This window comes from Thalia democratica, chromosome 1, assembly GCF_965202585.1.
Source record: "Thalia democratica chromosome 1, ktThaDemo2.hap1.1, whole genome shotgun sequence".
Lineage (NCBI taxonomy): Eukaryota > Metazoa > Chordata > Thaliacea > Salpida > Salpidae > Thalia > Thalia democratica.
In genome coordinates, this window is record NC_139165.1 from 78,319,804 (window position 1) to 78,463,982 (window position 144,179).

Sequence of the window (144,179 nt, forward strand, 5' to 3'; positions counted from 1 at the left end):
TTAAATTTAAACAAAAATAATATTTTTCAGATTTTTTAATTAAACTAAACACAATGTACGGCGACGCGCGTCTGAAGGCTGCCTACCAGCAGAGCTTGGAAGAGACCGAAGGCAAAATAAAGCACTGGGGGGAGCAGAAGCAAAAATATATAGACCTGACGAACCGCCTCCGAACGTTGCCGGACCTTCCCTCCTACCAGGTCACCGTCCCGTTCGGCCCGTACGCTTTCAAAAGGGGCGAGATCGTTCACACGAATGAGGTAACGGTCCATCTTGGGGACAAGCATTTTGCCGATGTCACTTGCAAGCAGGCGATTAAGCTGGCCGAGCACCGGATGGACAAGATAGACGAGTTCCAGCTGAACAGGTAATTTCAGTTTTAATTTTTTTTAACAATTGAAAAAATAAACTTAGTAATGTAAAAATTGATACCAGTAGTAGAAAAAAGCATGAATTTTTTTAAAACAGTTTTAGTACGTTTGAGCTAAACTGAAAACATTTATTTAAATATTTTTTTGATTATGCATAGAGTTTAAGTTGGCAACTTTTCATTTGGACAGGCTGCGGCAGATCAGAGACAACCTGGTGAAAGCGGATGAAGTGGGTGATGAGTTGAGGAGGGAAGCGGGGGAGGGATTCACAGATTTCAACAAGGAGGAAGACGTGCAAGGAGAGGTGAGGGAGAAGGGAAAGAGGGTGGTGCGGAAGATGACCGAGGAGCAGCTGAGGAGGATCGAAGAAAACAAGAAGAAGCTGAAGGAGAGGAACAAGGCAAATGAAGGTAGAGCAAAGCAGGCTGACCAGAATAAGAAGAAAAACGAAAAAAGCTTGCAGAAGCAGGAAAGCAACAAACAAGAAAATCGACCTGAACAAAATTCCGAGCAAGCGGTAAATTTTTTTTTATAACTTAATTTACTTATGATTATCTTAATTATTTTTTTGTTACATTTAAATTTATTAAGTAATAAAAAATTATATTTTCATAAAACTGTTATATGTGTAACAATGAAAATGAAGTTACTTAATAGATTACTAAAAAACTTATAATATTTTCCTCAGTACTATCTTAAAGAGTTACATATCTTTATCAAACACATACTAAATTTATAAAGCAAATGTTCACATAATTAAAAAAAAAGTATTTTATAACATTATAAGTTTCAATTTTTTTATGAATAATAAAAAAACATTTGCTTTTACTTTTTAAAAATAAACTTACGCTCGCCAGGTCGAGGAAAACAAAAAACAAGAAAACAAACCTGAAAATAATCCTAAGCAACTCAAAGAAAATTCTAAAGTTGAAAACGATTCTGAAATCTCTGCTGAAAACGAGGAAGAGAGTCCGGATAAGTTTCTCAATGACATAAAGGACTTTTGTGTGGACAACCAAAAAAAGTACAAGGAAATTGAAGAAAAAGTCGAAGACTGTCAGTCCAAGAAAACATTTGAAAGGAACGATGACGTTCCGGTGGCCAGAAAGAAACCGGAAAAAAGCAAACTGACAGCGGAAGAAAGAGCAAAGTATTTAAAAAAATTTGAGGAGCTTTTCAACAAATGCCAGGAGGAAAGCAGTGACAGTGAGGAGGAAATTTCTGAAGAAGAACCGATGGAAACTTGTTCGAGGAAAAAACGCGAAGTTATCGTTCCCAAGAACGCGAGCTCTTTAACAAACGACTTCATGACGTCACACAAAGCACAGAAAAAGCCCCTAGTCACGTGGAAGCTACCCGTGGAAGAACCGTCGGCTATTGACAGTGACGATTCTTACGATGATGTCACTACGCAGAGTGACGTCACAACTGATTCGGATGGAGACAAAAACATCATCAGGTTCAAACATTCTGCGAACGATTCCTGTCAGGCGTCCGATGACGGGTCGATCAGAAGCCCGGCCGATGTTCCCGCCAAAACGAAAACTACCAAATCAATACTCAAGAAACCCTCACTGGTTGCGTGTGACAAGGGTGATGTTGAGAAGCCTGTCAAAATTCCACCTCAAGTTGAAAGCAGGATTGTCAAGGACATCGTCGTTGAGCGTAGATCAAATGAAAGAAACATTTCAAAAATAAACAATAAAAAGAAAAGACCTTCGAAATTTAAGCTCAGCCAGCTTAAGTGAGTTTGCTTTTGCAACTTTAGTAAATATCAACTAGGTAATATTAAGTTAAGTTTTAAAATGTTTTTTTTTTTATGAATTGTGTGATTTTCTATGTAAATAATTCATTCCACCTGTTTAAATACCAAGCAGATTATCTTGAAATTTAAATTTTGTGTTAGATATTTATAAAACACTAATTTTTTTAAAGTGTGTTTTTGTCAAAATTAGTTATAAAATTTTGTTAATTTCACCAATGTTATTTTTTGTTTAAATGCTGTTTAAGTTTAGTTGTAATTAATAATAGAAAATGTTTTTTTTTTCTAATTTTGCTTTGATTACATCTTGAACCTATAGAAATAATTATAGGTAAAACAATATTTTTTTACTTTAAATTACAGTTTATTTTAAATAATGTAATGTAAGTTTTTATTTTTAGCTTTTTTATAGTTTTAAAAACATCTTTTATAAATAAAGTAAATACATTTAAATACTAAATTCAAATTATGCTAAGATGTTATAGTAAAGAATAAACTTTAAACCATTTAAAATTTTTTAAAAATAAATACTAGACTTATTTGACTATTCGAATATCATACATAGACTTTTATGATACACATAAATATTGTTTATTTGATTTGTTTAGTAAAATGTTTTTTATCATCAATTTTTTGCATATAGTTTAAGTTATTTAATAAATAAATTTCCTAGTGTTCCATTTTTACATAAATTTCAAAGGTATATTAATAAAAGGTACTTTTTAAATGATTAACAAACAAATTGATTATATCATCACCCGAGTTAAATAAGTCGTTTCACCTTATGTACTTTCTCATTACCTAATAAAGAGTTATAAATTATGACATTTAAATTTATATTTTACAAAATTTGATTAATATTGAATAAAAAACTATTAATTGTCCAGCTTAAAATTTTTAATATGCCATTTTGCTGATAGTGCTACTCAAATTCCATCTGAGTTCAATGTATTACGCAATTAACAAACACTTAATACCAACCAATTACCTTCATTTATTTTAGTTATAAAACTTAAACTTTGTGTTAAAGTTAAGTAACAATCTCAGACGTTAATTTAGTGACGTCTACAAAGAATTAAAATATATTTTACATAATTTGTCTATGTTTTAAAAGTCTACTAAAAAACTTTATATGTACAATAAACATATTTTTATAAAACTAATTCACTCTAATTCCAGATTTTTGAAGTAATCAAGTATTATTTACATATGGAATTTTATTATTAATGTACCAATATGTATACAAGCTCTATATAATGTACATGTTTGTACGAAAAGTATTCACAATTGTTTATACATTCTGTATGTTAAACTTTAATGTCCTGTTGTTTAACATGTACAGAGAAAACATAAATTAGTAGCTAGAACTTGTGGTAAAGATCATGTAATAAATTATTACTGAATAACTAGACTAAGATACTATATACGAATAGACTGAGATACTATTTAGTAAACTTGCAATTTATCAATATAAAAATGTAACATTATAGTAGAAAACTGTAATCTGGTTTTACTCTTAGTAAAATTCTATGAAATTTTGTACAAGAAATGTTGTGAAAAAGCTATTCTTTAGAAGTTAAACAAAAACTACTTAAAAAGTGTTTATTTTTAGCACTTATTTTATAATAAAAATAATTAGTCTTAATATTAGGACAAGTGAAATTTAATTATATTGTTATAAAAAATGCTTTTTTTACAAGTTTTTCATACAATAAAATGAATTTTCAAATTTGGTATGTTACAATAATATTTGCTAATGACTGATCTAAAATTTTACCAAAATGTTAAGTCTTCTACGGGTATGTTCTAACTAATTTTAGTACAATTATTAAAATTTTCTTTAATAACTTTAAGTTGCTAACCAAAAGTTTAACTTATATCAGTTGTTAAAACTTCTGCACTCAATCGAAAGAACCCTCAAACAGAGATGTTAAAATGCTAAAAGTTACTATGGTAATTCAGCAATGAAGTGTTTTATTTTTGGTTTGTTTTAAGTTAGTAATTTCACGCTTGAGTAAACAAAGCAGAGCTTTTTAACATGTCTGCCCTCAAACATATAGTCTAGACAGTGCTATTAGCTTATCTAAGAGAAGCAACAAACTGTTTCTGATTGAATAATTATTTATTACAGTTTTTATTCATTATATTTGGAATTTTGTAGTGTGGCTTATCAAAAGTATGCAATCATAGAAGAACTAGAACTAAAAAATTATATACTAAAACAGTTTAAACGAAACTTTTGATGATTTTCGCGACTTCAAGTTTGTACTGATATTATCTAAGATTTTTTTTTATGTGATATAAAGATATTTCAGCTGAAACTATAAAAGATAACAACACAATTAGTAACTAAGATAAATTACTGTAATTAAATATAAATATTATCAATGATGGCAATCATCTCAGTTTGTTACCATTTTTCAGTAACTAAATTAGAAACTGTTGAAAACATTATGATCTGAAACACAATAAATTTAAGTGTTTTAACTAATTGAAGCCTTAGTAAGCTGTGCAGTATAAAACAGTTTTGTATTACAAATATATAAGTTGATATGGTAGCTTAAGCTTTGTAAATGTTAAAGTAAGTATCGCATATAACAAACACTTTAGTTATTTATTAACATACTAGCTATATTTTTTTAAATCTAAAGAATTCAAGTTTTTATTATTAAGAAATAGTCTTAAAAAAACTTTTTATATAACAACTTTAGATTTTAGATAAAATAAGTAACATTTGAAATGTTTCATTTTTTAATAAAAGTCTTTCTATCGATTTTAAGGAACATATAACTTAATCTAAATTTGTATTTTGATATAACTTTAATCTAATTTTAACAATTAAAAAAAAGTTAATTTAAATCAGTTAAAAAACTAATCCACCGATTTTTAACATATAGGTTTATTACATTGAACATATATTTTAGTTATTTGATTAGAATTGTTTGTGTGAAATCCAAATATTCACACCGGGTGTTTCTTCAACTTTCAAGCAGGTCTTCGTTTGCGCAAGAAATTTTGTTACTTTTTCTTATTTTCTGCATAAAGTTTTGGAAGAACCCACGAGCACCCTGTGAAGATGTTTTTTTTTTAAATATACTATAAAACACTTAATGGAACTAGTTATCAATTTGGTAGTTAATATACTTTGAAAGTTTTAGAGCTAAAATTTTTCTTCCTTTTTGGGTTGTTTGAATTAGTTGGTGTTTTAGAACTTTCTGAAGCTCTATAACATTCGCCTACATCGAGCTTGGACACTTGACAAGGCTTTTGATCGCAAAAGATCTGTGAAAATACAGTTTCTTAATGCTTTAAAAACAGTAGTATATTAAAAAAAAATTAAACTGAATTTATTTACTTTGAAACTTTTGGAGCTTAATTTTTTCTTCCTTTCAACTTTTATGATAGCTTTCGAGTTACTAGACGTTTCAGACTTTTCCGGTACTGTAGAACTTTCGTCTAGACAGATATTGGAGCTTTTAGTACGTTTTCGGAAGAATCCACTTATACCCTGTGGAGATGTAATTAGTCAAAAAGATTTAAACACTTTAAAACATTGATATGTGCAAAATTTGAATAGTTTTAGCTTACCATAAAACTCTTTGACTTTGAGGTTTTCGTCTTTTTAGCAACATATGAACTACTGAACGTTTTCGAACTTTTTTCTTGTGAATGGAGATTGGAGGTTTGACTGAACTTTTCATCGATTTTTTCCAAACACTCAGTGAACTTGCTCTCAGTTGATGCAAGATACTCTGTAACTTGGCCACTGGTAGACGCCTTGCATTCGGTGCTCTTATCTGGTGCTCTTGAAATTTCGTCTGGATGGAGCTCGGAGGGTTTAGCGTTAGAAGATCTTTTTGAACTTTCTGGTCCTCTTGAAGTTTCGTCTAGTCGGAGTTTCGATGTTTGACTAAACTTATTATCAAGTTGTACCAGACATTCAGTGTATTTATTTTCTGTAAGTATAACAGAATCTGTTGTTTCAGTTGCCGTATCAACTAGTGTCACCCTGTCTCCCAATGGAGAGCTTTGAACACCCTTGTCTTCTTTCTGAATGCGGTCACGAACTGGTTCATCTTCGAAAACTAAACCATCGCTGTAAGAGTCCCAACTCTGAACGCTGGATGGTTTCTTTTCAATAATGTCCACATAAGGTGTCGGGTGTCTGGTCAGTGGTTCCAGCGGATTGGCTTGACATTCCGAATCTTCGGGCGAGCAGAAGGCGATCGAGTCCAGGGAACTTTTGTTGGAGTCGACGGAGCCGCGGGACGACTTAGAGGAGATTGAAGAGGACTGTGGAGAAATGTCCTCTTCGAAATCATCCTCGTAAAAGTCGCCCGCTTCGACTGCTTTTGATCTGTTCTCTTTGACATGGATGACTTCAAACGTCCTATTTGGAGTTTTCTCTGTTTAAAAAAAAATTCGTAACAATTTAGTTTATTGAACAATAAAAAAACACTCAAAATATTTGTTCCTAGGACCTGGGGCACGAAGAACCTTGTGCTTATCGAGTCGCACACCGTACAAACCTTTTAATGTATTGTCAAGGACATTAAAAATGTATATTTATAAATTTATTTTTACTTTTGATTTGTTCTTTTACTAATCAAAACTATTTTTATAATTTTACTTGTTAACCAACTCAACTTACTTGTGCTCATTATTGTGACCATGCAGGTGCAAAACTGCAGATACTTCTTGAACGTGTCTTTGTTGTAGTCAGCAATAGAAGACGCTGCCTCTTCAAGAGCAGTTTTCACAAAAAATCTATAAAGTGTGTACAAGATTAGTAACAAAACAATTCGCTTACATAAAAAATGATTTTATTATAGATTTTAAATATACTTATAATAAGACTATGTAGTAACAACAATACAAACTATTTAAATTTTGCTTTAGACTGAGGAGAATATTCAATTGCTATTTATTTATAAGTTTTATAAAGCATATTAACACTTTGAATATTTTTATTTTACTATCCAAAATTACAAAATATTATAATACTTAAAAGAAACAAATTAGAACAAATTTGTTCAACAACTTAAAATTAATAATAAAATTAATAGCCAAAAATTAAGTTATGTAAATAGCTTTGTTGTTTTAGATCAATATACTTATAATAAAGCAATACTGTTACAATGATACTAAGTAGTTCTGTTTCAACTTTAAGGATTTTGCACATTAAATTGCTAGAAAAAGTATTTATATGCTTTATGTTTATATTTTATATTAACCATGCTATTTCTCTCAAAGTTTTTTACTGTACTGTTAAAATTAACAAAGTTTAAATAATCCTTAAATTAAACAAGTTAAAATTGTTTTATTCTATAATTATTAATCTATATGACCTTGTACAATTTAAAAGTATATCGACTGATTTAAACTTTTTAAAAAGCGTTTTAAAAAACTCACGAAGTGACACGATTATTGTTCTTTTCTATGATTTTATCTTGAAATTCTTCCAACGGGTCATAGAACTCTTTTTGATAAAATTCATTAATTCTTTTTATGGCTTTATCATGGCTCATTTCTATAGCCGATTTGTGGATTCTCACCATCGAACACACAGCTTGACAGTCTGTCAGTTCTCTTGGCTGTAAATTAGTTTTGTCTATCATTTATAAATAAACTACAGTTTTATATAAACCACGGTGCTTTATAAAAAATCAATATGATGTACATAACAAACTTATTTTTCTCATAACAACCTTTAAATTATTAATTTTGTCATTCAAAACTCAATTTATTACGAATAGAATTTGAAGCTTAAAATCTTGAGCTGTTTAATAATTCAAGAAAAAATAAAAATAAAATAAACTAGTTTTAAGTAACAGTCCTTTACTCTTTGAAAAAAAGTTATTAAAAAATTAACAAACACAAGTTTTTACTAAGTTCAAACTTACTTGCTCAACAAGGAAATGTTGTTTGAGACCAGATCCTCTCACGTCATTCAAGCTCAACTGAAGCACCTTAAAGTTTCAATTCAAAAATTTTAAAACAATCAACTAAAGAATATACTCTACATTTTATTTTTCCTTGTTGTACTTTATAAAGTAAGTAAATTACTTGATTTTTTTTTCGTTCTATTAATTGTTTAATTTTTTTAAGATTTAAAAAACTATTCTTATGATAGTGTGTTGTAAAAGTATGTGGTGTAACAAATAAGACTAAAATAATATACTTGCTAAGTTTCAGTTTGATTTTGTAAAAAAAATTACTCGCTCTAAACCTTTGTTAGACTTTAGTTTTTATTTTATTTGGAAACTCTATATAAACTAGATAAGTATGTCACCATTTAAACCATTTAATTTTTAATAAAAAACTTACATTGCGAAGAGTACCCTTCATATCATTCTCAAGTTGCATGTTTTTCATTTTATCATCTAACACCTTATCTTTCACACTACCTTCAAGCTGCATTGCCGTCATATAATCAATAAATTGCATTTCCATCATGATTACTCGGAACAATATTAATCAAAATATTTTTCGTACTTGACTTTTTTCAAATGTGAGAAAAAATTCAACAAAAATTTTGACTGAAGTAAAAAGTTGATAAACGTCATAATATTGCTATGACAAAAAATATTTTTTAGTTCGTTGATAAATAATTTAAAACATAAGACTTTGTATACAGTAACCTCTCGGATCTTTACGCACTCGTGACGTTACGCACTCTCGTTTAGTTAAGCATTTCAGAGTTCTAAAAATTCAAAAACAATTTTTTTTTATAATTGCACAAATTAGGTTTATAGTACATATTTAAATTAAAATGTGTTTTTAAATGCTAAAACACCTCTCTATATCTTTAGACTTTGTAAATTTATGTTCCTTGACTAATTGATAAACATTTGGTTATACCTTAGTATATCAGAAATTTTGTTAACAATAAGAGATTTAAAATTAAAATTCTGAAATAAATATGACTGTGTTTAATATTGAAAGTATAATGAAATAATGAGAGTTTAAAACACAAAGAAATAATACATCAGTCTTGCCCTATGTATTAATAAACAGCATTTTATAATTGTAAAGAAATGCTTAATTATAAGTTGAACTTGCTAAATAAAATAGAATATAAATGTCACATATAAATAAAGATAAAGATAAAATCTACTTATTATTAAAATAGTAAAATTATTTCTACTCGTATTATTATTTTATAGAAATTTAAATCCTTTTTTTGATATATGTATAGTTTTATCTGTTGTTTTTATATTTATAAATAAAGTAAAGAAATATTTAAAAAAGGAAAGTGCCCAGTCTGCTTTTAACTAGAAGCAAAACTAAATAACAGCCATTATAGCGAGTATATTTGGTACCTCTCGTTTCTTTACGATCTCTCATATCTTTACGCACTTTTTCTGTGGACACAATGTGCGTAAATAAGCGAGAGGTTACTGTAAATTATTTTTTGATAAGATTTTAACACTGTGTTTATTTATTATTTTCTGAAACTTTTATTTTTAATATAACTAACATATCGTTTGAAACAAATTAAGAAAATGTATAGTAAGATAGAGCTTTTTTTAAATAAACATTGTTTATTGAACGATAAAAAAAGCGCTCAAAAAGTTTGGTCTAAGGACCTGGTGTACAAAGAAACCTTTCGGTTATCGAGTCGTACACCATAACAAGGTAAACCTTATGCTATTTAAAGTTATATTATTTAATATTTAAGTTTTAAAAAGTAAGAATATTTGTTTTGATCAGACACATAGTTTAAAGAGAAATCAATTCACGGTTGGAAATTTAGGGTTTTAATTGAGGTTTACTAAAATAATGATAGGAATATTAAGTTTGATACTAATAGTGCAGTATAAGTTTTTTTTTTTATTACCAAAATTATTGTAGCTTATGAGTATAGATGACCTTAAGTTATCGTATTTGATTTCATGAGAAACGATTTTTTAATTCAGAATGTTTTGTAGTGTTTTATAAACATTCATAGACACTTTTGTCAGATAAATAAATGCAATAATATCTTTGTAAGCGAAAACACAATAATTAGCTTCTTAAAAACAATTCAAAAAGTTATGAAATGTAACAAAAGTATATGCTTTTCTATTTTTGATGAAATAATTGTAAATAAACTTTAAATAGTCTAATTTTACTTGTTGAATACTAAATAAATATGTCTTGTCCCATTAAAATTGTTTCTACTGTTTGAAATATGTCTCCAAAAATACTTACTTAACTTGTTTTACACTTGATCAAGTTAGTTTCGTTTGTAACCTAATTTAGCAATGCTCTGCAGTAATTCTTATACAAATTAAGTACTCATATCTTTACTTGGTTACTTACTTTCCAATACATTTGTTTATAAGTTTTTATTGGAATATAATCTTTATAGCTTATTGAAAAATTTTAAATCTATTTCTACTGTATTTTGATACTTTTTGAAATTTTTTTTTCTTTTTTACCACTTTTTTGTTTACTTCTTAATACTAGCAATTCATTACAATGAAAATAGTAATTCTACATGTAAAATATTTAAAATATTCTTGAATTATATTATGATTTCTTTGTTAAAAGTAAAAAAAAATCCTATGTATTAAGCCGCTTGTATATATAATTATACTTTTTAGCAACATTTAACTAAGAAATGTTTTTTGAAATACTGAAGCTATACATGACTAGTACAACAAAGCTATTTTATTAAAGATAAGTTTTATTACTTGTTAAAGGCTCTTGCTTGTCATAATAAAAATGATAGCTTTACGTTTCTTTTAGTTTCATTAAATGCTTAACAACTAGTAATAAAATTTAAAATCAGAACTAAAGATTAGTAAACTTTATTAAATTATTCAACTACAGTTATACTCTGAAAAAGTTAATGCTACTAAAAATTAAGTTGATTATAGCATAAGTTCAGTTTGTTTCAAGGAATATAAACGTGCAGTTAGTGATAAACAAAACTTTCAAGTAAGTTTTTCATCGTAAACATAAACAACTTAAAACCTTTTACTTCAACCAATGTTTATCACGAAAAAACTAAAGTAAACAAAATATAAAAACTTTGTTGCTTGAAGTCGTATTTGATGATAAACTTAACTGTGCAGTACAATATTTATAAAAGTTGCAAAGATCAACATCAAAAATATTCGACCAGTAAAACAAGTTAAAGAAATTATTTAACTATAACATGAAATAAAAAAACATAAAAGAAGTATTTACCAAAATAAAAAGTGGGAAAGTGTTCAAAATTCTAAATAAAAAATTAGATCAACTTTTTAAGTTTAAACAGATAAGAAGTTTTTGTTAACCGTTTAGTATTTGTCAGCTGAATGTTTTTATAGTTTTAATAGTACAAAAAACTATGCAGAAACAGTTTTCTTCAGCTTAGTCAAATGAATTATACTAAGCAGAGTTTAATCTTTAAAACTATACCTAACGAACTTAATTTTTTTAATTGATATAAAAAAAAAACATTTACAACAGTATACCAGTTTCTTTTGTGACAGATTTTAGTTTTAAAGTTTAAATACATGCGATATCAGCAAACAAAAAACGCAAATTTTTTTTTTTGTAAAATGTGTTTTATAAAAGCCATTTAAAAAAATTAAAAACTAAGCCATATTTCAAATGTATTTTTAACCCATAACATTTAATAATTTTACTAACATATTTCGTTGGTTTTAAATAGTTAGTTATTCCAAAACAAAATTTTGAATATTTTTTCATAAAACTAAAAATCATTAATGAAAACTTTTAAGTTAGATGTTTATAACTACGTTAAAACTTTTGAGGTATTACGGTATTTTTTAATGGACAAATAAAAAGTTTAGATACTTAATGTAGTTTCCTGCAAAACTGAACTAACTAAGTTGTAAAACTAAAAATTGATTAAGAAAAAAAATCAGAAGGTCGTACTTAAATTTTTGTTTACTGTAACTTGTTTAATGTATATTATTTTGTTTGAAAGTTTTGTATATTAAACTTTACAATGAACGAGATCGAAATGACTGAATTTCCGGCAGTGTTGAGTAACAACGAACTTTCTAACAGTCTACCGGCTGAAAACAAAACTTTTGTCACCAAGCAACCAACGAAGCAAACTGTAAAATTGTCACCAGTTGAACAACCAACGGAAAACGGCAAAAACTTGTCACCAGCTGAAGGTGCAAATTTGTCACTAGTCGATAAGTCCACAAAAAAAGATGTAAACTTGTCACCAGAAGAAGTTGTTAATTTGTCACCACCAGAACAAGCAAAACTGTCACCGAAAAACTCGAGGGAGCCGTGCCAATTTGAGTGCGATTTGTGCGAGGAGATGGTGCTGACGACCACCAAGCTGAAATCTGGGAAGCACCAGACCGTGACGTGTTTGATCGTGTTTCTTCTCGGCGGCGCCATCTGCTGTTTGTGTTTGTACCCGTGCTGCAGGGAGGAGTTCCATGACGTCATGCACTTCTGCCCGGGGTGCGGAAAAAAACTGGGTACCTGCAAGGCCAAGTGGTAAAAGTGATTGTTTTTGCTATATATTAACTTTTTGTGAAGTTTTAGCTGTATTTACACCCAAATTTGTTATTTTTAATAGTTTTCGTGTCTTATTCAGATCTGAATGTAAAATTGCACCAAAATCAATACAGACGGTCTCTGTCTTACTATTATTTATTAAACTCTTTTGTGTGTCTAGTTTTTTGTCAATTTAAAGCTTTCAAAGTCAAGTAAAAACATGAGTTTTGTTAAACGCTTTGACTTAGGTAAGTTTGTAAAAAATATATAAACAGGTTTTTGATTAATTTAATCAATACACTAGCTTGATCAAAATCAACTTTTTCTAAATATTTTTGTATCGCTTTTTATCAGCTGTTTGTTTGAGTTCTATTGAAATATGATTTGTTATTAATTAAAATAGAAACAGTCAGTATGTTTTAGATCATTCGTAATTTTAAAACCTAAACATTGTTATTCAAAAATACCAAGTTTGTCTTCTGCTTAAAAAAAATTATAAAGATATTTAGTGTTTAATTTTACGAAGAGAACTTGAAATGTATTCTATGTGCAGCATTTACTGCAAGTCTAGAACGGGGTCTATAAAACTCCTATTCATAATCTATTTCAAAGCCACTTTTTCTGAATAATACAAAATTATCGCCAAAAATTATTACAAATCATAAAATTTATAGTACAAGTTTTAAAATTTCCAAACCAAAAGATACCAAGTGTCCATTTAAAAGTTGCCGTAAAATGTACTTGAGATCTTTTTTTATTTTTCATTACGAACCCCAGAATATTTAGTTAAGAATGATTTTTCCCGCCTTACTTGTTGTTGCCCCTTATCTATTACAATTTTGGTACCACCTTCTTGTTAGGCAAAATATTGCCCTCCGACTGCATTTTCTAAAATAGAGGCGGTATTGGGAAACCCTGATCAAAATGCATTAACGAATATAAATTTGTTAAAATTTTAATAACGTTGGAATCATTAACGATAATTTCCTTTTTGACTAAACCTTAAAGCTAACTTTGTAAACTATAGCACACATGACAAAAAAAAAGTTTAAGGTAGTTATTCTAAAAAAAAAATCACAGCAGATCGCTAAGAAAAATTTGTACAAACTCATAATCAATATACACATTTTACTAAAGTTATCTTTTTATGGTTTTGTTGTCTGTAAATATTGATAGAAGTTACATTAAAACTCATTGAGAACAAACCAAAAAGTAAAGTTTAATCTGATACTTTAATCCATTTTTACTTAATATAAAATCATTCGTGTACAAAAAAATACCCATAAGCACTATACCTCTTAAAGCGAATTGCTTTAATTTTAAACTAAGTTTTCAAACTTAACTTGAACTTAATTCTTTATTTCGATAGAGAAATTTGTTTTAAAACAAACAAAGATTATTAAGCTATTGTGCTCATTTGGCACAGCAACAATTAGCATTTTTACAAAACTGATAATCACTACTTTGCAAAGTACAAACTCTGTGAAACACTTTTTAATTTAAAGCTTAAATTTTTTTGATTGGCTAATTTCGGTGTAAGTAGAAAATTAAAGTAAAATATTTTTTTATTAGAACCCTTAAAAATTAAACTAATAAGTTATACTATTTATAGTATGGTTTTTTTTAGTTTATATTACAGATTTAAATAAAAGATTTTAAAAAATCCAAAAAAAAGTGAAAAAAACTTGTGGTAAGTCTAAATTTTAATTAAATTTTAAAGTTTTTAATTGATCTATGAAATCAGTTATTAAAATTTAAATCACACATAAATTGCAAAAAATCGTTATTCTTTCAAGTTCTAAACTACCAAGATGAAAATTTAACTGATATAAATAGAAAGGTATTGATGTCAATAAACTTTCCTGTTTTGGTATCTAACTGTAGTTATTTAAAACAGGACAATTGTAGAAAATTGTTAAAATATCAAGATAATATTGTAGTAGTTTTTCTAATGTTTTTATCATCTGTCACATCACAAAAGAAGTTATTTCCCAGCCTTACTTAGTTAGGAAATTCAAAAAATTTTAAATAGTTAATATCATCTTGCATAAAACTTTAGTATTATCAACTAACACATTGTTATAAACAGAGAACAACAATTAAAGGTATTATCTTTTTTATAGATAATCAAAAAAGATAGACTCAATCCACGTATGACCTTATAATACTTTATAGGTTTTGATGAAACTATTTTAAAATTTTCAGTATTACATGCTTTATCAAGAATGATAACATAATACTAACTTGTAATTTTTTATTACCAGACTTGGTATAAAAATCAGCACTATAATTTACAGCAAACTTTGTTGATTTTTTTCTAAAAATGTATTGTTTTAATGCACCGTTTCATATTATAATATTAAAAGTTTTACCTGCTTAGAAAACAGCGCAACATTTAACCACTTAAAATCTGAATAGTTTGTATATAGAAGACTTAAAACTAGTCTATACTTGTTAACATTATTTTTAAATCAAACAAAGTTTTGAATATTCAAGACCAGAATTGCAAAAAAGCATATCGTTTTGAAATTTTCTACTAATTTTTTTTTTAAATAATTCTGAGTTACAAGCTTTTGATTTAAAAAAATAATAATAAAATAAAACACGCTTGAGTAAACAGCTACGATTAGTAAATTGGTGTTCTAAAAAGTAAGCCCAGGTCATTTTTGTTTGTAATAGAGATGCTAAAACTAAAAAACAAAGATTTCTAAAATATGAATAAAAGTTTGGTTGCTTAAACTTGAAATTGTAATGCTAGCTTTGTGGTGGTCACTTATTGTTAGACATCTGCCATTATGTGCTAGATGAAATTAAATTTCCCTTGTTGTAGCTCTTAAATCAAGCGTGTTTTTTGTTTGTTTATTTTTCAAAAAATATATAGCCTACTATAGTCCTTTTTTTATAACTAGTTTTCATAAATCGCTTATAGGAATTAAAATAACTTTTGCGCAGGAAATACAACGAGCAAAATCTATTTACTTTAATTAAATACAGGAAAAACATGTTTTTCTTTTTTTCTACAAACTGAACATTTGCTTAGATACTGGTTAGCCTTTAGTAGTCTAAACAAATTTATTTTTTGTGGCAGCAAATAATAATTAAAAAGTTCAACTTAAACATACTAAAAATTATAAGTTATAAATTATTCAAAAACTAGTTAGTTTATGATTTTTTTGCTTACTTCTTTAAGCAAGAACAAATTTGCTTAAAAGTAATTTTCCAGTAAAAAATAAAATAGTAATATGAAACACAATCAAAAGAAAGTAAAATAAATGTTGACTGTGTTTTTATTATTGATTAAAACCACAAATTAGAGTAGAATATTAAAAACCTTTTATTATAGTTCGCTGCTTTTATAGCTTTATCTATCAAACAAATATACTATTTAATATTTCTTCAAACTTAATCTGATAAAAACTCTTTCTTTTTAATAAAATTAAAACACGTTTTTAACGTTACTAAATCCTTAAAGTTTTATAGTCTTTTAGTTACATTTAAAAGTTAAAAAATAATAGTCAACTTATGAAAGAGCTGATGATTTTTTACTATTTTGAGTTTGTTATGAATATGGTTCTTTCCCAACTAAAAGTTTTGTTTTTTCTCATACAAAGAAGCTACCATAAAACATCAAGTCCTAAGAATGGAACTTTAAATAGCTTGATTCTATTTATTTCTGAAATAAGTTGTTTAATACTAGAACAAAAGTTCGTTTTGATGTAAATTCAATAAGTCCAACAATTAAGTTTATCAAATTTGTTATGCACTAGATAAACAAGCTAGACTATCTAGAAATATTGAATTTGTCTTTTAATATTATAAAGAATAGTATTTTCAACTATAGTTAATGAAAAAGTAAATGCAAAATAATTTTAGTCATCAATATTTACTAAACTTAATTATATTTACCCACCTTTAAATATGAACTAAAAATATAATTTATGAGATCAATAAACTTGTAGAGCTGTAAGGTGCATACATTTTAATAGTTAGAATGAAAATATTAGCAGTATAAAAATATCAAAAAAATTTAGATGTTGAAAACATGTTTTGGTATGAATTAGGAGTCTTTATGTATAAATTCAAGAAAAAGTATGTTGCCTGTTAATTTCTTTTTTTTTTTTAAGGTAGAAAAACATCAGAATTAACTCACTCTCCCCTCTACAACGATAAACGTTTTCTGAAGGTCATGCAAGTGAGTTTGAGCTCATCACGTGTTATTCCACCTGCCCTACCTTAAATTTACTAAGAAAAAATTTAACCATTTAATTATAAATAAAACTAAATCTATAAACAAAAAAAGTAGAACTTTTAACTAACCAAAATAAAAATTAAAAAAAAAAAAAAACTAATCCTAACCCTTTATTGAAAAAAACCCTGGTGACACGTCATTTGGCAAACACTCACAAGGTTAAAATCTCAACACTAAAAACCACAAATTGTGGGAAAATCCTGAAGATCAAATCCCCAAGCAAGTGCTGCCGACGTTCTGAATAAAACAACAATAGCAACAATCCAATTATGATATCACTGCCACCAAGTGATCCCACAATTAGCTGTTGAAAATTTAAGCAGTGTAAAATAAAAACAATAGCTACAAAACAACAAACTCTAAAAGAAAATCTTATGTAATTTATTGCTAGCATTAAGTTAACACAAACAGGGTTCGTGCGCGTCAGGCTAAGTCAGGCTAAATCAGTTTTTTTGAAAAAAGTTGAAAAACGTCAGGCTAAATCAGTTTTTATGTTTAAAAGTTTGAGAATCTCAGTTTTTGTCAGTTCAAATGCATGAAATTTTTTTAATTAAGATCAAATTGAGATGTGAATTTATTTCTAAATAAAGATTTAGTTACTAAAGACAAAATCAGTCAGTATTTGTAAAAATAAGTGCTTAAAACCTTTTGTTGAATCTCTAAAATAATTTTAAGAATGTTCATTATTTTGTTTTTAGTAGATTATATACGTCATAATTATAAAAATTCATAAAAAAGTACAGTTTAAACATTACAGTTTAGTTCAACAACTTAGCTGTTTGTCTGAATTTGTTTACATGAGCTTTGTTTTTCAGAGCTTAGTTGGTTAAACTGTTTTAATTTCTAATTTAAAAGTTTTTTACCAAATACTTTTTAGATTAATACTCTTAGCAGTTTGTTAAGTTGCATTTCTGTTTTAATAAAAGCTTCTGATCCAGTCATGTAACTTATAATTGACAAATTCAAGTACTAATTGACACAAACCCTGTATATGGGTGATAAGTGGTGGATGTAACTAAGCCCCAAAATTTAATAAAGGTATGAATTCATTGAACAGAAATTATAATGACCAGTTAAAAATATTCAAGTTGCTGGGTAAGCGATTGATAGATGTTGAAAAATAATTCATTTAATCTTTTATTTTCTTTAAAAGTAGTTTTGTGAATACTTTTATTGCGCTAATTTGCCAATTAAGACCCCCGATACCCAAAATGCCTTCTGAAGGTGATTTTTTCTACTTTGAAAAAATGTCAGGCTAAATAGATCTCTGTCAGGCTAAATGAAAAGGAATTTCGCGCACAAACCCTGCACAAATCTTGATCAATATTTAAAAACTTGACAAATAATTTCTCTCTTAACAAACTTGTATTAGAAAAGTAAAAAATCTCAACAGAAATGTTCCTTTATATATTAAAAATAAGTTATATAACATAAAATATTTAACTTAAATTTATACAGAAATCAACGAGGAAAACAAAATATATAATTAATCTAGTTTATACACAAATGCACAAAAGAAAAATAAGACAATAAAACAATATACTCAGGCATGTGATTAAAGCACTTAAGTTTCACTTCTTGTAGCAAGTTAATAGAAAATTTTTATAACCGCATTTAAACTTATCTTTTTTTAATTTTTTTAAATTTTCTGGGACACTAGACCTAAACCTTGGACCCAAATACCTTATGGAGTTTAGGCCAAGTCTTGTTCTAGGTCTTTCAGTTATGAAATTTAATTTTTTTGAAAATCTTGTATTATGTGAGTGAAGAGAACTAGCAAGAGTAAAACTTTTATGCTCAACATCAAATCCAGTCATACTATTCTGCATCAATTTACAAACTTGCAATTTAAACACATCATTCAATTTCAGCAGACCAGTTTTCACAAACAGTGGGTTTGTTGGAGTCAAAGCAGGCACACGGCAAATATACCTCACTATCCTTTTTTGCATAGTAACAATTTGTTTCAAATAACATTCAGCAGCACCACCCCAAGCAGATATACAATATTGAATATGCGGATAAAACAAACTATAATACACCATTTTAAGTGTACTCACATCCAAATAGTACCTCAATTCTGACAACACAAAACAACTTTTAGACAGCTTTGATTTGAGAGATCTTAAGTGAGCCCTCCAATTCAGTTTTTCATCCAAAACTACACCTAAATATTTTATACTTTCAGTCTGTTCAAGAGCAAAACCATTTATATTTACTTTAAAATCACATTTTTTAGAAGTATTGTTAAAAAGCAAGAAGTTAGTTTTCGAATAGTTAATAAAATGTTTATTATTACGCAACCATACATCAACTTTTCTTAGTTCTTCATTAATAACACTGTTCACACAAGCAGGATCACTATGTTGGTAGCTTAAGCAGGCATCATCAGCAAACAATCTCCTATTAATCTCAGTAGAAGAAAAAATATCATTTATATACACAAGAAACAACAAAGGACCCAAACAAGAACCTTGAGGTATACCAACATTCACAATTTCACGCTCAGACACAACATTATTGATAACAGTCGATTGGCTTCTATTACATAAGTAGCTTTGTAGTAAATTTAACATAGATCCTTTAACTTTATAACCTTTTAATTTTGACAAGAGTATTTCATGATTTACCGTATTATGCCTTTGCTAAATCTAAAAAAACAGAACAATTAACTAACTTTTTCTCACCAGCCTCAATCAACTCATCCACAATCTGATTCACAGCAAGCTCAGTTGTACTATTTTTCCTAAAACCATACTGCATTTTTATGCAAAACATCATTAGACAAAAAAAAATTATTCAACCTCTCACACACTAAGGACTCAAAAGTTTTTGAAAAAGGAGACAAAAGAGAAATAGGTCTATAGTTATTAACATCACTTTTTTTACCAGACTTGTAAATTGGTACCACTTCAGCATATTTAAGTGACTCAGGAAACACACCATACTCTACACATTTGTTAAACAGTTTACATAAATAAGGAGCAATAACTTTTGCACTTAGTTTTACAAATCGTATACTTGGCACATTGGATCGCACGCTTTTAATTGGTCTCATATTCCTAATATACATCTCAATTTCACCATTAGTAAATTCTTTGAATACAAAATCATTACATACTGAACTAATACAAAACTCAAGATTACTATGAAAATCATTCTTTCTCTCATTTAACAACTTGTCAGCTATATTAACAAAACTTTTATTCATTAAATCAGTTACTCTTTTCAGGTCACTCACAATCTTACCACTCTTGTCAAGTACACCATTTATTTTACAGCTTGAAGTAGATTTAGTGGAGACAATATTATTTACAATTTTCCATGACTTTTTACTGTTACCTTTATTATACTTAACTATTTGTTTAAAGTAAAGTCTTTTGGCTAATTCTATAACTCTATTAAGTAAATTTCTATATTTTTTAAATGAAACAGAACATTTTTTTTGTTTGTCTTTTATTGCAAATTTAAACATTAAGTTCTTATTATTAATTGAATTAATTATACCCTTTGTTAACCACGGTTTGGCTTTTAATTTTTGTTCTTTTTTATTTAATACTTTAATTGGAGCATGATGATAAACTGTTCCACTAAAAATAGCTTCAAACTCATCCCAGCATTTATTCACACCTTCACAATATTCTGCATACAACCTCATATTTTGCAATTTCATTCTAAGGCTATTTAAAAACACCCCAACATCAAATGAACTAAAATCTTGAACATATTTCTGGTTAAAAGTTACAGTTTTAGGATTCTCACAAACAATTTCACACACAACTGGCATATGATCGGAGACATTATAGTTCACCACACTAACATTCAGAATTTTGCAATCAAAGTTAGAGTACACATGGTCAATTAATGAATTAGAAGAAAAATCAGCAGAATACCTTGTTGGAGAGTTAACAAATTGTTTTACACCTACACTAGAAATACAGTTTAAATAGTTAACAGTACGCCGGTCACATTTTAGCAAATTAATATTCACATCACCACCAATAACATAATTCTTTTTTCTCTCACACAAATAATCTAGAGCAAAAAGAAATTTTTTTTCAAAAAGAGCAAATACAGAACTTGGATGTCTATACAAATTACCTACTATAACACATTTACTGTTTCCAAGTTTAACATTAATCCACACATCATCCACATCATCCACATCACATTGGTTTAAAGACATATATTCAACAACCTCGTAGTCAAGACAATTTTTCACAAAGAAAGCAACACCACCAGATTGATTACTGTTAGAAGTTCTGTTCACAAACTCATAACCATCCAATTTACCAATAAAAGGTCTCATACTAGTCAGCCAAGTTTCACATACACAAATTACATCAGGCAAAACCTCAACTGAATTCAAAAATTCTTCAATTTTATACAAATTTGCATTCAAACTTCTTATATTCATGTATACAATACTAATGCTATTTTTATTACCAAATTTAACATCATTTAAATCCAAGTAACACTCATCTTTTCTTTTAGAAGAAGCAGATTTTTTAAGTTTAGAAAAACAATCAAAATCTAAATTATTCACACTCTGAAAAGGAAAGACAGAATTTTCACAGTCATAACAATAAAATTTACAAATACCTTTTTTATATTCACAAAGTTTTATATTTTTTTCAGTAGCACACTCAACATGGCATCTTTTAGAACATAAAAAGCAAGTTAAGTGATTTTTTATATTTTTACAATGCAATTTACATTTATAACATACATTTTATTTTATTTCACAATTTTTACAAAAAAAGGTAAACCGTTTTCACTCATTTTAACTAAACTCTTGTTACATGCAGTGGAACATTTATGATGCATCCACATAAAGCAGCCATCACAATACAAGCACTCATCTGAAAGAGAAAATTTTTTATAACATATTTTACAATATTCATCATTTCCCACGTTAACTAATTCATACTCACTCACACAGTCTTTACAATAAAAATGATCTTTATTAGATCTATAAAAATTATACTCATAGCTATTTAAATCAGAACATTGGACATGTAACCATCTCCCACAATTGTCACAACAGATAGAATTTAAATTTGGAGGTTCAAAGTCATTTTGACACACCCTGCAAACACACTCTAAATTAACTAAACTATCTAATTTAAGGTTTAAAGAAGTCATTTAAACATATAATTTTTTTTAATATAATTAAAAGATAAACAAATAACTAATTTTTGGTTCTGCAGTTTTTCAATACCTTCAACTGAGTTAATAACAATTACTTTAGACTTCTCATCTTTTCTCAACAAAATTGTGCCACTTGAGGACCATGCATATTTCCAACCTTTTTCTTTTTGAAACCTTCTAGCAAGATAAAGAAGGTTTCTGCTAGTTCTTGACAAATTTTCATTAAGATAAACCCTTTCTGCCTTTATGTCATTCAAATCAGCATTAAATAACTTCTTTTTTTTCTTTCATAACTTTAACTTTTTGGTCTCGAGATTTGAATGTAACTAAAATAGGATTAAACATTCTCTTTCCTTCCTTCTTCTCTAGGTTGGTTCCAGCATCTGTGGTCCTCAAGCGCCTAATTTTTCCTAACTGATGTCTCTCTATTCTTGGATCTACTTTCTTCAAAACCTTCATTGCAACAATCTCGACATTTTCATTTTCACAAGCTGGTACACCCTGTATTTCAACATTGTTGCCTTTCATCCAGTTTTCAATTTGATTCAGCTTAATGTTTGCTAGCTTGTCATTTTCCTCTATATCAAAAATCTTTTTAGTCAACCTCTCATTTTCCAATTTCACTGTTTTTACATCCTCCTTGATTTTTACATTCTCTTTCCTCATATTATCAAATTTAGAATACAAAAAGTCAAGTGAATGCTACAAAGAGTCAATCACTTTTTTTTGATCAGCTAATTTATCATTAACTTCCTTCATTTGATTACTAAGCTTATCAGTTGACTCTCTATGCACTAAAGTCAAATTATCAATCAATCTTTTTAACACAGTACTAGTAACTCTCTCACCCATATTCATTTAATAATTCTATTTTACTTATATATAACACCTTATTCAAATACAATGAAAATAGAATTGAATAGAATTAAAATAGAATTATTTCAATCCTTACTTTACAAGTATAAACAAAATTCACAACCATTTAACAAGGTTTTCAGAGACAAATTACTTTTTTCATAGAGTAAATAGTCTTTATATTTCTAAGTCCTTATCATATCTTGGATGTAAGGTATGAGAGGAAATTCCAAAAAGCTTAAAAGAACAAAACTATCTTATAACATTTCAATCTGGACTAAAAAGTGTATTACTTAAATATCAATCAGAAAAAAGTCAATCTTAATTTTATGTTTTAAATAGTATCACAAAAAATGATTTCTTAATTATTAGGTTTTACTCTTTTAAGCAATGGCAGCTGTGTTGGCTGGGTGTGAGCAGAGTTGATTTGGTCTTAGATATAGTTTTTGAGCAAGCAGTTTTTATTTACTAACTTACTTTTTTTTCATGTGAGTTTGTAATTAAGTATGATAACTGTATTTTATTTATTTATTAATTTTAAAAAAAATTAATAATTATTGAGTTTGTTTTAGAGTGAAGGGTTTTTGAACAGGTATAGTTCAAACTTACTTTGTTTATTTTTATTTCTAAGTGAGATTTATTAATTACTTTTTTATTTACTTATGTAGTTGTTAAGTCTTTTTTCTTATTTTTTGTTTTCTTTTTTAAACACAATTGATTAAAAAAAAAGGAATTTTCACAACTTCTTCCTTTTGTTCTATTATTGACCTTTTTATTGCATTTTTCAGGGTTGCTCTTGTAGAGAGGGCAACAAGAAAAATGTGAACGTACATGATCATAAAAATTGAAATCTTTGGGAGGAGATGGTGTGGTGCCCATGGTAGACTATGATACTCATAGCTAATATTGGCAGTAATGGGTTTAAAAAAAAGTGCATACCATTTTTATTTTCTTTAAGAATTAATTTCTCTAATTTGTTTAATTAAAAAAAAAATCATACATTTAACTTAAAATTAAATTTTATCAAAGTTTTAAATAAAACTTATCAAAGTTATTTATACATATATGGTGTGAGGCTCGATGACCAAAAGGTCTTTCTCTGCAGCAATCCATTGACCATAGTTGTGAGCGTTCACTTTTTTCTTTTTTTCTTTGTTTCTTTCTTTCTAAGAAAGCTAGTTTTTTTTTCTTCAGCTACTTAGGGTGCCAGTTAACCTAGGAAAACTTGGAGTAATATGAAGCTTAAAAATTAAAGCAAAATAAAAACCTGAAATTTAGAATACAAATTATAAAAAGAACCTGAAATTTTAACATATTTTAGTTGTAAAACAATGAAGTTTAGCTTAAATGAGGAATAACTATTAATTGAAATAAATAAGCTATTTATTGTTATATATTTTACTTAAATGTACAACATGCATTAAAGTATATTTTTAGTAGCTAAACAAAATAAATTATATTTTAGTTTCAAATTTAATTTTTATTTTAAACGAACAGAAAATTTTGTACTTTAAAAACCTGGAAGAAAATATGAAAAACTGAAAGAAATGTCTCAAAAAATTGGTGGCCATCCTGTTTTAACTAGGACTCCTGGAAAACCTTAAGTCATTTCATTTAAAAACTGATTGAGAAAAACAGGTAAAAATTTAAAGTTTCATACATTTTGAAAAAATTCTGAATAACCTAGGTTTTTATGGTAAGTCCAGGCTTTTTTAGGGTTAAAAAAAGTGTGAAATTTTAGGGTTTATAGGCTTTTATTTAAATTTTGAACAACAGTCATAAAAAGAAAACCTTGACGCTAGTAATAATTTTCAAAAAAAAATCATAAAAATAAGTTTTAATCTTGTAAAAAATTGACTTAGTTTTAGATAAACAACAATTAATTTTGTATGAAAGGGGTTAATCATTAGTGTGGATGTTTGTTAATTTTTTCAAAATTACCATGGAATTTGTATTAAATTTTTTTTCTCAATATGTTTGTAACAGAAACTTTACTATATTGATTACATCTAAAAAATTGACCAAATTTTTATATTCAGTAAAAATGTTTTGTAGTATGCACATTGAGATTTTTAATAAGGGCCAATGTTAATTTTCAAAGAAAAGTAGAACCCCTTACAACCTTTAGAATTATCTAAGCATGTTTAATCTTAAAAATAAGGTGACAAAATAGTTTTAAGAACAAAATATGCTCTACAAACATTTTTGCTATTCAAGTATTAAATTAATTGATTAAAGTATGCACATTGGGATGCGTCTTTTAACAGTTAATTAGGGGAACTGGTCAATTGAACAAAAACAAAATTGCACAAGTGGACTAAATTGTACCAGGGGACACAACTGCACAAATATAGTTTTGCACTAGAGTAAAAAATAAAGAAAAAAAGATATATAAAAAGCAAAAAGATAAATTAATAAAAAAACAAATAAACAAAAGTTACTGACTGAGGGTATGGGTTAGGGGTAACAGTGATAATTAAAAAATAAAATAATAACTAATATAAATTATTATTAAAAAACAAGAAAAATTAATAAATATAACCAACTAAAAAAAAAAAACTACCGACCAAGGGTAAGGATTAGGCATAACAATGATAGTAAAAATAAAAAATAAAATAAAAAGCTAAAAAGTTACTGGCGACTGAGAGTAAGGGTTAGGGGTAACAGTGATAGTAAAATAAAATAAATTAAAAAATAAAAATAAAATAAATAAAAAATTCAATCCTTGCAAAAATGTCTGCTTGTGCAAAAACTTCCCTTTGCCCAAAAGTGTCTTTGTGCAATTTAGTCCCTCTAGCATTTTTGTCCGCTTGCGCAAATTTGAAACCTACCCATTATTTATAGTTTTGTCTCTTAAAAAATACATAAGTCACAAATACATGTTGATATGTTTATTAAAAACAAAAGAAAAACATGTTTCATGCTAGTTTTTTGAGGTTGGCAAGGTTGCCACACACTTAGGATACTCATTATACTCAGAACAACTCAGAAAAATTTGAAATTTTCAAATACCTCAGGATTATTTAAGATAGTTCAGTATTGTATGATATATTATACTAAAACTTAGGATGATTCAGACCAATTTGGTTTTTTTGATAAATACTATTCAAGATAGTTAAATATTATTGAAAATTGCAGTTAATTTTTTTATAGATTTAATTGAGTTAAAGTTTTTATTTTACATTTTCAATATTTTGATCTTTTATTACCTTTTTTGTTAAAAAACAGCATTTTGTTGATTTTGAATGTTTTTTTAATATTAAAACATATATATAACACAAAGAAAAATGAATGATGACTCAGGGCAGTTTAAGGTCACTCAGAATAGTTTTTTTGACTCAAATGACTAAATTAAAAAAAAAAACCCAACCCTGGCATTAGTTTTTTTACTTTACTATTTTTCCCTAAATGATGTAAGACTTCTAATTTGTTGTTAACTTTTATCAATACATTACATTAATAAAAATTTCTTTAGCTAATATTCATTAACAATAATTTATCAAAAAATATTTTTATAGTTTTCTTAAGTCATAAAAGATTCATAAATTGTTATTAGAAATTGTTTTTAGTTTTATAGGTTAATCTTAAGTATTAACATTCTTATTTAAATCGTTCTGACATTTATTTGAAAGTACTTGAAATTCTAATATTTTATTTTTTAAATTGTAGACATTTAAAATTACATATTTAATGTCAAATGAAAAAAGATATCAAGATTTAAATTATCAATCTATAAACTAAAACCACCTAAAGTTGATAAGACTTTCATCAAACTCAATAAACGAAATTGCCACCTTTACAAGTTGTACAAACAGAAGAAACTCACCAGAATTGTCTAAGCATCAAGTTGGTTTAATAAAGGTTGGGAGATTTTATAAGCATTATAATATATTTTAAACTTTTTGTGTATTTTATATATAAGGCATAGGGGGGGGGGAATAAATCACCTTTTTACAATTTAGTCTAATCTCAATGAGTTATAACTAAGCTTCAAGTTGATTTTTACAGATTTTTAAAACTCAAAATATTTATTGAGATATAGCCGGTTGAAGTCCTAGACTACAATAGATTCCTTATGGGAGGCTCAAACTAAAATGCAAAATAACTAAAAATCACTAAAAATCTATCTTCTCCTACGTTTTTTGAGATAACTACTTCAAACTTTTAGAAAATGTTCCTTGCAAATTTTAGAAAATTCTGTTACAACAAAGTTAAAAAAAAAAAATGTTTTTTTTGTTTCATTTTTTATGAAGTTTTTAATATAATGTTTTCTTTAAATTTTTTGCAGCATAATTTTATAAATATTGCAAGGAACATTTCCTGAAAGTTTGAGGTATTTATTTAAAAAAAGGTAGGAGAAGATAGATTTTTATTGAAATAGTTTTTTTTTTAAGGTTTTAGTTTGTGCATTTAATAAGAAACCTGTTGTTGGCTTTGAGTTTGACCAGCTGTATCCTCAAATTTATTTTTGAATTTTGGAAAATCTGTAAAAAGCATCTTGCTAAGCTACATGTTGTAGCTTGGCTGAAACTCATTAAAATAAGATAAAATTGTGAAAAAAGTGATCCCCTCTCCCCTATGCCCTTGCAAGTTTTTTAAGTAATATAAATGAGGTATAAATCAGTTTTATAAGATATCTATTTTATTAAATTTACTTGTATTCAAAAATAATATGCCTTAAGAAGCTAAAACTTACAATTTGTTTTCAATAATTTAAATTTGTTTTTTTATTTAAAGTAGTATTTATTTCATTTTTTAGGAAGATAAACTAATATAATGTTATAGTTTTAATTATATTAGTTTTAAAGTTGTAGTTTTTCAAGTTTTTACTTATGACATAAAAACTGTTTTTGTTTGTTTTGTAAAAAAATTGAAAGATAAATCTACAAACAGTTTAATTATAAACATACTATATTTAATTAACTTTAATTACTTGTGTAGGTTTTTTTATGTTTTTACTAAGTTTTGTACTGAATGTATTAAGAGTTTTGTATTTGAAACTCTAGGTAACCTAAAAATCTTTACCAATATTTACCAAGGAAGTTAAAAAAAGGATATTATCCATTTCTGATTAACTATATATTTTAATCCTAAAACAATAATCAATGCACTTTCTGACATATTTTAAGCTTACTGTTTTTGGAAAAAATAATTTATATATATGCTTATACTGAGTTTTCATTTTAAGTATTAAAATTAAATCTGGTTTGTTTATAAAATCCTTAAAACCCTCAAGTTCTTTGATGTTATTATTTGAAAAATGTTTTAAAACAATTTATATTAACCATCTTCAAATTGTTTGCAGTCAAAACACTTGTTTAAAATACAATTGATGTATTTTTTTATAATTTTTAAATTTTTTGTAAGCATTTTGAGCCTTTTGATAATTTTAATTTTTGTTAAAAAATTAAGTGAGTATAACAATTGTTTATAGTTTACTGATCTTACAATTTTAAATGAGTAAAATCTTTACGTTCAGTAAACAAGTTGGCTTAAAAATAACTTGAAAATCATACAGCAGAAAATTTTTTAACCTGGAATTTTGAACATTTTTCTTCAAAATTGTTTAAATTATTGTAAGATTCTACCTATTATTGACCAAAAATTATTATTTATTTGTTTATATCTGTGGATTATAAAATTAAGTAGTTCAATAAACTAATGAACAGTCAAAAATCTGTAAATAGAAACCAACACATTTTTTATTTGATATTTCTAAAGTTTTCGAAATGATTTATTATTTAATTATAAGTCTTTTCAAAACCTACTTATAACTTTCCTAAACTTGATATAACTATTAACCAGTAAATCATCTTGTAAAGTACAGGAGGATTGCATGTTAAGAAAACGTTATTAATATTATATAGAGGTGGCTTTCAGATGTGAAGAGAAATTATTTTACTGTGTACAAAAAATTTTGCATGGGGAGAATATTTTATAAATGTAGTTTATTTTGTTTTTCTTATTTGTAAAAGCTAATTATAACTTAAATTAACAGTTAACAATGCATTATTTATACATTAATATTTTTAAGTGAGATTTATTAACTATTTTTTATTTACTTAAGTAATTGTTAAGTTTTTTTTTTCTTATTTTTATTTTATTTTTTACAAACATTTAGTTGTACATTTATAGGTGTAATTTATTTATTTTTATTTCCTTATGTATCTAGTACTTATTAGCGTGAGGAATAGTTATTGTATCTATTTTATTTAAATTTACAGATCTATGTGCTAATTAAAAAAATCAAAATCATTCAGTATTTTCTTATACTTTTTTAATATTAAAAAAGTGTAAGAAAATACTGAATGTTTTTGATTTTTTTAATTGCACATAGATCTGTAAATTTAAATACAATAGATTGTGCTCTACAGTTAATGCTTATACTCATGTTTTTTTTTTTACATATAAAAAAGGAAAATATGTTAGTTATAGCAATTTCACCACTTCTCCCTTTTTGTTTTATTATTGACCTTTTTATTGCATTAAGGGTTGCTCTTGTAGAGAGGGCAACAAGAAAAATGTGAACGTACATGATCATAAAAATCAAAATCTAAGGAGGAGACGGTGTGGTGCCCATGGTAGACTATGATATTCATAGTTAAGGGCATATGGGGTGAACACCTTTTTTTGGTTTTTGATCTTATTTTATGCAGTTTTTACTAATCTACAAGATGTTATTTACAGATTTTAGAAATTCAAAATAATTTTTGAGAATTAGCCGGTCAAAGTCGGAGGCAACAATAGGATCCTTATGGGAGGCGCAAACTAAAACAGCAAATAACTAGAAATCACTAAAAATCTATCTTCTACATTTTCTGAGATAACTACCTCAAATTTTCAGGAAATGTTCCTTTTAATATTTAGAAAGTTCTGTCGGAACAGAATTTTCTAAATATTAAAAGGAACATTTCCTGAAAATTTGAGGTAGTTATCTCAAAAAATGTAGAAGAAGATATAGTTTTAGTGAAATAGTCTATTTTTCTTGTTTTAGTTTGCGCCTCCCATAAGGAACCTATAGTTGCCTCCAACTTTGACCGGCTGTATCTCAAAATTATTTAGAATATTTTAAATCTGTAAAAAGCATTATGTAGCTTAGTAAAAACTATATAAAATAAGATCAAAAACCAAAAAAGAGTGTTTACCCCCCTCCTATGCCCTTAATATTGGCAGTAATGGGTTTAAAAAAGAGTGCATACCTTTTTTTTTCTTTAAGAATAAATTTCTTTAACTAGCTTAAGTAAAAAATGTATGTTCAATTATAATTAACTTAAAGTTAAATTTTATCAAAGTTTTAAGTAAAACTTATCAAAGTTATTTATACGTATATGGTGTTAGGCTCAATGATCAAAAGGTCTTTTTCCATACCAATCTATTGACCATAGTTGTGAGCGTTCACATTTTTCTTTCTTTTAAAAAGGAAGTTACAAACATTAAAAATGCTGTTTAGGAAACAATTTATATTTTTAAAGTCTTATGTTAGAAGAATTTTTTTCTGTAATTTACTCTGCTTTTGAAAAGGTTAATAATTACTGTTATATTGTAACAGAAATTAATCATCAAACAAAATTAAATATAACTAACATTTTAAGCTGCTAATACTTTCAAAAGTTTTATTAAGTTATGATAGATTAAAATTTTAATTTTGAATAAGTTGGTGATTTGTGTGGAGGTATTAAACAAAATATTTTATGTTTTTAAGCTAAATATATTATAATGAAATTTAAATTAAATTATAGATAATTAGTACATAAAAATACTATTTATGTTCTTCTAGTTGTATAAACTAGTAAAGTGTTTTAAGTATGTTTGGAAAACTGTCAAAATTATCCTTTTTACTTTTAGGGTTTATTTCTTGTTTTACCTGTTTTTTTTTTATTTACATTATACTTTTAGAAATGTTAAAATATTGTTTTTATTTATACAAATAGTTAGAGAAAAACTTATAAAAAAAAACTAAAAAAAAGCATCTAGTAAGCTTATATTTAAAAAACAGCAGAATTAAAAACAACTTTAAACTTAGTTATGAGTCAAGAAATGTATGTTTTATCAATAATAAGGTTTTAATAGAATCTTTTGACAAGTACGGTTAAGAAAAAATTTAATTAATAACCTAGGTTATCAAGTAGGTTGCAATGGAATTCATCATTAACACTAACTTAAGGATTTTTTTTACTTAAGATATTTGTAATGACTAATTGCCGTAATTTAAATTGTACCAAAAAAGAATAAAAAACTTATACTTTAAAAATTCTGTAATAAAGTCAGAAATCATGGAAGGAACTCATAAAACAAGAAAAATTTCTAAAAAACTGCTTGCCACCGTGAATAAATAAGTTTAATTTACACAAACTTAGGATAATTTTAAGGAACTCCAATACAAATAAGCTACAGTAAATGATACGTTTTCTATAATAATTTTTGGAAGTAACATTAAGATAAATAAATATTAAAAATGTCTTATCTAACTTATATAGTTTAATTTTTACAGTTTGTTATGAAGTTAGTTTGTTAGTCCCTTCTGTATATGTATATATATATATATACAATTAAAAAAATATATATTATAAAATTTCATAAGCATTATGTTGTGTTTTTTAAGGTTCGAAAAAAATTAAGACATGAATGTATTACAAAACTAATATTAAAGCAACGTACCCACTAAAGAAAGTAATTAATTATTCATAAGATATAAATCTTTTATAGTTTTCTTAAAATTTTTAAGTTCATTAATTTAGAGTTGATTATGATAATGCTTGCTGCTCTTTTAAATGAAATATTTTGTAGTTTTTACATACATGTAGTTTAAGTTGTAAGAACTGCCATTTCCAACTGCAACTGTTTTATACTGATTACAAAATCTAAAGTAATAGCAATGTTAAATTACACAGTAACATTATTTAAAAAGGGAATGTATAAAACTTCTAACTTTTTATGTGTTTACTTTAACTTAAATTGTGAACATCACTTATAAAGACGATGTCATTCTATAAGATGTTTTTATAAATTTTAGATTTATAAAAGGAGAATGCTCACTATTGTATCAGTTATCCCAAATTATGTTTTTTTCCTTGTTTTCCTTTTGTTTTCAAGAGTTTTTGTATTACGATATTTTATTTAACTTACCACATTTGTCATATAACAGTAGATAATTATTGTATAATTTTTGTTTATACTCTTTCTTTGGTTGCTGATATTTTTGAAATGTTTTCAACCAAATGAATTTTTTGGCAAAGGTCCGTTTTGAATGAATTGCTTTAAGGCGGAACAAACTACAAATATTTTTTTGTTATTAGTTTTGTGTGTTTGATTTCATAGTAATACCCACTCTTTTTGACTGCATCATTGTTTATTTTACCTCTTTTTTTGTTTTTGGTACAGTACTGTTGTATGGTTTCATGTGAAGATTTAAGAAATTTCTTACATAGGCTAAACTTTTGGTTTTGAATTTTTTTTTAATCATTTGAATCGAGCTTTGAATCAAGCATATGTTATTCTCTTATTTTCTGTGCTGCTTGTTTTATTTTTCAATGGCAGTTATCCATTATCTCCATATACTTTGATTTTTTGTTTAATTTGACTCATTATCTATGTATAGGCTGGCAATTTCGTACATCTATGCTCTATGTTTTGTATGCATCATTATGTCATGTAAATATTGGTGTTATTGTTTTAAATTGATTTAATCCTTACTTGATTTTGAACAAACAAAATCGCTTTTCATGCATTTATTATTTTTTAAATATCTTCATCAGGTATTGCTGTATATTTTCTAGCATTTTTTTACTTGTGAAAACTATTTCTCGTTTATTGACGGATCAAATGTTATGCAGCAAACTTGATCAGTTTGTATTTGTTTGTTTATAATTGTTTAAACCGTTTTGTAACTTTTTCTGTGCAATTTAGTTGTTTTATGTTCATTATTTTTAACTATTTTATTTACTTTGTTGAGTTTTATCCTGCTTAGTTTGCAGAATTCAGAGCTTGTCGGCTTAATGAACGTTGCTTTTTTCTAAGTATTAAAATAGTTTTTTTTTTGATCATTCAGAGTTATGAAGCATTGTTTTATTGGTAATTGGTTTTTATGTTTTTTTTTTAATTTTAAGCTTCTAGCTATTGTTTGACCTCTTTTTTTTATTGATTTATGAATTTTCTTTTGCTTTTTATAGCTTATTCTAATGTTTAATGTACTCACTTCCTGTTACTTTGTAACAGTTTGTTGTTATATTTGCTTTTGCAATATTTTTTTTCGGTTTTTTTTTACTTTTTGTTTAAATTGTTATTTAAGTTCATTAGTTATTTTTCTAAATTTGCAAGCCAAACATAGACTGGACTTAAACCAACAAGTTTCTTTAATAACTTTCACATTTACTTCATCTGTTATGTCTTGAAGTAGATTTTGAGCCTTACTCTTCTACAAAATTTTCTAAATTTATCTATTAGTTTTAGATTGTATTATTGAATTATTTTTAATGCATACAAGTAATGTTTATGTTGGAATGTTTAAGGATAACTTTTTTTTCAAACAACAGTAATACCAAAAATTTAGCCGAACTTAGATATAGCAGCCGTTTCATTAATTTCCTAGTAGTAAGTTAGACACTTTACTCAGTTTAATTGTAATTTAAAGAGCTTAAACAGAGTTAAGTATATTTAAACTTAACATAAAACTATTAAAATAAATAGCAACTTGAAATTAAAGTTTAAAAATAAAAAAATATCAAGAAACAACATAGGAAATTTAACTTAAAACCAACAACAAGCTAACATTTAAGAATCCTTAACAAGTAATTTTCAGTTAAGACTAATTTTATTTATAAAAAACATGAATGAAGCAAATTCTTAGGAATAAAGTAGCAATAATTTTAACTTTATATTTCACTGACTTAACTTACACTTAACTCTTTGGAGATTTAACCAGATTGTTTTAGTAGTTTGTAATGGTTATAAAACTTGGTAAAACAAAAAAGTATTGGCAAGTGTTTTAAGAAGTATTTTTGTAGAAGATTTAGCTATATTTTTTCTTGTTTTAAATATGTATAAAAATTTAATTGCTTACAGGTGTTATCAGTTCTGCTAATACCATAAAACTTAAGTTATTAAAAGGCATAGGATAAATTTAATTAGGATTGCTACAGTGTTATACAAAAATTAATTGTTGGGTTTAAATAAATTTAGTTAAATTATTACAAAATTATATGTTTATTAATTAAAAAAAAATTCAAAAAGCATCATTTAAACTTGAACATTTTTTTTCACCTTTAGCTATAATTAATAAAATTAGCCACGAAAAAGTACGAAACTTTACATAAATGTAATAAATCAAATGCGCATTCCAGATTGATAACACCTAAATGTAAAATGGACAAGAAGAGCAGGAAGCTGAACGTGACGTCCACCTCCATGGACTTCTACAAGCTCCTCCACCAGAAGCTCTGCATCACCAACGTCAACTTCCAGGAGAAGTCAATGAACGGCACCACCACTCTGAAACTTCTCCTGCTGAAGGAGGACCTGAAGAAGGTGAGGAAACTTAAACAAGTTAAACAAAAACATTTTTCCGTTCATAAAATAAAAAAATTCCGTTCATAAATACCTTGTAAAACAGTTGAACATTGACAACAAGTAAATAAATAAAATTAATAAACATAAATAATTATAACTAAAATTGATAAACATAAATAAATATCTAATGTTTATGAATAGTTAGAATTTTTTAAAACAAATAAGTATGTACTTTTTTAATTCTAATCAAATTTAAAAAAAAATAATCGGACTACTAACTGATAAAAAATATCAGTTTATGATTTATTTAATAGTTTATTTACTCTGGAAATTTTCTTGCTAAAAGAGGACTTGCAGAAGGTGAGACTGACCTAAGTTTGTTTAAGTTTTTTTTTTCCTACATGCTGTTTTTACAGCAAATCATTTTGAAATGACTATTTGCTTTTAGTATTTAAGATACAAGTTTATGTTGTGTGAAAATATGAATTCTATGGTTTTCAGCCTAACCGTAATATATTACACACTTTTTATAATTAAGGTGAGGCTGAACTGCCAGCAGTTGAGGATCTGCCAGCTGGAGGTGAACGGGGTTGGGGTGCACTTTCAGTACCTGGACCCCAGCCTCGATCTCACCCAGAAGTGCCAGCAGCTGTCGTTGGAGAGCCTGGCGCTCAGCCACATGGGGGCGGTGGAGAGCGTGGACCCGCAGGTGGGTAGATTTGTTTGTGTATTTTAGTCTTGTTTGTCTGCTGTTTTTTCATTAATATTATGGAAGCTGTTTGCTTTGAGTTTGATAAAAGACAGTACTTTTAATTCAACCATTTTAAATTACACAACTTTTGTCCTCTTATTTTCCATAATAAAATATAAAATTTGAGAATTATTTTAATCAAAAAAGTGAAGTAAAATAGAATTTTCGTTTTAGCTGCATTAGATTTTAAATGAATTCCGTTCATAAATACCAAAACTCGTCTCATAAAGAGTATCTCTCTGAATTTTAGGTTGGTTTTGTTCTAATTTGAATATAAGCTTTAAAAAGCTAAACTGGTCTAAATAACTTTTAAATTTATAAAGTTTTCTCTTAACTTTTTCACTATTATCAGGTGGGCAAGGGCGAGATCACGATCGACATGAACCAGGAAGTGATGAAGACGGTGGAGAAGGACCAGGAGAAGTTGTTGAAAATATTCATCAGCTTCAGCATCGAGAACCCTCAGGGAGGCCTCCACTTCAACGTGGGCTCAACTGACGAACAGTCGGATTTCGACCACGTTTACACGTTGAGCCACGAGAATAGTTCGAGGCTGTGGTTTCCCTGCCTGGACACCTACACGCAGCCGTGCACGTGGGACATGGAGTTCACAGTTTGTAACGGGATGACCGCTGTCAGTTGCGGGGAACTGATGGAGTCGGTGTTCACGCCGGACGGCAAGAAAACCGTGTTTTATTACAGGTAAAATAGCATGTTTGACAATAAACTGGTTGTAAAACAACCCAAAATTTGGTTAAAAAAGTTATTTTATTTTATCTCATCAGTTGATTACATAGTAATAGAACATCAGGTTTTAGAAAAAAAACTTATGTAGCCATAAATTAACCAACGCATATTACTTAAAGACAAAAGTAAATATCATTTAAATAAAAAAAAAGTAGTTTACTTACAATCAATTAAATTAAATTTAAACTAATTTGCATTTTATGACCAAAACCAGTTACGAAAATAAACAAACATTGTTATAGAAATATTTTTGTTAGACTTTCTTGATTAAAAAAAAATCAGAGTCAACGTGCCCACCTCAGCGCCCAACATGTGCCTGGCGGTGGGAAAGTTCGAGGCTCACGTGGACGCGGACCGCCACGAGGTGGTGCACTTCTGCCTGCCACAGCTGCACGGGTTGCTGAAACACACGGTGAGCAGCGTGCACGGGGTGTTCGAGTTCTTGGAGGAACTGCTAGGTTTCAGCTTCCCCTACAACTCCTACAAGCAGGTGTTCGTGCAGGTGGGAAAAATTTATTTGTCTAAGTTTTTTTTAAATATTAAAAAAAAAGGGGAACAGAAATGTTGGTTATCTCCAACTCTCAAAAAATGTTTAAATGCTAAAATTTAGTATGTGCCAACCAGGTTTTGTTTCAATTTTTTATCAAAGGTTTAGCTGTTTTGTTTAGTGTTTTAAACTATAGTTAAAGTTAAATCGCGTAGTAATGTAATTATTTGTTGAGCCTCATGAAATATTTAAATTAGGATTGCTTAAAATTAATGTACAATGACCTAACCGTGTTACGTTAAAGTTTTTTGTGCAGGTATAACATTCACTTTTTTCTTTTATGTTTTTAACATTAACTCGCCTATACACATAATTTTTTATTGCAGGAAGCTTACCAGGACGCGACGGCGTGCAGCTCCGTCGGAATCTTCGACTCGAAGCTCCTCCACCACGAGGCCGTCATCGACCAGCAGCCGGAGACGCAGAGGAAGATGGCGAAGGTGCTGACCGACCAGCTGTTCGGCTGCTTCATCGCCAGGCAGTCGTGGAACGACTTCTGGCTGGTCAGCGGCATCTCGGGCTGGCTGTACGGCCTGTGGCTGAAGCACACCTTCGGCAAGAACGAGTACCTGCACTGGGTACAGACCGAGATGGAGATGGTGACGAACTACGAGCTGGAGAGCGGCCCGCTGCTGCTGCAGTTCTTCAGCAAGGACTCGAACAGGTAAGTTAAAGTTAAAAAAATTTAAGTTAAAAGATTAAAAGTGACAATATTAAATAGTTGTATTGTTTAAGTTCATCAAAAAGGCTGAGAGTGTTCAGGGCAATTTTCAAACGTAAATTTTTATCAGTTACTTTAATATTTATATATACTTTACTGTAAAAACTTCGTATTCTTATTGTTACATTCGAACAGGTACTTCAAGCAGCACAGTCCCCACACCGTGCCCAAGAGCCACTACGAGATGGTCAAGCGCAAATCCCATTTGGTACTCAGGAGAATAGAGGCTCAGATCGGCACCCAGATACTGCTCCAGTCGCTCAACAAGCTGCTGACGCTGGCCAAGAACGCCTGCCAGCAGCGCAAGAGCTACGCCGCCATGATACTGTCGACCTCGGACTTCATGAAGTCGATATTCTACGCCAGCGGCAAGAAGTTGGACACTTACCTGACAAAGTGGCTCAACTCGAGCGGCGTGGTCTGCTTCAAGAGCGAGTTCGTCTTCAACAGGAAAAGGAACGCCGTGGAGGTGGAAATAAAGCAAGATTTGAAGAAGGGCTCTGAACTTTACGTTGGTCCTTTGACCGTCAGGCTGCAGGAGCTGGACGGCACCTTCAACCACACGATACAGATCGAGGAGAACGTGTCGAAGCACGACCTGCCGTGCCACTCCAAAAGCAGGAGGAACAAGAAGAAGAAAATTCCGCTGCTGAACGGCGACGAAGCGGACATCGACCTGTCCATGATGGACGCCGACTCCCCGGTGCTGTGGATGCGCGTCGACCCCGAATTGACTCTGATGCGCAAGATAAAGCACCACCAGCCCGACTACATGTGGCAGTACCAGGCCAAGTTCGAGAGGCACGTAGTGGGGCAGCTGGAAGCAATAAAGGAGCTGGAGAGCTACAACAACCACCAGACGACGACAGTTCTGACGGAGATTATTGAAAACGACGATTACTACTACAAGGTGAGTTGGAACAATAATAATAAATAGTAGACTTTTTTTCAGTCTACAGGCTACGTGTATTGAGCTTATTAATTGAAAATGATTTTAAACTAAGTAATAAAACAATTGCAAACACAGGTGAGGATGGCGGCGTGCGACTGCCTGCAAAAGTTGTTCAATTGTTCGACGAGCGACTGGGCCGGACCGCAGAAGATGGTCGACCTGTTCACGCACTTTTTCTGCTGCGACACCGACCCGCCCATAATCCGCTTGAACAACTTTTCCAACCTGCAGCACTACTTCCTGCAGAAACACTTATTGACCGCCATTTCCCGCTTGAGGGAGAACAGCAACACTTCCACGCCGGAGAACGTAGTGAACTTCATACTGGACGCGGTGATGCACAACGACAACTCGAAGAACAAGTGGTCGGACAACTACTACCGCGCGAAACTGGTCGACTGCATGAGCAACATGATGACCATACCGGAAGTGTTAGCGTCGAATTCCTACTACTCGTTCGAGAACGTTTCTCCGCACGTCAAGCAGGTGTTTGGCAACGTCACCAGGTTTTTAAACTTTGAGAAGCCCCTTCCTTCCTATCACATGGCTGTCACTGTGTCATGTCTGCACGCCATCAGGAACCTGCAGAAACTGGGCCACCTGAAGCCCGACGAGAGGTTCTTCAGCGCCTACGCCAAGGAGGGGCTCTTCCACGAGGTGCGCATCGCCGCCATCAAGTGTCTGGTGGATCTTCTCAAAACCCCGGGAAACGACCACATCATGGAAGACCTGATACTGTTGGTCAAAACGGACAGCGTGCCCAGGGTCAGGTTCGCCGTCATAAACGCCCTCGTCGAAAATCCCCCCTTCGCCAGGGAATGTGATTCCCCTCTCAACACGCCGCAGATGGTGGACGCGCTGTGGAACCTGACCAGCAAGACCATCTGCCACGACAGCCAGCTGAGGTGCGAGTGCCTGAGGCTGTTCCACAAGCTGTTCGGCAGGAAGCGGCCCCACTGCATGCCCGTCGCCGACTCCTCGTTCAGCTTTTCGAAGAGCGGCAAGGAGAAGAAGGAGAGGAAGAGGAAGCGGGAGTGCGACGACTACCCGGACATCAAGATCAAGGTGCGGAAGCGGAGCACGGACCGGGAGGAGGCGGCGCAGTCGTACGGCGGGTACGGCCAGGAGTACCAGGTGGAGAAGCAGCACAAGGAGAAGAAGAAGAAGAAAAAGTCGAAGCACAAGAAGCAGAAGAAGCACCACAAGCACGTGAACGAGTGCAGCGATTTCAGCTCCACGTCCATAAACTCGCCCTACTTTCACACCACCCCCTCGCCTTGAGTTTGTTTAACAAACTGCTTTTGTGTGGATCAGGACGCTGCGTGTCCATCAGTTAGCTGTTTGGAGCTGTTTAGTTTCGTGAGCAGGCTTGGAAAAGAATGACTTTTGAGACGTTTTTTAAGTTTTATTAATAAAAAACTTGTTGAAAGAAATTTAGTATTGAGTATAAAGTGTTGACTGTTGTGTAATAAAACGTGCAGAAAATTTTATTCTGAATAGTTTTGTGTTGTTCAGCACTTAAAAATGTTTGTAACGATTTTTAGTAAAATGTTGTGTGCAGTCTTTAACAATACTGTTATTTTGATAGATTTTTTAGCGTTTTCAAAACTTTATTTCAAGTACTTAAAAGTATATACTAAAATTAAGATTTATTTGATTACAAAAAGTAGTTTTCAAATTTACTGTTTAGAAATAATTGCTTAGAGTTTATATAGGATATTTTTTATTTTTTACACAAAATTTACGCATAAATAAAAAAATAGAAAAACTGATTGTAATAATTTTGCATTTCTAGCTTTAATTTTTTATTGTTTTTTGTAAATTTTAGTTTCTTTTTTATTTTAATTAAAGTTTTAAATTTTAATAGTTTTTGACTTTAAGAATTATATATTTTTCTTCTATCAATTAGTTTGTATATCTTTTATAGTTATTTTAAGCAAAAAATTCTTGAAAATGGAAGAAGTTGATCAAATTATTTTGAACTCATTTGACAACATTGGATGGTAAGTATTTTTTTCTTAACAAGTACTATAATTTCTTATTTGTTTGTAATTTACTTAAAACTTGAGCATTTTTCACACTTGAAAATTTTTTGAAGGCTTTTTTACTTTGAGTTACAACAAAAGTTATCAAAATAAGTTTACAGTTTAACGTATGCTGTAAACATGCCATTATCGTTTTATAGCCTGTTGGTGTTACAAATTACAAAAAAAATTTTTAGTATACATTTACTGCGACAACCTGTAATTAACCACATCGGTAGGTTTTGTGCAAAAGATGCACACCTACTAGAGAAGTTGCCAACCCCTAATCTAACCTTACCTTTTATAAACTAGTTACAACTTTTAGAAAAAACATTAAAAATAACTTTTTTGTAAACAACTAGGATCAGTCACCAAACTTTTTCTACTTAAATTAAAGCTTAAAATGCCTACTAACTCTTGCAAGTATGTTTGAAGAAATCTACCTAGGCGTAGAATTGTACTGATAGGGAATTAGTATGAATTTTACTTTCAAATTTCAAAAACTTTTTTACAAAACAAAACTTTTTTACAGTGAATTTGCGAAGAAACATGAGGAGTTGTCAGAACTGACGACGGAGGAAATTGTTGAAGCCACTGTCAACTGCCTCAAAATAATCGACCCCGACTTCAAAATGTCTTCAAAGTTTCCACCCGGTTAGTAATGCTGATGAAATTGATTTATTAAGCTGTTTTATTACTGTTATTGTTTGGTGTTTATCATTGGGTTCGTTTTAAGTTCATCTTGTCTTCATTTGAGTTATATTTATTAAAATATTTACAATTTTATTTAAGATGTCTTTGTTAAAGTTTGCCATATATAGTTAAAAGCTAAATTGTTTAGTCCAAAAATTCTGTGATTGAGATCTGTATAATTTTTTTAACGTGACTAGATTTTTCTGAAATTTTTGATGTGCTAAATACAAATTAAAACTTTTAAACTTTCATTTCGTTAAAATCAACATTAGTTTTTGAAATTTTCTTGCATCTTATTATAGAGTTCTATTTCAAATGGTGATACAAAGCCAATAACTGTAATTGAACTGTTTGAATATACTTTTCAAACTCCAAGACAAATTTTTGACATAATTTCATCAGTTAATTAAGGTCAAACAATTATAAAACAAATGTAAATTAAGTTAATTAAGATTAAGCGCATGAACAAAGCTCATGCAGAACTAATCAAATTACAAGTATATTTGTATTACTTTGTGATGCAAATAATAACCTCAATACTGTGGTTTATTGAACAAAATAAAAAATGCTCAAACTTTTTTGGTTCAAGGACCTGGATACACAAAAAGACCTCTCGGTCATCAAGTTGCATACCCAGCTTAATCAAAGTTATAATGACCTTAAAATGAAAAAGAAAAAAAAAACTTTACAGTCAAAATTTAAACTCTAAAACGAAAAACTCTATTAAAAATAATATTAAACATTACAACATTAGATATTTTTCCAAAAAAAAGTATCCAAAAAAAGATTGGTTTTTATATAATAGTCATTAAAATTAGTAGTTATTTAAGTTCAAAAAATTATAATTGAAAATCTGAATCAGGAATGTCCGCGAGGTTTCGGGTGGGCACGACGATCGCTCAGGCGTGCCAGAAGGTCGGGTACAAGGGCGAGATCGGGTACCAGACATTTTTGTACCACAGCCAATCAGAGATCAGGAAGGTGTTCATGTTCCTCGTGGAAAAGCTGCCCAAGGGAAACGATCAGGAAGATGACAGCGCAGGTTGGTTTTTTTTTAACTAAAAGTAGTTATTTCAAAACAATATTATATTTTCATTTGTTTTTTGTTGTTAAAAATGATTATAGGTTATTGACATAACTTTATGATTAAAGTTTATATCTTTATCTTTAACTTTTTTTAGAATTTTCATTTATACGTTTTTGAACTAAAAAGTATGAATATGTGTTTTCTTATTTATATTTACGTGATAAGCTAAAAAAAATTTTTTTTTGATTTATATTTATTAAACTTGACTAGTTTGTTACTATAAATTAAAAAAAATTGTTTTCAAAACTTTAGAATCCTCTTCACTTTTGCAAAAGAGAATAGCGCAAGTACTGAAGAAACAATCTAATTTGTTCTGGCTGCCTCCCTACTGTATGAAGCAGAACAAATGTTACCAATACAGAACGACGCATGATGCTGTAAACAAGTGTTTTGAAGCTGACAAGATTACATGTTGGTTGTTTATTACACTTATAATATTTTTCAAATTTATATTAGAGTAGGCTTATAAAAATGTAAAGCCGATTTCAGTAAAATTAACTTTGATTTCAGTGTTTGTTTTTTTTTTTACAATCAAAACACAAATAAATGTAAACAAGTCTTAATAAAACGTACAATAAACTTATTTTATATGTTAAAAAAAAAAAAAAGAAGTTTTATGACTGTAAGATTTCAAAAATGTAAATTTACGTGGAATTAAGAAATTATTTTCAAAATTTTCACTCGTGCAAAGTTTACGACTCCTGCAAAAGTGTCTTAGTGCAAAACTGACCCGTCTCGTTTTTAAGCATTTTATTTTTAGTCCAGTATATGTTTAATGATGTTTAAAAAAAAGAATAGTATCTTTTTTTAGTAGTATATATAAATAACTAGTTTTAATACCTAAAAGTTACAACACTGTTGTAGCTTATGTTTCTATTTAGTTTAATATCGCCAATAAAAGATATTATGATTATATATCTTGGAAAATAGATTTAAGAGTATATAGTGCAAGCAAGGTTACTATTGTTTTAACAAACAATTTTTGTTGTTTTGAAATTTAGATGGCTTTCATAGTTAAGAAAAATAAACATGTTACATGTCATAAGTTTTTAAAATAGTTTTATTTATTCCAAACTTGGCTTTTTCGCACAGCAGGCTTTAATTTTGTGTAATTAATTTACTGTTGTAGTTAGTATCTAATCTTGTAACCAACTACTTGATATAATGATGCTAAATTTAGGAATGTATTTTAAAAATAAAAAAACTAAGTATGTTATTAGTTTAAGTTTGGTTTAATTATTTTATTACAGTTCATAATTTTACGTTACTTATAAAGTATTTCTTCAAGTACAGTTTCAAAAAACCAATAAATCACCAAAAATTTGTTTAAATATTAAAATAACAAAATATAATTTAAAACCAGCCAGTTACCAACAAAAAGTTTACAAACCCTGCTGTACAGTGTACATTGACCACAAAAAAAAATTTATGAAAAGCTACAATTAAATTCTTAAAAATGTACCAAATTTGTAAATGATCGTCAGCACCTGTTGCGCTCATTCCTTAACAGCATAACTTATTTGATTGTGTAGTTGTTCTAGGTATAACTATTTTAGAGTCTTCAAACTAGATAAATACCTATTGTAAATAATTCAGGCATGCAAGAGAAAGTAGCCACAAAGTTGATGTTGGTTCCATCGTTGTTTGAAGACAACGTGGTTGGCCTGTGCAGTGATAAGTGTTCTGATGAAAATCAGGTTATTGTATAACTATATTAAATTTAACTGTTCAAAAATATAGGTTAAATCGTTTGCTAACAAAAGATCCTAGTGAACTAACTTCACTGAAATATAAATAAAAACAAATTGTACAGTAATCTTCCTTTATTGTACCAACATATGTTTCTGTGTGTTAATGAATCAACACACTTCAACTGGGTTCTGTAAAAAAATAATTACTGTAATGAAACAATAGAAGCATAGAATAAAGTAGGTGCATACATTTTTTCATTAAAATAAAATATTTTTTACAGATAATAGTTAATAGTAGGTAAAATATAAACCTACTAAACATAAAAAGTAAATTAACAAACTTTGCAATACAAATTAAATAGTTGAAATAACCTCATTTATATTGTGACGTAATTATTAGATGTAATGAATGTATTTTGTTCATTCGTTAACAACAGTAAAATTTGGATCAGTTATTCTTTCCATTAACCTGAGTTGTTTATATTATGATTTGTTGTTTTGTTGTGTATTTTAGTTTACTTTACTTGTTTTAGACTTAATAATCACAAATATTATATAATTTTATAACAGTTGAATTTAATATTAAGTATTTTACCTGTTATTAACTATTATCTGTAGAAAATATTTTATTTAATGAAAACATGTATACACATACTTTATTCTATGTTTCTATTGTTTCATTACAGTAATTATTTTTTTACAGAACCCAGTTGAAGTGTGTTGATTCGTTAACACACAGAAACATATGTTGGTACAATAAAGGAAGATTACTGTACAATTTGTTTTTATTTTATATTATATTTATTCATATTACAAATGATGTAAGTGAGTTTTTACAAAGTCTCTTTTGTGTATTGTGTAGTTTTGACTAGTTTTTAAAGTTGTTATTGGTTGTAATGTTTATATATGATGTCTATCATTTTACCCTGCCTTTATTTAAGCGTGTAAGGGGTCATAAAGTATACTAATTATTTTATTTACAAACATTAAACCTACCTTCAATTAAAGTGTAAACATTAAAAGAAGTTAAAATTAACATTTTTAGATATATGAATTCAAAGCTTTAAAGTTTTTACTTTTCTCTATTAGTATATCAAAATTTTACTTTGTGAGTTTCACTGAAAATAAACTTTATCCAAGAGTTTTTATTTGAAACAATTTTTTTTGTTTTATTAAACAAAAGAAGAATTATTATAATTAAATATTAGTTAATGAAGACAAGACTTTATATCCTAAACACCCAAGCAAGCAAGGTCTGTCGTAAAACATTGTTTTCATTATTTAAGATTTTATTGTGCCTTTTTGTATGTATAATTATGTTTGTAAAGTTCCATTTAACTGTTTTTATTTTGTTTGATTGAGAACCTCTTACGTAAAGTAAAAATTTACATATTTATTACTTGCTATCTGATAGCTCAGATAAAACTCAATAAAATAGGATTAACTTATAAAAATCAAAGTGGACCTCCCTATGCCCTTAAATGAGTTTGTTTTTACTTGTAGTTCTAAATCAAACAATATAAAGGTCCTAACAATAAAAAGATTTCACAAACAGTTCCATTGAATTATTATAGAATATTATAACTATTAAAAAACTTTAAAAAAGTTCATCGAAGCCTTTTTTTGATAAAAAATTTATACTTAGCAGAATTCTGATGAAACTAAAGATTCTAAATTGAAACGAAAAGAAGACTATCAGTGGAAGGACGTGTCTTTCACTACTGGTAGTTTTAATAACTAATGTTTTTTCGCAAAGATTACTTTTTTCAGAGTTTAAAGAACAAAGTTTGAAACAAAAATTAAACTAAATGATATAGCAGTAGTAATTCATTAACATGTTTTTTTTTTTACTTTTTAAAGGTTAACTATATGCAAAAGGTTCGTAAACTATTTCAATTGAATGAATGTTTAATAAAGTTTCATTACTTCAGTTTAGCTTTTTTTATTACTTTACCAATAGAATCGTTTATGTTTGCTAATTTTTACTTAGTAACAACCTAATCAGGTGAAAACATCGATTTGGAGACGTCGTATGATGACGTAATAAAGAGCATTTGCAATGACGTGGTTGCGGTCAATCAAGCGAAAGGTTCTCGGTTCACCAACACAAGAGACCTTCAATTCACCGTTGAAGAGGTATTTTGCTTACAAGTTGTACATAGTATTAACTGGTTTTTGTTTTATAATGCCATATGAGAACCATATGTTTTTTTTCATATAAATCGGATTTTTTTGATGATCAGGAAGAAACAGACAAAGAAAAGCCTCCAGTTCCGAAGAAGAGAACTTCAGTGAAACAGGATACTAACGAAGAACATGAAAATAAAGAAAACGAACAAGTAGAGCAAGAGGTTATTTATAACTTGCTTGAAGTAATTTCTTTTTCTTAATCAAAGACTGTTATTAAAAGACTCAAAGACTCTTAAGTTTTTTTATTCAAAGACTTATGGTAACTTAAAGAATTTCGCTCTTAATTTATACAGCACTTAAAATAAAATTTTATTTATTTTATACCTAATTTTTGAGATATTAGTTTTAAAACTTAAGGCAGTATTAAAATAAATTAAATTTTTCTTTGCCTCTTACAAATTAATGCAGTCATTGATGTTTGGTTTTAGTCACGCATATTAGTTTTGTTTTTATATTGTGTTTAATGTTTTATATTTGTTGCAGAACGCAGAAGATTCCGAAGAACCTGAAGCTGAGACGGAAGAAGTTTTGAAGGAACAAGTGGAAAATTTGAACGTGGAAATTAAAAGTTTGAACAACGACAAAACTCAAGCTGAAGATAAAATAAAAGAAACTGAAATGCTTGTTGAACAGGTTTTTTAGTGTTTTGTTATTTATTTTTACATGGTAAAAAAATTAGTAAAGATCACATACAAAAAATCTCATGTACAGATTTAAACTAGTTTGGTTTATCAACAATCACATCTACTACTAAAGATGGTTTTTCTAAACACTACATATATTCAATTGCAAATATTTAAAAAAAAATGCAAACCTCTTTTTAGTGATAAACAGTTAAATATTTTTTGTTACAGTTGACAGAAGAACTGGAAAAGCTGACTGTGGTTGTGAAGGAAGAAAAAGACAAGCTGAAAACAAAAACAAGAGTTGTTAAGCTGATAGCGAATTCAAAAGAAAACATTGGAAAACTGAAGGTAGTGTAATTCAGTGGTTTTCAATATTTTAAAAGCTTTGCACTGCACATTTAATTACTTAAGACTTCTTTACATTTTAGACTTTTAAAAGTGTAAACTAGTAAAAAAACACTATTTTTTATTTCTTGATTGTTTCAGTACACATAGGTTGTGTAATACTTTATGTAAGTTCTCAAAACATTTTTTTAATTTAAGTTTACTTTTAAATTTTTTTAATTGTGTCAACAAAAAATATTTATGAGAAATTATTTTGTGTAAGCATATAAAGCATAGAAATTTAGACATTTTAGTACATACCGGTTTAAAACTATTTTAGATACGTAAAGCTATAAAAAAATTGTTGGCTTTTTTGTAAAGGTTTTTACGAATTAAGTTATTATTTTTAAATATTAAATTCAATCAAAAATCACTAACAAAATATTTTTTATAAAATTTTTTCACCACTCAACATCACTTTTAACTAGTAGACAAATATTTTTGAAGGACCTGATAGAGACAAATGAGAAGAGAAAAGAAGAACTCGATAAAATGTGGGAAGACAGAAGGGTTCCGTTGCAAGATGAAATTGATAAATTGGAAGAAGAACTTGGAAAGAACAAGGTTTATTTTATGCTTTCTTTCTTGAAGTTGCAGTTAGATAGGAAAAAACCAAAAAAAAATTAGTTTAAAAGACTTTTTTACCTTAAAATTTGTTTATGTAGTAAGTAAATTGACTAGTTGTTAAGTGTTTTTAACAATGTATGAGTGGCAATTAGAAAGATATGTTTCTTTACAACCTATTAAACTTATTTTTTGATTCACAAACTAGCCAATAACAGTATTCGTTCAATACACTTACTCAAATATTATTGTAGGTTGACACAGAAGCAATGCTGAAGGAAATTCAAGAAATTCGCAGAAAAATGCGAGGAGTCATGGTTGACACGAAAAACAAAGACGAAGTCGTTCAACAACTTGTAAGTTTTCATGATATATGCCTTTCTGTTTTGCCTTTATTGTGTATGTTGACATTAGTCTATTTTTATTGAAACAAAACGTCTATAATTGAAAAAATATATTCACACTAAAATTTAAAAAAATCACCTGAAAAGACGTAATTTATAATCAAACTATCAAGAACTAACAAATTAACAGTATTAGACACTTTTACAAACAGTATTTGACCTATATTGTAAAGGTTTACAAGCGTTTATAAATCTTTTAGCGTTGATATTGAATTTAAAAAATTGTTTATAAAAATCTCAAGAAAAATATTTAACTCGCACTTATTGGCATAGTTTTTCTTTAATTAGATCAGTAAAAGCAAAATGATTGAATCATACTTATTTTCATCTCTTATTTTAATAACTTATTTTCACAAATACTTTTTTGTAATGATTTAAGCTTTTTTTTCATTCCACAATCAATTAAATTTAGTTTACTCTACTTCTAAGTATTCCTTTACACACGATATGTTTTAAAACAAAGTTGGCTTAGTTGAAAATCAATCTCGAAAGCTTAAGTCAAATAGCTCAACAATAGAATTCCCCCAAACAGAAACAGGAGCTGGAATCGATGGACAAGCAGCGCAGGAGGACTTCTTACACGCGGAGGATCATGGAGATTGTGGCGAGCATCCACAAGCAGAAGCAGGGGATCGCCAAGATCCTGGGAGACAACCAGGAGACGCAGAAGGTCATCAACCAGATCAGCGGGAGGATCGACCGGACATTCGCCGTCGCCGACGAAGTCTTCTTCAAGGTACTTGTTTGTTTTTGTGATACAAGTAATAGTTTTTACTTATTTTAAATTATTCCTAGGTTTAATGTTTTTGTTTATGCATTTCTCAAAAGTTTTTTTTTTGTTCTTTGCCGATGCCGATTAAGTTTTTTTTTAATTTAATGTTAAAAGCACTACCCTTAATTTTTCGATGTATTTTTCTGTTTTGCTGTCAGCTCTCAATTCTTAAATTTGTTTAAAGATGAACACTTTACTTTTAAGGTCGCCGATGAATTATTGTTCAATGCTTGATTTGTTTGTATTTTACAAAAGTTTAACAGTTCTTAGTTTAAGCGACACAAACAATTAATAGCTATTTATCTTAGAGCTAAACTCAACAGTTTTAACAATAAGTTATTCAAACATTTTTTAAGTTTTTAACCTAATTTTAATTTCACTAAACGCAATTTCATTTATCTCATCATACACATTTTAACTTGTGTTTTACAAGTTACTATTTTATTCAATAAAAATTAAAATACCTACTTTCGTTTTTTAAAACATTAAAGTGTATACTTAACACTCAATTATTTTTAAAAGGATGCGAAGAAAGACGACAATGTGCGACAGGCGTACAAGTACCTTGTCGCACTGCACGACGGTTGCAACCAACTCATCACAACAGTGCAACAAACAGGTTCCATTGTCAGGGAAATCAGAGAACTCGAACAACAGGTTGACTTTAGTACTGTTAAAGTAATTCATTTAAGGTTTTTTGTTCAATAAGTTGGTATGTTTTTACGTAATTAGGTGTAACGAATAAGATATTCGAAGAGAAAATTGTAAATTGCATTTTTCTTATTTTTTCAAACACAAGTAAGATATTAATGAGTGATTAATCTATTTCAAACTTTAAAAAGAACTTTGTTTTAGAACTGTTGTATCTATCATTTTATTTTGTAAAATTCTTAAACCGAAACTGTTAAACAATTAAATTGATTAGTAAAATATTAGATTTTTAAATATTGTTTCCATATACAACATCTGCAAATTTTAATTCATATGTAGTTTTTCTTTTGTTCCAATCAAACAGATTGACAAGGAGCTGACCAAAAACGCGGAAGAAAACCTCAAGAAGATTATCCGCGATTACAAGGAAATGAAGAAAGAAAACCAGCAGCTCATCAAACAGATAAAACAGAACAGAAAGTAGCTGCTATATTTGATGTTTTAAACTAAGATAACACCTCGCAAGTTATTTCTTTTGTTTTCATTAACTATTATTTCTTTCAATTATAACAAATTTAAACAGTATTCTTTCTTTATTCAAGGCAGTTACTTCAGCTTCTATTCTTTCCTAACAGTATTTATTTTTTAAAGAGCTCCGTTGAAGTGTGTTAACCCGTTAACACACAGAAACATATGTTAGTGTAATAAAGAAAGAATACTGTTTAAATTTGTTATTATTTCATATTCCAGTGAACTTGTTTCGCTAGGATCTTTATTATCAAACGCTTAAATTTATATTTTGAATAGTTATTTTTGAATTGTGTTTCTTATGAAAAAACTTTTGAAATGTTTTATCGCAGTATATATTTATTTAACACAGCAGTTTTATGACTTATACGTTGTGGTATGTATTTCATGTGCAATCATTATTTATTTTTCACTAATCAAAAATTGTCACTAAATTATTATTCATGCTATTTAAATACATTTTTATCTAAACTAAATAAAATTAGCATTTCGTTCAAAAGTAAACTATAACAAATTTGTACCACCAAGTGTAAAAAAAAATCTAATTAAACCAACAAGATACTGTGCGAGACTATTTTTAAGTTGTGAAAAATTAAAAATATATTAGTTGAGTTATGTTATGTGTAGCTAACTTAGTTAAATACCAAACTATACAATAAAAAAAAAGTATAGTTTTTTGAAAACTCCAAGTAAGTTTTATAAAAAGTGAATTTTTGTTTAGTTGCTAAAAAAATAAAGAAGAAGATGTTTAAATTGTAAATGAACGATATTTTTAAACCTGTAGTTTTAGTTTTAAAATGTTGCTACATATACTAAATCTGAACTAATTAACTTGCCTTAAAGTACAATATATTGAAACTAAGTATTAATTTAGGAATTTATAGTTAACCTTTTAACTCAAATCTTCATCAAGTTTTAACAATACATTTTTCTTCTTACCGGAGTTATAATAAATCTGATTAATTTTTAGTTGTAGGTTTAATTTTAGGGGCGTAAATTACTTTTTTTTTTACAATTTGATCTTATTTTGTAGAGTTTTATCTATAAAATTGAAGACCTTAAACCAAAAATAAAGATTATTGTTTACTTAAAAAGTATTAAAAACTTAAAAAGTTCCTTACAAAAGACTGTTGTTAGAATTACAAAAATCAAATTCTTGAAATATGAGGTATATTTCAAATACGTTGGAGAATTTTTATTCACCGTTTAATTTTTCTTCTATAAAGAACCTAATCTAGACTCCAATGTTATCTGGCTATATCTAAAAATTAGTTTCGATATTAAAAATTAGTATAAATCCACAAAGCACCTGGTAAAAAAGTTTTTTTTTGAATATTTGGTTACTATTGTGTACATTTAAGTTTATTTTAAGAAACAATTTTCTTAAGTTATGAGTTTATATAAGTTATTTCTTAACAATACTCAAAACTTTCTTAGTTGATACATCTTATAATAGTGTAACTGCAAAAATATTTAAAGCAATTTTCTGTTGAAGCAATCAAAAGTTTTATCAGACAATATTTTTAGTTCATTAACATTTCATTGATATAAGCTTATTTCCAATTGTAACCAAAATTATCAATAAATAGCACAATTTTAGATAAAGTTTAAAAAACAAGCAATAAAAGTTTCAGCCTTACGATAAGATTTATTATCAGTGTTTTGTTAATTTTTAATAAAGTCTAAGTCTTATTAGATATTTAATTAATTTTTTAGCTCTTTTGTAAGAACAATAACTAATTGACCGTTTTTCAACTTTGTTACGAAATATATTTTACTATCAAAATTTTTGATAAAACTCTAATTTTACGATTAAAATTTAGTTAGTGCTTCCTTGCCTTTCAAAAATTTATACATGTACATAAATTTAATTGGCTTTTAATTTAAAATTGTATTTTCATGTTTTGCAACTTACCAAACTTTTACAAAATTTCAAAAACATGTAATTAGTAAGAATTTGAAACTTTAAGAAAACTCGAAAATTTATATAAAAAGCATGTTTTTTTTATTTTTTTAAAATTTGGTCGTTAGTTTATTAAGTCAACTTTTATCTTATTTAACTTTGTTCTTTTATCACACTTTTTTAAATTATTGACGGATAAGATAGTTTCAAAACTATTAGAAATACGTCTATATTAATAGTTTATTGAACGACAAAAAAACGCTCAAAACATTTAGTCCTAGGACCTAGTGCACGAAGGACCTTTTGATTATCGAGTCGCACACAACTCGGATACTTTTTAACGTGTAGTCCAAGCAAATAGTTAAAATTAGGAGTTAGTAAGCTGACAACATTTAGCATATGTTTTTTAAAGAGACTGAACTAGTATGAAACCATAGAACCTTTTTTATCCAAAAATATATAAACAATAATAAACAAGTCAGTTTTATTTCCAAACTGAAATCACTAAGTCACTATTGATAATTCTTAAATGTTGCTTAAATACATGTAATGTTTATATCCGTTGTTAATTTATCATCTTATCAAATATACAGAAGTAATGATCCATTGATTAATTTTTCGACGAAAATAAAAAAAAAAACTTTGATATCTGGTGTCTGCACTAAGATGTAAAACAAAGTTTTTATTTAAAACAGTTTCAACTTTAATGGTTTTAATAATGTTCAAAATAATCTTTACTCATTATACCTTTTTTTTTGAAGAGATAAAGCATTTAAATTATTTCCTTAATTTTTTTTCTTGCATAAGTAAAACTAACATACAATCATTTGCCTATAAAAAAACAGTTTAAACTGTAATTAAAAATACATTTCAGTCAAAAAAAATATTGAAATTTGAACAAGTTTATCAGGTTTTAATTATTTGCAGCAGCTTGATAAAATTTAATTAGTAATAAAATATTTAAGAAGATTACAGAAGTAATAGAGTAGTTGAGTAACTTATTTTATAGTATTCTAAACACAAACTAAGTTAAATGTACTTTGATGTCATTTAGATAAAACTACATAGAAACAGTAGAAGTATATATATTTTAAAATGTACTTCAAATAATATAATAAGTAGTTGATAAACAATATAGTATAATAAGTAGAGTTGATAACACAGTGTAATATAATTAGTAGAGTCGATGTTTTTTTATAATTTATTTTAAAATAAACAATATCTTAATTTCATTAACTTTTCAAATAACCTAATGGTTCCTAAGAACTAGGTTTTGGGACAGAACATTTTTGGAGTTTTATATCGTTTAAAAAATAAAAAAATAAGTTATTTTATTCTAAATTTGACAAAGCATAATACTTAGTTTAGTCGTTGGCTACAGTTTTTTGATTAACTTTGATTAAATTTAGCGAATAAAATTTTTATATTGAAAACTGTATGTAAGTTTTCTCAACTATGTCAACTTAGTAGCATAGATTTACAGGATCTCAAATTTAGTTTGTAGGAATAATTTTTTAGATCAAGTCATGTATTCTGTTAAATAAATTGATTTTACACTCAGTGTTTAAAATTTTTTTTTAAGGCGAAGTAGACTTAAACTTTTAAATATAAATTAGTAGCTATTGAACAAAACCCATGGTAAGTAAAAAAAATAATTTCAGCCTAAGCAGTAGCAGAGGTTGTCCATAGATACCCACTGTGTAACAACTATTCATGTTAATAAACTAAAAAACGCAATAAAAAAATTAGTTTCATGATTTCACATGTACGAGTATTACTAACTTCGTTTTGATTTTTTCTGACACTAAATTACTTAAGTTTCATACTGCCTTTCAGTTTATCCAAGTTTAAATAAACTGATGGTTTTATAATATTAATTAAACTTTGATATAAAAATTCTTCTCGGTCTTTTAAGTTAAATGTATTTGAAAGTTTATTCTTTACATTATATAAATTTCAGAAACTAAGTCGTACAAATTAAAAAACACAAAAGAGGCATAAATAGATCGCTAAAAAATGACTTTAAATATGAATATTTCTACATTAAATAAGTTGTTTAACTACAACGATGAAATTAATTTCAGAGGTATTAAGAATTTAAATGGCAGATTGATAAAAAACTAAATTCACTTATAAAACTTAATTTTTAAAACACTTAATGTAACAAAAGAGTAATACGTACAATGAAATCATCACACGCAACAAAATTCATACAAAAACATGTTCAATCCCACACGAACGGGCTGTCGGCTTCTAAGCCCTTCCTGTTCAGCAACTTCTCGAACATGTCCCAATACCCGTCGTAATCCGGCTTCTCGCTGTAACCCAGCGCCCTCACCCGCTCCAAAAACACCACGAACTCCCTGCACGTTCCCCTGCAGATCTCACCCGCTTCCTGCCTCTTGCTCTTCAGCACTTCCCTCATCATCTCCTTCTTGCTCTTCGTTTGATCCTTCAGGATCGGATCCCAAGGGAGTTTCCCGGTGTTGAGCCTGACCAGCACGTAGGCCAGCGACTCCAGGTCGTCCCTTCTGCTCGACGTTCTTCCTCGCATCGTGCCGACGGAGCAGTACTTCTTGGTTCCCCTCATCTTGCGCGTCTTCCTGCGCTGCGCGTGCCTCCCCTCCTCCACGTAGCTGTGCGCGATGCCGAAGTCGATGAGGTAGATGGTGTTTTTGTTGTCGCGCGGTCCCGTCATCAGGTTGTTCGGCTTGACGTCGTTGTGGACCAGCCCGCACGAGTGGATCGACTTCAGCCGCTTTATCACCTGCATGCCGATCATCAGCGTCGTTGTTAATGAAAACTTTCTGTTAGGGGTTTTCCCCAGCAGCTTGAGCAAATCGGTGCCGAGCCGCTCCATCACGAAGCCCTCCTTACCGTCCATCGTGAACCTGCTCCCGACTTTGGGGATTCCCGTGAAGTCGCTCGGCTGCAGCAGGAGGAGGTTCCTGTGCTCGCGCGCCACCGATTCGTCCTCTTCTTCCGCCTTGAGCGACGTCTTCACCACGACGGGGAAGTTCCGGTAGGTGGCGCTGTGCACGCACCCAAACCCGCCCTTGTCGATTTCTTCGAGGAGCTCGAGGTGCTTCGGGTCGAACTGGTCGCTGATGGGTTGCTTTAAAATAACCATGTCTGGAAAATTGTTAAAAGTGATAAATATGATAAAGTTGTTAAAATACATTGATACTTCCACTCTAAACTTTGAGTACACACAGCTTTTACATAAGCTTGTACTTCTAGATGCTGCTAAAATTTTAGATTGGACAAACAGTTGTTTTGGATGTTATTGTGTTTGATAAATTTATAGTAACTGTCATTTTAAATTTTTATATTGTATTAACTTTTATACTTAATGCTTTCAGTAAAAAGTTGCAGATTACAAGGCTTTTCTAAGTTTAAGAACACTGTTTTATTTAAAAGAAATATTTCCTAAGTTATAAATTTTAGTGTTTTGATTTATAGTTGTTGAATAATGCTAAATAACTTTTACTTTTAATTTATAAGCATTTTTTAAAATATATTTTTTTTTCTAATTTGCAGTCTCATACTTAGATTGTGCTGTGCAATTATTAAACAGCCAAGAAGACAATGCTACCAAAAGACTTAAACATTTTGAGTTACAATTAGAACATTTTTGTTAATTAAAATTAGTTCAAAACAGATATCAAAATACATAATTGATTAACTAATAATCCTTTCCAAACAGTGTTAATGTGATTTAAAGTTTTACAGAAAGCAAAAGCTTTAATTAGCAGACACTTAAGGTATGTTTTTCACAACTGATCTAACAAGCAGTACATGCTGAATAGACAAATATAAGTATTTAGTTTTGGGCGAAAATGTTTCTTTTTATTACAAAAATAAAAATGTGAAACTAGAAAAAATCTTTATATAAATACTAAGTAGACTAAAAATATTTTAAATAATTTTACCTAGTAGAATTGTCAAACTTTTAATCTTAGTTTTAGTTTATACTGGTAAACTTTATAGTTAATAATTTAGTATATAAATAAAAAGTAAATTTTCCAAGAACAAGACAATAAAAAAAAACGAAAATTCTAAACAACAATTAAGTTCAAGGACCTGGGTGTAAAAAAATATCTCGTGGTCATTAAGAAACATATATTGAGCTATAACAACTTTAAACTTAAAAGTTTTAAGTTACTTGAATTATTCGATATATATAATTTATATATATATATATGTTTTTCATGATTGTACACATCGTACATAACTGCTGAACGTCTTTTAAAGTTGTCTTAATATTAAAGTTACTGGTTAAAATAGCAAATAAATGCTGCAAAGAGAAATTGGTTAAAAAATTAAATGTTTAAAAGTATTTCTTAAAATATTTAAAACTTAGTATACAATTAAGGTATATAAGCCAAAATTTTTAAGTTGTAGTTGTTCATTAAACAAAGTTGTTGTTTTTAAAAGAAAAAATAAATACTTAAGCTTTAATGAGTAAGTTTGATACTTTTTTATAATTAAAAAAAAAACTTTTTTATTGTTTACAAAATATTTATTGTTAGTTCCGAAAAGCACTACTGTGTACTAAAAATCAATATTAAAAAAAAGAATTGTTATAAAAAGCTCAACTTTTTTAGAAGACACAAAAAGTTTTCAAACTGAAAAGTATGTTGCGGACCAGAGATTTCTGTGTACGATCTGGATCTGACCTACGTTGCCTACCCATAGTATAAAATAATGTACGAAAAATGACGGTCGTGTAATAAGGCTAAAATGTTTCAAAAAGACAATAATTAAGCTTCGATACTTAAATTATACAGTATACTCTTAATTGTTTTTCTAAACAAGTTTAGAGAATATGTCTTTTCTCTAACCCAGTGGTCGGCACGGTGTACACTGGTGCACACAAGTGTGCATGAAACTTATTTTAGGGTACATTATTTTTTTTTTTTGCGCAGAAACTAAATTAAAGTTCATTTTTTTAAATTTTTCTACTTTTAAGACATATTCAACCTTGATATCTTATTGACCATTTTGTTGTTAATAAAGCAATCATTTTTGTACTCTCCTAGTTCTATTCTGTTACATTATGTAAAAATTCTTCCACCTTTAGCCTAGAAATGGATAGGGTAAACTGGTAATTTTAAAGTTAACGTGTAAAAATTAACTAGGTGTTACCGAATTATTAGAAAAAATTAATGATTAAAAGTGTTTACATAACCTTAAACACTAGCGGCGCTAAATAATGCAAATCGGGGTGCACAGAATTTTAATTTTGTGATTTAGGGTTCACGGATTCGAAGTAGCGTGCCGACCACTGGTATATAAATTTAACTTTAAATCTGAAGAGAACTTGTTTAATTTTGTTATGATAAACAACAACAACACTTATAAAACAAATTTTGTAGTATTTTATTGTTATATAGGTTGTTAGTTGTTAATAAGTAACGTAATATTTAATTTGTTAGTATTTTATAATATAATGTTATTTTGTTTGATAAAATATTCTACTAGAACTACTTTCTTGACATCTTTTTAGAACACAATGACACAAACTACTTTTTTAGTAGTTGTGAAAACTGAGTATCCAAAATAAAAATTAGTAAAACAGTCCTTTGTGTTGTTTTAGAAAGCAAAGCTGAGAGCCTTTTAACTATAAAAATATTTAATTATTTTTTTCAACCTTGTACTTGTTTAATTAAAGTAAATATATCATTAAATTTTCAAATTTAATGAATAATCTATTACTAAAACATTTTAAGCTTTTTTTTGTATTTATATTACTTACTACATTTACTAGAATAACTAGTATTACAACAAAAACGACGTATTTTTTATAAAAATTTATTGAAACTAAATACACTATGAGCAATAGAAAGCGCTTTAGTAAACAACTAGAAAAAAAATGTTTTGTGTTTTGTTTTCATAAACACTTTAACTGTACTTTACGTTATAATTTTATTTACTTCACTGTAACTGAATCTTTTTATTGCTTGCTCAGTACTTGAACTGTGTGTTTTTTAAATTTAAGTAGAGATTTTTAACAAGCATAGCAGCAAAAATATTAAAGTACAAAGCTGTCTTATATTTTGAAAGTTGTGCAAACCTGTCATGATTGGCACTTTTGTTAATTTTATCTTTCAATAAGTTTCAGTTTTAAATTAAAGTATAGGCAACGAGATATATAAAAACACACTTTAATTTTTTCAGACACTTTAAAAAGTTTTTAACACAAAACAAAGTAAAACTTTAACTATCAGGAAAAAGTTAAAAGCTTTAATAAAATTTTGGGAAAGTGTTACTAAAAAAAAAAACTAACAGCAATTTACCTCTTTTTATAAACTATATTAATCTAACAAAACAAAAAGCAGCCAATTTTATCGAACTAACTCAAAATGAAGTATAAAAACTCAAACAAGTTTTTCAAATTAAATTTAGCTTTTTAGGATGAGTTGTTTAGACTTTATTCATAATTTTTCAAAGATTTTAAGAAATTGTTACTCTGAGATAAAAACTAGAAATCAGTAACATAGCTTTTGTAGACGAAGCGTACTTATATAACATAACTTAAACAGCAACAAACAAGTTTCAGTACCAAAATATCAATCGGCTGTCAGCAAACTAGTTGTGGTAGACTTTGTACTCCTGAATGCCGGGAATCTCACCACCGTTGGAGGGCGCCGCCGACACGTAGTAGCTCTGGTTGTAGTCCTGGACGTTGCTCAGTTGCGCCACCACGTGTCCGCCCCCGGATTCCTCCCGGATGTACTCCTGAACCTCCTCCTGATCCTGGTTGCCCGCACCTGATGACGCGGCAGCCTCGTACATCGCCACCTGGTGGTGAGCGGTGACGTCATCGGTGGTCGTCGCGACGTCGCCGATCAGGTTGACGTGTATCTGGGGGGAATACCCCTGCTGCTGGGCTTGCTGCTGGTGGATCTCCTGCCGCTGCTCCTTTAACATCTAAATAAAAAAAATTTTAATTTATGTTTAAAGTAAGGTAAAATGTTTGAGATAAACTGTAAAATTAAAAAGGATTAGAACGAATCAAATTTAATGAGTGCAGTTGCTATATAAAAAATGTGGTAAAACTTCAAGTTACATTGACATAAAAAACTGTATAAATTAGAAATATCATTAATTTTACCTGATTAGCAGTCTGTTGGGTGCCAGTAGAAGAGTTTGGAGTGGAACCGGCCGACATCCCGGTGGAGCCTCCGGAAATCCCGGTTCCTGATTGGTTAGTTATCCCTGTTGGCATGTTTGAAGAAGCCACAGACATCTGGCCCGCTCCTTGCATCGATCCGCCCTGATTTTTTTTAAGTTTATTATGACGTAATAGTACAATACTTGAAATAAAACATATAATGCTTGATCAACAAAAATCACAAAATCTTATTTTATTTGTTGTAACAAGAGAACGAACAGCTAATACTTATTTTGAAAAAGGTTTTCAACAAAAAAAAGATATACTTAAAACAAAATATTAAAATAAAGTAAATTAAAAACTAGTTGTACTTGCTGCTGCTGCTGGGCTTCCTGCGACTGGCGATCTCTGAGCGACCTCTTGTTCTTGTACCTGTGGTTCTGGAACCAGATCTTCACCTGGGTCGGGGTCAGGCCGATCGCGTTTGCCAGGTGCTCTCTCTCGGGCGCAGATAGGTACTTTTGAGTGCTGAACCTACGTTCCAGCTCGTACACCTGTTTGGATATTTATAAAAAATTAAACTTTTAAATACAAAATTTTTAATTTAGTTGTAAAATACTTAAAAATTTCCAATACGTTTTTGTGATAAAGGTTTTGAGTTTAGTAGTTGTGGTGTCGTTTTATCTATTACTTTATGACAATTTTTAAACTAAAAACTTTTATTGAACTGGTATAAACGTTTTTCTTAGTGATTTTATTTTAAATCTAAAAAAGTAATTAAAATTTTTTAAGTAAAATTTCACAACATTTTTTGTCGTTGCTTTGAACGTTTTTGCGTAAAAAGTGTTCCAAAACCGTATATTTAAAAAAAATTACACAAGTTTACATTTAATGTAACATTTATTTATATCAAACTGTTTAGACACTGTGTCTCAAATATGATCTTGTTCAAAAACAAACAAATGTTGTGTCAAAGACCCAAGCCTGGTTGTGCAAACAATCATTCGCACGAAAATTGATTTCATCAGTAAACAATCAGCTTTTAATACACTAATGCTGAAGTATTTATGGTTTAGTAAAGAACAAGATAGAAAAATATATTTAAAAGTTAAAGAAAGTCTACCTGGCTTTGTGAGAAAAGCACTCTTCTTTTTCGTCTCTGCCCGGAAACCAGGGTCCTCATGTCTCCCAAATTGGTCCCAGGCAACATGTTGATGTTTCCGTAGCCCATCGTGGTTGTACCTCCCAGGTATCTTGTCACTGTTGGGAACATTAATGTTTGTTAAAAAAAGTAAAGAATATTAAATTTTTATTTGAAATTTTTAGCTTTTATAAAAACTTGAATGCTACTATTAATATAATTTGTTTTTGAATTCAATGAACTTTTATACCACTAAAAGTCTGCACACTTCATTAATTAAGCATACTTAATACTTTTTATAGCTTAAATGCCAAATTAATTCTTTTTGTCAGTAATCGTAAACTTTAAACAAGCTTTAAATTTTTTCATTTAGAATTTTAAATATTTGACACATACAAAAAGTCAATAAATTCAACATGACATGTGCTCTGAAGTGTCAACAAAATTATCATTTTGGCCACGTGAATTAATCTAACAAAAGAATCGGAGATAATTGATCAAATATTAATTTGTTTGCTTTTCCGTCCCACTATCTCGACTAACTGCCTTTTAAAATGCAATTTATTTTTGCTCCATAAAAGTTATAATGATTAATGCTGATAAAAAATGCTTAAACTTATTAATGTTTAAACTACTTTTATAATATATTTTCCAGCCTAGTATACAATCAAGTAGAATAATCTAAATTTGTCAATTGTAATTTTTTTTATTAAACAAAGTTATTGTTTTTACTATATATAACAAATCATGTTGCTTATAAAACTAAGTTATATACTTTCTTAAATTTTTTTTAATAATTAAAAAAAATAAAACTAGAATAACACTTTGTTTACGAACGATTTATTTTTATTTCTCATTAAAAATTTCATTCTAACTGAAATGGTCATTTCACATAAGCTAAACTAAAAGAATTTAGATGAAAGTTGTCGTAACATATGTTAATAACAAAAACTTTAAAATCACTGAATTAAAGCTAATTATTTTAAACTATAAACAATATAAGTTTTAACAGCTTGTTCTAGCATAAATACCTTTTTTGATGTTCTTCTTTATAATGCAAACCTATAAACGTTTGATGTGTTTAAAAAAAATCACAGTTTTAAAAGATTTCTTTAGGTATAAAATACTTTTGTCGTTTTTGTTTTAACAATCAAGCTTGGCTATGTCAACTTTGTATTTTTGCAAATAATTTTCTAAACGATGTAGCTTGGGGTATACTAAGGACGAACTTTACAAACAACATGTTGTTACTACACCTTCAAAACTTTGATGAATTTCAAGAGTAAATAAATTTGTAAACTGATGACCGTTCAAGTGTTAATGCAAACAAGTACTAATTGGCCTGTTTGAAAATAAGACCACAACTTCGACCGGCCGTAAAAAATGAAAGTAAAAAGGAATAAACTAAGTTTTAAAATATTTGAGCTAAATTTTATGTAAAAAAAGCTCAACAAATAAACAAGTTATTTTCTAAAACAACTCTTTTTAAAGTTTAACTAAATTTTTACTTTCAATTTTCTATTACCTTCTAGTAAATATTCTATAGTAGTCAGCTTTCACTTTTTTCAATAATTTATTAGCTACTAAAGTACTAAAACTAAGTTTGAAAATTTTAAATAGATTTGGCCTTTTTTGCTTGTAAACCAGTTACAGTCATCTAACAAGTCATACTTGTATAAAAAACTGTAAGACTAGTTATCTAGTCTACACGTAGAAACGATGACAAATCGGTGCCAGTATTGTTACGTCATATCAAAGTATAAGACATACTACGTGACAATGTAATCGCAGATGACAAAATCGTGAGTGACAACTTTGCATTAATTCGAAAGTCATCCCCATTAGAAACAACACAACTTCAAAATACTTGAGTAATGATACCATCTATCATAATTGATCAAAAACTTTAAGTTTGTTCAAACAAAAGTTTTAGGAGCTTACTGAAGTAATTCCATCTCAACTTTCATTGATGTACGTCTAATATTATAATTCAGCTTATTAAAATTTCAAACTTAAAAGTTTAAACCACCAATGCATTTAAAACAAACTTGTTTGAGAAGAAAACATTAAAGTTGTTGGTAGTTTTCGTTTATTTTAATTTCTCCCATTGCAAAGTTCATCAAAAGTTAAAGGATAACACAAATAAGGCAGCCGAGTTAAAACAAACACTTGAAATTATTGACCTTTATATTATCACAAAACAAAGTGTTTGATCCATTTTAATATAAACAAAACCATAAACTTATTATAAAAAACTAAACACATATTAGCTCAGCAATTCGAGCTAAGTTTTAACCAAAATATTTAAAGGAAATTACCAATGATTCTTTTTCAAAAAAAAAAAGATAGTAATACACTTTTCTATTTCCACACCTAAACGATTCAAAGTCAAACACAAACGTTTATTTATAAAATTGTCACACCAGAACTAAACTCAGGGCATTAAAACAGTAATGCCCTATAAAAATCTGTCAATAACATTACGTGATAGGTCATAATCTAGCGCTGTTATTGTTATTACGTCATACAGAAAGTTTGTTTAATATAAATACATAAATATATTCCCGCTGATCCACACAAGCCAATTTAGATTTATAAATAAACGCATCTATACAAAAACTTGTTTCTGCTCGCATTCATTAATCCAAATATTTTTTATTGATATGAAAAACAGATCAGCGAGTTTTGTTTATATTTACACCTAAAGATTTCTTGGCTTTGCGATGGCAAATCCCGCTAGCCGGCAGGTTGCGAATTTTCACACGTGAAAGTGCGACGGGCGACAATGGAGGTGGGTGACAATGAAAACAAAACCCAATGCCACATCAACGTGTTTATCCCATGCCATTCAAACGGGTGATTATGACATCACGAATGTAAAATGAAGCTCTCTCGCTTTGATATCAGAAACTCCGTGTTACGTCGCCTGCAGCGGCAACCCTCTGGTCTAAGTTGAAATCTTTAATAAGTTTTCTTGCGGGGCACTTGAAAGGGGCGATATTGCTAATAACGTTGCTGCAGTGACGTCACTGATTGTTTACGTAGCTTTGATCGCGGATTCTTGAGAGGGCTGGCTAGTGTGTTTGTGAGAAATTTGATTTGTTGTTTTTTGCGCGCTCTAAAAATAAGCTTAAGTTGCTAAAAACAGGTAATATTCGGGGTGCCTCAAAGCATATTTTTCAACACAATCAAGTAGAATATTGCTTATATATTTCAAAAGTTTGCTTTACACTTCTTAATTTAAGTTTAGTAAATAAATTTAGCTCATCATTAACTACTAAAATATCAGGACTTAATGCAAATACGTTGATTAAATTTTAAATCAATTTTTTTTTGAATTCTTTTTTAACTTTTACCTTCATAAACTTTTCATGGCTTTTCTTATGAAATTAATTACAAAAGAAATTGCTTCATGTCAAAATCTAATGCAAAATAAATGATTAAATTTATTAAATAAATCACTAGAAGTAAATATTTAAATGTAATATTTCATTCTTTAAATAAAAATTAATTGTCGCACTTTTATATGTATATTTTTGTGGTGTAAAACTATTATTTATTTATAAATTTGTATTAAAAGGAATCTAAAGTATTTTATTTCAGTATTCGCCAGTAACTAAGTTAAATCATGCTTTCATACAATATGTTATGTTTGAAAAACATATGTATGTAATAGTTGATGATTCTCTAAACTATTATTTTAATCTATCTTGACAAAGTATTATTTATGTATTTATTATTAAGTCATATTAAAGCAGAACTATTTTAAGCTTGTTGTTAAATTTAAACTCTTAGAACTTTTGTATTTTTCATAATAAAAATATTAAAGTATGTTTAACATACATAATAAAATATAAACCATTTCATATTTTTACTGCTTCTAAAGTTTTTTATCTGTTGAAAAGTCATTTACTACTAGTAAACTAAATTTTTAAATGGTTCAAAACTAAAACCTGGTTGTAACCTTCCAAACTAGTTTACCATTTGTTATATTTCTACTGGAATAACACGCTGCTTATCTAAACTTTTGATTACCAATTCCGACAAACAGCAACTTTAAAGCGGGTTTGTACCAACATTCATGCGAAAAATCAACAGCTATTGCATGGAAAAGGCAACAAAATTGCAACGAAAAAGCAACAAGCGAGCCGTGGAAAGCCAACAAGTTTGCTTAGATGGACCAACAGTATTGCCGAGTGCCCCGCGCTAAATACACACTCGCTTATCACAACAACTGCGGGGCTGGAAAGCCGAAACACCCGCCAACTTGAAAGCCCGCCCGGCCCTCGTTCAGGCGTCAAGACCCTTCACGAAGACTCTCCAAACGGGCACAAGAGTCCTTTTCGCTGGTCGGAAAGTGCTCCAAGATGTTGAAGATTGCTCTCAGCGCATCAAGATCACTTCAGTCTGCTTCATCGGTGGTATATAGAGCGAATTATGGCAGTCGGGCTCGTCATTTGCAAATTGTATGCAAAGAGTGTATGAGCTTATCAGTGTCATATTAGTGTTTATTGAAGGTTATTGCAGATTTAGCTTAATAAAAAGTAGGTTTTTTGCAGTGTTGAAGTTAGCCCTGTGCTGACTTGTATAAAAATATTTTGCAAGTTTTAGTAAAAACTTGATTACTTAAGCTTAAATTTAGTACTTTAAAAATCAATGTGTAAAGGTTTTGCTTTAAACTGTTTTTTTTTTCCTAAAATAATACAAAAAATAATAGTGTTGAAAGCAATAAAAAATAAATAAAAATATTATGGGAACTAAATACACCTTTTTATAAAAAGAAATGGCACAAAAACAGCATTTTAAATCTGTCGGAAGCTTAAATCCTGCAAAATAAATATGTTTTTTTTAAAGTTGCTAGTTTTCTTTGCTAACAGGAAAGGAGAATTTAAGTACGAAACCTTTAATTATTATCATTTTTGTTCGTGACCTTTATTAATTAAACTTATAGTAATGTACATTTAATACCAAACCCCTAAAACTTGATTTACTATATATGACGATTTTAGAACTTTGCTAAAGTTGTTTTTCGACCGTACGCCTAAACTTGCTACTGTTTGCGAGCAAACACAAAATGGCGTCGAAACAAACAGACGCGCAGAATTCGCTCAATGCCAGGGCCGAACTTTTGTTTGGCGTCGGATGTCGGACTTCACAACACAATAAAGTTGGCAAATACATCGAACGCCTCAATTTCCGTCCCCGTGTTTGATTACGAGCAGGAGTTTAATCTCACGTGACGTTTACTTTTGTCTCGTTTGATGTTGTGTTTAATTAATAAGCGTCGTCATACGTTTGCAAAAAACTAGAAGTTCAAAACTGTATTCGAGTCTTACGTTTTACTTTTCGTGTAATGATACGTCTGTTTAGTTTACTTCAAAGAGACTTAAGCTTTAAAAGTTGTAATTGAAGTTTAGAACTTTTTATTTGAAGTTTATACAAATTAAAAACAAATTCAAGTAACTAACTTTGCATAGGGTTGAGCCTGGGATCGGTGGCGGCCGACGGATTGTATCCCCAGCTGGGTGGCACTGCCGCTGGCTGGTACGGAGAAATGTCGTACGGGGGATTCCCAGCCGTCGCCATCTGGTATGTCTGGCCCGACGACGTCATGTAAGGGTTGCCGATGTTGTATGACGTCATGCTGGGGTACTGCTGCTGCTGGGGCGCCGTTGCTATGTTGTGGCGCGGGTAGCTGGGGGGAGGCGGGCTTGCCCCCGAGCCCATGTGCAGCTGGAACGAGGTCTGCGGGTGGTTTCCCTGGGTTGAAACCAAGTGGGTGTTCCCCTGACACGTGGACACCAGGTAGTGGTCGGGCTCCTGCGGCTGCCCTGACAACCTGAGGTGGTTGTCAGGTTGCTGCTGGGGGGATTCCTGGTACTCCTGGTGGACGTGCTCGTGGAGGGGAGCGTCCTGATTGGTTATTATGTCGGTGATGGAGAAGGGGGTCGTGTGCTGGTGGGTATCCCCCTGAACCGAGTCTTGCTGTTCGCTCATTGCTGCAGGCATTTGTGATAGTAAATTAATTTCTATTTTATTTGTTATCTTCTGTAGAAAATAATAACTAGCTAAAACACCGTTGTAACTAGTAAAAACATTTTATAAACAGTTTACTTGTAGTACTAAAATGAAAGTTCTTAACGCAACACTTGCAAGAAAAAATTATTGTCTAAAACTAAACTTATATTGTTTTATACACGAAGCTTATAATAACGTGACGAAACTTTTTAGCAAAGTTTTGTTGATATTAAAAGCACCTAAAAAACAATAACAATTTAGTAATAATCAACCCAAGCCAGTCTTCTTTTTTTAAATTTATTCAAGTGGCGACTAAGATAATGTTATAAAAATAAAATTTCGAATTTAAATCAGTTCCAAAGGCGGTATAACATTCGAAACTACAATTTAGCTGTCGACGAAAACTGTTTGGTTATTAATAAACGAACAGCTAAAATTAAACGTAACTTGATATCTCAATCGAAACTAATCTAGCTTTCACAGCCGAGCTTTCAATTAGTTGCAAGCGCTGCGAACGGCGAACGCAAACTAAACAATCGACATGGCGCAAGCCGAGCAAACACGCGGGGGGAGAAAAAAGAAGAAAAAGGTGAACCCCCTTTTCGCGCGTTACCCTCTCTCACCCCTGCATGGAAGTTGTGATTACAAACTTGATGTTTCACACACACATGCGCGCACACCTGTGCGCGGATCCCTGGGAATCGGCACCAGTTGTTTTCGCGACCCCTGTGACGTAACACTGCGTTAAATAAACTGGCGCGGAAGCCGCGGAAGGTGATTAAACACTTTGCCCTCGCGCTCTCCGCGCTGTAATCGGCCGATTTTGAGCGTTAATTTTTTTCCGTAATCATTTATTTTTTTACTCGTGGATTTTAGATTTTCGAAAATTTAAAACAAACATATTTTTTGGTTCTGACGAAACTTTCAGCACTGCAAAAAACTATAATGCTTGCTTTTAAATTGTGATACTTACTACTTTTAGTTTTATGTACTTTTACTCAGATAAAACATGTATTAATAAATTTAAAAACTAGCTACTTGTTTATTAATATAATCTAAAACTTTAATATTACTTTAACTTTTACGTAATGTACCCATTATTTTACATAGAATATAGTAGTTTTTATATCAATAATTCCTGCACAACTTTTTTACAATTATCAAAAAAGTTGTTAATAGACATATTTATTTATATTTTTTTAATTATTTTTAGACTACTAATTATTACTCACACAAATTTAATCACTCATTTATAATATTTTTGTTTAATTTTTACTTAGCTTAACTAAAACATGCTAAAGTTTTCTAATAAAATTTTATCTTTAAAAACTTCATCGGTACTTCATAAAACTTTTGCATTTTCTAGATTGACTAAGGCTAGCTAAGGTAAAAAACAAACATTAAAAGCTTTTTAATCAACTAATTCTCATATAACTATGCAAAAATGAAACTTAAATAGTATAACTAAACATAACTTTTTTTTTATTTAATGAAAATTACTCCCTAATTGCTACTAGTTTTTTATTAATTTTTGTAAAGTCTTTCTTGAAAAAACTAAACATTTAAACACTGACTTATTACAAATTGATTTTTGAAATGTAAAGTGTAACAGTATTGAACTTTTTTAAAGAAGAGTAATTATCACGAAATTAATTTTCTTTTAAAGTATCATGTTCCGTTACATTTTATCAATTTTTTTTGAAATTTGCCATTAAATGTTTTTATAGCATTCTTTGCTTTAAAATACTTTAAGCCTTTTTTACATTATCTATTAATTTTAATGTAACTAACTGCAACTAATCATAATTAGAAATAAATTAATTGCACTGATTAGTCTATTTATATAGGAATTAGTCAATTTAATCACTTTATGCTTGATTCAAAATCAATGCACTGAAAGTGTATAATTTCAATATGCAGTTAATTGAAATGCAAGTATATTTGACACTTTAGCTGTTGCGTGATATGTTTATACTGCTATCTATGAGCTTTTGCTTTCATTTCAAGTGTTCCGTATGATTGCAAATAAAGATTAAATATTAATATCTATATTAATCTAATAATTAACAACTTTAATTAGCTGAATTAGTAGATAATTATGCATGCTTTAATGTTTAATTAATTCAATTAAAAATAGTTGATGCTTGAAATTGTAATTTTAATTAAAACTTAACTAAGGAATTGTACATGACGGTAAACTAAATCGATCTTGTAAAAACTTTAACTTTTAAGTTTACCCTTTAAAAAATTAAACTTTTAAAATATATTAAAGCTTTGCTGTTTAGCTAACTTTTGTAACTGACTAAAAACTATACATTTAAGCTTCATAAAAAGATATAGTTAATCACTTTTCATTATATTAAACACATACTTTTTTGTTTACATATTTGGAACACATTTAAAACGCTTTGATTTTAAAACTAAAACATAACTTTTTAAAACGTACCAAATTATTGATATCCAGTATTTGAAGAAAAATTATAATCAAAACAGCTTTACTATGCTACAGTTATATAGTATCCGAATCGAAAAAATCAGCTTCAGCAATAAAGTGTTATGAAGTGTACACTTAATGTGAACTTAATTTTTGAAGATGCCTTTCAGTATAATACTGATGGTGCTCCCTGTGCACTTAAGCACAGTATTTAATCTGCATATTTACTTTGTCATGGTCATTTTTCATCCCAGTTCTACGTTAAGCAGAACAAAACTTTCCTTTTAACGAATGAATCTATGTTTAAAATGTTTAAAAATGTATAAACTTTATTATAGGTGTTATTAGTCATTTCTCGATAACAAATTTGTTTTTTTAAGCTAGTTTAAGGGAAACTTTACTAAATTTTCTTGCCTTAAAAGTATTTAAAGCTGTTTTTTAGGTCATTTAGAAAAAGTTTTACTATTATCATATAAATAGCCTCTATTTTATTATGTTTTTTATTAAGTAAAAGTACTTTTAATTTTCAAAAAAAAGCTTTGTTACTTTACCAAATAAGTAATAAAACTTTATTTAAACAGATTAGGCTTTATTTCGCAAAATAGTGAACGGTTAATTTGTAAAATACGTTTGATTACCTAGTTCTATACAAAGCAATATACCAATTTTTTATAACTTAATAAAAACTATGCTTAAGACAAGTGATCAAGATGTTTACTAAATATACACATTTAATAAATTAATTTCTTTTTTATTCATGAACGTTATAAAGCATCCATTTTTTTTTTGTGTAAAAGTTTTTTTAAATAATGAATTGACTGTAAATTTTCAAGATTTATAAGAAGTTTTCAACATTATTTTAATTGTTTAACCTTTTAATTGCATCTGCTTAACAATTAAATATTTATAGCTTATTGCAAATTTATACTATTAATCTAGTTGTAATAAGCGCTTCAAGATAGTTTTATCAGTGCAGATTATGTTATTATTTTTTCAAAATCCAAATTTAAGGAACGATAAATCTAAAAATATCTTTGAACAGATAAACCGTTTTTAACAAACGTTAAACAAACGGTATTAGTACGCAAAAATGTTTAAATGATGTCGGCTGTTAGGTCGCTTATTGTTTGCGAGTGAAAGATCAGCACAACAAGTAATTATGTGAGCATTTTGTTTGGTAAGCTGTATGTTGAGGGTTCTCGAAACATTTTGAACGCACTCAACAAAACATTGTTGTTATCTACTTGCTGTATATTGATCGATTTTATTTTCGGTGCGCTTTGTAATTACATAACCCGAATGTTTGATTGCTTTTTTTATCAGTTTTAAACCCCATTGAACAATGAGAATATTTCTTTGCACCAAGTGTAACTGAAAGTTCTTTAAAATTTTCAATAACTTGATTTGGCTACGAACATATATTTATAAACAATTTAATTATATGCATTTAATTTTTATTAAACGACCAAACTAATATTTTATAGACATTTTATTTGCAAAATGAAGTATTACTTTATAAGAAAAAACAAAATGAAACAACTACTTCGAGCAGTTAAATATATACTAAAGTGTACATTGTGTTGCAAAAGTATCACAACATACAAAACTTAACATAAATTAACTTTTTAGGAAGCTTTGGTTCACAGGGTTTTACGTTTATAAAACTTTACAAGTAGTCTAAAAACTTTTATCACCCAAAATTCGAAAATAATTTAGTAATGTCGATCCGTCGTTAAAAAACATAAATTAGACTTTTCTGATATTTTAGTTTACAGGATTTTAACTTAAAATATTTTCTTAAGTACTTTAAGAACTAATAATCATTTAAAATAACTCATAAAGTTTGAATCCTACATGGTATTCAAAAAAATTCTCAGCTTAGGCGAAAAAAAAGTAAGTTTATTAACACTTTCTCTTAAATAAACATGTAAATTCATCAAATAGCTTCAGAAAAGAATAAACAACATTTGAGTCGAGAGCCTCAAGTTAAAATATTTCGTTCTCATGACTTACCGCATACCTATCATTTCGATATTTTTTTTTGTGAATCCATCATGATTGCCGTTTCGATAAAGTCCTACGAGTTGTGATCGAGCGTTTAAGTTTATTGCAGCCTGACTTTTAAAGTTGCTACTTAAAAGCTCTTGCTACAGAACCATTTTCACAACAACTAAGAGCTATCACGGTTATAAGAACAGTTACAAATGAAAACAGCTCATTGAATACTAGAATTAAAAATTTTTTTGATTTTGTTCGTAATTTTTTTAAATTTAGATGCATTAATTTATTTCAATTTGAAGTAAAACAGATAAGTTAGCTTTAATAAGTAGAAATTGATGTAAAACTGTATTTAGATAGGCTTGATCAATTTATTTGACTTTTGACAATTTACTCTATGAATATTTAGGTTTATTATTATTTTAATTAATATTATTAATGCTATTTCTAATATTATTATTTTATTAATTGTAAATAAAAGGTAAAAGTTTAAAATAAGTTGAAGACATTTATAGATTGAAATAACTTTTTCAAATTGATATTGCATAATTTTAAAGAAGTAGTTTTAAATTATTAGTATTAAGTATTTGTAAAAAAAATACAGAAAGTATAAGCGACTAAAAAATATTAATTTATTTTTACGTAAGAAAATGTTTTTTGGTGAATTGTTAACAGTATTATTTTTAAAGCTTTAATTGTTTAAGTTTTATCGTTTAGTTTTTTTATAAATAATTTACAATACTTGTACGTATTAAAATCAGTAAAGTAGATTTTGACCCACACAGAAAACTTTTTTTTTGTAAAGTTGTAGCTGTTTTTTACTACGCTAAATTGTTTGTTCTTTAAAAAAAGTTTTACTAGGTGAAAGAATAAACTTTAAATAACTCAAATTAAAAAATGGTGAAACTAAAATTTTGTAATGATTAGTAAAACTTAGACTGTTTAAACATGTGTAACTATGGATAGTTATGTACTTAATAACAGAGAGTATAACATTTGTTTAATTTTTTTGTACTTGAATCATTTCATGTACATTCTTTTTTGAAGTAAATTAAAAAGTAATAAAAATCAGATTATTTTGAACCTAATAATTTTATGCAATTTTTTATTTTACAGCAGTTAAAAAACTTAAGTAGATGCTTAAAAACAGTTCTTTGTGAATTTTTTGATAAGAATACTTTGTTTAAACAACATAAGTACCGGTAGAATACTGAGCTAAAACAGACTAGTGTTTGATTGCAGCTATTACTATTTTTAAAGCTCTTGAATGTCTTTAAATTTCGTTTTTATATTAAACTATAACCTTGAGAACGTAAGAAACTATTTACGTCTGTTATTCAGGAACTTATTTAAAAAATCCATTTAAAAAAATTGTAAAATAAATATGGGAGTTCACCAGGCCCCGCTTCGGCCATTTTGTTGAAAATAAAATCGAACTGATGTGAGAATGGGACCGTACATAACTGTGACGTCATAGTAGCTGTGGCGCAGCTGATTCCGGACAACAACGTCCAAGTGGTCCTCAACATTCGTGACGTCACAATGGACTGAAGTGGCAGGAGCTTCGGACAAACGAGCTTGGAACAAACGAGCTTGGCAGCAGCACTTGAGCCGAGCAGCTGTAATCGATTGAAGTCAGCACAAAAAAAAAATCGACACAAAAACAAAGCTGGAAAAAAAACAAAATAAAAATAGGAGCTATTTTTAAACACCACTGATACGTTTTTTATTACAGCCTGGGCAAATATCTGATTAAACTAGTTTTCTAGATACTTAAACAGTTACAAATAAAAGTCTAAAATCAAGTGATAAACTTGTTTAATTTAATTAAAACAACGCTTTTTTGTTTTTATAAATGCTTTTTAAAGAAATTTTAGAATCTATTTTTATGCTATATCAAAAGTTTGTGATGATTTTAAGCTTTTGAAAATATTAGTAGTTTACATATGTTATAAAAAACAACTGTAATGTAAAATCTTTGTAATGAATTTAAGCTTTTGAAAATTTCAATAATTTTCATATAAAAGTAAAAAGAACCTTACAGTAACTTTTTGTCATTTTAAATATTTTACTAATGTTTTTGAATGATGACATTAAAGTTGCTTATAACAATATGAATTCAGAAGTTATATATTAAAACAACTGTGAAAATTTATATGTTTTTATATAACGAAAAATAAGTATGTTATTTATATTATATTATTCTTTCAGTTTTGTAAAATACTAATGAGTGTTATGTATACTGGTGTTATTTTATGTTACATAGAAAAAAGGAAATAAAGGTAAATGCTTGTAACAATAACTTTATCAAAAAAAAATTGTTTTTTTTTAAGGAAATTCCTAGAAACTTAAAGTAGAAGTTAAAAGCAAATACTTAAAATGCTTGAGTCAAACAATTATAAAACCAACAACCAAATGCTTTTTATCATTAATATTTTTAACTTTATTGAACATATTTTCAAACAAACATTAAAAGTGTAATATAGAACTATTCAAACTATAATAACCTTTTAGTTGTTTCATATCGATAGACACAGAATTTTCTTTTTTTGTACTTATGCTGAAACCGTAAATTATAACCGCTACAAATAAAGTGATAAACTAAAGGAGCAACAAAATATACTTAAGTGTGCTCTTGAACTATGTTACAACTCGAAACGTTAACTTAAATCTGACTGTAAAACTTTCTAATAATAAACAAAAAAAGTACTAATAGGCTACTTAATTTAAATTTACATTTATGTTTTTATATTTATAGCTAACTTAGGTTAATAAAACTAGTAAGGTTAAATTTTTTCTGAGCACTGATGTAATTAAAGTACAAAACGATGTAACATTATAGAAATTTTTATTTACATGTTTTCACAGAAATTCAAGTAAAATTGATTAAACACATAAACATGTTTATGAGTTTAATTTTTTATTATTACCTTGCCAATAGCAGATTTCTTTTTAAAACCGAAACTTTACTTGTAATGTTTTAAACTTTTAAACAAGATGTTTTAAACATTAACAAAAACTAATTCGAATTTCTCAGAAATTTGTTTAATCACGTAGTAAAAGTTGAAAAATAACTATACAGATATTTTAAAAGCTATACGTTTAAAGAGTTTTTAAAATATTACAGCTAAGTTTTTTATAATTATAAAATATATACTAACTTACTTTTAGCAAAAAGTGTTTTTCTAATAAGAATTAAAAACTATTTTAAACGTCTAAAAACCATTATAAATAAAACAATAGACGATTAGATTACAAATAGTTTGATAAGGGCTTTTACAATAAAGTAAGTTGACATTAATTTTAAAATAACTTTTAGGCTTCAACTTGTACAACTAGCTCCTATGCACCCTCATAACCCTTTTTTACATTCAAAACAACCTGAAAACCTGCAAATATTTCGACATAACTCAAATACACACCTCACCACCAGATTAACTGTTGGCACCTGTCAATCTCAATCTTCATTAAAACTAATTAGCTTGTAGTGCCATACTCATTATCTGCCGATGGGAAGTGATTTTATCGCATTCCGGATAAAAATAGAAGCGTGCCCCGTCAATTAACCGACAAGTTTCTTCTAATCAAAAGCCGCCAAATATTGGCGTTGTGACGTCACTGTGTGTGGCGCAAACACCTCACATCCGGCAACTCGACACAAAAAGTTTTCTTCGGTGAAAACTCAGGGTTTAGCGTGTTACACTTTATGTATTTGAACAACTAAAAGTTGTTATAAAAGTATCATTAATAATTTATCTTAATAATAATCCCTTAAATTTAATGACATACTTTTACTAAAGCCTATTCTTTCTAACATTGTAAAAGCTCAAAACTTCAAGTAATCTGCTTTAATTTTACAAGTTTGAACTAGAATATATATTCTGTAATTTACAAACTATTCCTTGATACCCTGACTTATATTTACTTAATTTTATTGAGTTTTTTAACATTCAAATTTCTAATTACTTGCTTTTAATAAAACACTTTTAACGATTCATCTTTTATAATTGGTAAACACATGCAAACTAGTAAAGAGTTGAGTTTCTATTCTGCATTGTTTAGCTTAACTTAAACCTGGTGTAACAGTTTTGAAAAACAAAACGTCGAAAAGCAACATTTTTCAAATATACAATAATGTGTAATTTAAATTTTTTTATTTATATATGAAACTTTAACTAACACTTTATAACACCATTTTTTACTTTAATTTGTTTTGAAACCTTTTTTCATGCGTACAAAGTTATGAAGTTTTATAAAACTATAATTTCTTCTTGTACTTTAAAATAAAAATATGCAACAATGTTGAAAATAATTAATAATTCTTAAAAAAGCTAATATCAGTCTAGTTTCTGTAAACTAAAATAAGTCAATACTATTGATAATAAATTAAGTTTTTAAATTTTATTATCATAAAAAGTGATTCTACAGAAACGTACGTAGCAACTACTACCCTGATAAACCTGAACTTTAGATATATTAAATTTCTATATTTTAAATAAAATACAATTTTTAGTTACTAAAAACTGGAGCTGTTAGTCATCTATGCTTAAAATTTACTTGGTATACACTTTTAACTTTGTTTTAAATTATAAAATTAACTTATTGAAAACAGTAAAATATTATACCTAGCTTTTACTTTAAATTTTTCAACTTAATCAGAAATTACTTTTAATACTTTTAAATAAAAATGTAAAACAATACTAACTTTTGATTAAAATATACAGCTTTGTATTAAAAAAAAATTAAAAAAAAGTTCAATCGTTTTTTTGAATGAAGTTTTAATGAAGACGTTTCTAATATTTACGCTAATTTACTAAGCTGATATAAAAAATAGAACTACAATGTAATACACATATAGCAAAAAAAAACATTAGAAGAGCATGTAAACAAACTAATGTATACTATACTAAAGTTTACTAGTGCATGTTTTAGGTAATACGTTTGGAAAAAGTGATTGCAAGTGATAAATATATCTTTTTTTCGGAAATTTTATAAGTCTATGATTTGCTGTATGTCCAATGTTGCTGCTCTATCTTAGTAAAAAGCTAGCTGAATTGTGTTTACTTAACAGCTATTTATCATCTTAGCTTGACACTATCTGTAGTTATAGCATTTTAGTTTATCATAACATTCGCTAGAACTTTACAGGTGTTAAAAATTAACTTTAGTAGGTCTTTATTCGCATTAAAAAAAGTTTAAACATTTTCAGGTGGATGCAATTGAGAGTAAAACTTTAAAACTTTATTTTAAATTCGAGCTTAAAGTTATGACTTTTTGAATTATAACCTTTAATAAAAACTGTGTAAACGTTTATTATAATTGATAACGGTCGGTTTTTATTTGAAAACTGACAAATTAATAGTTAAAACTGTTCAAAATAAATAAATCCATGTAGATTAATTTACTTCTCCATCAAACTGTAACTCTTTTAGTAATAGTTAGTTAGTTTATTGAACGATAAAAAACGATCCAAATATTTGGTCTAAGGACCTGGTGCACGAAGAACCTTACGGTTATCGAGTCGCACACCACGGATACGTTTTAATGTCTTGTCCAGGACAGACAATAGTACATTTTTATCAGAGCGGTTTAAAAATATTAACTGCTTATAATCTAAAAACTTTAATGTACTGAATTTATTCATATTTAACATAAAATTTTCAAATAAATACGAATCTTACAAAATTTTGCTCCAAAAATAAATATTTTTACAACTGTTTATTGAGCTTTTTTCCGCGTGAAAAATGCTGTAAACTATATGCTACATCAATTAGACTCAAAAATTTTCACAAAGTAAGTTTGTTTAGTCCTCATCAAGACTAAAATTATATATAACTGTTTCATTTAGTAAGTTAAAGGTAATGGTTATAGTAAGTTAAAGGTTAACTATAAACTAGCTTTTTATCTCTAATCATCACTTGTGAAGAATTTTTGAATATAAAACACCGTAAATGATATTTTCTAAATTGAAAAAAGAAATACAAATAAGCTAATGCTTATCAAACTATGTTTCAAGTTCAACCTCCAGTCCAAATTAATATTTGATGGTAGTTTTTATAAAATTGAAAGTTTTTTTGACTTATTATTAATGTTATAGCATAAGCTATGCTTAAAGTATTTAAAACTTTAAAAATAATATCTACAAAGTAAGTAACATTTTCAAGCACTAGGTCAATAAATTTTGTGTTGGTAAAACCACGTTAAACATCATGCTAATCACGTATCATTATGAAAACAATTTGCAACCTTGTTCGCGTCGCCTCAATCAAACAAATGCAGCCATTATGACGTAACACGTGAATCATTGTCACGTCACCAGCACACCGATGTTTACAGAATACCGGCCCGATCTCTGTTCCCACGGCAACAAGTATTATTTTGGTTCGTTGTTATGAAAAGCGATTAAAGCGCGGCAGTTAAAGGGAGGTCTTTTGTTCAGTGGCTAATTTTAAAACTTAATTATGAATAAGTCGACTGTTTCAGCTAAGTTCGGACTCTTAAACCTTTCAAGTGTTTTATAACATGAAGTGCGTTTTTCTTTGTGTTCGCTTGTAATCAAGACATTATAAATTTAGTTTACTAATATTGTTGTTTTAAGCCTGCTTTTGATATTACATTTTATGTCTACTAGTGTTAGTACTTGAACAAGTTTTGATTGACTTTAGTTTTTAAACATTTTAAACAAATTAACGCTGTTACTTATAAAAAATTGAACTAACAAAGTAACAAGTATTAATTGTTAAGAAAAAAGCTTTTAAAATTAAGAAAAAGCAAGTTAATTACAAAACAAACAAAGATAAAAAAATATTTGAAAATTTCTTTTTGCTTAAATTAGCTCAGGCCTTTTAAGATAAATAATAATTTTGTGTTATAAAAGCATTTTTAGAAGTAAAATTATTAATTATAAACAAACTTAATGTGTAATACCTTCAATAAATGACTATAAATAAAATACAGTTAGTTAGCGTTATATACAACATTACCTTAATCGTACCTAATTTAACAAAGAAACCGAAAACTTATCTATTGAAAATTAAAAGTTATATAAGTACATTACAAAAGGAGTTTACATTTGTTACAAGTAAAAACTTCGTGTTTAATATTCTAACAACCTATTCATAAACATATAAGGATTTATTAAAGTAACATTTGATGTTTTCTACCTTGAAATTTTATACTAACCTTTATGTAAATAGTTGCTTAAAATAACATATAAAACTCAACGGCTAATTTACAAAATTTATTCCCACAACAAGAAACTCTTACTCATGCACTTATTAAATTTTAACATTAATCAAGATTCACGATTAAAACACATAAACATGTTTTATGACATATCAATAACATCATCTATCCCCCCCTTCAAGTGCCTGTGATGTTTCAATAATTTTGTTGAGTTTTCAAGGAATGCATATTAACATGAAATAACTTTTAAGATTTTAGACCACTTGAAAAATGTTCATGTAGTTTTTTACTTTATAGACTAATTTTTCATTAGAAAATTATTTAATAGTATATAAGCATAAAAAGATTTTCATGATATGATGAGCTCTAGCTACTTTAGTTTTAAAATAAAACGTTTAGTCTATTAACCTTTTATTATAAAGCTTATACAAAATGTATTTATGTACTCATAAATACTAAGCTACAACTTTTTATATTACAAAAGTAATTTCATAGTTAATCAAATTTTAAACAACTTTTAGCTTTTATACAGTTGGTTTTTCAAATTGTTATCACTTATTTTCTCTAAATACTTAGTTAAGTTATATTCTTTAACTGTATTCTTACATGAGTTTCTTTTATGAAACAATTTTTTTATTTCATAAAAGAGACTCATGTAAGAATACAGAGTAAGAAGAACTTTGTTAATTTTATTTATTATATATTTAATATAAATGTATAATTAAGTAGCAACGTAAGGCTCGAACTTAACGAATTTACAGTATACACCTGCAAACTTTAATATAAAAATTACACAGTACTTAAAATTAAGTTCAAACAAGTTTAATTAACCTCTAAGACAAAAAGATCAATTTTCATTAAAAGTTTAATGAAATTAAAAGAGACGTGAAGCTATCATTTTTATTATGACAAACAAGAGCCTTAAAATGTAATAAAATAATTGTCTAAAACCAAAAGTTTTGATGTACTTATTATAAAAAACTTCGATATTTTTTAACACTTAAAATTCTTGATAAATGTTGCTAAAAATACAATTATATATGGAAGAATTCAAAAAGGAGCTTTTATATATTTTAACTTTTAACAAAGAACTGAAAAAATGTTCTAACAATATATTTAATACTTTAAATGAAGAATTACTGTTTTATCTGTAAGCGCAGTGCGAGTATTAGACAATTGAATTGTAAAACAGAAAACCAGCGGTTGCAAGTTCAGTAGGAATAGATTTAAACTGCTTTAATAAGCTAAATTAGAATATGCTAAAACAAATATAATATAAAGTAAGTAACCAAGTAAAGATGCGAGTACTTAGTTTACATTAGAATTACTGCAGAGCAGGCACGTGGCTTGGTACGTTTCTACAAATCTACAGAAACGTATACTTATATGCGAAAAAACTTGCTTTTATTTCAGCTTAAAAATACTCTGCTTTCTTAGCTTTAAGTATTCATTTAAACTTAGTTTTGCCCTCCTGAGAGATAATTTCGACGTGTATGTACTCTCTAGCACTTTTAGTGTCGTAAAGATTAAACGAATTAAATACATCCAAATTGTAAAATTTAGCGCATTAAAGCTTTAATTTGTCAAAAAGCTACAATGCAAAATTGATTCTAATGGAAGCTGTAGCTTTATAAATCAAAATCATACAATTTTATGTTACAAAAATTTGCACAACTTGTTGTTACTATTGACTACGTTAAATGTTTGATTTTGAATACAATATAAATGTTTTTGAGTTAAATTTTGATTTTCTAATACTTATTTTTAATTAATGTTTTCTGGGTTTTACACAAGTGGCAGCACATAAAGAGTCATAGGGGGTGTGGAGCAAAACAAATTGCCTTGTATACAGTTATCACTCGAACTTCAACATTTCATTTTTGATTATTAACATGACTGCATAGTTTCAGATTAAATTTAATAACATTAGAGGTAATTTAAGTTGCTGTGTTCCCGCTAGGACGTTATCACGCGTCATTTCAGATGTTTTAATTTTTGTAGATTCGTAACTTTTTTGAGCTAGCTACGTCCCTGCTGCAGAGAATTGTTAAATTAGATTACAAACGAAACTAACATGACTAAGTGTAAAAATAAATATTTTTATATTTTTTTGAGATATATCTTAAATATTTAAAATGATAAATTAAGGTATAAAGACATAACTGTTCAAAATATAGTCGGATTTAAAATTAAGTATTTTACCTATTATTAACTATTATACGTAGAAAATTTTTCATTTTAATGAAAACATGTATACACCTACTTTATTCTATGCTTCTATTCTTACATTACAGTGATCATTTTTTTACAGAACCCAGTTGAAGTGTGTTGATTCGTTAACACACAGAAACATATGTTGGTACAATTAAGGAAGATTACTGTACAATTTGTTTTATTATATTGGTATAAAGACATATTAATTCAGCTTTGGAACTGATAAAACTTTATTTGTTTTAAATTTATTTTCACAACGAATTTCGTTAAAAATAGATAAACGTATACTTTTGTTACGCGTTATAACATTTTGAATTTATTTAAAAGTAACTACTTATTTAGTTTTACTTACAAAGATATTGTTGCATTTCTTTATTTGAAAATAATATATAAAGTAGGGCAGTCTAAAACAAAAAATGTCTCTCATGAAGTTAAAAAATATTGTACGTTTTGTTATTTAGAACAAACAAGTTTTGAAAAGACTTAGTTATTCTATTTGAAAAAGAATTTTTGTTAAGCACTAATGAGCTATTTTAGAAAAACTTTTTTGCGTAACAAGATTTAGAAAAAATTAAATAGTATGAAATAAAGAAAATTGTATGTTAAACAGTCATCTATACTCATAAGTTACAAAAACTTTGCTAATATAAATTTTGAAAAAAGGTTGTACTGCACTTATAGTATCAAAACAAATATTTTTGTTAATAATTTGATAAACATCAATTATAACCCTGAACTTCCAACCGATAATTGATTCGTCTTTAAAAAACAACTTTATGTCTAACTATACAAAATTTTCTTACCTAAGTCAAATATCAACTTTTGATAACAATTAAGTAATATCATTAATAATAGTAAACTTTTTTACGCTGTTTTATTTTACAAAAGCTTCATATTACAAAACATTTTCTTTTGAACAATATATTAGTTATATTAATTATAAAGTTTCATAAAAAAATATAATCCTACTCCTTAGACTTATCTCATAAATTAATATTATATGTATTATCACAGATGTTCTTGTGCTAAAACTTTATTTCAACTAACTATTAAGAATCTATTCTTAGAGCTTTTTGAGACTCCGTAGATCTGTTCTTAAATTTATTTGAGAGCAGTGAAACGCCGTTAGTTGAAATAAAGTTTTAGCACAAGAACATCTGTGATATACATTCCGATAAGCTTAGCTTATCAGGATCTCCAGGATTTAACGCCTTATAACGTTACATCTTATTATATGTATTATGTTAGAAATTATAAAATTATTTAAATTATTTTTTTGCCATAACACTTTTATGACGTTTTGCAGTTTTTTACTTTGAATCAAAATTTTTGTTGAATTTTTTCTCACAAACAGATTTAAAAAGTCAACTACGGAAATATTTATATTGAGTATTGATCAGTGCAACTATAATGCAAATGCAAATCGGAGATAACATGCTGGAAATGCAGCTTCGATATAAAATGAAGGATATGCCAGAATATAAAATGAAGGAAAGGCCAGAATATAAAATGAAGAACATGCCAGAAGATGAAATGAGGGCTTTGGTAGAAGAAGAAGAAAAAATTAAAAACATGCAGCTTGAAGACGATATGAAGGGTATTCTTCGCAATGTAAGTCATTAAGTAATAGTTAAGTACTTTTAATACTTATAAAACAACCAGCTAATTTCTGTTTAGTTTAAAATAGGAAAAGTACTTCCGTAGTCTAAGCATATTTTGTAGTCAACTAAAATAAAACTGAAGCTCAGAAAATATATTGTTTAATTTTTTATTATTTTATACAGATAGCTGCATCTTAAAATAAGTATGTAGTATCAATTTCAGTTAATTTAAGAAATAATTAAGTGCTTTTTAATGCTGTTTTACACAAGTATGAAGAAAAAAATTAAACTTGTAGAGTATATTCTTTAATTGATTGTGTTTTAAAATTTTCGAATTGAAACTTTAAGGTGCTTCAGTTGAGCTTGAATGACGTGAGAGAATCTGGTATCAAACAACATTTCCTTGTTGAGCAAGTAAGTTTGAATTTAGTAAGACTTGTATTTGTTTTTTTTAAATAATGTAAAAAGATTTTATTTCATTGTTAACAAATAAAGGATAATATTGGTTACTTAAAACTAGTTATAATCGAATTTAACTTGGTCTAAATAGCACAAATTGTAATTTAAGGGTTAATATGAGGAAAAAACCTTAGTATGCGTAACAAAATATTAAATTGGAATGTTATGTGATTCGCATAACTTTTAAACAACCTATTTTGATAAACAGTAATAGATTAAAATAATTTACAGCCTCGACAACTGACAGATTGTCAAGCTGTGTCTTCGATGGTGAGAATTCACAAATCAGCCATAGAAATGAGCCATGATAAAGCCATTGAAAGAATTAATGAATTTTATCAAAAGGAATTCTATGATCCCCTGGAAGAGTTTGAAAACAAAATTATAGAAAAGAACAACAGTCGAGTCACTTCGTGAGTTTTATTAAAAAATCGTCCTCAAATAATATTACAGGTCGTATAACAATTATATAATTTAATTATTTTAAGTTTTTGAATAAAAAAATCTGATTAGTTTCACTTCGTGAGTTTGTTGAAAATCTTATCTAAATTTTACTTTTGAACAATATCATTTTCGTATTTTACAAAGTCGTACAGATTAATAATTTTAAGTTATAATATTGTTGTTTCTTTTATTTATATCGTATATGTTTAATTTTTTTACAGTAAAGTAAAAACCCTTAAAGTAATAGCATGCTTAATATAAATGTAGATAGCAATCGCATACTTTACTATAGTATTACATGTGAAAAGTATTAAAAATTAAAAAAATCTGGCTTATGTCATTATAAATTTTAGTTTTTTTCTGAGTATTTTCAAATCTGTAACAACAAAGCTATTTACCTAAGTTAATTGTTATGTTATTAATTTTATACACACTTTGAAGATTTTTCGTCAAGACAGCTTTGGAAGAAGCAGCTTCTTCTATTGCCGACTACAATAAAGAAACTTTCAAAAAGTATTTACAATTCTGCACATGGATGATGACAGAATTAAGCAAAAGTAAGTTGAATTATTAAACTAAAACTTCAAATTATAACTACAACTTGATTAATAAAGTAATAAGTGAAAACTAAAATTAACTATCAAAAATAAACAGAGAAAACTCCAAATAGTACATTTGAAGTCATCCAAGTCAAAGAGAACGGATCAAAAGCAGTCGAAGCGGGCGACTTTTACGAGGATGATTTCGAAGAGGACATTTCTCCACAGTATTCTTCAATCTCCTCCAAGTCGTCCCGCGGCTCCGTCCACTCCGACAAAAGTTCCCTGGACTCGATCGCCTTTTGCTCGCCTGAAGGTTCGGAATGTCAAGCTAGTCCGCAGGAACCACTAACCACACACCCGACACCTTATGTGGAAATAATCGGAAAGAAACCATCCAGTGTTCAGGATTGGGACTCGTACAGCGATGCTTTAGTTTTCGAAGATGAACCAGCTCGTGACTGCATTCAAAAAGAAGACAAGGGTGTTCAAAGCTCTCCATTGAGAGACATGGTGACACTAGTTGATACGGCAACTGAAACAACAGAGTCTGTTATACTTACTGAAAATAAATGCACTGAATGTCTGGTACAACTTGACGATAAGTTTAGTCAAACATCAAAACTCCAACATGGCTTAATTTTCGAAGATGCAACGAACTTCAGCTGCATGCAAAAAGAAGACAAAGGTGCACAAATATTTCCTTTAAGCTGTGACAAAGTAACGCAGGTTGATACCGCAACTGCTGAGAGTACTGAGAGTAAATATACTCAAAGTCTGGTACAGCTTGATGAAAAGTCTAGTCAAACCTCCAATCTCCACATAGGCGAAATTTCAAAAGCACCAGAAAGCTCAAAAAGATCAGGTTTTTTAAACGCTAAACCCTCCCAGCTCCAACTAGACGAAATTTCAAGAGTACCAGAAAGCAAAACATCATGTTTTTTTAACGGTCAAACCGATAAACACAAATTGTCTTCTACTTGTGACCAAATCACAGAATATCTTGCATCAACTGAGAGCAGGTTTGCTGAACGTCTAACAAAACTCGATAAAAAGTTCAATCAAAACTCCTATCTCAATTTACAATACACAAGCTCAAAAACATTCAGTAGTTCGAATGCTGCTAAGAAGTCCAAAAAGACGAAAACCTCAAAGTCAAAGAGTTTTAAGGTAAGCTAAAAGTTTTTTAATTTTTACACATATTAGTGTTTTTAAGTATTTTAATCTTTTTTATTAATTTCATCTCCACAGGGTATAAGCGGATTCTTCCGAAAACGTACTAAAAGCTCCAACATCTGTCTAGACGAAAGTTCTACAGAACCAGAAAAATCTGAAATGCCCAGTAACTCGAAGGCTGATAAAAACACAAAACAGAAGAAACTTTTAAGCTCCAAAAGTTTCAAAGTAATAGACTTATTTTTTTACTATTTTTTGAAGTTTTTAAGATCGTTTTTTAAAAATTACATCTCTACAGATTTTTCGCGATAAAAAGTCTAATCAAACAGCAAATCTCCATCTAGACAAAAGTTTAAAACCAACAACTAGTTCGAAAACTTTTGAAAAAACAAAAAAGAAGAAAACTTTCAGCTCTAAAAAACTCAATGTAAGTTAATTACTGGAATACTAATTTCCTTTAAGTATTAAAATCTAGGTTTTAAATTCAAATCTTCACAGGGCTTTGGTGGATTTTTCCACAATTTCATGCAGAGAAAAAGTAACAAAATTTCAAGCGTAAAGGAAGAGCTGCTTGAAAATTGAAGGCGCTCCTGGTGTGAAACACTGAACTTTCACACAAACACCAAAACAATTCTTATTGAAAACTATATGTTCAATGTAATAAACCTATATGTTAAATGTTAAACACATAGTAGTTTGGTTTTTTAGTATATTCAAAATAAATATCAAAATTTAAACTTTCTACAGTAGCTTAAATATTTATTCGAATAATAGTTTCTATTAAAGTAACTATTTTTAAACCATTTTAATAAGAACAAAGTGAATAAATGCATGACAAACATTAAAATTTGTGTTAACTTACAGTTCTATTTTAAGTTTGAAAAACAGATTTATTAAAACACACAAATAGACTTTTTAAAGCTGTTTATTTGTCAAAGGTATAACATTGAAAATGACACGTTCTTATGAGTATATTACTAAAAGAAAACTATTAAACTACAAAATTTATAACATATTATCAGATAGTAGCATTATTTAATTTTAAAAAGGTGCTTACTAACATACTTCGAGATATTTTGATTTGTAACTATAAAAGAAGGCTTGTCGTATGTTTTTTTTTATTGTTAGCAGTGTAAAACACCTTTTTTATAAACAGAATTTGAAAGATTTAAAGTTTTAAAACATAATTTTTAAGGAGTAACAAGAATAATAATAAAGTATTAAACAAAAAAATCATGACATATTCTCAGGCAATAGCATTATTTAGATTCAAAAACCTGCTTATTAAATTACTTTGACATATTTTTATTTTTAATATAAAGTAATGACTTGTCGTATGTTTTTTTAATTGTAAACAGTGCAAAACTATTTTTTATAAATAGAACTTGAATGTTTTAAAGTTTAGAAGTATAAATTCTTAGCAATTGTCATTAAAAGCTTAGATAGACTATTATTTTAGGACTTAATTGTAAGTTTTAAGCGATACTCATTCAAAGTTTTTATTAGTTACATTGTAAATATTAAACATCTGTTATAAAAAAACTATCTTACATTTACTTTTTTTTTAGTTTCGCTTATTTTAGATAAAACAAACAAATACGTTCTATTCTGAGTCTTAATGTTTGTTTTACAACAGCTTCTAAACTTGATTTATGATAAGTTCACAAAAAATACAGTACTAAGTTAAAGTTTATAGCATCACCAAGATTACTTGTATAAAATTATAGTAACTTTTCCCTAAAAAACTAAGTTTAGTTACTACTTTTTCACTAGTTTCAGTTTAAATTATTTTATATTAATTGAAAGCATAAAAAAAATTCATTAATTTTGTTATAAAATATTAAAAAGATGCTACAAAAAGCCATAAAACAGTTTAGGCTGCATAGGTTTAAACATCGATACTGCGACTTACTTTGGTTTTTAACATACTTTAACAATTTATATCAATAAGAAGAGTTTAAGGTAAACAGAGAATCTGTTTACAGCTTTTAAAATTTAGACTTTGGTTTATTTTAAAAGAATCATGAAAATTTTTCATTAGTATTAGTAAATTAATAAAAAGTCAGTAAAAAAGCATACAGCTGAGTAAGTATAACTTGAAAAAAGTTTTAATAAAATTTCAAAATAACTATTATCTAAATTTTTAACAGTTCTTTTCTTGTTGATTTTTTTACACTTTATATGATTTTCTACTTTTAATTGGTATAGCTATTAATGCAATTTTGAGTGTAGACAAGACTAAACAGAAACAAGACATTTTAAAATACTGACTGATTTATCAGAAAATGAAATAGTAAGTAAGTTTATCGAACAAAAACGAAAATGCTCAAAAAATGTTGGTCTTAGAACCTAGGTATCTGAGTCGCATACTAAACAAATACTACAAACATGCATTGATGTAAAAATAGAAGTACACGGTGTACTGTACACCTGTACGTGTGCTACAATTTGTTTTTGCAGCAAAAGTACCAAGAATCAATTAAACTTTATAGAAAAGTTGTTTTCCTTTGAATTTTTTGTTTTTTAACAGTAAACAAGACGTCAAAAATAAGATTAGGTCTGAATAACAATCTTAAACCTTTTAATACTTTCTTATAGTTGCTATGCATATACAATTCTGATTCCTGAATACTTCTATTTATAATGTTCCTAAATTTAAAAAATATTTCTATAAAAAAATAAGTTGGTAAAAAATAAAAAAGTTGTATAATAATGAAATTTCTCTATTTTAGTCTATATAAATGTATTATTTTCTGATGTTTTAATTAGAACTAAAAAGTTAGGCAGTTTCAAGATAAAATTTACATTATACACTATCAGATTTGTACAGCGTTAATTTAAATGACGTGTTAAAATTGCTAAACTAAAATAGTTTACGAGTCGGTTTTTTATTTAACAAACTGTTTTAAAGTTTTTAATGTTACTTTTTGTTCCAAATAAAAAACTCTTCTTTTTTTAATGTGTAGTAGTTTTATACCGTTCGTTTAAACAAAAAAAAAAAGTGTGTGTATTGTTAGTTATAATATTAAAGTTACTTTTGCTGTTAAGTGTTTTATTCCAACTAGCTAACTTGAACTAAATTACAGTTTTATGGAAAAATTAGATAAAACTTAAATATTTTTTTACACTTAGAACAACGATCTCAAGGCATAATCATAAAAGATATATTTTGTTACTTATAATTTTCACTTTCTCCATAGTAACTAAACTATTTAAATAAACTCGTTGTAGAACATGAACCTAAATGCATTACTTCTGTTTTGTGAATCAAAAGTCTGAAACTGTTTATTGAAAAACCAAAAAAGACGAATCAACTCAATATTGCATCAGATAATAAATATTAAAAGGTCAAACAAGTTTGCACATAGTACAACTCTTCTACTATAAATTTCAATTTTATTTATGTAATCTGACAACCTATGTAAGTTTAATAATAATTAATTTTTGATAATAAAAGAAGTAGTAAGATGTAATAAACAGTCTTTTTTATCACTTTAACATAAAGGTTGTACAAAAATGTATTTTTATTTTTAGTATTGAAATTATCATCACATCATAAAGTATGGTAATAGTAATTTATAGATAAAAACAGTTGGTAGATACCTATCATGATGTCCACAAATATTGAGCTGAAATTATATAGTCAGCCTTATATCCATATTTGTATTTTAAACTTTTTTAGCCATAATCTTAAACTAAAAATAAATGTATTTAACCTATTTTTTTTAGTCTTAAATATACTTTGTTTTAAACAAGTTATATAAATACATAAATAGAAATAAATTAACTTGTCACAAACTAATAAAACTTAACTTAGTATTTAATTGTTTTTAGAGTATACATTTTATAAAATATGCTTATTCTTACTAGAATTGAAAACTGAGTTAAAAATTCCTTTTTTTTTGTATAACTATGAATAAAAATAAACAAATTAAATTGTAAATTAAAAATTTTTTAAGGCTATAAGTGTGTTATGCATCTTTATAATTTATTAAGTAAACATAATGATAAAAACAGGTACTTTTTAAAAACAAAGTATCTTTTTAGACTGAACATTGATATTCAGCCTAAAATGATGATTAAAAAAATTGAATATATTTTTTTTTTTGAAAAGGCAAACATTATTAATTTTATATATATATATATATAAATAAAATAAGGTTAATGTTTAAACTTAAACACTTTCAACTGAGCCCACTTGAAGGGCTTTTAAATAATTTATTGAAATGGCGATTTAAAAAATTCTGGAACATATGTTTCACAAAGCTTTAATTTTTCATAAAGCTTTGATCATCAGCCAGTTAAATTCAAAATAAAAAGCACTGTACTAAACAAAGATACAAAAGTTATGCAAAAAACCAAAAAACAGTATGACGTAATATTGTACATTACAAATATTCAGTACAAAAATCGATCTACCTTCTAACTAATCAAACAACTAAAATTAACGAAAACAACAGTTAATTGACTATAAAATGCTTCAAAATTTGTTGTGTTTTAAGAGAAGCTTTTTTATATGTCGACAAGACAATATAAATTTGCTCCTCTTATTTAAATATAATATATATATATATATACATAAAGCTTACTATATAATTTCAGCTCATATTGTTGCAACATCATGTTAGGTAATTACCAAAAAAATTGATGAAATCTTGTTTAACTTTTGTATAAATAATGTTTATTAATGATAGTTTTTGTTTTAGCCATGGCATTATTATAGTGACATACCAAATTTTTCTTAAAAGTTGTATTCTGACTAAAAATTAATAATTTTTGCCTTTTCAAAAATATTAATGGTAGTACCTAAGTTGTTATTTTTAAAATGAAACAATGTCAACTTTTGGGAAGTAAAACTATAGGGATTATAAGTCACTAAAATGCTAATATGAAATCATCATATTCTGGTTAACCTATAGAATTAAAAAGTTTTAACACTAAACTACATAACCATAAAAAAAGGACAAACACCAATTAAAGTTATTTTAAGTTTGGTTATCAATTAAAATTATTAATGTTATATAATTTTTTTTACAACTATATAGATAAAACAATTAAACATTTTGTGCTTTTGCACTTTTTTTTAAATCTTTAAAAGTTGTTATTAGACAGCACATTGACTATATAGATGTATATATCGATTGAAAACTTCTACTTTGTAGATTTTAATAATACTTACAGCCATTGTTTGCAGATTTTAATTAACAAGAGCCACATGTATTTAAGATACACACAAATAAAGATTAGAATTCAAAAGTTAGGCAACTTTGCTTGTAGCTAATAATCTACATATGCCATTTTTGTTTTAAGTAAAAAGTGAAATCTTAGGAAGAAAAATTGTAGTTCCCATGACAGACTTTGGTTTCCATGGTCAATATTTACAGTTGGGGAACGGATCACTTTTACACAAACAATAATTTTTGCAAAAACAGTCACTTTTACATGAATAGTGATTTTTGCACAAAACGTTTTGCACAAGTGACTTGTTTAATCCACTGCTTCAATTGTCAACCACAGCTCAACAAGCTGGCAGAAGGAACTGCTTACCGTCAAAAGGTAAAGGTTAGGGGTAACATTGATAGTAAAAAATATTTAAAAAAGCTTCAAACCAATGCTAAACTAAAGCTGTGCAAAAGTGACCCTTATTGCACTTTTGACACCTACCCTAACAGTAGTAGATTAAAATAAGAATGCTTCAGTTTTAAACTTTATATATATTTATAAATTGTATAATAATAGAAACAAAAATGATTTATTCACCATAAAAATTGAAGTAGCTCAAAAGTGGAAATTAAAGTAAGCAGTAAATCCGGGTCAGAACAGATGCCAGATATCTGTCAGACAGTTAAACGATTTTACTCAATCAGAAAAGCTATATAGCTCAGAAATAAACTGTTTAATGAAATAACAACCAAACTATTTACTCACAAAGCTTTCAGCATTTATTTGACACTATTAGTGTAGTAAACGGCTTAATTAATATAACTGGTTACATGACAATTCAAATTTGGACAATTCAAATCCTTGAAAAAATATTTAAAAGACTATATCTCAAAAAGTAATATAAATTTGAAAAAAATAAAAAAAACATATGTAGATCTTACTAAAACCTACAAGCAACTTTTTATTTTTTGCAAAATCTTAAGTGTTTTTTAAGATATTTCAACATTATTTAAGATAACTATATTTATTACTTTATATAAGCCATATCTCAAAAAATATTTAATGTTTTGCAAAAACAAAAAAATGGCTTGTAGATATTAATAGGACCTACATATGTATTTTTTATATTTGAAAAGTATGCATTACTTTTTTATTTATGGCCCTTTAATTTTTTTTATAAGAATTCAAATTTTCAGAATTTGAGTTGTCCAAATTTGAATAGTTGTGCACCCAATTTAATGTTTGCAAGCAAAAGGTGTGTAGCTTGATAAAAAAGGTCTATCTTTATACAAATTACCAATTTGTTGACCATAGTTGTGAGCACTTATAACATTCTTTCCTTCAGAACACTAAATGTTGAGTATATTTCAATTTTTATGGTGATAAAATAAATTTAGATAAATTATTTTCCTTTCTATAATTATCCAATTAATGATATATATATTTATATTAGGATGCATCTGTTGCTCCTCAAAAATAAAAATTTGGTAGTAGAGCTTAGTCCATTTTTTGTAGGTGGAAAATCCTATAAATAGACAGCACAAATAGCTTTCTAGCTTTTACCACCGTCACACTATTTTCATTTTTCTGAAATCAAACCCTATGTAAGTTGAATGGGACCTTAAAATTTCAACGTTGAGTTTTTGGCTGATTTTTTTTTACATTTAGCGATCATCACAAAAAAAACATTCTACGCGTTATCAGACAACTTGATAAAAGTTTCTTTGACAAATTTCTTGGTTTCTTAAAAAAAACTTGAAATAAATAAAAATGATAAAAAAATACAGAAAATTTAAAAATGTTTCAATGAAACTTTCTCAAATGGTCTAAAAATGTGTAGAATCTATTTTTTTTATGATTCTTATGTGTAAAAAAAATTCAGTCAAAAACTCAAAGGTTGAAATTTTAAGGTACCATTTAATTTACATAGGGGTTGTTTTCAGAAAAATGAAAAATAACGTGACAATGGTAAAAGCTTGAAAGCTAATTTTTGTGCTGTATATTTATGTGTTTTGCCTCCTAAAAAAATGGACTAAGTAAAACTCCAATGTCGGGCAAGAGATGTACCCTGCCTTTTATATATATATTTTTAAATTTTGAATAACAGGTTAAATAAAGCTTGTTTTTTTAGTATAAAAACATTCTATTTCACATCTGCTAAGCTTTGACAAGTTGTTACAAAACCAAAATTATTAATTATTAAGTTAACTTGCCTTTTTTGTTTAGAATAAAGTTATTATTTTACCAAAAAGTTTTAACAAAAGGGTTTGAAATTGGTATGGTCAACCTTTTTGTTAAACTTTATTGTTAAAATAATAACTTTATTCTAAACAAAAAAGGCAAACTAACTTAATAATTTTAAAATTCTATCAGAAGAAATTAAAAAAAAAAAAGTTATAACAAAAATAATAAAAAAAAACTGTTTTTTTGTTTATTTTTTATATAAAATTTTTATTTATATGCCCCCTATGCCCTTAATAAAAATAAGTAAAAACTATACTTGTAAACTTTTTTTACTAGTTTTTCTGTAAGAATTCGTAATGACTTACATTCGAAGTTAGTTTCTAAGTGGTTATTAGATTCAAATATTTAAAGCAGGGTTTTCCAAAGTGGGCGATATCGCCCCTCTGGGGGCGATTTTAGTATTTCGGGGGGCGATAATTAGTAAGGGGGCGAAAACTAGTAAGGGGGCGAAAAGGGGGCGATTTTAAAATTTTTGGCTGTCATAAAATTTTTACTTTTTATATTAATATTTTACTAATTTTAGCTTGCTAGTCAGTATTTGACCCTGAGGTAAAACTTAAACAAAAAAAGTTTATTTTGTTTATGTAAAATAGAGAGAAAAAAATCAAGTACTTATGACTCCTACTTTCAAATAAATTACATAGATCATAGACGATCGGAATCCCTCTCACCATTTTATAACCTGACATATATGTTATTTGGGATCATAAATGGTTTGTAAAAATCTATGTTATATATTATTAAGTTTCTAGATAAACTGGCAACCCTGTATACTTTTATTTTTATTGGAAACATCATGAGGTGATAGTTATATCATCTCATGATATTTCCAATTTTTTTTGAAAAGTCGCTAAGTTAGACTAAGAAATAAAACTAAACAGGGTTGCCAATTTACCTAGAAACCTGGAAAAACCTTGAATTTGACAATTTAAGCAAAAAAAACCTAAAAAGTCTGGAATCTTTAACAAATTAAACATATTAAGTAGTAAAATTTCGATTTTACACAAAAAAACTATCATATAGATAAAATTATGGATTCCTTCGAGGCAGATCTTTTTGAAGTAAACGACTTACAGAAAACCTTCTCAGACTTACAAACTAACATTGAACTTCAAGTAAATTTTTCTAAAGAACGATATGAAAGCTTTTGGACTCAACAAAAACTAAGGCAAAAGTACCCAATCATTTGAGAGGAATTTAGACTGTTGTTTATATTTTTTCCTTCTAGCTATGTTGTTGAGAAAGCCTTAAGTTCAGTTATCAACTTCTTGAGCAAAAGATCTAATCTAGATATTTGTAAAGGAGGCTTTATTTTACTGATTAAGAATCAGATTAGAAAAACTTGCAAGCAGTCATGAATCTCATCCTTCACATTATATTAGACTTCAGTAGCAGACATTATTTTATTAAAGTTTTTTTATTTTATTTGATCTTTTAAAATACTTCTTATTTAACCTCGTTTGTATTGTATTTAAGTAGTCTCACTATAATAAAAATTTTATTAAGTTATTTATTCTAAAACAGGTTTGCATAATGCCTAATAAATATTGTTTACGGTAGACTTCCTCTTGAGTTCGCATTTTTTTACACAAAAAAAAGTTAAAATATATATCTTCTAAAATTTAACTTAAATTAAGTCTATTACTAATTAAGTATTAATAAAACAAAAAATACATAATATTTAACAGCTTATATAGATCTAATTTTTTAATGAACGTTTGTTTTATGTTTTAGTTGATTTCATGTTTATGCATAACATTATTGCATAAACCATATTTAAATTTGCCATTTTGTTAAAAATGTTTTTGATTTTGTTCAAAGTGCGAACTCAAACGGAAGTCTACAGTATTTATTAAATGGTTTATGTTTTAAATCTGTTAATAGTTTTAATTTGATTTGGTTAACTTTGTAGTTTATATTTGTCGTTTTATATTACACTTAAAGTTTTTATAGCATAGTGATTTAAGTATTTGTTTGAAAGAAATTTATTTGATATATTTATATTATTACTTGTTTAATCTGTATTAATAAAAAATTTTTGATAACCATTAAAGTTTTATTTCAAAAGTTATTTTTTTGGTTTTAAAAGAGTATAGATTTGAGGTCTCTGTTTGAAATGACTTCAAATTTTTCATTTAAAAGATTCTTAAACTCAACTTCATTTTTTAATTTGATTTTTTATTGCTAAAAAATCAATATATTAAGGAATTTTAAACTATTAATACAACTGTTTTTTTTTGTTTTATTTTCATTTTTAATATACTAGCAATTAGAATGTGTTGTTTATTTTAATAGTTCAACACTAGCATTTATTTTTTTTTTCTTCTGGTAAATTATTATCGGCTAATAACTAGAGAAAAAATAAATTTAAACATTATTAAATAAGCCATCAAAAAACTACTACAGTAACAAAATAAAATTTCAACCTAATTAAAAGAATTTTTTAATTGATTACTTTCTGTTCACAGAATTAACTTTAAAACTTTTGATTTTTTATTTTTTTGAATTTAAATTGAGGAAATAGAAAATGTTAAAATTAAGGCTTAGTTTCCTAAAGGTTACTCCATGTCAAATACTATCTAATGGTATTCTACTTCAAAACATACAGTTTAAAAAGTTTAAAATTAAGTTTTTAACTTTACAACTAACTTGCTTATAATATATCTTAGCATAGAAATTAATAATTTTACTGCATTAACTGAAGCTGTTGATGAAACCACTTTTCATGTGAGATAATCAACCAGTCGGTCATATTTTCTCAAACTAGATCAGAAATAATGTTTTAATACTTATTTTATTGTGTGTATAATAAACTGTTCATTCTTTTATAGTTTTTTTTATCTCTGGTATAGTAATTTTAGAATATGCCTATTTATAAAATAATTTGAGTATTTTTTGCAGCTTAAATAAGTTACTTAGTATTGACTTCTAAATGTCCGAAGTTCGTTTTATGAAAGATTATTATAATGTTAGGTTTAAGTTAAGATTTCAGATGGGTAACGTACTGTTAACATCCAGTCAAATTTCGACCCGCTAAGTAACTTGAAGACTACTTGTGCAATATAAACAAATTTTAGTTTTTTGATACTTATATTTTTTAAATACACTTTCAATTTGGTTTTCAATTCACAATAGTATTTTCTAGATCACAATAATACTAAATAATTTTATTACAATTTTGCTCGAGTTTTTTGATTTTCATATATGTTACTTTTTTAAATTATGCAGCCCGCAATTACATTTTTTTAACGAGTTGAAGCTAGAAAAGATTTTTCATTAAATATGAATTGCTGACTACAAAAGTTGTCCACCTTTATCCTGAAACTTTCACTAGTTTCGAAACAATTCATTTCTAAACAGAATTGATTACAGATTACACAAGGTTTTTTAATAATTAAGTATTTCAATACACTTTACTGGGCTTGTAAGAAAACAAATATAACTTATTTTCTCAAGTCCTGTAAACTACTTTGAACACAGCCTAAAAGTGCGTGCGTTAGAAGCACCAGACTAAATTACATATCGAACACAACTTTTTCGGGTCAAAAGTTTGTACTCAAGAGAAAAACTAGTTTGTAAAATCGTTGGGGCAATTATTGTTCAAATTTCTGAAAAGGGGGCGATTTAGAAAATGAGTTTGGGAAACCCTGATTTAAAGTTTACTTTATCTACATTATAAAGTTCATAGGTTTAAAAGTATTAATATTTTATAGCATTTGATCTAAACAGTTGAAGTTTTAACGTTTTAACTTTTTTTTTCAGATCTTAATTAAACACAATGAATAAGTTGTCATCTCTTCTAGCAGTGTTTCTAGCAGGTTAGCAGTGTTTCACTAAATATTACCGACATATTTTATTACTAAACCAGAAATTACCAAGTATACTTTTTTGATAATAAATTTAAAATAAAAACAGCAGTTAAATTTGTTTAAGCTTAAAATCTAAATAATTTATTTTATCAAAGTTGCACTGGTGCTGCCATCAGTGACAAGTTCAAAGCACAAGAAGATAAGGAAGCTGACGTGCCAGAGGAGCATGGAGTCTTTCACTTCAGAGCTGTTCAGCAAGGTTGCCAGCAAGTCAGATGAAAGTGTGGTGATATCTCCAATGTCCATATACAGCGCGCTTGGTCTTGTGGGAAAAGGTTTGCAGTTAAACATTCTAGTTTGATTAACTAAATTTCATTTTTTAATAAAAATTGCTTAATTTACTTGTAATAATTAAAAAAAGCTATACACTACCTATTCTATAACAAAGTATGTCAAAATGATTTAAATATAAATACTTAAACAAAAAGTACATTAAGCAACTAATGTGTTTTGAAAACATTTTAATTAATATCATGGAATGAAAATTCAGATCAAATACAGACTCCAATTTTTAATATTTCAGACAGCTCATTACTGATATTTTTTTTTTATTGACACATACTTATTATATTCTTTCTTAACAAACAACAAAAGTTTTGAAATATGTTGTTTGGTTATTTTATTTAGATAATATGTTATTAAGCTCTAAAGTAGTGGTCTTCACTGGTCTAGGTTTCTAAGTTATACCAAAATATCTTATGTAAATTTCTAAAATCCCAAAAAGTATGCATATAACCTATTCTTTTTTTCTCATTACCATGAACTTAATTTTATCAAGTATAATGTTCAAAATATTTTTTATACACCCTTATGTGCGTTTTGTGCATTTAAAATAAATTTTGTGCTCAATGTGAAGACAACTGCTCTAAAGCATTTGCAACTATAAATATTTAATTTTATATTCAAAAATTCTATTCTATATATCTATTTATATACTCACTTTTCCATTAAAAGATCAGTTTGTTTATTTAATATGTTTTATGTTTCGGAAATATTTGTTAAAATATTCCAATTTTTTTATTTTTGCTTTACCAACAAAACTTTCAAGCAAAACATGTTTTGTGTTTTTAAGGGCATAGGAGGGTCCAATTTTTTTTTACTTAAAATAACCTTGAATCTTATATGAAAGCTTGAAGTACAAACTACAAGCCAGTTTTTATAGAATTAAAAGATCTTATTTAACTTTTGAGATTTTGTAATTTTTATAAAAAGTTTTCTATACAAACATATGGACCACAAATTTTTTGAAGTCAGTTTTTTTGGAAATTTAAAAAATAACTAAAAATCTATCTTTTCCTTAATTTTTGAGCTAGAGATCTCAAACTTTCAGGAAACTTTCCTTTTCAAGCACATGAATTTTTTCAAGCGGTTAAAAATGTCTGATAGCTCAGATAAAAATCTATAAAATAAGATCAACTTGTAAACATCAAGGTGGATCTCCCCTATGCCCTTAAGCCTGAAAAATGCTGATAAAAAATAGTTTTAGTATAATGAAAAAAAAAACAGGTGCAAGAACGGAAACATTCCACGAGATCAAAAACGCGATGAATGTTGTTTCAATTAGGAATATGATGAGTTTCATCAGGAAGACTGCCATGACACCAGTCTTGGACTTTGCCAACCGTGTTTTCGTAGACAACACTGTCAACGTCAACAAAATATATTCTTCAGTTCTGCATAGGTAAAAGTTTTGGTTCAATTTTTAGCTTGCTGTTTTAAATTTTAATGTGTTTGTAGTGTACAATTAGAAACACTTTTAGTTTAATTTTATAATTACATGTATGGAATGGTCTACAACACGTGTTAGATTTTTAACGATTTGTAGATATTTATCAAATATTTTAAAATTAAATTTTGTTAAGCATTGTAGATGAATATTTAAATTCGTAAGATTTAGTTTTAAGTACATAAGTTTTATTTTCATTGTTTTAAATAACTAAGGTAAAGAAAAAAAAATAAAAAAATTTTATACATAAAAACAAATTGTACAGTAATCTTCCTTTATTGTACCAACATATGTTTCTGTGTGTCAACGAATCAACTCACTTCAACTGGGTTGTTAATGGAAAGAATAACTTAAATCTTTATATCATAAATAACTTATAGCGTTTTTCTTAGCATTAACAACCCAGTTGAAGTGTGTTGATTCGTTAACACACAGAAACATATGTTGGTACAATAAAAGAAGATTACTGCACAATTTGTTTTTATTTATATTCCAGTGAAGTTAATTCACTAGGATCTTTTGTTAGCAAACAATTCTATATTTTTCAACAGTTATATATAGGTATAGAAATGAAACTATATTAAACTGCTATATAAAAATCTACGTATTTGTAGTTGCCGTTTTGAATAATTTCATAAACTTATAAACAATTTGAAGTAAAATTTTATTTTTATAGTAGTATGAACTCAATGCTTTTAATATATGTATTTTGATTTCCAAATTATAGTTTGTTTTAACAATTTACTTAGTAAAGTATATGTTTAAATACTAATGACCAATATTTTAAGAATAATTTATAAATTAAATTTTTATTTACAGAAATTGAAAAATTTCTTAAAGAAAAAAAACATGTGGTCTGATTCAGAAGATTTTTATTTATTTTTTGTGTATCATTATTATTTTAGTAGGGTTTAACAAGAACAATCAGTAAAAAAATTATCGTTTCAAATTTAAAATCATTATATTTTTAAAGTAATAAAATGTCTTAAAATGATAAGTGTTGTATGCTATTAAGTGGTGTTATAATTATTGAATACTTTAATATGCAATAAATTTTGTGTAATTTAGTTCTACATTAAGTTGTTACTTACGTACCCAGCTAAAAAATAACTAAACCGAAACAGTTATGATATATAATTTTATAATATTTATCAATCAATCAAATTACAGGTTGGGGGCTCCTGATGTGATGCAGTTGGACTTCATCGGCGAACCCGAACCTTCAAGGAAGCTGATCAACCTGTGGGTGAGCAACAACACTCACGGAAAGATTGAAGATCTCATCAGCGAGGATGCTGTCAGTACTAACACGAGAATGGTGCTTGCCAACGCTGTTGCCATGAAGGTTACTTGTACTGTTTTTGGTAGATTGAATTAAATGCGAAGTTGAAACATTACGATTTTTATATAAAAAATACAACCATCAATTTTTAAATATAAGTTTTTATTTTGTTTTGACATCTCTATTGTCATGAATCAGTATAAAAAAATTATGAATTGCAATGAATGTTTTTCAGTTTTTCTTATATGCTTTAGTTTTGGAAAAATACAATAAATATGAGGTAATATCAAATATTTATTTTTCTATGATTTAATCAGTCTTGATAATTGCTTAGGGATCAACTGTAGCCACTAAGTTAATTCAATTTTTATATGCATTAGTTTCGCCAGATTGTAATAATTGTAAGATTATATGGCAAAACTTAATGTTTACATATTTTAAACAGTCAAGCTTTCAATGCTTGGTTTATTTTGATTTGTAACAAAGTAAGTTTCTATTCATAACGTCTTCCTTGTAGTCAGGTTTTACTTCCTTGTAGCTATTTCATTCATAATATTTTTACATATATTATATTTAATTTTAAAAGTTATTGTTGCTTTTTTAGTGAACTTTTTCAATCTTTTAGTAATAATTTTTATGTCATAGTAAACCAAACATATAATTTATAAATTAAAATTTATGTTTCAGGTTATGTCTAAAGTTCTATTATTTTATTTTTGTATCAGTATCTACTCTAACCTGAGGTAAATCTAAGTTAATTGTGTACCACTAAAGCAAATATTATCCAGTTTGTCATATAGCATTTAATCATTTCTCTAGTATTTGTATCATTATTCATAATTTTCAGGTGTTAGTTTAGGATTAAAGTTTTTAGCTAGTCAAATGTTGCCAATGGTTAACTTACTAGCTTTATATAAATACCAACAAAGTTATTTGTGAAAATATTTTTCTGGTTTAATTATAGATTTAGACTTCCTTATCATATGATTTTTTAAATATTTTGTATTTAGTTTTAGATATGCAAAACTATTTTTGTTATTTTAATGAAAGCTTTCAATCTTTTAGTAATAGTTTTTATATTATAGTAAACCAAACATATGATTTATAATTTAATAATCATGTATCAGGTATTGTCAAAAGTTCTATTATTGTATTTTCAATTTCTACTCTAACCTGAGGTAATTCTAAATTTATTATGTACTATTAGGGTAATTATTATTAAGTCTGTAATATAGCATTTAATCATTTCCATAATATTTGTAACATTATTCATGATTTTAAATGTTAGTTTAGGATTAAAGTTTTTAGCTAGTCAAATGTTGCCAATGGTTAACTTACTAGCTTTATATAAATACCACCAAAGTTATTAAAAAAAATACAATATTTGCCATCAAAGTAAAAACACTTAAAAAGTATGACATGAATTATTTAAATGCTCAAAACAAAACATAAAAATGTAATTAACCTTTCTAGTTTACCATATACTTTTTAAAAGAATTTTTTTTTGTTATTAAACTTTAACAGTTTATAACTTATTCTAAAATTAGAAGTTTGTTGGCAATAATTAATCTATCACATGTAGTTTTTTGTGAAAATTCTCAGACCATTAAATTTTATTATAAAGTTCAATAGTTTAATTAAACATATTGACTTGTTTAGTTTTTTCACACTTGATCAATTACAATAACTGTTTAAAAAAGTTGTTTTTACAATAATTAAAAAAAATGGTTTTAAGGCATCTGTGTTTTCTTATTTTGAAAATATTTAAAGGAATTATTAAAAAGCAAAGCTATTTTAAACTGTAATAAAACTTGAAAAATTAACCAAATAAGAAATTTTGATTTAAAACAAATTTATATGTAAAAGTAAGTTATTTTTAATTTCAATAAATTTAACTTGAGCTACTAGTTTATTTTGTATAGAATTAAGTTATATACCACAACAGCCAATAAAAGCATTTTAAAATTTTAATTTTATATGGAAAATAAAACCTAGACAAAATAATTAAGTTTTTTGTTCTTGTTACTTATACAAAAGCGAAAAGCTTTTTGTTTTGAATCTTAAGATCATATTATAATACTCTAAAAACAGTGGCTTAAGTTTCAACAATACACCTTACTTGCTTTTAATAGAAGTTTAATAAAAACTTAATGCGTAGAAGATTAAGCAATATTAATGCAACTTTTGATAAAATTAAAGTTATTGTTTTTTCTTTAAAATTCTAGTTTCAAGGAAAGTTTATTTTTTGTTTAAAGTATTTCTAAAAGTGAAACAAATTTGTTTGATAAATACTTTCCCAGCCTACTTTATTATAATTTAATAATAAACCTTAAAGTTTCAAGACTGATATAACATTAACCTATTTCCTATTATACATTGTTTAAAAGTATTTTATTAAGTTTTGACACTCATATCGCTTTTATTTTGCAATAACAAAAGCGCAGTGAAAAAATACGTTTTTTACAATGTCATAAATAAAACTGTTATGATGTTTTTTCCAATAAAAGTTTCAAAACTCAACAGGTCAGCTGGACGACTAAGTTCAACAAACCGCGCAACGCAAACTTCCACGTGTCGCCAACCGAGAAAGTAAAAGTTCAGATGTTGTCAAACAGGGACATAAGATGCGCGGTCACCCACCCTGGAGATGGAAGGAACTTTTTGAAGTCGGCGAATGTCATATCACTGCCGTTTGAAAGTATGTTTAATATTTTAGTATTTAATAAAAAGGTTTAGTACAATTTTTAAATTCAAACATACTCTTTAATAATTTTTTTATAAGAACCTGTATAGGTTATTCTGTTTTTCTATTCAGTGTTTCCTACATAGTCATACTTTGTTAAAGTTGTATTCTTACCACTACAGGTAAATAATAATTGACCATTTTTCTTCGGCCTTTGTCTTTCAAAATGATGCAGAAATTAAATAATGTGTAAATATATATGTTTGTTATTAAGGTTTAGTAAACTTTATGAAAATGAGTAAGAATAGTAAGCTCTATAATTGTTTTTAGATGTTTGGAATTCTTTTGAAGGTATTTTAAGGACTCTGTATCATACTTGTACTAGAAAAAAGTGTGTTTTTAAGTCATTAAAATTATTAAACAAAAATATTTTTGGTTGAGATAAATTTGTAAATATTTGAATAAGAGTTCGTGTAACAGACTTTTTTGAGAAAAATTATCTAATTTAGGCGTGGTTAAGCAAAAATATCTATAGTGTATTTTTTTTCCCAAAAAATTGAGTTTTTTTCTGACAAGTATTTTTAAATTTGCTCTTTATTAGATTTTTAGCACACAGTAGTGATTACTGACAGATTATTTCTTTGCATTGTTACTTTTAAAGTTTTTTTAAACACTTATTGTAAAATTTTTAAAAATAACGTTGCTCCTAAGACGCTTCAATAAGTCTGGCCAGCAAAAAACTACAAATAAATATAGCCCACCCACTAGTTAAGTTGTACCTTATCTAGTTCTGTATTTCACTTATAATTTTTGTTTAAAATGTTTTTTGTTTAAGTTGACCGTAAATGTTTCTACTTTTTGACATCAACATACAGCAAATTTAAGTATATGTTTTAATTTATCCAATCTGTAAGCTTATAAAGTAGAACAAAGTCATTGTTGTTGTGTTTTGTTTATATCAGGGTTGCCACTTTACCTGGAAACCTTGAAAAACCTGGAATTCAACAATTTAGGCAAAGATAACTTGGAAAAACCTGGAATTTGAGAAGTTTTGAAAAAAACCTGGAAAAACCTGGAAAAACATTTTCAGTACTAAAATTTCAATTTGACACGAAAAATCTATCATATTAATAAGATTTTTTTGTCATCATCAAAACATTTTTTTACTAAAAAACATGTTTTAAGTAACTTTACAGCATCTTTTAAATGTTTTTGTACTATATAACACAGTTTCTTTTATAGAAATTAACTTGAAACTAAAAATAGACCCAAAAATGTTTACTTTTTAAAACCTGGAAGAAATTTGGAAAACCTGGAAAAATTTTTGAAAAAACGAGTGGCAACCCTGTTAAATATATATAGTTGGGCATATAAAATTTTTTAAGTTTGTTGTTTAAAAGAAACAAAACTCAGTATGAAATAAATTACATGCTCCTTAATCATGTTGTAATTAAATAACAGTCCATGATTTTGTTGTTAAAATTGTTGAAAAACTAATTTAGCTTAATATAGATACAAAACAGTTTAAGTTGGAAATTTAAGTTAAGTGCCATTAAGTAACTTAATATAGTAGATAAATATGTACATTTCAAATTTTTACTACCATAAATTAGTAGTAATATTCAGTTTTTTAATCTCCTGTCTTCATTTTAATATTAAAAACTGTATTTCTAAATATATGTAAACATATAGGTGCATATTTATAGCATTTAGTGTAGATTTTATGCTTCTTTTACTTTGCATACAAATTTTGAACTGTTAATTAATAATTCTCATTGGAAACTGATCACTTATAAGGTGATATTTAGCTTTTTGTTTTGTTAATCTAATTTAGATGTTCGAGTTAATATTTATTACGAAATAATATTAATACTTATTATCAAATAAATAACTATAACTTAAAGTTTTGTAAAAGTACTTTATAGTATAGTTTAAATATGCTTTAAAAATAACAGTTGTATATTTTATTTTTTCAAAAATTCTACATTTTAGGTAAATTTTATGCTGTATAAAGAAGCTTGGATTGTGAAACGCTCAAATAAATTTTGCAAGATAAAAATGTATTTTAAAATAACTTGTTAATTTAACTGAACTAATTTTATAATCATAATAACAAAAATGAGTCACATATGCATGAGCTTAGTTAAAAACAATTGAATTTTTCAATTGGCTAATTGTTTGATTCAACGAATATTATTTTTAATAATACATTTAAAATATTCTATTAATTGTATTGTAAAGTTAAGTTTTAAAGTATTATTACAAAAATGAGTCACATGCTGTAATTAACTTAATTGTTTAAAAGTATATCGGGTTTCTTTGTAATTAACTCATTGTTTTATTAGACAAAGAATATTTTTAAGTTTTGTTATCTTAAACAAAGTTCATTTAATCAAGATTAACTTTTGTTAAAAAAACATTGTTTTGTTTTAAGAAAATTCTCAAGTACGGAAACATATAAAAAGTTAATTGAAATGATTGTAAAAGCCATAAATTTTTATTATTCAATCATAAAAAGAAAGTATTAAATTTACACAGTAAATTTTATGCCACAAACTTTGTGTACTTTAGTTAAACTTTTGCTCAGCGAACTACATACAGCTTAATTACAGTTCTAAAATTACAACTTGGTAGCTTATATTCTAATAATATTTTTCCTAGTAAATGTCTTATCTCATATAATATTGTCTATTCATCAAAAGTTATTTTCTCCAACTGGTTTTGTGTGTTAAATCTGTGCGTCTATTTGCATAACAATGAAGTTAATCACGTCCTTTCTTCAATCTGAACCACGCAATAAATAAATATTAGCTCTATAAGTCACTTAATCTCAATACTTATGACTTTTTTACATATTAGCTCATAAACTTGCATTTTTTAGAATTTTGCGGGCATTTTGTGTACTTCCTTGCCAAAGGAAGTTCACAAATCAATCTATTCTCATTAAGTCTAGACAGAACACATTGTTGTTAAGCTGTTACTTTAAAACAATATGAGCTCATTAAAACAGCTGTAATAAATTGAATCTTATAAATAGATTATTTATTTATTAATCAATAGTGCAGAGCTTTATACTTAAATTTAAAGCAACTGTAAATTATAATTTCGATAAAAGTTAATATTTGATTTCATAATGTTTTTAAAAAATGTTTGTTAGTTATTTTTCTACGTTGATTTAGTTACTTACTAAAAACGGATGTTTTAATACTTAAGTTACAAAAATTTAACATTGACGACTTCTAATTTTTTGATTTACAATTGACTTAATCATAAAGTTTATAAGAATAAAATTTTATATTTAGATGATTTTAATTGAGAATTTTGCATATTAATAAAGGTTATATACTGTGTAATGTTGGGATAACTAAAAATACTAAAGTGTAGCGATGAATATAAAGTAGGAAGATATTTATTCAAATAATTTTTTTTAGCAATACTTTAAAATAACTTATTTATAGTTAATCATGTGTAACTTATAAATTGAAGCAATTTGTAAAGTTTAAGCTTTTAAGAACGAACAATACGCAATTTCTAGACTTTATTTGAAAAGAAATTACTAATATTTAACATCAAGTTTGATACTTGTGCCTTGTGATACTTTGATACTTTGGCCTTCGGGAGACTTGTGGTCTGATGATCGAATTGGTATGATCAAATTTTATGTTACACTTGAGCTTGGCTCACGGCATACGAAAGTCCAGGCTTAGGCTCCGTAGACTTTCGCCGATGTTTTCGTTGAACTAATATTCAGAAATAAGTATCAGAAAAATTTATCAAGTTAACACTTATTGCATGTGAAGCTTTTTTTGGTATATTAAATTTAACTTAGTTATCAAATGAGTTTACTTTTTACTCAATTCATTATCATTATTATTAGTTATTAGTATAGCTTTATGTAATATAAATATGTTGCTGTTATCATTATTAAGCAGTTGCTTAGTATTTTAACATTGCATTATTACGTAACAGACGATGACGTAATGTTCGTAGCTGTGGTACCAAAGGTAGCTGGGGATTTTAGTGAGTTTGAAACCAGTGAGGGGTACGATAATTTGTTCGCCACTCTCGCTACAATGCACCCGCGCAAACCACAATTCAAACACACTCTGACCGCCTGCCACGTCAAAATCCCCCAGTTTGAAACTAATTACAACTATGAGTCATTGAAAGCGGATTTGGAGTCGATGGGCGTCAGGAGTGCCTTCGACCAATCAAAAGCCGACTTTTCTGGCATGCTCGACCAGCAGGTTGTAAATGCAGCTTATCAGATCTAGTGATATTATATCATACTTGTCTCTAATATAAACTTTTACAATTTTTCATTAGTTTTTGTTTTGATTTTGTTTACAGTTTGTAAACTTAAGCTAAGCATTAACATCTTCATTAATGTTTATTTTGATGTATGTTTCAACTGATGATCTCAATAATATGATCAATTAATTTAAACATTGTTTTATAAATAAGTTCTTGTAACAATTTATTGCAAAAAAATCCTTACAGATCTTCCATTATTTCAGAATAAATAAACTCAACCAATTAAATAAACAGTTATTCTTCCCAGGTGCACGTGTCTGGCGTGGCCCACAAGGCGACCTTCTCATTGGACAGGGACGGCGTCGAGGGTACCGCTGCCACCGCCTTCACCATTTCGTTCAGGTACAGATGAGTTTTGTGATTTCATTGTTTAAATTTCATGAAAATTCTTAACGTCAAACATGCGACTATTTTCCTTTATACTGAATATTATGTAAATATTTTTCTTCAGGTCGATGGGTCCCATTCCCAAGCGCGTCGCCATAGATCGCCCGTTCATGTACATGGTTAGAAGCACCAAGACGGGGGCGATCATTTTCATGGGCAAAGTGGTCAGGCCCTAAAGTGGAGTTATGAAGGACATAATTGAAAGGATGAGTGCTAGAGAGTTGATGGGAATTTATAATCATGTCGATATTTTATATTTAGTTTTAATTTTTTTTTTAATTTCTCTCTAGTTTTTGCACTTAAAAAACACACGGTATTGTTTTCAATCAGCTGCTAAAGTTCATGTTTTAATTTCACGCACGCTCTAATCACGCTTAAAAGTAATTATTACTTAATGTTATCCTTATTATTGCCTTGATCACTTGAGAAATAATTAATACAATGCCTTGTATTCAATTAAAAAACTGTTGAATTTTACCTAGACCGTTGTGATAATAAATTTTCACTTTATGTGTTTAATGTGTAACTTCATTGTTTTAAGGAATTGCTGAACACTACTTGTATTTAAATGCAGAGTTTTTTTCAATTAATAAAACAATTCCCGAACGTTTTCTAATGATCAAACAATTTCATGTCCCAATATATAACCTATCAGGTTTTTCTTGGCAGAAAATTAAAAATAATCACCTGTATTTAGTAAATATCGCTTTGATACCAGTTAAAAATCCATTAATTTTTAGCCTTCCTACTAGTTAGTCTCTCTGAAGGGTGCCTTGGATTTGTAGGACTGCTTCATACACCTGATTTATACCTATACGCTTGATTTACTTTGAATTAAACTTTTAGAATATGGGTTGATTAGATTAAGGGCTAAAAATAACATTTTATAAAAAAACTCACTCACTCAATCGTATCAGTATAAGACTGCATGTATATAAAGAATTCCTAAAAATTTGTCCTACACATCAAAAAATCCCCTGGCAGCTAAAAGGGGCGGTATTACCCTTTTTGGGAGACCCATTCCTACATAATCTCCTGTTTAGCTTACGTTAATGAGATATTTAGAAGTTTAAAAATATATAAATGTCTTAGAATACGCATTCTGAGGGTGTATTTCAAAAAGTTATAACTAAAAGTAAAGAATATAAATTTGAATATAGTACATGGTTGCCACACACTCCGGCTAGATTGAAATTTTTAAAACACTCGGGATTGATTGAATGTTTTTGGAAGACTCAGGCTAGTTTTACTTAATCTCAGGCTATATTTGTCGATTAGTTGTTTTTTTTTTATTAAAATTGTGTTCTTACTAAAACCTTTTGTTTTGGTATTCATAGGTATTTAAGATTCATCGACAGTATTTTTTGTAATGCCTACAGCTCATATTAATAACTTTTATATTTTATCATAAACTCAGAGTAGACTCGAAACCTGGAATTTGACAATTTAGGCTAAAACAAACCTAAATTTGAGAAATTTTGAAAAAAGAACTTGATATTGCGAAGAAAACCACTAAAAAACCTGAAATTTTAAATAATTTTTACATGTTAAGTAGTAAAATTTTGATTTGAATTAATTAAATTGAATACAAAATATCTATCATATAGATAAAAATTTTGGGTCATCATCAATTTTTTTTTCAAAATATTTTAAGTAGGATTACAGTATCTTTTCAATATTGGTAAACTGTTTTACACAGTACTTTTCCTTGGAATTAATTTTTAACTAAAAGTAAGACTCTAAAACGTGTACTTTCAGAAACCTGGAAGAAATTCAGAAAACATGGAAGAAATTTGTCTAAAACAGTAGACATCCCTGTAAACTGCTAACTTGATAGGCATAATATTTGTCATCCAGTTTTATTTCAAAGAGTGGTAACCCTGGTATTATTGTCATAAGTTATTAAGAGAACAATCCGTACAAGGATTGATTAATTTTTTACTATTGCGAAAGGACACTAATTACACATAAGTAACAAGTTTGATTCGAGCAAAAAACCCTTTTAATTTAGGTTTATGAGGTATGCAAAAAATGTATTTTTATCTTATTTTTTCTACTAATATGGGACAAGAGATCTTTAGTTTTTGAAAATATTGAAGGAGTTCAAAAAATCTGAAAGAAAGTATTTAAGAAACTAAAGACTACCCTAAAAATATATACAGCGTATTTTATTACCAAGTGTTTCATAAGTAATTAATATGCGTTAAATTTAATAAAAATGGTTTATTTATTTATTTCGTTCAGCACATCATCAGAATAAAGTTGCTAAAAACTGAGAAAAGTTAAGTATAAATCTAAGTTAATTATAAAGATGTTTAGATATCTAGCTGAAAATAGTTACCTCTTAGAAAATTGAATGTTAAAATCAGTGTAAAGAAGTAAATTCGGACTAATTAATACTTTACTTAATTAAAGTTATTTTTTATATAAATATAATTGATGGCACAAAACCATTTAAGTTTGTAAAAATTTAAGTTTAATTTAAAATTAAAACATAAAAAGCGACAACGCTAAAAACACGGTATGCACGAAATATACTTTAGCACAAAGAAACTTTTGCATGGTTTGAATTTTTTTTATTTATTTTTCTTTTTTTTTAGTTAGAAAATTTTTCTTTATTTTTTCTTTTATTAACTATCTATCTTACCCCTACCCTTACTCTTGGTCAGTTATTTTTCTTTGAATTTTTTTTAATATTGTTTACCTTTTTTTAATACACTGTTACCCCTAATCTTTGGTCGATTTTTTATGTTTTTAGCTGATGATTTTATTTATTTATTCTTTTTTTTATTTTCTTAATTGTCACTTTAACTTTTATCTTGGTCGGTTGTTTTATTATTATCATTTTGAATTTAATTTTTTTTTATACTCTCTAGTACAATAGTCACTCGCGTAAAAGTGACCCTCTTGCAAAAGTGATACCTCGTGCGAAAGTGTCTTCTTGAAAAAGTGTCTTCTTACAAACGTGTCTTCGTACCAAAGTCTCCCTTCGTGCAAAATTAATTTCGTGCAAAAGTGTTTACGTGCAAATTTTACCCGTTCCTGTTTTTAGTGTTTTATTGTAGAAATGTCGTTGCTAACAAATTGTCGGCTCGCGTTGTTAGTCAATGATTCTAGAGCAGAGAAATTGTAAGTGTTTTCTCTCTAGATAAAATTTTTAACCTGCTATCAAGGTAGTTCTCAGAACAGCTAGTGTTGTTGAGGAGGTGTTCATGGATGGATGATTGTTCACCTTTGGGTTTTACGTCGCAATTAAAAATAAACCTATTTAGCTTTTTGGTAACAAAAATTTAAACGGTGAACATGAACAATCATCCATCCATAAACATTTATTAACAATCGTATTTAAGCTGAAAACTACCAGGACAGTAAATTCAAAATTAATCCAGTGCGAACACTATTTACTTTGAATTTTATACTAGAATGTCATGATAACTTGTTTTTGTATAATAGAATTAATCTGAAGAGAAGAAGCATTAAGATTTAAACAATTGTTCGGTATTGTTTTTTCGCAATATTTGTATTTAATTTTGACTTTATCTTGCAAATCTTTGGTATTTCTAAGTAAATCTGTTATTTATATATAGTTTTGAGCTTTCATACTTAATAACTAATATGTTTTTTATAAAATTTATTTTTTTTTGCTTTTGTTTGTTGATTTAACTAATCAAGTAGTTATTGATTCAATTAAGTTTTAAGTTGTAATAAGGCTCTTAAAAATAAGCTACCACTTTACTGTTTTTGTGTAGGAAAAAATACCATACACTTTAAGTTAAAATACTCATATAATTAGTTCTTACTAAACTTGGAAATTTCAGATATTTTTTTACACTTTTAAGTATAATTGAATAACTTACAGGTAAATTCATGCCTGTTTAAACTTCAGAACATTTTGTAAACTGAAACTTATTGTATACTTTTTTCAACTCACGGTATATTGGACAATTTCAAAATATCATTCTGGCTAAAAAAAAATAAGTTATAAAGCCGTTTTGTTTTGTTGATGACACTTTTGCATTTGAGCTTAATCAGAATGTTTTAATCATTATTCGTCATTTACTAAGAAAATCTCAAATGCTTTTAGCTTTAAAGAGTAGCAATTTTTACATAGACAGTAAAAAATTTTGAAATTACTAAACATTATTTAATGTTTTTAATTATATGAAGTAATTAGAAGCTTTACTTAAAAACAATCTTGTAAAAAATCTTTTATTAGCACAACAAATACTATTAAATTAGTTGTAGTTATGAAGTCTCTTAGGATGTGATGCCAGTAGAAATTACATACAAATCAAGTTGAGCTAAATTTCTACATGAGTTTTTCTTATAATTTTTATAATAATGTAAAGCTTTTAATAATAATAAAATGTTCCCACGCTATTCATTCAAACTTCTATCAGCTGTTGAAAAGTTTGCCAAATCTCAAACAAAATTATACAAAAACAAAAAAATCGAAAAGAATACACTAAGTACTTTATACACATCTTCTAAATTTAACTCAAGTATCTGGCCTTTAACACGGTCAACAAAACAAAAAATCAATAATTGACTTTGAGAAGTTAATCAAAGCTAAATTGAAAGATAGACTGGAAATGATGCTCTGACTGGAAGAAAGGGAACCTGATCACAAGTGACAATTGTGTGTTTGGTGTCTGGCTTTAAATTAAAAACCACGGTATGAATTTTCTTTTTTTTCGCTAAAATGTTTTTTTCTGCTGTAATAGTTCTAATACTTAGTATATAATTTGCTAGAATTTTTGAGTCGTTTTTATTTATTACAATGTAACGCTTTAAAAAAACTATATTGTACTATGACAAAGTTGTTACATTTTTGTTTTTAATCATTTTCTGGTGTTTTTAACTATTATGTTTTGTCTTAATTTTTTTCTAAATACATGTTTTATTTTTCGGAAATATTATTGTGTTCCCTTTACCCAAAATTTTCAATGTAAATTTCTGTTTTGTTAATTAACTCAAAGAGGATACCCAATTTTGTTTAATAACAACTTAATCTGATTTAATTCACTTGAATACAATTTTTGGAAACATTTTTTATATGCACGGTGACACTAAATTCTGACAAAACTCTTTTTTCTTTTTAAACTCGATGAAAAATTTGACAACAACCTGTAAAGGTTTCTTTACAAAAGAGCATGTCCAAAATAAAATAGTGAATTTTCGCTTTGCAGGAAAGAAATACTTATGTCAACTGAAGTTAAATATGCTTTAAAACGTTTGACTATTGCAGATTATTTAGTAAACTACCTAATAAGCGCAAATGATTAAAATCTAAATAGATTCGATAAAATTAAAAATCGTAGGAATATTTTCAATTTAATTGAAGAGGAAGCTGTTTGTATTTTATTAATGTTTTTATTGTTATGTAAGCAAAAGAGATTTTGATTATACTTTTTTTTCATTTTCGTAACACCTTGCACTTTGTAATTCTTCTTTTTTAGTGTTTAGTTTAAATGTCGATTAGCTATTAATTTGTAAGCAAGTTTAATTGGTTTTAAATGTTGCTAATTGTTGATGTCTTTTATTACTTAACGCTTTGCATTCTACTGATGAGAATTGCTCGAAATATATTCACTTTGTTTTCATAGAGTGTCTTGTTTATGTTGTTTGTGTCTTTAATCATTAATGCTAAAAATATTTTTCTGTTAGAAATGTTTCCCAGCCCTTATCCGAGCGATGTAACTTAAATTTTTTTACATTATTAAACCATACATATATATAAAGCTTCTTGTAAAACTATTTTATATATAAAGCTATTCTTTGCTATAGAATAAATTTCAGATAACACTTAGAACAACAAAACATTTATATACAAGAACCGCTGGTTTAAAACAACTCTATTAAGCGCTTACCAAACAGCTATCTAAAGCAAGCGAGTTTACAATTTTCTTTAAAATAACAGTTAAAAATAATTATTAAAACTCGCTTGCTTTAGATAGCTGTTTGGTAAGCGCTTAATAGAGTTGTTTTAAACGAGCGGTTCTTGTATATAAATTTTTATATCTACATAGTCATATGGTTGCATCTATTTTGCAAAAAAAATTTTAAGCAATAATAATTGCAAAAGAAGATTTTTTGAAATAATAATTTAAACTTTCTTTAAGAAAAGTTTGGATCATTAGCAAAGCTAAAATGTATATCCTCCATAGAACTATTTTTTACAATAAGTTTTTTAATATTTAATGCTTTATTACCATTATTTATTAATACTATATTGAAATATTACAAATATAATATTTGAGACAAAACTAATAATTTTTTAATTACTAGCTCTATGTACTAAAATAATCTATGAAATACTTAAAAAGTACTTCTAGTCAAATTTTTATCTGTAAATAGAAACTTGCAGTATTAATAAAAACAAACATATGACAAACGGTTGAAATTGCAACAAAACTTTGTATTTTAAACGATTATATTTTTGACAACAGTTTTAAACATAAACAAAAGTAAAATATTTACTTTTGTTAAAAACTTTATAAACTATCATAAAAATGAAAACATAATGTGTTGAAATTTATTTTTTTTAGTATGACTATTTTATTTTCTTAAGAACTTAAGTAGCAACAAGGTAACGAATATAGCTTTTTTTAACCGAATTTAAAACTTTTTTAAACGAACTGATTGAACCCAATCAGAATAGTTAATTTATAACCGGCCCATGTAAACCTCAGTAGCAAGTGAATTTTCCAAAAAAAATTGTTTGTATATTAAAAGAGATCAATAGGATGATTTAGCAAAAATTGCAACTTAAGCATTCCAAAATAGTAATCAGACTTTTAAAACAGAAGTGGTCATTAATGAATGTAAAAATCTGCTGACAGTCAATAAAAAAGCAATAGAGTTCAGCTGTTAATTGTAATCAAGTCTCTGTTATGTAGAATGCTTAGTCATCATTTTTAAAACAGAGCTGTATTAATTACTACCAATTAAAAACTTAAGTTAAAAAAGAGATGTAAATATAAATTAACTTAGGTAAGCATTTCTCATTCTTCGAATCTCAATAAATAGCTAAGATTTTGACATATAAGAAAACACTTCTTATTTAATTTGTTTGCAAAATTTATATAGATAGCTTTTTTAACTTTTAAAACTTTAAACGAGAAATTGTTAAGATTTTTATTGTGTTTTTTAGTTTTATTTTAAAGTTAAAACATAATCGGAAATATAATTGTATGTATTCAGTTTTAAAATCAGACAAAATATTTTAATTACTTGCTAGCTTTAGTAATAAACAGAATTGCACTAAGTACAAATCCCGTAAGTTTCAAAGAAAGATTTTTGTTGACTACTTTATGGTTTATGTATCAATTTGTTCACGTAAAAAGTGTTTACTTTATTTTTGTAAAATTTTATTATAAAACAGATATTATTCATTGATAACGTTTCGAAGATGGTAAGAAGAAATAGTAAGTAAACATCTGAAAATACCGAAAGCTTAGAAACTTTTTTTATTAATAGCTTTTAGGTTCACTACGCAAAGCTAAAAGGGTTCAAAATGTAAAGAAAAGGACGATATTAATTGGTTCATCTGTCATATAAATACTTTTAAAGTTATCTAAGTGATCAAATTACTTTTTATATAGACCTTACGTACCTACATGAAAAAATAGATTGTCAAATTGACTATGAGCGTATCGCCCCACAATTAATCGAGTATGAGACTTTAAGCTAAGCCTAAAAGTGTTAACGTGGTTGTTATTAATTTTATACATGTGAAAATTCTTCTGGCAACCCTGTCTGACAGTGTAATAATGATAAGTAATACGTTTGTATTTGTTAAGTTTATCATTTGCAAAAATTAAGAAGAGAACAATTTTTTTTTTGAAATCAAGTTTTTATGTGACTGAAAACGAACATATTATAAATAAGTTTTGTTTTATGCAATGTCTATTTACTTTTAATTTGTTTCTAATACAGGTTTATTTATAAACGCAAAAATTGTATAAAACATAATTAGTTAGTGCTCCTATATTAAGGTATATCCTATGTATCATTGTGAACTATTTAAGCTTTATTTCATTTTATTAACATAAAATAACGTAATATTTCTCACAATTTAGAAACTATGAGTCTAAATAAAATTAACTACAGGTAAAGTAAATCATCAAATTTATCAAAACAATAAATATTTAGATTATAATTCGTATATTTTACATTAATAGTTTAAAATGAGATCAGAAGGTTTTTCTATCAAAGTTGGTACTAAAGAATCAAAAAAAAATCAAATGAAATGTTTAAAAGTAAAGTTGCAGCAGTTTAACCAAAATGGTTTATTTGTTATACATATTTTCATAATTACTTAAGCTTTAAATAAATAAGAGAAAGATGTATTAACTGCAAATTGAAATAGTAATACTATGATGTTTAAAAAATAATTAGATAAAACGAAAGTACTGCTGATAAAATAATACAGGTGTGTTTGTAAAAGCACCAAATTTTATTTTTTGATATATCGCTAAATGTTTGATTTCTATTTTAGTTTATTAAGCTTAACTTTACAAACATTTCAAAAATTCTAATCTAAAGAAAAAACTAGTTAAAATAAACGAAACCTAAAAAACTCACTAACAGCTGTAGTTATTGCAGCTGACAAAAACTGTTAAATAAATTAAAAAATACTAAAAAGTATAATCAACAAAATCTGTCACCGTTAAAATTTAAAAAACTTTTTTGTAGCTCAACAACAACCCTTGGACTTAACTATGAAGAAAAAACATTACAAAGGTATAAGAAGTAACTATTTATTTAATTTTTTTCAAAGGTAAAACATAAATGTTTCAAAAGCAATCAACTATAAACTAAAAAGCTAAAAAGTCACGACATCATTAATGTTTAATGATGATTTAATTAATGTATAATAGCTAGTTAAAGCTAGTTATTTATACAATGCATATACAAATGCATAACTATAGTTAATTGTTATTTCTTGGAAGAATTCTTTAAAAACCAGCATTTTGACTAAAGTTTAAACACTTAATATATATTTTAATAACTATGCAACGAAACAACTAAATTTTATACTTATTTGTGGTTATCTGTAAAAAATAGTAGTTTGAATTTTTCTCAGAGCCACAGCCAATTACAGACCTTAGTGTTCTGGATAATGATGTCGAATATACTAAAGATGGTAAGATAATTTCAGGTTTGTTGTTAAAAATAAAACAGTTTAGAAAATTAAACACTTATAACACTTTGTTAGTTTTTAAGTATTTTAGAAGAAAATAATATCATTATTAGTACTTGTTTATGATAATAAACAATAATCAAAATTAATTTAAAATAAATCTTCACAAAATCTTCTAAAGATTAGGGTTTCTCTACGTTTTTTTTTTCAATAAAAAAATAAAAAAGCTATGGCCCCCTCAAACAAAATTTCTCACGAAACTACCATTAAAAAAGGCCTAAGACCTTTATTTCTTTTGCTCTTCATAATCAACTTCAGAATAACTAGTGTAAGTTTCAAATTATGACCTAATGCTCCCCCCCTTTTGCTGCTCATGGTGACCTAAATTTCTGTAATGGCCTCCTCGGGGGCAACTTGGCTCACTTTGGGAAATCTTGGTTTAGATGTTCATACTCTGGATAATAATGTTGAATTTACTAACGATGTGAAAAACAACTCAGATGTATTGTTCAACAAATAAAGTTGTTAAGAAAACAAAAAAATATCCTATTCATTAAAACATTGATTTTTATGGAAAGACTATGATTTTATAAATACTTACGATATTAGTAGCATTTAGTGTTTAAGTAAGGAAATGTTTTTAAAACATGTTGTTTCAACTTAAGCTTCATCACTTTTTAAACATTTTTCAATAGAACATTACATTATAAGTTTTATGTTTTTTTTACTATACAAAAGTAAAAAAAAATACAGTTGTTGATGAACCACAGCCCAAAAGTCTTCGTCTTGATGTTAAAGCAACTAATAGTGTAAAAAGAAACTCACGTAAGTTTTTAAAATAGAATAGTTAAGAAAATTAAATATTGTAAGTGTTTTTGTAGGAGGTGATCATTTTTAACATGGCTTTATTTTAAACTACTTATTCCAAGCTTGCTATGTTTCTTGCCTTACAATTTTTAACTAGATGTTTTAAAAGTCAAAAGTTTTTTTGTAGAAGTACATCCATTTTTCTTCAACTACGTGAAAAAAAAACCAATTCAAAATTTTTTAAAGAAAGTATTATTAGACAAACATAGATTAAAATTTACTAAGTAACACTTGCTATTGAATCTAGTAATATAAACTAAGTGTTTACAAAGTATAATTGTAAAGTTTAGGAAAAATACTAGTAGAGTACAAGTTTAACATAACATAATATTATAAAAAGTTTTAACTTAGTTGTTTTTGTTAATTGAACATGGTTTAAATTAAATTTACTAGTAATTTCATTTTATTATTACTAAAACGAAATGTTGGTTGCCCTAAGCGTACAGGTTGGGACAAAATAAAAGAAATAAATTATTATAAAAATTATGAGATAGTAAACTTAAAGTGACAAAGGAAATGATGAAAATGTACCAAGGTAGTAAAGGTCAATTTAGAAACATGTTAATTTAAGAAATATTAAGCTGGAAATGTAAAAGTTAGAACTAAATGTATATACAATTTAGAAAATTAGAAAAAAGAGTTTATATGATATTAACCTTGTTATTAGACATGACAATAAATTCATAAATATACAGAAGTACATGATCTAACAAGATACGCACCGTGGACCCATGAAAAAATGTGTACCTTATTTATGATACGTACCTTTCAGCTTTGAACGATATTTGATTTTTTAATACCGTACCGAGTAATAGCTAAAACATTAGTTAAAGTATACTTATTTTTAACAAAAAAAACAGTCTACACCAGTATATTTTTTAGTTAGTAGATTTTACTTAAATTGCTTGTGTCATATCCTAAAGATATTTGTTAGTACTATCATATTAAGACAAAATATAAAAAACTATTTGATTTTTGAGTTTTGATTTTATTTCGTAGTATGCCTCTTAAAGTTCGTACTAAATCGATTTTCTAGTGCAGTTTAACAGTACTTTCGAAGAAAAGTATACTATTATACTATATTTCGAAGAAATAAAGTATAATAGTTTAGTTTAGTATTGAAAAAAGTTGAACTTTTGTTTTCATGACTTTATGTTTATAGATATAACCCTAATTTTAAATTTGATTATGATATCTAGTATAATTGAATATTTCAATAATTTGCAGAGTCTCAGCCTTTGAATTTATCTTTTAAGGTGAATAAAGAAAGTTGTGATAAATATAACGAACCTGTTAAATACGTGAAAAGCAAAAGTTTGTTACAGTTTTTTAGCTTATTTAGTCTAATTTTAAACGAAAATGATAAACTTTTCTAATGTACCAGTTTCTACAGTGTTGGAAAGATACTCGAATCAAAAGACTGTTCTTCCCAAACCAAGTTCAGTAACAACTTTAGATGCTCCAGCAGCTACAATTAGTATGTTACCAAACAAGTTTACTTTTTGCAACCAACAGTAAACAGTGTTTTTTGAGTAGAAGAAATAGTACACCAATTGCATTAAATGATAGCTTAGTTTTACTGAATAACTTCACTTACGGCTTTTGTTATTATTTTTTTAAGCTTACAGTTATTTTCATGAGCATTTTTGCATTTTCACTACAAAATAAATTACAATACGTAAATTAGCTGTAAACTATTTAAGTCCATTACAACAGTTACATTTGTTTACAAAAATGTTTGCTAAAATCTGAAAAAAAAGTTTTGACTACAGCTCTGTAACCTCAACCAATATTAAGAAAAAAGATATTGTGAAATTAAAAATTTTATGATTGTAATTAATAATATATGAAATAAAAAAACACGTTTAAATCTAGCTTAAAACAAAAAGTTTAAACAGTTTGCAAACTTGGAAATCTTAAAAAAAATTAATTAAACTTAAGTTATAACTAAGACAATAATTTATTCAATTTTAATTTTACCTTATAAAACAAAAAGATTATCTGACAAATTTAGATAATTTTGTTTAGCAACAAAACATATTTTTTAACATTTTAATACCTTTGTATTTATATACTTTAGTAATAATCGTTATTACAAACAACATTATCATTTTATCACAGAGTTTAATGGAGTCATTGTTCAACTTTCATACTTCATAAAACCGCTTCAAACGCAGTCCGGTGAATCTAACAACAATGGTGAACTTAGTATTTGTTATAACATAGTCGTATCATCTTACTGATTTCATTTCTTTTTTAAGTTCAAGGCTTATAAAGAATATCACTTGTTAAGATTTGAAAAACAAAATGTTGTACTTATATTTTGAATCGTGCACGCGTGTGTGAATCCTAAATATAAACATTTTTCAGTTGGACCAAAATACATATCTGTTTTAAGTTACTTTGAAAAATACTTTGCAAAAACAAGATTCCGTGAATTAAACGACCACGACTACCGAAAAATCGAAAATCAAACCTCTTTGCACAAATCACAAATACAGGTTTGGTGTTTTTTTGTAGATGTACTTGAAATTGTTTTAGTTTTCATAAAAGAATTAAAGAGTAAATAGGTCTTACGGATTGTTTAATTATTTTTTTACTTTTTAAATTCAAAAGTTCTTAAAAAAATATGAATAAATTATATTATGAAATATGAGGTAAAATTTTAGTTTAAAATAACATAAAAAACAAATTTAGTGGTGGTTTAAGAAAATTGGAACACAAGTAAAGAAGACTATTGAAAAACAATCTGAACAAAAGTCAATAATGTAAAGATACTAACATTTAACTTAAAATTTTATTGTTGTAATTAAGTTGTCTACTTTTAAGTTAGATTTTGAAAACTTTATGCAGATTTTTAAATTTAATAATGCAGATATAATGTTTTTCATTAAAGAAAAATAATTAAACGTTTTTTGTAAATTGATTTTTATTTAAATTTCTTTGTTTACAAATTTTTAGGAGCTTTATTAAACTAGTTGATTTTAGAAAAGTATGCGTTAGAAAATTTCTATCTGAATCTTTGGAAATTTAGTTGCATAAATATTATAATAAAATGGTTGTATTGTTTTTTAAAAACTTACAAAAGAACTAATTACTAGCTAACTATATGCTTTTTAGTTGATGCAAAATGAATAAGTTGCTATGAAAAATTTTAACTGATTTAGCCACTAAAACTGATAGTTTTATGAATAGAATATAATTAAAACAACTTTTTATTCCAACAAGTATATTTCACTTAAAAAAAAAAAACTCTGTGCTAACCTTGTAATAAATTATCAGTACATGTTTATCAAGAGAACAAGCTTGCGAAAGTTTTTTCAACAATACTTTGTAATGTTAAATAAATGCTATGCTAATAACAGCTATGATTTTCAATTTTGATTAAGGTTGTTGCTTATGTTTCTCACTTAAGTCAGTATTTCGTAGTGTTTTAATTTTCAAACAAATAAAAATAACTGCTAAATGAGCCCTATTGATTGCCTCTTAGCTATTTGTAGTTATAATATGTTTGAAAATTAAGTTTGTGTAGTATAGATGATCTTATTTACTACAAATATGTATGAAATTTATGTTTTCGTATCAGTAAATTAAAGTAATAACTTTTCGTATAAGTTTTTTAGTTTTTTTATATAAGTGCAAAGTATTGAGGTTTTTGTCAATAAATTTTATTACAAACATCATTCAGACTTCCTTGCATTGATTCACTGTAAGTACTCAAAAATACTGTTGAAATTAGCTTAGTTTATGTTCAAGAACAAAACTAGCTTTATAGTCTTGAGGTTCGTAGACGGATATGAACTAAAACTCTTTTTATCGACAAATAAAACTACGGTCGTTACTGGATTTATATATGAGCGCTATGCTACTTTTATTTGGTAGTTTGCGTTTTTAGTCTAAGTTTTATGTCTGCGTAGTTTTATAGCGACATGTACATATACTCCTGAAGCTGATTTTGGCGATTTTATCTAAAAGATCTAGTTCCTTTTTAACTTGCTCACTACCAGAATGCTTTGCTTTTGAGCACTACCATTAACATATTTATCGCGATCTGATCTTACCGATTTAAAACGGGCCGTACGTTTTAAAATGGGCTTTTTCGACAAGAATACGTATCAGCCACCGAAGATTCAAGCTTTTGTTTCGTGAACCGCAACGTTGCGTGCAGACATGCATACGGAGGGGCCAGAGTTTTACTGCCTATTATGACGTCATTAGTACTATTACGACGGTGGGAGCGTGGAAACGCAATGTAAGGTAAAGCTCTATAATAGGGGTGGGCAACGTTTTTCAATCAACGGGCCGGATCCGGAAAAATTAAGTCTTTTGCGGGCCGGAGCATTTAGAATTAGTAATTTACCGGATCCAGTTTCTGGATTCAGCCGAAATATGACTTTTTAGATCCGAAGCCGACTGGATACTAATTTCAAGTCGAAATCCGGATCCGGTCGGATTTTAATTTTGAAAAAGTTTTGAATCCGGCTGAATTCTAATTTTATGGATACAGTTTATCACTTTTTTGAATCCTTCAAATTCACAAAACTTTCTCAAGTCTGACAACTTAAGATGTAGATTGAGACGTGTCAGATGTTTAAATGTCTATAAATAGAATTGACATTGTAATTGACAAATATCGTACTTACAAAACACTTTGCTTGGGGTAATTTGGCAAAAAGAATTTCCTACTAAGTTAGAACAACACAAAATATTAGGAAAAAATGGTGAATTTATTAGTACACATTAATTTATAAAATCCTTTTTTAGCATGAATTTAAAGTCAAAATCTTACAGTTTTGTTTTCTAAAAGTATTATAAAAAGTTTCATAAAAGTTTTGTAATATTTACCCTTTGCAGGCCTGTCACTTTGCTCGCGGGCCGGTCATTTTCACTTGGCGGGCTGGATCCGGCCCGCGGGCCGTACGTTGCCCACCCCTACTCTATAAAGTCAGCGCACTTATATAATAGTATTTAATGCATTAAAAAAATAGCACTAAGATTAGTTAATTAGATTAGAGTGTATTTCATTTAAGTTTTTCAAAGTTTATTTAAAAAATGTTTATTTATTTTTTTACGTACACTTGATTGTGTGTATTATTACAGTATCTTACAAACGATTCGTACTTCTTAAATAAGTTTTCCATTTTCTACTTTGCAATTTTAATCTTGTTAAAACTTAGGTAGTTTACTTGTAAAAAATAGTAACCTTCAAACTATTTAATGTTCTAATGACTTTATGACAAAAACATAGCGTGTCAATTTGTTTAAATATACAAGAACTGTTAAATAGTATAGAATATTTTTTTAAAGTTTAATCATAAACAATACCAATTCCAAAGTTAGTTCGTTTTCAAATAAATCCGCACTTATAAAAAAAGTTATACTAAAGCATTAAGAGTTAAATTAAAGTAAATTGGTATATACTTTTTCTTAAAACATTTGAAAATATTTTAGATTTGTTATTTTTATAAAGTTTAGAAATTTCACTTTATTTGTTAAGAGTACTTGATTCAAGCAAGTTTTTTTTTACTTTACTCCTGTACTGGAATGTGGGCTGTTTCTTTTCAATACACTGCAGTTAAATGTTAAAAAAATATATTTGTAAGTTGTTGAGTTCATCATTTAAACTGTCAATAAACAACGTAGTCTAAACTTTTTAACATTTGAAAAGTTTTAAAGAAAATACTTCAATCATGATGTGAATTCATTATTGAAAATAATTATAGTTTTTTTATTTAAAGTTTTGTGTAAATGATATTTTTCTTATTTAACTTTCTGTATATATGAGTTGTTTTTCTTCACTTTGATAAACAGCAAATCGGTGTTAACAGAGAAAAGTGTTGTTACAATATTCCAATATTATTGATTTAGTTTTTCAAAGCTTTACTGTTAATCGTTTACCTTGGATTAATATAATCATTCTTTAAAAATAAAAAAATATAAAATAAATGCTACTTCTTAGGAAATTTTATTAATTGAAAAATCGTAACAAACCTCAGCTTTGTCGTATTTTGAAAACGAAAACTTACTTTCAATGATAAAATAGCTATTGAAGATTAGTAGTTTTACAAGCTATCAAAACTATAGAACTATTTATAGACTTTCTTTTTAAGACCGTTGATTACAGCTAAACAAATTGAGACGTATACGATTGAAAGCCTAAACAGTTGTATCTTAAACGGTTTAGTATTAAACGTTTCAAAAAACTTATCAACTAGAAGTTTTTATCAAACAATCTACTCTTCAAAAATGTTGCATTAACAGTATTTTTTTCAGTCCAAAAAACTCGTGTCAAACTTTGCACACCACTTCTTTTGCAAACGAGTGGGCTGGTTCTGTTCAAAACACAACGATTTGCTGGTGAACAACACATTCGAGTTTGGTTGTTGAAATTAATACCGCAGGTTAAGTTCGATATTCACGAAATATGAGGGTCGCAGTCGCTTTGGTATTTTTAGTTTGCTGTACTTCTTTGGCTCGTTCAAAAGCTTTAAAGGATAAAAGTAATCACGACGTGAATGGTGTGTTTTAATTTTTATTTGTCAATTGATAATATTTATTTTTTGCAATTTTTACTTCAAGCTTTTACTTTCTATTGAGGCTAATGCCTTAATTAAAGTTTATTAAAATAAAACCATTTTGCTCTTCAGAACAACTTGTCATCAAACTGAAACTGATCAAACTGAAGTTGCTGACACTCGCTAACGTTTTGTTACGTCAATTTAAAATCATAATAGCAGATGAACAAATTTTAAACCAGCACAACTATTAAACCATTTAGATTCAGAGTGCTGTTTATAAAACTCTTCAACCTAGTTCGTTTAAACGAAACTAATAAAAACCCCTCAAGACCGAACACGCTTTAAATTGGCTTACAAAATATTTATAAGCGCTGTCCAATCATACAAAACTTGCTACCAAAATTAATAAAATATATTTTTTTTGCAGATGTGGACCTCCTGCAACTGCGTGGCAGCAATTGGTTCACTTAATTAGAAAAAGGTCAGAACAACCTTGTCTAATTGATTCTTGGTACTTAAGCTGCAAAAAAAAGTTGTAGCACACATACTTCTATCTTTTTTCTTTTACATTTAACATCAATGCATGTTTGTAGTATTTGTTTAGTATACGACTTACTATTTCATTTTCTGAAAAATTAGTCAGCATTTTAAAATGTCTTGTTTCTATTCAGTCTTGTCTATACTAAAAATTGCATTAATAGGTATACCAATTTTTAAAAGTAGAAAATCATATAAAGTACAAAAAAACAATTAGAAAAGATATGTGAAAAATTTAGATATTAGTTATTTTGAAATTTTATTAAAGATTTTTTTTAAGTTATACTTGTTTAGCTAAATGCTTTTTAGCTAACTTTTTATTAATTAACTAATACTATTGAAAAACATTCGTGATTCTTTCAAATTAAATCAAAGTCTAAATTTTAAAAGCTGTAAACAGATTCTCAGTTTACCTTAAACTCTACTTATTAATATAAACTACTAAAGTATGTTAAAAACCAAAGTAGGTCGCAATATCGATGTTTAAATCTAAGCAGCCTAACTTAATTATACTAAAATGTTTTATGGCTTTTTCTAGCATCTTATAATTTTTTTATAACAAGATTGATGAACTTTTTTTAATGCTTTCAATTAGTATAAAATAATTTAAACTGAAAATAGTAAAAAGCAGTAACTAAACTTAGTTTTTAAGGGAATAGTTACTATAATTTTATACAAATACTTTTGGTGATGCTATAAACTTTAACTTAGTACCTTATTTTTTGTGAACTTATCATAAGTCAAGTTTAGAAGCTGTTGTAAAACAAACATTAAGACTCTATTTTTAGAACCATTAAGAACTATTTGTTTGTTTTATCTAAATTAAGCGAAACTAAAGAAAAATGTAAGTCTAAGATAGTTTTTTTTATTATAGTAGATGTTAAATATTTACATTGTAACTAATTTAAACTTTGTAAAGCTTTGAATGAGTATCGCTTAAAACTTACACTTAAGACATAAAACAATGGTCTATCTAAGCTTTTACTGATAAATGCTAAGAATTTATATTTCAAAACTTTAAAGCGTTCAAAATCTATTTGTAAAAAAGTATTTTTGCACTGTTTACAACAAAAAACATACGACAGGTCATTATTTAATATTAAAAGTATAAATATGTCAAAGTATGTTAAGAAGCAGGTTTTTGAATCTAAATAATGCTATTGCCTGGGAATATGTCATGATTTTTTTGTTTAATACTTCATTATTATTCTAGTTACTCCTTAAAATTTATATTTTAAAACTTTCAAGGTTTATTTGTAAGAAAGTAGTTTTACTCTGCTGACAATAAAAAAACATACGACAAGCCTTCTTTTATAATTACAAATCAAAATTTGTCAAAATATGTTAGTAAGCACCTTTTTAAATTTAAGTAATGCCACTGTTGATAATATGTTATAAATTTTGTAGTTTAATGGTTTTATTTTAATAATATACTCATAAGAAAGTGTCATTTCCAATGTTATATCTTTGATATATAAACAGTTTTAAAAAGTCTATTTGTATGTTTTAATAAATCTGTTTCTCAAAATAAATATAGAACTATATAGAAAAAATATTTTAATGTTTATCATGCAACTATTCCCTTCATTTTTATTAAAATGGTTTAAAAATGGTTTAAAAATAGTTACTTTAATAGAAACTATGTATTCAAATAAATATTTAAGCTGCTGTAGAAAGTTTAAATTTTGATATTTATTTTGAAAATACTAAAAAACCAAACTACTATGTATTTAACATATAGGTTTATTACATTGAACATATAGTTTTCAATAAGAATTGTTTTTGTGTAAAATTCAGTGTTTCACACCAGGAGCGCCTTCAATTCTCAAGCAGTTCTTCTTTTACGCTTGAAATTTTGTTGCTTTTTCTCTGCATGAAATTGTGGAAAAATCCACGAACGCCCTGTGAAGATTTGATTTTAAAAATAGATTTTAGTACTTAAAGGAAACTAGTATTCCAGTAATTAACTTACATTAATTTTTTTAGGGCTGAAAGTTTTCTTCTTTTTTGTTTTTTCAAAAGTGTTCGAACAAGTTGTTGGTTTCAAATTTTTGTCTAGATGGTTGTTTGCCGTTTGATCAGACTTTTTATAGCGAAAAATCTGTAGAGATGTAGTTTATTAAAACTTCAAAAAATAGTAAAAAAAATAAGTAATCAAATACTTTAAAATTTTTGAATCTTATAAGTTTCTTCTGTTTTGTGTTTTTATCAGCGACCGAATTACTAAGTGTTTTAGAACTTTCTGGTATATTAGAACTTTCGTCTAGACGGAGGTTTCTGCTTTTAGTATGTTTCTGAAAGAATCCACTTATACCCTGTATTCATATGATTAATAAAAAGTTTTAAATACTTAAAAAACATTAATGTATGTAAAAACTAGAAAGCATGCTTAAAAATAAGTTCTAACTTACCTTAAAACTCTTTGATTTTGAGGTTTTCGTCTTTTTAGACTTCTTAGCAGCATTCGAACTACTGAATGTTTTCGAGCTTGTGTATTGTAAATTGAGATAGGAGTTTTGATTGAACTTTTCATCGAGTTTTATTAGACGTTCAGCAAACCTACTCTCAGTTGATGCAAGATATTCTGTGATTTTGTCACAAGTAGAGGACAATTTGTGTTTGGTGGCTTGACCGTTAGAAAAACATGATGTTTTACTTTCTGGTACTCTTGAAATTTCGTCTAGTTGGAGCTGGGAGGGTTTAGCGTTTAAAAAACTTGATCTTTTTGAGCTTTCTGGTGCTTTTGAAATTTCGCCTATCTGTATATTGGAGATTTGACTAGACTTTTCATCAAGCTGTACCAGACTTTGAGTGTATTTACTCTCAGTACTCTCAGCAGTTGCGGTATCAACCTGCGTTACTTTGTCACAGTTTAAAGGAAATATTTGTGCACCTTTGTCTTCTTTTTGAATGCAGCTGAAGTTCGTTGCATCTTCGAAAATTAAACCATTTTGGAGTTTTGATGTTTGACTAAATTTACCGTCAAGTTGCACCAGACATTCAGTCCATTTATTTTCAGTAAGTATGACAGATTCTGTTGTTTCAGTTGCCGTATCAACTAGTGTCACCATGTCTCTCAATGGAGAGCTTTGAACACCCTTGTCTTCTTGCTGAATGCAGTCACGAGCTGGTGCATCTTCGAAAACTAAAGCATCGCTGTAGGAGTCCCAACTCTGAACACTGGATGGTTTCTTTTCAATTACGTCTACATAAGGTGTCAGGTGTCTGGTTAGTGGTTCCTGTGGACTATTTTGGCATTCCGAATCTTCAGGCGAGCAGAAGGCGATCGAGTCCAGGGAGCTTTTGTCGGACTGGACGGAGCTGCGGGACGACTTGGAGGAGATTGAAGAAGACTGTGGAGAAATGTCCTCTTCGAAATCATCCTCGTAAAAGTCGCCCGCTTCGACTGCTTTTGATCCGTTCTCTTTGACATGGATGACTTCAAATGTACTATTTGAAGTTTTCTCTGTTTAAAGAAAAAAAGTTAATTTGGAAATATATATTTTTGATAGTTCATTTTAGTTTTAACTTATTACTTTATTAATCAAGTTGTAGTTATAACTTGAAGTTTTTGTTTAATAAACTCAACTTACTTTTGCTTAATTCTGTCATCATCCAAGTGCAGAATTGTAAATACTTTTTGAAAGTTTCTTTATTGTAGTCGGCAATAGAAGAAGCTGCTTCTTCCAAAGCTGTCTTCACGAAGAATCTTCAAAGTGTGTATAAAATTAATAAATAACAATTAACTTAGGTAAATAGCTTTGTTGTTACAGATTTGAAAATACTCAGAAAAAAGCTAAAAATTTATAATGACATAAGCTCTATTTTTTTAATTTTTAATATTTTTCACATGTAATAACTATAGTAAAGTATGCGATTGCTATCTATCTACATTTATATTAAGCATGCTATTACTTTAAGGGTTTATACTTTACTGTAAAAAAATTAAACATATACGAAATAAATAAAAGAAACAAAAATATTATAACTTGAAGTTATTAATCTGTACGACTTTGTAAAATATGAAAATGATATTGTTCAAAAGTAAAATTTAGATAAGATTTTTAACAAACTCACGAAGTGAAACTAATCAGATTTTTTTTATTTAAAAACTTAAAACGATTAAATTATATAATTATTATACGACCTGAAATATTATTTGAGGAAGATTTTTTAATAAAACTCACGAAGTGACTCGACTGTTGTTCTTTTCTATGATTTTGTTTTCAAAATCTTCAAGGGGATCATAGAATTCCTTTTGATAAAATTCATTAATTCTTTCAATGGCTTTATCATGGCTCATTTCTATGGCCGATTTGTGAATTCTTACCATCGAAGACACAGCTTGACAATCTGTCAGTTGTCGAGGCTGTAAATTATTTTAATCTATTACTGCTTATCAAAGTAGGTTATTTAAAAGTTATGCGAATCACATAACATTCCAATTTAATATTTTGTTACGCATACTAAAGTTTTTTCCTTATATTAACCCTTGAATTACAATTTGTGCTATTTAGACCAAGTTAAATTCGATTATAACTAGTTTTAAGTAACCAATATTATCAATATTTCTATGAAAAAAATCTTTATACTTTTATAAAAAAAAATAATATTAGTTTTTACTAAGTTCAAACTTACTTGCTCAATAAGGAAATGTTGTTTGAGACCAGATCCTCTCACGTCATTCAAGCTCAATTGAAGCACCTTAAAGTTTCAATTCAAAAATTTCAAAACAATCAATTAAAGAATATACTCTACAAGTTTAATTTTTTCTTCATACTTGTGTAAAACAACATTAAAAAGCACTTAATTAATTCTTAAGTTAACTGAGATTGATACTACATACTTATTTTAAGATTTAGCTATCTTTATAAAATAATGAAAAAATTAAACAATATATTTTCTGAGCTTCAGTTTTATTTTAGTTGACTACAAAATATGCGTTAGACTACGGAAATACTTTTCCTATTTTAAACTAAACAGAAATTAGTTGGTTGTTTTATAAGTATTATAAGTACCTAACTATTACTTAATGACTTACATTGCGAAGAATACCCTTCATATCGTCTTCAAGCTGCATGTTTTTAATCTTTTCTTCTTCTTCTACCAAAGCCCTCATTTCATCTTCTGGCATGTTCTTCATTTCATCTCCTGGCATATCCTTCGTTTTATATTCTGGCATATCCATCGTTTTATATTCTGGCATATCCTTCATTTTATATCGAAGCTGCATTTCCAGCATGTTATCTCCGAATTGCATTTGCATTATAGTTGCACTGATCGATACTCAAGATAAATATTTTCCGTAGTTGACTTTTTAAATCTGTTTGTGAGAAAAAATTCAGCAAAAATTTTGATTCAAAGTAAAAAACTGCAAAACGTCATAATTGTGTTATGGCAAAAAATATAATTTAAATAATTTGATAATTTCTAACATAATACATATAATATTAATTTATGAGATAAGTCTAAGGACTAAGATTATAATTTTTTTTTTCAAACTTTATAATTAATATAACTAACATATTGTTCAAAAGAAAATGTTTTGTAATATGAAGCTTTTGTAAAATAAAACAGCGTAAAAAAGTTTGCTATTATTAATAATATTCCTTTATTGTAATTAAAAGTTGATATTTGATTTAGGTAAGAACAGTTTGTATAATTAGACACAAAATTGTTATTTAAAGACGAATCAATTATCGGTTGGAAATTCAGGGTTATTATTGAGGTTTATCAAATTATTAACAATAATATTCGTTTTAATACTATAAGTGCAGTATATCCTTTTTTCAAAATTTATACTAGTAAAGTTTTTGTAACTTATGAGTATAGGTGACCTTAAGTTATTTTATTTATATTTTTACTTTATTTCATTTAATTTTTCTAAATCTTGTTACGCAAAAAAAGTTTCTCTCAAATAGCTCATCAGTGCTTAACAAAAATTCTTATTCAAATAGAATGACTAAGTTTTTTCAAAACTTGTTTATTCTAAACAACAAAACGTATAATATTTTTTATTTTCATGAGAGACATTTGTTGTTTTAGACTGTCTTACTTTATAAACTTTTTTTTTAAATAAAGAAATGCAATAATATCTTTGTAAGTAAAACAAAATAATTAGTTTGTTACAAATGAATTCAAAATGTTATAAAGTGTAACAAAAGTACATGGTTGTCTATTTTTAACGAAATTCGTTATGAAAATAAATTTAAAATAAGTCTAATTTTATCAGTTCCAAAACTAAACAAATATGTCTTTATACCCTTATTTGTTATTTTAAGTATTTAAGATATATCTCCAAAAAATTGCATATAGTTTGTTTTACACTAAATCATGTTAGATTCGTTTGTAACCTAATTTAACAATGTTCTGCAGTAGTTATTATGTAAATTAAGTACTCATAGCTTTACTTGGTTACTTACTTTACATTACATTTGTTTTTAAAATTGTTTTATCATATTTTTATTTTACTAATATAAATAGTTTAAAACTATTCCTACTGAACTTTTATATTTTTTGCAACCGTAACGATATAGCTTTTTTTAAACCGAATCTAAAACTTTTTTAAACGTACTGATTGAGCCCAATAAGAATAGTTAATTTATAACCGGTCTATGTTAATCTCAGAAAATAGAGTTTTCAAGAAAACTGCTTGTACATTAAGAAGAGATCTATAAGATGATTTATCAAAAATGCAACTTGAGCATTCCAAAATAGTAATCAGACTTTAAAAACAGAAGTGGTCATTAGTGAATGTAAAAATATGCTGACAGTTTTAAAAACGCAATACAGTTAAGCTGTTAACTGTAATCATGTCTCTGTTATGTAGAATGCTTAATCATCAATTTTAAAACAGAACTGTATTTATTACTACCAATTAAAAACTTAAGATAAAAAAAAGATGTAAATATAAATTAACTTAGGTAAGCATTTCTCATTCTTTGAATCTCCATAAATAGTATTAGTTTCGACATATAACAAACAGTTGTAATTGAATTTGTTTGCAATATTAATATAGATAGCTTTTTTAACTTTTAAAACTTTAAACGAGATATTGTTAAGATTTTTATTGTGTTTTATAGTTTTATTTTAAAGTTAAAACATAATCGGAAATACAATTGTATGTATTCAGTTTAAAGATCAAACAAAATATTCTAATTACTTATTAGCTTTAGCAATAAACAAAATTGCATTAAATACAACTCCCGTAAGTTTCAAAGAAAGTTTTTTGTTGACTACTTTATGGTTTATGTATCAATTTGTTCACGTAAAAAGTGTTTACTTTATTTTTGTAAAATTTTATTACAAAACAGATATTATTCATTGATAACGTTTGAAAAATTGTAAGAAGAAATAGTAAGTAAACATCTGAAAATACCAAAAGCTTAGAAACTTTTTTATTAATAGCTTTTAGGTTCACTACGCAAAGCTAAAAGGGCTTAAATGTAAAGAAAAGAACGATATTTATTGGTCTATCTGTCATACAAATACTTTTAAAGTTATCTAAATTATCAAATTACTTTATATAGAACTTATGTACCTACATGAAATAAAAAATTGTCAGATTGGCTATGAGCGTATCGCCCCAAAATTACTCGAGTATGAGACTTTAAGCTAATCGTAATAAGTGTTAAAACGTAGTTGTTATTAATTTTATACATGTTTAAAGTCTTCTGGCAACCATGTCTGACAGTGTCATAATAACAAGTATTAAGTTTGCATTTATTAAGTTTATCATGTGCAAAAAGTAAGGAAAAAACAACTTTTTTTTTTAATTCAAGTTTTTATGTGATTGAAAACGAACATATGATAAATAAGTTTTGTTTTATGCAATGTCTTCTTACTTTTAATTTGTTTTCAATACAGGTTTATATAAAAACGCCAAAACTGAATAAAACATAATTAGTTAGTGCTCCTATACTAAGGTATATCCTGGGTATCATTGTGAACGATTTAAGCTTTATTTTACATAAAATAACGTAATATTTCTCACAATTTAGAAACTATGAGTCTTAAAAAAATTAACTACAGGTAAAATAAATCATCAAATTTATCAAAATAATAATTATTTAGATTATAATTAGTATATTTTACATTAATAGTTTAAAATAAAATCAGAAAGTTTTTATATCAAAGTTGGTACTAAACTAAAGTATCAAAAGAAAATCAAATGAAATGTTTAAAAGTAAAGTTGCAGCAGTTAAACCAAAATGCTTTATTTTTTATACATATTTTCATAGTTACTTAAGCTTTAAATAAATAAGAGAAAAATGTATTTAACTGCAAATTGAAATAGTAATACTATGCTGTTTAAAAAAAATTAAATAAAACTAAAGTACTGCTGATAAAATTTTACAGGTGTGTTTGTAAAACCACCGAATTTTACTTTTTGATATATCGCTAAATGTTTGATTTCTATTTTAGTTTATTAAGCTTAGCTTTACAAACATTTCAAAAATTCAAATCTAAAGAAAAAAATAGTTAAAATAAACGAAACCTAAAAAACTCACTAACAGCTGTAGTTCTTGCAGCTGACAAAAACAGTTAAATAAACTAAAAAATTAAAAATTATAATAAACAAAATCTACTACCGTTAAAATTTAAAATCTCTTTTTTAGCTCAACAACAACCCTTAGACTTAACTATGAAGAAAAAACATTACAAAGGTATAAAAAGTAACTATTTATTCAATTTTTTTCTAAGGTAAAACATAAATGTTTCAAAAGCAATCAACTATAAACTAAAAAGTCACAACATCATTAATTTTTATTTAACAATAGCTAGTTAAAGCTAGTTATTTGTACAATGCATATATAAGTGCATAACTATACTCAATTGTTATTTCTTGGAAAAATTCTTTAAAAACCAGCATTTTGACTAAAGTTTAATTACTTAATATAAATTCTAATAACTATGCAACAAAACAACTAAGCTTTATACTTATTTGTGATTATCTGTAAAAACTAGTAGTTTGAATTTTTCTCAGAGCCACAGCCAATTACAGATCTTAGTGTTCTTGATAATGATTTCGAATATACTAAGGATGGTAAGATAAACTCAGGTTTGTTGTTAGAAATAAAACAGTTAAGAAAATTAAACATTGATAATTTTTTTGTTAGTTTTTAAGTATTTTAGAAGAAACTAATATCATTATTAGTACTTGTTTATGATAATAAATAATAATCAAAATTAATCTAAAATAAATTGTTACAAAGCCTAAAGATCAGGGTTTCCCAAAGTTTTTTTTTCAATAAAAAATGAGAAAGCTATGGCCCCCAAACAAAATTTCTCACAAAACTACCATTAAACGCCTAAGACCTTTATTTTGATTCGCTTTGATGTTGAAGCAACTAATGGTGTAGAAAGAAATTCACGTTGGTTTTCTTAAATAAAACAGTTAGGAAAATTAAATATTGTAAGTGTTTTTTGTAGGAGGTGATAATTTTTAACATGGCTTCATTTTAAACTACTAATTCCAATGTTTTTTGCCTTACAATTTTTAACTAGATGTTTTAAAAGTTAAAAGTTTATTTTGTAGAAGTGCATCCATTTTCCTTCAACTAAGTGAAAAAAAGCAAGTTCAAAATATTTTAAAGAAAGTATTATTAAACAAACATAGATTGAAACTTCTTAAGTAACACTTGCTATTGAACTCAGTAATATAAACAAATGTTTACAGAGTATAATTGTAAGTTTAGGAAAAATGTTAGTAGACTACAAGTTTAACATAACATAATGTTATAAGAAGTTTTAACTTAGTTGTTTTTGTTAATTGAACATGGTTTAAATTCAATTTACTAGTTATTTCATTTCATTTTTACTAAAACGAAATGTTGGTTGCCCTAAACGTACAGGTTGGGACGAAAAAGAAAGAAATAAATTATTATAAAAATTATGAGATAGTAAAGTTAAAGTGACAAAAGAAATTTTAGAAATGTACCAAGTTAGTAAAGGTCAATTCAGAAACATGTTAATTTATAAAACATTAAGCTGGAAATGTAAAAGTTAGAACTAAATGTATATACAATTTAGAAAAGTAGAAAAAAAAAGTTTATATGATATTAACCTAGTTATTAGACATGACAATAAATTCATAAATATACAGAAGTACATGATCTAACAAGATACGCACCGTGAACACATGAAAAAATGCGTACCTTATTTATGATACGTACCTTACATCTTTGAACGATATTTGAACTTTTAATACCGAGAAATATCTAAAACATTAGTTAAAGTATACTTATTTTTAACAAAAAAAAACAGTCTATACCAGTATATTTTTTAATTAGTAGATTTTACTTAAATTGCTTGTGTCATACCCTAAAGATATTTGTTAGTACTATCATATTAAGACAAAATATAAAAAACTATTTGATTTTTGAGTTTTGATTTTATTGCGTAGTATGCCTCTTAAAGTTCGTACTAAATCGATTTTCTAGTGCAGTTTAACAGTACTTTCGAAGAAAAGTACGACCTTAAGTTTAGTATTCAAAAAAGTTGAATTTTTGTTTTCATGACTTTGTGTTTATAGATATAACCCTAATTTTAAACTTAATTATTATATCTAGTATAATTGAATATTTCAAAAATTTGCAGAGTTTCAGCCTTTGGACTTATCTTTTAAGGTGAATAAAGAGAGTTGTGATAAATATAACGAAGCTGTTGAAAACGTGAAAAGCAAAAGTTTGTTTTCGTATTTTAGCTTGTTTAGCTTAATTATAAACAAAATAGTAAACTTTTCTAATGTACCAGTTTCTACAGTGTTGAAAAGATGCTCAAATCAAAAGACTTTTCTTCCCAAACCAAGTTCAGTAACAAGTTTAGATGCTCCAGCAGCTACAATTAATATGTTTACAAAAAAGTTTACTTTTTGCAACCAACTGTAAACAGTTTTTTTTGAGTAGAAGAAATAATACACTAATTGCATTAAATGATAGCTGAATTTTACTGAATAACTTCACTTACGGCTTTTGTTATTATTTTTTTAAGTTTACAGTTATTTTCATGAGCATTTTTGCATTTTCACTACAAAATAAATTACAATACGTAAACTATATAAGTCCATTGCAACAGTAACTTTTGTTCATAAAAATGTTTTTGCTAAAATTTGAAAAAAAAAGTTTTGACTACAGCTCTGTAACCTCAACTAATGTTAAGAAAAAAAATATTGTGAAATTACAAAATTTTATGATTGTAATTAATAATCTATGAAATAAAAAAAAACGTTTAAATCTAGCTGGAAACAAAAAGTTTAAACAGTTTGCGAACTTGGAAATCTTAAAAAAAATTAATTAAACTTAAGTTATAACTAAGACAATAACTTATTTAATTTTAATTTTACCTTATAAAACAAAAAGATTATCTGACAAATTTAGATAATTTTGTTTTGTAATAAAACATATTTTTTGACATTTTAATACCTTTGTATTTATATACTTTAGTAATAATCGTTATTACAAATAACATTATCATTTTATCACAGAGTTTAACGGAGTCATTGTTCAACTTTCATACTACAGAAAATCGCCTCAAACGCAGTTTGCTGAATTTAACAACACTGGTGAACTTAGTATTTGTTATAAAATTGTCATATCATTTTACAGATTTCATTTTTTTTTTAAGTTCCAGGCTTATAAAGAATATCACTTGTTTAGATTTTAAAAATCTTGTTGTACTTACATTTTGAATTGTGCACGAGTGTTTGAAGCTTAAATATTAAAAATTTTCAGGACCAAAATACTTAACTGTTTTAAGTTACTTTGAAAAATACTTTGCAAAAACAAGATTCCATGAATTAAACGACCACGACTACAGAAAAATCGAAAATCAAACCTCTTTGAACAAATCACAAATACAGGTTTGGTGTTTTTTTGAAGATGTACTTTAATTTGTTTTACTTTCAAAAAATAGAAGTAAAAAGTTAATTGGTCTTCCAGACTTATTTTTTTTTATGCTCTAAAATTTTGCTTATTAATTTTAAAAGTTCGTTAGAAGTGTCTAAATAAATTTTTTAGTTTAAAATACTATAAACAACAAATTTAGTGGTGGTTTAAGAAGATTAGAACACAAGAAAAGAAGATTATTGAAAGACAATTTGAGTAAAAAGATGAACAACACTGTACTGATATTAACAATTAACTTAACATTTTAGTGTTGTAATGAAGTTTTCTATTTCTATTGTACAGAAATTTTGTTTAAATTTTATATTGAAAATTTGATATAGATTTGTGAATTAAGAAAATACAGATTTAATGTTTTTCATTAAAAAAAGTTTTTTTTGTTGTAAACGTATAATATATATATATATACAGTATAATCTAGAAATTTCTAGAAGCTTTATTAAATAAATTGATATTAGAAAAAGAAGCGTTAGAAAATTTGTATCTGAATATTTGGAAGTTTTAGTTGAATAAAAGTAACAAAAAGCGGTTGTGTTATTTTCTAAATACTTATCAAAAACTAATTACTAGCTTTCTATATACTTTTTGGTTTTGTGCAAAATAAATAAATTGTTAGCAAAAATTTATTTAAATTAAGTTACTAAAACTAAAAATGTTAATTCTATGATTAGAACACCATTAAAACAACTGTTTATTCCAACTAGTATTTTTCACTTAAAAAATGATAAAAAAAATCTGTGCTAACCTTGTAATAAATGATCAGTGCATGATTTTGAATAGAAAAAGCTTGCGAAAGTTTTTTTCAAGAATAACTTGTAATGTTAAATAAATGTTGTGCTAGTAACAGCTATAGTTTTTAAACTTGATTAAGGTTGTTGCTTATGTTTCTCACTTATGTCAGTGTTTCGTAGTGTTTTAGTTTTCAAATAAATAAAAATAACTGCTAACTGAGCCCTATTGATTGCCTTTTCGCTTTTTTCTTTACAAAATGTATCTTTTTGTAGTTATCATATGTTAAAAAATTAATTTTGTATAATATAGATGGTAACATGTACTATTGTTAAATAGTAAATGTTTTCGTATCTGTAAATTAAAGCTATAACTTTTCGTTTATAGTTTTGTTGTAGACGTACAAAGTGTCTAGGTCGTTGTCAATAAAACCAATATTACAAACATCACTCAGACTTTCTTGTATTGATTACTGTAAGTACTCAAAAATACTGTTTAAATTAGTTTTTTTATGTTCAAGAACAAAGCTATTTTTGTAGTCTTGAGCTTCGTAGATGGTTATAAATCAAAATTTATCAACAAATAAAACGTTACTGGTTTTATATATGAGCGCTATGCTATTTTTCATTTGGTAGTTTGCGTTTTTAGTCTAGATTTATGAGTGCGTAGTTTTATAGCGACATTTTTATATACTCCTGAAGCTGATTTTGGCGGTTTTATCTAAAAGCTCTAGTTTCTTTTTAGCTTGCTCGCTAGCCGACAGCTTTGTTTTGAGTCGTCCATTAACACAATTATCGCGATCTTACCAATTTAAAACGTCCGTTTAAAAATGGGGTTTACCACTCGGGCCTTTTCGACAAGAATACGCATCAGCCACCGAAGATTCAAGCTTTTGTTTCGTGAACCGCAACGTTGCGTGCAGACATGCATACGGAGGTGCCAGAGTTTTACTGCCTATTATGACGTCATTAGTACTATTATGACAGTGGGAGCGTGGAAACGCGATGTAAGGTGAAGCTCTATAATAGGGGTGGGCAACGTTTTTCAATCAACGGGCCGGATCCGGAAAAATTAAGTCTTTTGCGGGCCGGAGCATTTAGAATTAGTAATTTACTGGATCCAGTTTCTGGATTCAGCCGAAATATGACTTTTTAGATCCGAAGCCGACTGGATACTAATTTCAAGTCGAAATCCGGATCCGGTCGGATTTTAATTTAAAAAAAAAATTTGAATCTGGCTGAATTCTTATTTTATGGATACAGTTGATCACTTTTTTGAATCCTTCAAACTCACAAAACTTTCTCAAGTCTGATAACTTAAGATGTAGATTAAGACGTGTCAGATGTTTAAATGTCTATAAATATAATTGACATTGTAATTGACAAATATCGTACTTAAAAACACTTTGCTTGGGGTAATTTGGCAAAAAGAATTTCCAACTAAATTAGAACAACACAAAATATTAGGACAAAATGGTGAATTTATTAGTACACATTAATTTATAAAATCCTTTTTTAGCATGAATTTAAAGTCAAATTCTTACAGTTTTGTTTTCTAAAAGCATTATAAAAAGTTTCATAAAAGTTTTGTAATATTTACCCTTTGCGGGCCTGTCACTTTGCTCGCGGGCCGGATCAGGCCAACGGGCCGTACGTTGCCCACCCCTACTCTATAAAGTCAGCGCACTTATATAATAGTATTTAATGCATTAGCAAAATAACACTAAGATTAGTTAATTAGATTAGAGTTTACTTCAAATAACTTTTTCAATGTTTAAAGCAGTAAATTTTTTTTTTTTACGTACACTTGATTCTGTGTATTATTACAGTATCTTACAAACGATTCGTACTTCTTAAATGTGTTTTCCTGTTTCTAATTTGCAATTTTAATCTTATTAAAACTTAAGTAGTTTACTTGTAAAAAATAGTAACCTTCAAACTATTTAATGTTCTAATGACTTTATGACAAAAACTTAGCGTGTCAATTTGTTTAAATATACAAGAACTGTTAAATAGTATAGAATATTTTTTAAAGTTTAATCATAAACAATACCGATTCCAAAGTTAGTTCGTTTTTAAATAAATCCGCACTTATAAAAAAAAGTTATACTAAAGCATTAACAGTTAAATTAAAGTAAATTGGTATATACTTTTTCTTAAAACATTTGAAAATATTTTAGATTTGTTATTTTTTTAACGTTTAGAAATTTCACTTTATTTGTTAAGAGTACTTGATTTAAGCAAGTTTTTTTTTTACTTTACTCATGTACTGGAGTGTGGGCGGTTTCTTTTCAATACACTGCAGTTAAATGTTAAAAAACGTTATTTGTAAGTTGTTGAGTTCATCATTTAAACTTTCAATAAACAACGTAGACTAAACTTTTTAACATTTGAAAAGTTTTAAAGAAAATACTTCAACCATAATTTGTATATCAAATTTTACTAACACTTACCAAGTTTTTAACATTTAAAATATCATAAATAATAAAAATATAAACTGCAACATATGATTATTATTGAAAATAATTTTAGTTTTTTTCATTTAAAGTTTTGTGTAAATAATATTTTTCTTATTTAAGTTTCTGTATATATGAGTTGTTTTTCTTCACTTTGATAAACAGCAAATCGGTGTTAACAGTTAAAAGTGTTGTTACAATATTCCAATATTATTGATTAAGTTTTACAAAGCTTTACTGTTAATCGTTTACTTTGGATTAATATAATCATTCTTAAAAAGTAAAAAAAAAATAAAATAAGTGCTACTTCTTAGGAAATTTCGATAATAAAAAAATCGTAACAAACCTCAGCTTTGTCGTATTTTGAAAACCAAAACTTACTTTCAATGATAAAATAGCTATTTAAGTTAATTAGTTTTACAAGTTATCAAAACTATAGAACTATTTAAAGACTTTCTTTTTAAGACCGATGATTACAGCTAAACAAATTGAGACGTATACGATTAAAAGCCTAAACAGTTGTATCTTAAACGGTTTAGTATTAAACTTTATAAAAATCATATCAATTTGAAGTTTTTCATCAAACAATCTAATCTTCAAAAATGTTGCTAAAACAGTTATTTATTCAGCCCAAAAAACTCGTGTCAAATTTTGCACACCACTTCCTTTGCAAACGACAAGGGCTGGTTCTGTTCAAAACACAACGATTTGCTGGTGAACAACGCATTCGAGTTTTGCTGTTGAAATTACAACACTGTTAAAATTAATATTCGCAGGTTCAGTTCAATATTCACGAAATATGAGGGTCGCAGTCGCTTTGGTATTTTTAGTTTGCTGTACTTTTGCTTATTTTTATTTGTCAGTTGATATAACTATTTTTTACAAATTTCACTTCAAGCTATTACTTTCTATTGACGCTAATGCCTTTATTAAAGTTTATTAAAGTACAGTAACATCTCGCTTATTTACACATTGTGTCCTCAGAAAAAGTGCGTAAAGATATGAGAGATTGTAAAGATACAAGAGGTACCAAAATACTTACTATGATGGCTGTTTTTTGATATTGCTTCTAGTTAAAAGCAGAATGAAGACTTTCCCACTTTTAACAATGTGTCTACTTTATCTATAAATATGAAAATAAAAGATAAAACTATATACATATAAAAAAAAGAATTTAAATTTATATCAAATAATAATAGTTGTAGAAAAATTTTACTAATTTTAATAACAATTTTAATATCAATAAATTGAGATTTGTGTTAATTGTAAGCTCTATATTTATTAAGTTTAACTGCTACTTTTTGATAGGTAGTTTCATTAGATTTCTTTTTTAGATGTTTATTCATATATAGGGTAAGATTGCTGTATTTTTTATTTGTGTTTTAAACTCTCATTATTTCATTTTACTTACAATTGTTAACACAGTCATGTTTTTATCAGTATTTTAATTTAATCTTTTATTGTTAACAAAATTTCTGATATACTTAAATATAACTAAATGTTTATCAATTAGACAAGGAACATAAGTTGAAAAAGTCTAAATATATAGAGAGATGAGTTAGCATTAAAAAATATATTTTAAATAAAAAATATACAATAAACGTAATTTCTGCAATAACAAAAAATTTTTTTTTTAAATTTTTCAGTATTCTAAAATGCGTAACTAAAAGAGAGTGCGTAACGTCACGAATGCGTAAAGAACCGAGAGGTTACTGTAAAACCGTTTTGCTCTTCAGAAAAACTTGTCATCAAACTAAAACTGATCAAACTGAAGTTGCTGACACTCGCTAACGTTTTGTTACGTTAATTGAAAATCATGTTAACAAATTGACAAGTTAAACAAATTTTAAACCCTTACAACTATTAAACCATTTAAATTCAGAGTGCTGTTTATAAAATACTTCAACCTAGTTCGTTTAAACGAAAATAATAAAAACCCCTCAAGACCGAACACGCTTTAAATTGGCTTACAAAATATTTATAAGCGCTGTCCAATTAACAAAACTTGCTACAAAAATTAATAAGTTATATTTTTTGCAGATGTGGGTCTCCTGCAACTGCGTGACAGCAATTGGTTCATTAAATTAGAAAAAGTATGGGATCCAAAAAAGAAAATTTTTCAAAAAATTCTCGAAGAAGTAGACAAAATGGAAACCTTTTTGATCAATTCACAAGAAAAAGTTAACCAAGTGAAAGATGAACTGAAAGAGCTCGCATAAATGGAGGCGTTGACGTTGAAAACAACTTAGGATAACTAAAGAATCTTGTAGACACTGTAAAAAGCTTTATAACTCTCTAAAACTAAGAACTTTTATTTCGAAACTTTCCATTAAATAACTTGTGCAGACATTTAACTTTGAAATATATTTAAGCGCAATGTAGCTATTCAGTATGTATTTAAATTTTACCATAATTCTAAAAAATACATTAAGTTTAATTTACGTTATATCTTATACATGTTTTATCTGAAAAGAAACTTATATAAACGATTATACTTTTTTATTACGGAGTTTAAAACGTTTAAAAAATAAAATGTGTGCTAATTTATATTATGTAAGTGTGTAGAAGTATAAAGCTTGAAACTTTCTAATTAATAAGATTTCTAAAATACTCAGAAACTAAAGTTTAGTCTTTAATATGTTATAGTTACTGTATGTGTTATGTTTATACTCAGTTTCGTAAAACATTCCTAACATATACCACTTAGCTTATTTTTTTTGTATTTACTACTAATAGTACAAATATTTATTGCTTAAAAGTTCTAAAGACTGCTTTAAACACAGCATAAAAAAAGTTTTCTCAAAATAAGCTTTTATTAGTAAAAAAAAACCTATTTATAAAAACATAACTACTTACTTTATTTATGTAACTGAAATTTAGCTATAGGAGCAAAACAAGCAATTATATCATAGTTATCGTAACTTAAAACAATATTTATTTTTTCTAAAACTCTGAAGTATACTGTTTTTTATGTTTGTTTGAAAATTATATATATATTTGTACATTTTCAATTTTTAACTCTTTCAATTGGTCTTTGAATCTTGTAATAAAGCATTTACTTAGAAACGTCTTTCAATTGTTTATTTATAAACTGTAAAAATTGGTTCTAAAACATTAAAAAATAATCAAAAAAAAGAATTTAAAGTATACTAACAAAAATATTATTTAGTTAAAGTATACTTTTTTCCTATCATGCTATAAAATATAAAATTAAAGGAAGTTGTGAACAAGTTTTAAGTATTTGATATGTACTTTTGTTAATAATCACATTTTTAGTAGCATTTAAAATAAGTTTTCAATACACTAAAGTAAGGAAATTTTCTGTTTAACAACAAGTTTGTAAAAAATAATAGTCACAAGTTGTAAATCAATATTTTACGTTGTGATATTTTAAAAATTAAAAAATATTATTGAAACAAACTTAACTTATTTTAGTTGTATTTTTAATACTAAACTTAGCTAATTATCTACAAAATTAATTAAATGAGATTAATTTTTGATATTGTTGTAGGCAGTATGTTTTTACAATAGTTTTAATTGATTAGGAAGTTATAAAGAATACTAAAAAAAAGTTTTAAAATATTTCAATTTTTGTTTAGGTTGTTCAATGGTAGTTTAAAAGATTAGCTCAATTCTGAAAATTACATACCTTTAAGTTTTGAAATGTTTTGTCGTAATCAAAAAAAAAAACACTTAAATTTCAAAAGTAACTTTGACAATTTGAAAATAAACTTTAAAAAATCTTTAACGCACTGTTTTGAACAAAAACAGCCTACACGGCAGCAAAGGAAATTAAGTGAAAAAAAAAACTTTCTTGGATCAAGTACTCTTATTAAACAAAATAACATATCTAAACGATAAAAAAGCAAAACTATTTAAAAGTTAAAAATAAGAAATACTAAATTACTTTACTTATATTTTTAACGCTTTAGTACAATTAACTTTTTTTTTTTTCATAAGAGCAAACTTATTGAAATACGACTGTGTGTAACAATCAATAAAAAAGTTCAAAATCCTTCAAAAAAAAAACTAATTAAATCAGATTACTTTTTTATAGTACTGTAGTAACTATTTTTACAATAATTATAATTGGTAAGAAAGTTACAAATAGAAATTTAAAAAATAGGTTTTAAAGTATCGAAATGCTTAGTTTAGTTTTTCACTGACAGTTTAAAAGATGAGATCATTTCTGAACATTTGTACTTTAAAGTTTAGAATGTTTTGTCGTGTTAAAAATAGAAATAACTTAAATTGAAAAAATAAAAATCATAAACAAAGTTTATAAACTTTTTACTGCAGTGCTTTAAACAGAAACAGCCCACATACCAATACACAGGAAGTTAATTGCAAAAACTTGCTTGACTCGAGTACTCTTATTTAATAAAGTAACATTTATAAACGTTAAAAAATCAAACCTCTAAATACTTTTGAATAGTTTAAGAAAAAATAAATACTAACTTTTATTATTTAAATTATTAATGCTTTTGTACAATAATATTTTTTTTGCACAAGAGCAAACTTATTGAAACACGATTGTGTGTGATTGTACTAATTAAACTATTTTTAATATTTCAACAAATCAAAAAAAGTACCTAAATATTACGAAGGTTTAAATGCAGTTGTTTTCGTAGGTATGCACTTTTAAAAACAGCTAAAAAGTGCGTACTAAACTGGAAGTGCGTAATTAAGAAGTATCAGTATAATTGCTAATCCGTTAAAAAACAACTTCTAAAAATGAAATCTTTTTTTTACAAAATTCGTTGAAACTAAAAACAAAACACATTAAAGTTTAGTCAAGAGTTATTGATTTGTTTTAATTTACAGCACAAAAATTAAAAACGCTTTTTACTACAAAAAGGACCAACTCAATCAAATAGAATATAAATGATTCTTAGTTGAGCTAAAATACTTTCACGGTATATCTGACTTAATTCTGAACTTAATAGTCTAAACTGTGAGCATTTTTTGCAAGTCAGTTTAATTTCAAACAATTTTTGAAATACACGTTTATAAAAATTTTTTATGTAAAGATATAGAACTAAATAAAAATATAGAAATTTTATAAAGAACTGCCTGATCCTATAAGAAACTAAACTGAAACTAAAGAAATAAGGTTTACAGTTCTATCGTTTTTAAAGTTCTAACTGTGCATTTTAATTAGCGAAACACATACAAATATCACTTTACTTTAAATACAAATTAATTTTTAAGTACTTTACTATACCTAACAATTTGAGAGAAATAAATTTGTAATTTATTATTATTTCATACAATTTTCTTAAGAGTTAGACTCTTATAATTTTTTGTTTTGAAATCAATTTAAAGATATAACTACAACAAAGTTCCTCTTTGATTAAGTTACAATTTTACATATATTTTACAGTCATATGAAATTCGTAAATTAAATCAAAAAGGTAAAAAAAAGTTTTTTTTGTAGTCAGCTAAAAATTAATTGCAAGTAGATTGTATAGAATAAGTTTATCTGAGTCACCTTAAGTTTAGAAAACTATTAAATCTTCAGAATTTTTAAAAAGTAAACGAAACGTTACCGTTAAGTCAGGGATTGTCAAATGACAGGCTGCAATAAATTTTTTCCTCTAAAATAAAAAAAAAATAAATTATGCTAGATATTTACTACCAGACTATTATCAATTAGCAAATAAGTATGCTTTAATACGATGCTTTATTTTATTCATGGTTTACAATAACAATTTCTATAAATTATTTCTTGCAAGAATTTATTTTACAAACTAAGTTTCGGTCAAAGACCTCGTCAGTGCAATTTCTATTTTTACTACGATTGTTTTAAATAACTTTGACCAACGAAAGGCTTTTACTTGCAAGCAATATTTTCTTAAAACTTGGCCCGTAACTAATTAGTGGCAACTGACTCTTGAGTTAAAGAAGAAAAACCATACAATCTGAATAGAGGTCAACTTGTTATAGGAATTAAATTTTATTATTTTCAATAACATTTATAAGCAAATTATTCTGGAAAGGAATTAATGCTCATCACTTTTGATAGTTCTGTAATGCATAAAAGTTTTTTACTGACTAAAAAGCAGAAAACACGTGTTGGGCAACGTTTCCAGTTGGCAATCGGCAGATTTGGAAAATAAAGTTTATTGCGGGAATGAGCATTTTAGTTTCACAAAACTCACGAAAACTGTTCAATTGTTCTATTCATTTCGACAAAATACAGTTATTTTTTTAATATGACTTTGTTCTACTATATCTACAGTAAATTAACAAAATATAAAGTAATTTGTAATTAAGACCTTTTTTTTGCTTTTCATTTTAAATCTCAGAAAATCTAGGGTAAGTTTCAAAAGTTAGTTTTTTGGTCCAATTTTACGGGCCGTAGTTTTCGAGGGCCGACTTGGATTTTAAAAGCATTTGCGGGCCGGTTATTTTCACTTCGCGGGCCGTACGTTACCCAAACCTA

General features: G+C 27.4%; 6 protein-coding genes across 6 annotated transcripts; 4 read left to right on the plus strand and 2 right to left on the minus strand.

Moving 5' to 3' along the window:
• Positions 1 to 44: 44 nt before the first annotated feature.
• Positions 45 to 2,343, plus strand: LOC145843306 (uncharacterized). Its single transcript, XM_082950772.1, has 3 exons — positions 45 to 367; positions 561 to 888; positions 1,229 to 2,343. The coding sequence occupies exons 1-3, from the start codon at positions 54 to 56 to the stop codon at positions 2,117 to 2,119; spliced, it is 1,533 nt and encodes a 510-aa protein (XP_082806898.1). The 5' UTR covers positions 45 to 53; the 3' UTR covers positions 2,120 to 2,343.
• A 31,854-nt stretch (positions 2,344 to 34,197) lies between these two features.
• On the plus strand, positions 34,198 to 39,810 carry LOC145839442 (transcription initiation factor TFIID subunit 2-like). Its single transcript, XM_082947047.1, has 7 exons — positions 34,198 to 34,369; positions 34,890 to 35,060; positions 35,455 to 35,804; positions 36,132 to 36,351; positions 36,723 to 37,060; positions 37,253 to 38,027; positions 38,145 to 39,810. The coding sequence occupies exons 1-7, from the start codon at positions 34,208 to 34,210 to the stop codon at positions 39,348 to 39,350; spliced, it is 3,222 nt and encodes a 1,073-aa protein (XP_082803173.1). The 5' UTR covers positions 34,198 to 34,207; the 3' UTR covers positions 39,351 to 39,810.
• A 191-nt stretch (positions 39,811 to 40,001) lies between these two features.
• On the plus strand, positions 40,002 to 50,032 carry LOC145831038 (coiled-coil domain-containing protein 22 homolog). Its single transcript, XM_082938311.1, has 15 exons — positions 40,002 to 40,072; positions 40,626 to 40,747; positions 41,649 to 41,828; positions 42,126 to 42,284; positions 43,470 to 43,570; positions 45,213 to 45,288; positions 45,570 to 45,700; positions 45,808 to 45,915; positions 46,238 to 46,387; positions 46,609 to 46,728; positions 47,212 to 47,328; positions 47,583 to 47,684; positions 48,265 to 48,468; positions 49,027 to 49,161; positions 49,520 to 50,032. Exons 1-15 carry the CDS (start codon positions 40,023 to 40,025, stop codon positions 49,637 to 49,639), a joined length of 1,875 nt encoding a protein of 624 aa, XP_082794437.1. The 5' UTR covers positions 40,002 to 40,022; the 3' UTR covers positions 49,640 to 50,032.
• Positions 50,033 to 53,810: 3,778 nt separating this feature from the next.
• LOC145839700 (casein kinase I-like) lies at positions 53,811 to 54,716 on the minus strand. Its single transcript, XM_082947239.1, has one exon. The coding sequence runs from the start codon at positions 54,714 to 54,716 to the stop codon at positions 53,811 to 53,813; it is 906 nt and encodes a 301-aa protein (XP_082803365.1).
• A 2,720-nt stretch (positions 54,717 to 57,436) lies between these two features.
• Positions 57,437 to 65,888, minus strand: LOC145831549 (uncharacterized). The gene is made up of 5 exons (XM_082938842.1): positions 65,313 to 65,888; positions 59,827 to 59,963; positions 59,075 to 59,257; positions 58,704 to 58,865; positions 57,437 to 58,519 (listed from the first exon to the last, which is right to left on the minus strand). Exons 1-5 carry the CDS (start codon positions 65,851 to 65,853, stop codon positions 58,178 to 58,180), a joined length of 1,365 nt encoding a protein of 454 aa, XP_082794968.1. The 5' UTR covers positions 65,854 to 65,888; the 3' UTR covers positions 57,437 to 58,177.
• A 23,565-nt stretch (positions 65,889 to 89,453) lies between these two features.
• Positions 89,454 to 106,094, plus strand: LOC145832968 (serpin B6-like). The gene is made up of 9 exons (XM_082940175.1): positions 89,454 to 89,474; positions 95,082 to 95,137; positions 95,284 to 95,463; positions 96,695 to 96,869; positions 98,085 to 98,259; positions 100,720 to 100,894; positions 104,849 to 105,126; positions 105,441 to 105,535; positions 105,645 to 106,094. The coding sequence occupies exons 2-9, from the start codon at positions 95,098 to 95,100 to the stop codon at positions 105,754 to 105,756; spliced, it is 1,230 nt and encodes a 409-aa protein (XP_082796301.1). The 5' UTR covers positions 89,454 to 89,474; positions 95,082 to 95,097; the 3' UTR covers positions 105,757 to 106,094.
• The last annotated feature ends 38,085 nt before the right edge of the window (positions 106,095 to 144,179 follow it).

Bases quoted from the DNA above. Each gene is read 5' to 3' on its own strand.
- LOC145839442 (XM_082947047.1), top strand. From the start codon at position 34,208: ATGGACAAGAAGAGCAGGAAGCTGAACGTGACGTCCACCTCCATGGAC. The intron at 34,370-34,889 runs GTGAGGAAACTT...TTTATAATTAAG, and splicing joins TGAAGGAGGACCTGAAGAAG to GTGAGGCTGAACTGCCAGCA. The intron at 36,352-36,722 runs GTGGGAAAAATT...TTTTTATTGCAG, and splicing joins ACAAGCAGGTGTTCGTGCAG to GAAGCTTACCAGGACGCGAC.
- LOC145843306 (XM_082950772.1), top strand. From the start codon at position 54: ATGTACGGCGACGCGCGTCTGAAGGCTGCCTACCAGCAGAGCTTGGAA. The intron at 368-560 runs GTAATTTCAGTT...TCATTTGGACAG, and splicing joins GACGAGTTCCAGCTGAACAG to GCTGCGGCAGATCAGAGACA. The intron at 889-1,228 runs GTAAATTTTTTT...TACGCTCGCCAG, and splicing joins AACAAAATTCCGAGCAAGCG to GTCGAGGAAAACAAAAAACA.
- LOC145839700 (XM_082947239.1), bottom strand. From the start codon at position 54,716: ATGGTTATTTTAAAGCAACCCATCAGCGACCAGTTCGACCCGAAGCAC.
- LOC145831549 (XM_082938842.1), bottom strand. From the start codon at position 65,853: ATGCCTGCAGCAATGAGCGAACAGCAAGACTCGGTTCAGGGGGATACC. The intron at 59,258-59,826 runs GTAGACTTTCTT...ATATCCAAACAG, and splicing joins TGCTTTTCTCACAAAGCCAG to GTGTACGAGCTGGAACGTAG. The intron at 58,866-59,074 runs GTACAACTAGTT...AAAAAAAATCAG, and splicing joins AAGCCCAGCAGCAGCAGCAA to GGCGGATCGATGCAAGGAGC.
- LOC145831038 (XM_082938311.1), top strand. From the start codon at position 40,023: ATGGAAGAAGTTGATCAAATTATTTTGAACTCATTTGACAACATTGGA. The intron at 45,701-45,807 runs GTATTTTGCTTA...TTTGATGATCAG, and splicing joins TTCAATTCACCGTTGAAGAG to GAAGAAACAGACAAAGAAAA. The intron at 47,685-48,264 runs GTAAGTTTTCAT...TCCCCCAAACAG, and splicing joins ACGAAGTCGTTCAACAACTT to AAACAGGAGCTGGAATCGAT.
- LOC145832968 (XM_082940175.1), top strand. From the start codon at position 95,098: ATGAATAAGTTGTCATCTCTTCTAGCAGTGTTTCTAGCAG. The intron at 95,138-95,283 runs GTTAGCAGTGTT...ATTTTATCAAAG, and splicing joins TCTAGCAGTGTTTCTAGCAG to TTGCACTGGTGCTGCCATCA. The intron at 98,260-100,719 runs GTTACTTGTACT...AAAACTCAACAG, and splicing joins CCAACGCTGTTGCCATGAAG to GTCAGCTGGACGACTAAGTT.